The 144,179-nt window shown below is 42.5% G+C and overlaps 6 protein-coding genes and 1 long non-coding RNA gene across 13 annotated transcripts; 4 read left to right on the plus strand and 3 right to left on the minus strand.

The window, feature by feature from the left end:
• The first annotated feature begins 14,534 nt into the window (after positions 1-14,534).
• Positions 14,535-21,983, plus strand: LOC114565759 (kidney mitochondrial carrier protein 1). The gene is made up of 9 exons (XM_028593989.1): positions 14,535-14,740; positions 14,856-15,003; positions 15,365-15,459; positions 15,743-15,828; positions 17,149-17,244; positions 17,567-17,691; positions 19,486-19,609; positions 20,204-20,284; positions 20,809-21,983. The coding sequence occupies exons 1-9, from the start codon at positions 14,677-14,679 to the stop codon at positions 20,848-20,850; spliced, it is 861 nt and encodes a 286-aa protein (XP_028449790.1). The 5' UTR covers positions 14,535-14,676; the 3' UTR covers positions 20,851-21,983.
• A 25,812-nt stretch (positions 21,984-47,795) lies between these two features.
• ednrba (endothelin receptor Ba) lies at positions 47,796-53,998 on the plus strand. The gene is made up of 9 exons (XM_028593015.1): positions 47,796-48,040; positions 48,840-49,303; positions 50,160-50,272; positions 50,536-50,740; positions 51,280-51,429; positions 51,713-51,846; positions 51,985-52,093; positions 53,057-53,205; positions 53,317-53,998. The coding sequence occupies exons 2-8, from the start codon at positions 48,890-48,892 to the stop codon at positions 53,189-53,191; spliced, it is 1,260 nt and encodes a 419-aa protein (XP_028448816.1). The 5' UTR covers positions 47,796-48,040; positions 48,840-48,889; the 3' UTR covers positions 53,192-53,205; positions 53,317-53,998.
• Positions 53,999-57,234: 3,236 nt separating this feature from the next.
• LOC114565848 (uncharacterized) lies at positions 57,235-66,048 on the minus strand. 2 transcript variants are annotated; one of them, XR_003693986.1, is made up of 3 exons: positions 65,902-66,048; positions 64,748-64,879; positions 57,235-57,596 (listed from the first exon to the last, which is right to left on the minus strand). It is a non-coding gene; the product is annotated as an uncharacterized LOC114565848 (long non-coding RNA). The 2 variants fall into 2 exon arrangements; XR_003693987.1 differs by lacking the exon at positions 65,902-66,048 and adding an exon at positions 65,421-65,511.
• Positions 59,671-71,354, plus strand: LOC114565846 (ETS-related transcription factor Elf-1). Of its 3 annotated transcripts, none has more exons than XM_028594132.1 (8): positions 59,671-59,918; positions 64,620-65,047; positions 65,182-65,305; positions 67,607-67,711; positions 67,894-68,049; positions 68,159-68,233; positions 68,584-68,779; positions 69,168-71,354. In XM_028594132.1, exons 2-8 carry the CDS (start codon positions 64,994-64,996, stop codon positions 69,766-69,768), a joined length of 1,311 nt encoding a protein of 436 aa, XP_028449933.1. In that variant the 5' UTR covers positions 59,671-59,918; positions 64,620-64,993; the 3' UTR covers positions 69,769-71,354. The 3 variants fall into 3 exon arrangements, with proteins under 3 accessions (XP_028449933.1, XP_028449934.1, XP_028449935.1); XM_028594133.1 differs by lacking the exon at positions 59,671-59,918 and adding an exon at positions 63,669-63,829; XM_028594134.1 differs by lacking the exons at positions 59,671-59,918; positions 64,620-65,047; positions 65,182-65,305 and adding an exon at positions 65,539-65,721.
• Positions 71,355-73,080: 1,726 nt separating this feature from the next.
• On the plus strand, positions 73,081-95,455 carry sugt1 (SGT1 homolog, MIS12 kinetochore complex assembly cochaperone). 4 transcript variants are annotated; one of them, XM_028592924.1, is made up of 13 exons: positions 73,081-73,230; positions 73,328-73,376; positions 74,373-74,463; positions 75,167-75,236; positions 75,673-75,743; positions 78,279-78,332; positions 79,564-79,592; positions 79,810-79,835; positions 80,088-80,184; positions 81,713-81,820; positions 92,681-92,771; positions 93,697-93,869; positions 94,646-95,455. In XM_028592924.1, the coding sequence occupies exons 1-13, from the start codon at positions 73,217-73,219 to the stop codon at positions 94,745-94,747; spliced, it is 975 nt and encodes a 324-aa protein (XP_028448725.1). In that variant the 5' UTR covers positions 73,081-73,216; the 3' UTR covers positions 94,748-95,455. The 4 variants fall into 4 exon arrangements, with proteins under 4 accessions (XP_028448725.1, XP_028448726.1, XP_028448727.1 ...); XM_028592925.1 differs by having other exon boundaries at positions 79,813-79,835; XM_028592926.1 differs by having other exon boundaries at positions 73,331-73,376.
• A 960-nt stretch (positions 95,456-96,415) lies between these two features.
• LOC114565778 (leukocyte cell-derived chemotaxin 1) lies at positions 96,416-104,772 on the minus strand. The gene is made up of 7 exons (XM_028594019.1): positions 104,676-104,772; positions 104,268-104,408; positions 103,017-103,157; positions 102,382-102,495; positions 98,532-98,682; positions 98,011-98,114; positions 96,416-97,276 (listed from the first exon to the last, which is right to left on the minus strand). The coding sequence occupies exons 1-7, from the start codon at positions 104,745-104,747 to the stop codon at positions 97,052-97,054; spliced, it is 948 nt and encodes a 315-aa protein (XP_028449820.1). The 5' UTR covers positions 104,748-104,772; the 3' UTR covers positions 96,416-97,051.
• Positions 104,773-106,245: 1,473 nt separating this feature from the next.
• Positions 106,246-109,556, minus strand: LOC114565993 (protocadherin-8). Its single transcript, XM_028594334.1, has 3 exons — positions 107,040-109,556; positions 106,691-106,916; positions 106,246-106,598 (listed from the first exon to the last, which is right to left on the minus strand). The coding sequence occupies exons 1-3, from the start codon at positions 109,494-109,496 to the stop codon at positions 106,246-106,248; spliced, it is 3,036 nt and encodes a 1,011-aa protein (XP_028450135.1). The 5' UTR covers positions 109,497-109,556.
• Positions 109,557-144,179: the final 34,623 nt, after the last annotated feature.

Here is a 144,179-nt window from a genome sequence, read left to right on the forward strand (position 1 = left end):
CTACATAACAGGACCAGTGAAGTGTTACAAGTATTGATTTATTTCTTGGATAAAATTCAACTTTCCCAGTACGAGGACCAAGTAAGGCTAATTAAAGTGTGTGATGTAACTGCACATCACAGATCAAAATAACACAGATCTAGGTTACAAGAGGCTCCGGAACGCCACTGTTTAAAATCTGTGTTTGAAATACAAGACTGTGTGACTATTGTGTGAATTCAATGACATTTACAGATAAGGCCTGTCATATGTCTTTCTCAGTGACATTCCTTTATTTTTCATTTCATTTACTAGGATTCTTATTAGCTTCATCAAAACAGAGGCTGGTTCATTCATCCTGGCCATTTATTTAACATGATACCATCTCACAATGTATAAAACCAGACAAACTGAAAGAAGAAAAAGAAGAAACAAATAAAGAAACAACAACAAATAGTTCCAAGAATAAAATGCTTTACGGGTAAGTAACATTACTAACTACCTCTTATGTGACATAAATGAACCCAACTTCCTGTATAGCCACATCTAGCCCCCATCTATCTCTCTGACCTCCTCCAGGAATAAAACCCCTCCCGTTCCCTCAGCTGGTCTTCTGACCATCCCCACCTCACGCCTCAGCACCATGGGTGCTAGAGATTATTATTATTATTATTATTATTATTAGAAAGTATTACAACAGTTCAACACAAAAACAATAGTTCAAAATTTTGGGAAATTCACGTATTTGCTTTCTTCCAGAGAGTTAGATGAGAAGATCAGCTCTGTACGGTAAATGGTAACCCAAGAGACGGTTAGCTTAGTGTAGCATAAAGACTGAAAGCAGGGGGAAACAGCTAGCGTAGCTCTGTCCAAATGAACCTCTAAATCTCACTAATTAACAGTACGTATCTCATCATAACGGCTGGTGAGCTGCTACCATTGAAGTCTATGATCGTTTATGTACAGAGTCTTGTACAGTACCATTGCTTTTTTTGTTTTCAAAATGTTTTTGTGCCGAATCAAATGTTTTATATCCGTATTCATCATGTCCTCTTCCCTTCATTCATTTTACATTGCTATGGTGCACACATACTAGAAGAAACACATGCTAAAGTGACACATCACTTTATTGTATTTGCTTTATTAAATCACTCACTTGTTTGTGTCCTCGTAACATGAGCCAAGGGGTTTTACCGCTAATATTTATATTATTACCCATGCTTTGTTTTTCATGTGAAATCTAATGACTCCGTCCTTTGGGCACATTGTGTGTGTGTGTGTGTATGTGTGTGTGTGTGTGTGTCATCATCATAGTCTTTCCATTTCTCTGCCACACAGCTCACTGATGGAGCTGACCCATCTGTCTCACTTCCCCGTTCATCATTTCCTCACTCATAAAGTCTGTATTTCTTCATTTTCTTCCCTCACTTCATCTCTGTCTCTCCCTCACTCGTCACCCATTTCAGGGGGTTTTGCGTTCCACCCTTTCCTTCCGCTTCATCCATCTGCCTCCCACTTTTCACAATATCTGGCCTTTTTCCATGCTTCATTTTCTGCCTCTGTCGTTTCTGCTGGCCGTCCATCCATAGAAGAAGATATTTCTATGAAAGAGCCTACACAGGCTCCAAAAAATTACCTCTTGTGACCAGATGATGGGGAAAAAAATCAAACATGTAATGATGATTGTGCAAAAAGCAGAAAAATCCTGCAACAAGAGGCAATCGGATGTCCAGGCCAAGATGCTCTATACTGTAGAGTTACACAGTATAGCAGCATTAAAAACGATCATAGTAAAAAGCTATTTACCATAAAAAGACACACACGTATTCATACTATCTGAAAGTGCGAGAGAACCCGAGGGTGTATGCTTCATAAACCAGATCTAACAGAGATCCACAAGGCTGATTTATACATTTAAAGAGATTTCTGAGAAAAAAAATGTGAAAATGTGTTCTCCTCCACTGTACCTCTCTGTGTCTCTCTCTCTCCCACACACACCCTTAAGGCCTTAAAAATCATTTTTTCTGAATCAACTTCTTACTAAAAGTAATGAAGTCCTACATGAACACATTATTATCTGCCAAAAGAATGGTGGTTATTTTCATTTTCCTGAATAATGAAGCCAACACGGAAATGCCAAAAACTGCAGTTCATCGAGTGGCCACTTGATGTTGACTCCAAAGGGTCAATCCCTGTAGACCTCCTTGTTAAAATGCCCTTTACAGCAGAATTAGTAGAATTAAGCTTCATTTTGCACAGTTGCACCTGTAAACATGCCTAACAGTGCACCCAATGCCCTCGAGTACACTTGCTGCAGTAAGATGAGAAGTTAAACCACTAGAGGTCAGTGAAAAATAAGATTTCCAGGGGGGTTTCTTTACCCTTTAAAGGTGCTCTAAGCAATGTCACACGTTTTTTAGGCTACAAAAGTTTTTTGTCACATACCGCAAACATCTCCTCACGGTGCCTGTCCCCTGAACTGAAAAAATTGTAACAAACTGGCCAACCTGCACCACCAAACATAACAAACAGTCTTCCAGTGTTCCAGCCAATAACCGACAAGAAGGATTTGGGAGTGGGGGTTGGGGGGGTTATTGCGCGGAAGCACGGAAGGGAGGGAGACGGGACGGGATGAGGAGGAGGGAGGGGCGAGCTAGCCTCCTTTTGTTTGAAAATACTTTGAACGTCAACAAGAAGTGCCGTCACCCAACATCGCTTAGAGCACCTTTAAGGCTGTATAAGAATCTTGTTTGCTTACGTTGCCAGGGAGACACCACACCCAGTGTAGAGATGGGATGTTTTATGTCACGTGGGGGCAACAGAACAGGCTGAAAATATTGACAAATGATTACCTTATAAAGTTGTTAATCGTGTTAGCAAACACTTGCCTATTTACATATTCAGCAGATATGGAGGAACATTAGCATTCACTTTGAGTCTGTTAAGATTTGAAACCATCACTCACCTGCTTATAGGTGAGATGGCAAGATGGCACCTGAAGAGGAAGACATTTTTCATCCTTTCTCTCCACATCTTTCTCTCTGTCCATGATGCAGCTGAAACAGCTTGAAGGCAACAGAGAGGCCCAAGCAGCGGCATCCAGCTCAGCCGCACCTCTTTTTGGGCGGAGGGAGGGGGGATTATAAAGATTTATTCCTCGGGCGCTCCAGCGTTACTGGCATGATTATGATACCATAACACAAGGTGCCATAAAGAAAATGCTGTCAGCTAAATGAAGAGCAGAGTGCTGAAATGTGCTCGCCATTATGTGATCAATCACACCTGTCAAGCTCGTAGCCATTGATCAAGAAAGCTGTCACTGTCATCTGTTGCCTGTTTCTCCCTTGTCCCTGACTTTCTTTCGTTTTTGTTTGTTTTCTGGCCATCTGTATGTGTATGTGTATGTGTGTGAGTGTGTTTCTGGGTCATTTTGCCTCTTTTCCCATGCGACCACAAGTCTCCCATCTACAATACCTCATGTGAGCGCTGATAAGAGGTGAGGAATTACCAAACATGTTGGCCACATGCTGGCTGAGATCACACACACAGGAGCCCCTGTAATATTTCACAGCGAGGAAGAAAGGGATGCATACATCATTCTGACAGAGCCAGAATGGAGAGAGACATCCTTCTGTTATCTCCACACACACACGCACTGTCAGAGATTTATAGTACAAGGCTTTAATGGCGCCCTCACACACACCTCTCTCTCTCTCTGTATACCTCTCTCCCTGCTCACACGGACACACAGACACACATCCATCCATCATTCACCTTCTTCTTCCTCTGTTTTTCTCCATCTTCCCTCTATCTGCTGTCCATCTCACATCTTCCTTTGCTTCTCATTTCTCTCCCCCATTTTCCCTTTTCTTTTTCCTCATGACGGCCTTCCAATTTCCGTCTTTTCGCTCAGTTAATTGAATAACGGTAAAAACGTAAAGATGTCAAAGTCTTTTCAGTTCAAAGGTAGAAATTATATTTCCATCGGTCAGGAGTCAAGATGCTGCCAGGTGCAGAGGAGGGTAAACAGACTCACACTGTAACAGCAATGTGTTTTATTTTTTTATAAATAGCTTAATGTTCCCAATAACCACCACGCTGACAGCCATACATGACTCTCTAATGGGGAGTGGTTAAACCTTAAACACAGACCATTTACCCTTGTGATTTATAGAGCATGCTAGCAGCCACTAGGCAGGGCTGATCTCCTGTTTATCCCTTGTAAAGAAAAGCACTTGTTGTGATGTTCATGTCATGCATACGTATTGTCTTAGGTTTGAAGGTATACCACGGAAATTTCCATCAATTGTTTTCCACTTTTTAGAGTTTAAGCACCAACTTAGAAAACTGTGATCTCAAGTTTGTTTTAAAACATAGTTCAATTAGGGCAGACACCACAAGTGAACAGAAAAGCAGACACAGCAAAAGATACTTTAGGTAAAAAATAGAATAATTTCATTATGCTGCTTTCAGTGCAAAATACTGTACTTTTTACTTCACTACATGTGCCTGACTTTAGTCTACATGTTACACAGATATATACTAATGTTATAAAAGCAATCAATTGTGATGGATTAAACAACCCCACTTTATATAAATAAGTTAAATAAGATACCATAACCAGCTTTAGTCTACATGTTACACAGATATATACTAATGTTATAAAAGCAATCAATTGTGATGGATTAAACAACCCCACTTTATATAAATAAGTTAAATAAGATACCATAACCAGCTAAAACACTAATATTTAATACTCGAAAGGTGTCACTCTACATAATGAGTGCAGAATGGATGCTAGATTTGGTTTCTTACAGATATTTAAACGCCCCACACACTCACACAGGGTGTTTTACTTGGGTGGAGCTATGCAGAGAATTGTGTGACCATAAAAAAATAAATAAATAAAAATAATAATAATAATAATAATAATAATAATAATAATAACAATAATCTTTATTTAAATAGCACTTTTAAGGATACAAAGTTACAAAGTGCTCGGCAAAATCCAGTTTAAAACACTTCAGTGCTACAATTTACTAAAAGCTGGCATATGATGGTATGATGATGAGTAGAGATGGGTGAATAGAGTAAATATTATACCACAATGAAATAAAAAAACAACTAGGGAGATAAAGAAATAAAACAGGTATCCATTAGAAATGTAGTGCTAAATAAAGGTGTAAACTGACATGTGGAAGAGGAGAGTGAGGAAGGTGTCTGTACGCCCACACAGTCCTGAGGAGAGGCCTAATTAGGCGGTAAGTGAAAACACCTGTGAGGGTGGACTGCAGCGCTGTAGGGCCTTAAAGTGACAATTTGGATGCAAGACTTCTTCTTGTTATGGAGGATATTTATAATAATCTCTATGGCAGGTGTGCCTTATGGGCTGCTGGTGCTGTGTGTGTGTGTGTGAGTGTGCTTGTGTGTGTGTGTGTGTGTGTGTGTGTGTGTGTGTGTGTGTGTGTGTGTGTGTGTGTGTGTGTGTGTGTGTGTGTGTGTGTGTGTGTGTGTGTGTGTGTGTGTGTGTGGGTGTCTGTGTGTGTGTATTGGTACATGTACCCTGGTGTATTATAATTATGATTAAGTCCATCACTCAGTGCTGCATGCTGCTTAAAAGACTGGAAGAGAACAATTTTTCCTCTTGACCTTCTTTAACAGGGTTTATATAAGAGTGAGGATGAGAATCCCTGTGACCCCCCAACATCTCCACACGGGGATTGTATTATCTGAACCTCACTGCTCTCTCTCTCTCTCTTCATACCTGTACACCCTTCATCAGTGATGGAGACATTATTGCGAGGGTAGTGGAGGCAACATCTCCCTCTCTTCTGTCTCCATTCATTCGTCCCCAACAAAGTCATAAAACACCAGCATAGAGAGGTGCCTTCTGGGAGGACATTGTCTCAACACAACTCAGAGTCTGATAACTGGTTTTAATGATCCAGGTTGTGTGTGTCTCCTTGTCTGGTGTATGTGTGTGAGTGCTGTCTGTCTGACATTGATTGGCTGCAAAAATCGTAATCAATCATCCATTTCTTCTTTTCATTTTCACCTAACATCAGCTTTGGTATGCAGGAGAAGTTCGCACTAGCCTACAATCACACACACACACACAAACACTTTACACTCTCACGTATACACACACACACCCTCTCACCCTTCAACACAACCCTATAATTTGCCAGATGCGGCGAATCGCTGGTTACTATGGCAACTACAGCAGGGAGAGTTTTTCTCAATTTTGGCAACAGGGCTGCACACACACACACACACACACACACACACACATACACAGGCATCATGTGATCATGGCTGAGGCACTGAATGGAGGAAGGAATCAAAAAGCAGCTCTGCATTTGCAGCCAATGGATGTTAACGACAGTGGAGATTGGTCATGTGAAATCATCCCATCATTACACATTATTAAGTGAAGGCTGTTCATTTTCACATGCAGATAGACTGATGGGATTTTGCTCTGTAGAAACATACACACACACACACACACACACACACACACACACACACACACACAAAATCAAGTCAGTGGATGCAAATACAAACTGGCTGACCAAGGGTTAACGGTTTATAATGAATTTTCGGAAATGCCACTCTAAGATGTTTCACGTTGTAATTACTGTTGTGCCATTTAAAAGACACAACCTTTAAAATGCTAAATGAAATACAGCTCTTTCAAAAATAAACCCCAAGTCATCAGCTACTCCAAAAAACGGGTTAGTGCTGAGCCAATGAAAGCCAGGCAGGGGATTATCCTCTTTCTTACACACACACACGCACACACACACACACACACACACACACACACACACACACACACACACACACACAGTGCTGCATCTGGTTGTGACTGATAAGAGGAATCTTTCTCCCCTCAGGGAATCGGAAAACACAAAGGAAGAAGATGTGGAGTGGGAGGTCGGCACGCGTGGGAGGAAGAGGGGGCTGGTGGATGGGTGACGGTGGAAAGTTGAAGCGTCCCAGTCATCGATTACAGTAACACTAGTTTAAACATGTTGTTTAGTTTAAAACCCATATGTGTGTGTGTGTGTGTGTGTGTGTGTGTGTGTGTGTCCACTTAAGGGTGCCTCTATACTTTACAGGCTGGTTTAGGGATATGGCAGCTAATTAATAAACAGCATATATAGACACACACACACACACACACACACACACACACACACACACACACACACACACACACACACACACACACACACACACACACACATTGCTGCATCCTACTGGTCATCAAGTGAGAACCAAAATAACATTGCCAATAGGTATTTAGGTTGCTTTTTTAAAAAGTTTTACATCTAGAATTTAACATTTCAGACATTTTTTCAGAAAGAATTCAGGAAGCTCCGGGGTTGTCCTTGATTTGCCCTTCAGAAGCCATGGAAAGGACTCAAAGTTCGTGCTGCCCTTACATGATTTTGTCTGAATCATACGTGGGTGTCTTACGTATGTCTGACGACCGCCAACCCGGCGACGTCAGCTGACAAAAAGCCGCTCCTCTCTGCCTCCCCTTTCGCTTCCTGTCAAGCTATGCAAATGTTGGATTTTTTTGGGGATTTGGAAAGCTCTGAGGCTGCTTTGCGGGGGCTTAAAGCTCTAGCCAATCAGAAGCAACACTCTGTGGCAGGAATTTACATAAATCTACATGGCTAATGTACTGTGCAAATGGAAGGAGTGACACTGTGACTTCACCTTTTTTCAACGATAATATAATACAACAACTGACCTTAAACTGAAAATGTAATTGCCTTCTAAATCCATTCATTTGCCTTCCAGTCGGACTGAGAGGAAAACAAACTGCATTTTGTTTGTGTAATTGCCCATGAGCCGAGAGAGAGAGATGGAGGGAAAAAGAGAATGAGAGAAAGTGCGTATGTGAGGGGGAAAACGAGTGAATAAACAGAGGAGATGGATGAGTCTATTAAAGCAGTCGCTAATCCAGGCTATTAGGGAGCAGAGTAAGGAAGTGTGGGAGAAAAGGATACACACATTGGGTTAATGGCGCTAAATACAGACCTAAACGGGGTAAAGGAGTGTTGGAGATTATTATAACTGAACTCGAGAGGACTCTAAACTGTTCCTCTTTGTCATGGTCTTCCATATATGGCAAACTTCTATGTCTGACAATTCATACACACCTTAACACATTCATTAATGACAAATTATCACACAACTTAATTGAAAACATGCTGATTGCATCAATCAGGCACTTTTCTATTTACAGTCTGTCAAGAGAGGATCATCTATAGTTTAGATAAAATATAGCCAAATGTTATTCTTGCTTGCTGCAGCACAAGTGGCTTTGACTTTTCGGTGACGACACAAAGAAAGGCCAAAGTATGTCTCTGTGTTAACTGTATCAAAGCCACAGATTCTCTCTTCTTCACCCTGCCATCATAGCATTTTACTGCTTCTGCAAAGATGCCCACATTTTTAAGTTAGATAGTTTTATAGTTTAATCTCGGGCCAACAAAAAGTATTGATTAGGTAATTAATTATCTAGATCAATATATAGAAATATGTTTTATTACTTATGGTTTTGTTGTTCTTGTGAGGTTTATTGAGAGTTTAATGTGTGTTTGCACAGCCGAGTCATCCATAGAAAGTGCCTCTGGGCTTTTGTGTTCATGGAGCTTCTAGAAAATGAAATGTTTTCTTTGAGGTCAATTATAATCTTAAGATGTTTCAAAAAAATCTTTTTATAGAGATAGGGAAATGATTGGACATAAAAAGATCTATAAAAATGTGAATTTAAAAAGCATAAAAGTGAAAGGCCTCAGTGGGAGTCAAATCTAGAAAAGTGTACAGTAACTTGTGTTGTGTTGAAGTGGAAACCAAATAACATTGCCCATAGATTTCTGTATGATTCTTTTTGGACAAATCTTTACATCTAGAATTCATTCTGCACAGTGAAGGTCAAACATTATAGTGAAGTGAGTAATAAAAAATTAAAACAATTAAAAAAGAGTGGAGGGGGGCTTTAAAGGAGATATATCATGCTCATTTTTGGGTTCATACTTGTATTTGGGGTTTTTGCTGGAACATGTTTACATGATTTAATGTTCAAAAAATACATTCTTTTTCTCATACTGTCTGTCTGAATATACCTGTGTGTTTACCCTCTGCCTGAAACACTTCATTTTAGCGCCTGTGTCTTTAAGCCTCCCAGCCTCTCGAAGAGCCCAACATGCTCTGATTTGCTTGCAAGAAAAATATGGTGCACCATTGCAAAGGTAGTTCTCACGCCGTGGGTGGAGATTCTCAGATGGGGGGTGGTATATTCTATACTTCTATACTCTATATGAGCTGCATAGGAAAGGGAAGCCAAATCTGATTAGTTTTCTGATCCAGGCAGCCCACAAAAAAACTGACTGGGTTGTCCTATTCCAAAATGTGTGGGTTGGTAGGCACTCCAGAAACCCAAATGTATGTACACAAGCACCGGAAAAGGGAGTTTTTCATGATATGTCCCCTTTAAATTTAACAATTGTAATTTATGCTTTGTCCAGCATGTTAGGGCTAGTCCTTCTCTTCAGGTTACAGCTTACACACTTTTAGTCAATCGTGCCTATTTACACAATTCTTCATTCCTCAGATCTCTATCTAAAATTCAAATGAATTAAATTGCTGGATATTTGTCAGTCAATAAGAGTTTTTTCAGGGTCAAGATTTTCTGGTGTGTACGAACCTTATAGTGATAGTTTCTCACTAATAACATTAAAATGATAAATCGTCTGTGTGTTTCTTTTATCCAGAAAATGTTGTTATTCACATTTCTGAACTTTCCAAGGTTTTCCAAGTGCCTTGCTCATGTGCATCTCAGCAGTGTTTTTAATCTCTTTCCACGCTTCAAATTCAGTCTACAGAATCATACTGCTGACCTCACTGTCGCAAGCCCCTCTTTCTTCTTGGCAAAGTTGAGGGCAGATCAAGGTGCAGTCAGGTGTCAGCTGTTCTTACTAGTTATTAGCTGAGGGTTAAGGTCAACATCAAGGGCCTTGGCAAAGTTAAGCTTTCCTTCTAGGTTTTTAACAATTTGAGCACTAGAAAATGTTCTATCAGGGAGCAACCTTCAGCTCTTTGGAGGCCTTGATAAGAGAATCCTGCTGACAGGGCAGTAACCCCGCAGAGGCTGGATGCTTAGTGGACAACCAGGAAGCTCAAACCAAGGTAATCACACCCACAAACGTCTGCCGATGCTCAGGTGTTATGATGAATAAGGGTTAAATATTATACAAGTCTAGTCGCAGGAGGAACAGAATTCAGATTCAGAACAGAAGTCTTACTGAATCGCGGGGATTTGTGACGACGTCTTATAAGAATTCCTTATATGGTGTCAGAATAAAAATTCAAAGCATGGATTTATGCATATAAATACGACTGTAAATATAGGTCTGGAAAAACACTGTTGTTTTTGCGTCACTATGGGTTTTGTAGAACTGACGCGCACCTCTCTCACATCCAGTCTGGATGCAGATTGGAGGAGCTTGCAGGTCACAGCTCACCTCTGGCCAATCAGAAAGCAGCATGTCGCATTCATCGTTGTAGCGAGGACTCCACGCTGTCAGAGCTGGAGGGTGTGAGGAGCAGAGTGAGACAGGGCATGGTAAACAACTAGGACAGAGACACACACACTCACACACACACACACACACACACACACACACACACACAAACACACACACTAACCATAGTGGACAAGCCTTCGCTTCCCATTAAGTTCAGTGCTGCCCTGAGGATGGGGTAAAAATACTTCACCACAAAGAAAAGACAATCAGTGTGTGTGTGTGTGTGTGTGTGTGTGTGTGTGTGTGTGTGTGTGTGTGTGTGCATGTGTGAGGCAGTGTACTCTCACTTTGCACTGATTATCCTTTTCAAATGATTATTTGAATTGAGGAAACAGTTACTATAATGTTGATGGTTCCAATTTAATGCTGTGCTTAAAAAAAAAAGGCATACTCAATTCTTACAAAATTAAAAATGCATCTACATGAACTGAAATAAAACTGTAACCAGTGTGGAAAGTGGTGTAAAGCATATGAAAGCACACCGGTTTAGTCATGTAATCTCCTTACAATATATCAACAATTAGTGGGTGCATCTTTGAGTCATTCTCCCTAAGATGGAGCTAAGTGTATGTATTTCCTGGAGGAAAAAGAGGAAAAGGAATGGGGGTTCCTCTATCTAGGACATGTGTGGGTGTTTAAACCCTTCAGCATGAAAAGGCAGCTTGTGCCTTAACACCCCCCTTGACTTCCATCAGCATCACACTGTCAATGTAGTCCCGTGTCACGAGCGTAAAGGAATAGTTAGAAATTTGGGGAAATATGCTTATAAATCTTCATACCGAAAGTAAGATGAGAAGGTTGATACCACTGTCGTTTGAGAGAGGGGTATCAATCTTCTCTTCTATCTTTAGCCAAGTAGGGGTATAAGCCTTTTTACCATATTGTCAAACTACTCATTTATCGTAGTTCATACGTCCAATTTTGCATGTAGGCCATTGTATTGGCTATAGGGGTGTTTTGTACACTAAGCACAGAGTTATTACTGGGTTGTCTTTTGACCACAAGTCACTTTAACTTACTGTCACATCTTACAGTAATACACACACACACACACACACACACATGTTTTTCTGCAGAGAGATCTGCTGATGGGTGGGGGTGGGTTTGTGTGCGTGCGTGTGTGTGTGTGTGTGTGTGTGTGTGTATAATGCCGTGAAGAGCTGGCTTTGGCCGCACATTTTGTTTGAAGAACGTGTTTCTTGGCCTATGCATCTCTAGAGTGACTGCGTGTACAGGTCAAACACATGGCTGTATGTGGTCTCACTTCATTCTCCTAAATAACACAACTGTATTCTCCTTCCTTATTTTGAACACCACCAAACACAGTTATATCCCCTCCTCTTCTATCCCAGGTCTGTTCTGAGGCTCCTTTTGACAAATCACCACATTAAATGTGGCAATTTTTAGGTGCACCACACTTCCCTCTGCTTATTGGTTTCGGATAAAACTGCAATATTTTTCCATTCATCTATTTCCGTTTGTCGATGCTGTGCGTATTATTCGTCCGTGCACATGCCACACACACCCACTCACTCACACAGAAACGTGCACAATTATACACACACTCCTCTCTCTCCTTGGTCGTTAATAACGTACTGATGGCCATACTGTGGTCCGTGACCCATAGCCAACCCATTAATCAAACAATACAACTACCATATAATTATAATAAATATGCTCTAGATGAATGTCTTGCAGTCAGGAGAATAGACCCAATGCTTCCCAGAAGCTGAGACTAGAAGGACAAATGCGATCGAAAACAGATAAGATGAAGCTGAGGTATTTACACAGGCAAAATATTCTTTCTGTGGAAATCTGTTTTGATAAGCAGAGCACACATGCACTCAGACAAGCATGTCATCCATACAAAATCAAATCCTATATGTTGTCTATCAGTTGTACATGTATATTGTCATTCAAATATATCTGTGTTTCCTAATTAGCTGTACAGATAGTGTCCACTCATTTACTAGGGATTGATTGGCCTACATTTGATATATATGTGCTTGTGTCACCATCACAATCTACTGAGCTGTGAGTTAGTGCTGTCAGTTATCTGTGAAACAGGCCTTGGCATTGCAGAAATATTACAATGATGTTGTTCCGACCTCTAGTGGCAGAAAGATAAAACTACAGTAGAACACAGTAGAACTAGATGTCTCATCTGATGTAAAATCAATACCCTGTTGACCTGTACATTTCAGAATTTTAAGGTTTTTTAAAAACGTGTTTAGATCTGATTACAGGTTCATACCTCACCTCATGTTCAAACATGCTTATTAGTTCTGTGGTAGCTCTGGAACTGCCACCGTTCATTGATGTCTTAGTGGTGACTTCATCACATATTTGACTCATATTTGTGAGTGTTCTTAGTTTTATGGCATGTGTTTTAGTATTGCATTTTGGTGTTACACACTTTGATTTTTTTGTATGTCTCTCCTATGAGCTTTATTTGTCTGTTTTCTTGGTAATTAGTTTGTGGCCAAGGGTTCAAGAATGTAAACACCAAAAGGATTGGATGTTTGAGAATTTAATTTCACGGAGCTGCACGGTGCGCTTTGTCAAGTTTGGGGTACAATGAGATTAATTTAGTGTTGTTCACCAAAATTTTCCAAGATGATGCTTTGGTGTCTTAACATGACACAAGTATTTATAGTGGTGACGTGGACGGAAAGTTTGTAAGTAGGCCTACACCAGAAGTTTATGTAAATAACACTTGCCTGTTGGCTTCTGCTCTCTGCTGTTGCTGCTGCTGCTGTTGTTGCTACCGGGCAGTAAAAGTGCTTAGGGACAACACCGAAAAGAGATACAACAAAAATATTTATTAATTTAACTTTTTTTTTTTAAGTAAGTGCTGTATTATAACTAGCAGGAGACAACTTATAATTGAGGTAAGTTTGGAGACATAACCTTATTTAATCATTAAATTCATAAATATTTTTGTTGCATCTCTTTTAGGTGTTACTTTGTAGACCCTAAGCGCTCTTACTGCCTGGTAGCAACAGCAGCAACAGCAGAGAGCAGAAGCCAGCAGGCAAGTGTTATTTACATAAACTTCTGGTAACTTCCCAATCCATCGTTTTATGAGTGCATAACCTATTTGTACTAGTGTAGAAGTTTGGTATCATTTCGGGCATTATTAGTGGGGTCATTTACAAGATACAAACCTGGATCCATTAGCCCCTGCACTAAGCTATTCAGCTGATAACGCTACTCTACTCTAACTCTCCCAATGTTCGACCCAGGTGAAAAAAGCTTCTGGGGGGTTGTTTGGCTCGAAGTCATGGTGCAAAGGACCCTAGGGTGAAATTACTCGGAACCATCACTTTAAGCTAGGGGGGTTTGTAAGATTATTTTTTTTTAAACCCCTAAATCATGACTTCTTGTGAGTTTTGGGGAAATAAATAGACAGATTGAGACAATTGCTACAAACTATCAACAGATTCAAGGCATCTGCTGTGAAAAAAAAGATGGCAACTACAAACGCCGCCTTCACACTGGCAGTTGAAATCAGCTCCGTAATACGCAATAAGGCGGCGTAAAGACCATAGATATAGAACAAAGACATTAACAGACCATGGTGACATCACAGGTTCATAAAGCACAGTGTATGGCAAGAGATCATAAACATTCAAGCTGACAAGTTGACAGCAATAAACAATTCTGTGTGTGTGTGTGTGTGTGTGTGTGTGTGTGTGTGTGTGTGTGTGTGTGTGTGTGTGTGTGTGTGTGTGTGTGTGTGTGTGTGTGTGCATGTGTGTGTGTGTGTGTGTGTGTGTGTGTGTGTGTGTAATCAAAATAAATCAAAAGGAAAGGAAGCAACCTTGTCTCCTATTTTATGATCTCGTGGCTCCTTTCTACTGTCTGGTGAGGTTGCTTAGCAACATGCAGTGGGCGGGGACAGTGAAGACTGCGTCCAATTGAGGGGCAGCGGGCGGAGCTTTGTAGTATGAGAGGTTAAACGGGGCTGGACTTCTCAAACGCCGGCAGGGATTGAAGCGCAGCTGCTGCAGACATTCCTCAGATAGTAGTCATCCTGCTCGCCGGTTCACCGGTTGATTTTTCACTGTGAACCGATACACTGTTGGAGAAAATGTCGAACGTCAACTGGAAGCCCTTTGTTTTCGGCGGGCTAGCTTCCGTGACGGCGGAATGCGGTGAGTGATGAGTGGAGCGGCGGGGAGGCCGAGCTGCGTAGATTACTATTCATTATTTAAACCTCTGTTGTGTTTTACAGTCTCATAAGGTACTATCCCATGGTTTTTGTTGCAGGGACCTTCCCAATCGACCTAGCCAAGACTCGTCTTCAAGTTCAAGGCCAAGTCGGCGACATTAAATACCGAGAGATTCGGTACAGAGGCATGCTCCATGCTTTAGTGAGGATAGGAAGAGAGGAGGGGCTCCGGGCACTGTATTCAGGGTCAGTATGCTGGATTTATGTTTTCTAGTCCATACGTATAATGCAAATGATAGGTCCAGTACATAAGTACTGGACCTATCATTTGCATTATACTTCTACTGTACGTAGTATTTCTTACACTTCCTCCTATTTGTGCACTTCCTACTTTTGTGACCGCCATTGTCCTGCCACCTACCTTTTCCTCGACCCTTTTGCACCCCCATCTCCCCAATCTGGCTTAGTTTTGCCTGTCTACGTGTTTTATTGTTGTTCTTATGTGCTGAGACTTTTTTTTTTTTTTTTCTTGTTTGCCTTTGCTGCGTTACAAACCATAAAGATATATTGCGGTACCGGGTAATTACAATAAACTTTACCGTTACAGAATAGCTCCTGCTATGCTGCGCCAGGCCTCCTATGGGACCATAAAAATTGGCACATACCAGAGCTTTAAGCGACTGCTGGTTGAAAGACCAGAGGGTGAGTCCCAGTTTCTCTCTCTTTCTGACACAGACAAGCATACACACTTCCGCACACATTTTGGCAGGGGGTTACCTGGCCCCATCGACACATGCACATTGCTCTTGAAGGTCACAGGGTGTGACCTATTTAAATATGTCTCCTCATTTTTCATACTCTGAGCTAAGCGTAACTGTTTGTGCTTCTGTAAAACACTGTAAAGACAAACTGACCGCCTAATGCATGGTGTCGAATGCTGCTTGTTCACACTTACAGTCTGCCTCCCACTCTTCTCCTCTTTCAGATGAGACCCTGCTGACTAATATGATATGTGGTGTTCTATCTGGAGTCATCTCCTCCTCCATCGCCAACCCCACTGATGTGCTGAAGGTAACTATTTGCATTGTGCAAGTTTGTACTTGTTTTTGTCACTTCGTCAGTTTTTTCCCAAAGCAGTAGAGGCGGTTTGTTTTTCAGAACTGCAGCAATAAGGCATATAGTAATTCTTCAACTGAAGAATTACTTGACCGCTGTGTTAGATGAGCACTATGTTTCTCCAACTTGAAAGTATTCATATGTTTATTTATTTTCTGTTTTTAAATTTAAAAATGAATTTGCTTTTCCAACTTAAGGGCTTCCACTGATGAGGTCAATACAGAATCCTACATATCCCACATGTAATCATCACAAGGCTACAGAGGGCTGATGTGAACTCGTATTTATATGACCTGAACGTGGCATAGTGTAGACTGAACACCAGAAGAAACGGCGTTGCTTTCCACTACTTTTATATAGTAGGGGAAGGGTTATGTTAAGGATGATTCCAGTGCTTCATTGAGACATGATTTACAAGTGTAAATACTTATGCAGCCTTAGGTAGGACTGTACTTTAGACTTTTCTCCGAAGAACTGAGGGATTATTATGCCCTTTCTAGATGTGTCAGTCAGTGCGTATACATGCAGTTAAAAAAACGATTATATTCAGGTTAAGGCAATACCCCACTTTCTCAAACGCATTACCCTGGTTAAAATTGGAGTTCTCAAAATTCGGTTAACAGACCAAGAGTACTCCTCCAGTAACCGGGGTATTCCTGCATGTATACACCTTAAACGGAAGTATGACTGGTTTAAGCATATGCGCATGCTCCAACTGCCCCTGTGAAGGGCATCTTAGTGCTATCGAGCCCCCACCTGTGGATTATTTATAGACTAAAGTGTCTGAGGCTTAACATAGTGTTCTGTAAACGATATGGATGCATGAATATAATTTGTGTCTGCACATGCTTATCTGTACTCCTAATTTTTAGCATGGGTTCTTCTCCCCATGCCATGTTAGGCGTAAGGCTTCCCGTCCCATGGCATGTTTGTTAGGGGTTAACAGACAAATGGCAGTTGTTAAAGGTTTGGAACATTGCGTTTTCATCACAACGTGTTCTAGTTGCGTGTGCCAGGTCTTCATGGAGCCAGACAAACCAAAGCTGATCTGCACACAGCAGCCAATAATAAATGAAAACAAGTTAAGCAGGGGCTGGAGATTTCTTGGAATGTTCTTGCCAAACATCCCCTCTAACTTTTTTGCCTTTGCATTCTGGTGCTGGCCAGATTAATACACCCCCGTTATTGGCTTGGTGAACCCACAGCATTCCACGCTGGTTGTGTATACTTTAATTGTCTCAAGTTTATAGACATTACCTCTGTTTGTTCTTCCAGATCCGCATGCAGGCTCAGGGAAATGTGATCCAGGGCAGTATGATGGGCAACTTCATTAACATCTACCAGCAGGAGGGAACAAGAGGGCTGTGGAAGGTACAGAAAACAAATGCTTCATTTGCATTGCTAAATGACCTCAGGCCCTGTTCAGAGCTTGTGATCAAATTTCACTTTCCTGCTGCTGTATATAAAAATAAACGTGTAGTTAACATATGGCTTATACAGCAGACGTAAGAATACAGGAATTTCTGTAGTCAACTCAATGCAACTTGGGTGCATTCACACCTGTATTAAGAGCTGCCCACGCATGTTAATGCCAGGTCTGAACAGGGCTTCAGTTTCCATGTGTTACAGGTAGACACTGCTCTTAAATACTCAAATCTTCAATCTTGTAACACTTCCTTTCTTTCGGCTTCAGGGTGTCTCTCTTACGGCTCAGCGGGCGGCCATCGTGGTCGGGGTCGAGCTACCGGTCTACGACATCACCAAGAAGCATCTGATCCTGTCGGGTCACATGGGGGACAACGTGTACGCACATTTCGTGTAAGTTTACAGATCCTACTCCTGTCTCCTATGTGATGTTATCACTGGGAGCTAATATTACATTTTTCAGTATTTTATGCCGGGTACACAGTAGAGGTGTTGAAATTAATCCAATAATTGATGCATCAAATCGTGGACATGGGCGATGCTGCATCGATAATTGGCAGGCTCATAATCGATTATTACAATTTAAGGTAGGCCTAACAACATTTCTGTTTACATATTCTGTTCTCAGGAAGTGCCATGTGCTTAGTGCTGTAGTTTTATGTATCCAATTTATTTAGTATTAGAGCACTGCAGAATGTTTTGTTTTTGAAGCTTGAAAAGCTATGAATTAAATATTCTACATGGCTTTAATAGAAAAACTTATTTGACGCATCGAGATATCGAATTGAATCGCTGACATGATAATCTTAATCGAATCAGGAGATCAGTGAAGATTCACACCTCTAGTACACAGTAGATGCTTGATTGCACCCGCCTTGAGGTTCTGGGAGATGATGGAGCTCAGGAAGCAAAGGACTCCACAGTGTTGGCTGGGAAGTCAGCCGGGGTGATTGGGTGACAGGGGGGTGCTACGTGTTTCTGGAAATTATGTTGATTGTGTCGTCTACATACCTGTTGGCTCCGTAGGCGAACTGCAGGGGGTCCAGGAGTGGGTCAGTAAGGTGTGAAAAGATGTCCGTGAACATCAGAGACAGCTGCGGGGGTTCTGACTTTTAATCAGCCTGTTAACATCTCCTTTTGTGGATGGAAAGGGTCATTGTTGTAGAGGGGGGGTAGGGAGGGCTCTGAGGTAGACCATAATGAAAAGGCCCCAGCCCCTGCTGAGGGGTGGCTGGTGGAGGACTGTCCCACTGTCTTTCAAAACGACAGTAGAACTCGTTCAGGCTGTTTACCAGGCGCAGGTTATTGATGGAGGGGGGGGGGGGGCTTTAGGCTTGTAGTTGGTGATCTGTCTGAGGCCCCTCCAGACAGAAGCAGAGTCGTTAGCTAAACCGGTTGCTGGACTTTATACAGTTTTAGCATATTTTAATTTCTACTTGTATGAGGGGAATCAGGAGCCAGCTACTAGCAAGCAGCCTAAACTTCAACAGCGGCACCTGTAGCCCACACTTTAGCCAAAAAACTTTAGCTCTAATGCTACAGCTGTGAACGTAGCAGTGCAGAGCGTGTAGTTAATTTGTCGGTGAGAAAAACGCCTCAAGACCCAAGCCAAGTTACCGTGTCCTGCTTGCTACCTGCTGGTTAAAAGTGATGGGGGTTAGCCAATGGAGCTAGCAAACACTTAAGCATAGGTTAGCTCAAACTCAGCAGGGCGACCTGGCTTTGGCGGGATATTGATTGTTTGTTTAATATTTGTGATTTGAAATCGGTGCGGCAAGAAAGAAGATCTGGCAAGAAAATCTTTAGAACCATCAAAAAAAATCTGCCTGGCATAAGAAATGATACACAGCCCTGTTCAGTATGTATGTGTTGACCATTGTCATTAGATTGCCTACTGAGCAGAGATCATGCACTTGCATTAAGCAAACATACATGTTTTTTTTTTTTTTTTTTTTTTGCATTTCTGTCAATTGATGCAACACAATAGTCATTCAACCCATAGACACTACTGCACAGGTTAAATCCTCAGCCTAGCAGGAAATAACATCTGTTACATTTGTGGCAGCAACACACACACACACACACACACACCAGCAATTACCTGTTTAGCACCAAAGATTTAATTAAGGGACAAAATGAAGGAATCTACAGATTTATCATGTGAACCGGTGTCTTGCCGTCCCCCAGGTCCAGCTTTGCGTGTGGTCTGGCGGGGGCTTTGGCCTCCAACCCGGTGGACGTAGTCCGGACACGCATGATGAACCAGAGAGGAGTAGCTCTGTACCAGGGAACACTGGACTGTATACTGCAGGTCAGTCACCTTACCATCGTTTCTGTTCAGAAGGAGCACTCCACAGATTTCACAAATGAAGATCTGTTTACTCGTCATGGGCAGTACTGTTCAGCCCGTTGTATAATGTCTTGGAGGGAGCTTTTAAAGTCTGAAAGAATAACTCCAGAAAAAGATGTGCGCTAGGCAGGGTGGGACTAACAAAAATAGGTTGCATTCTGGGAAATGTAGGATCCAGTGTTTTGAAGTTTGACCTGCACTAGGGACTAAAAGTCAGGATATCTCACCCTCTGCTGCTTCAAGTTTTTGACTATTCCTTTTTGTATTGGTCTTCATGACTTTCATCTGTGAATGTTGCCGTTAAAAGCAGCCCACAGTGTCAAATTGCTATGAAGAAGTGCCTATGAGTGTACGTTTTGAATTTGGCCTCCAGAATGAATATTTAATATAATGTAGTAATGTTAAATATCAAGATCAGACCTTAATGTCACTGATTTCCTAAACCCAGTAAAAAAAAAAATCAAATTAAAAAAAACGCCCAGAGAGGACTTTAGAACGATCATCAGAGGACAATAAGACAAAATGGGTTTTTAACATGTTTGTTTTATTTTTCAGACATGGCGCTCAGAGGGCTTCATGGCCCTGTACAAGGGTTTCTTTCCCAACTGGCTCCGCCTGGGACCGTGGAACATCATTGTATCCTTTTAACCATCTTGTTAGTGCACCACTCTGTTTACATATATCCTCTGTGATGCAATATTCATTGAGCTGGAGAAATTAGCAAGGGGAACCACTTGGGAAAATTCTGTTATGCATTCAGTGAGAAAAGATTAGCTTAATGCTAGCTAACACTCTTTTGTAACTTTGTGAAAATACTGCCTCTGTACCCCACTGCCTCTGGTTAGAGAGGACCTGGGGGGCAAAGATAAAGGGTGAGGAAAGAAAAGGAAGGAGTGGAGAGTGAACTCTATGAAAGTCTTTCCAGACCAAACGGTTACAGGGGGAAGAGAAGTGCTGTCAGGTCGTCATTGTGCGTCCAACCATGCCTGGAAAAATGTAATGAGATTATTGACTTGTTACAGCTGAGTAGTCTGAGGTAACAAGGCTTTGAGCTGCAGTACAGAAAGAGCCACAATTCCTGTGAGCCTCCCATGCTCAACAGAAGAAAAGAAAAAGAAATCCACTTTTCTTGCCTATATGTTCCTTTACTCTGTATCCAGTTCTTCCTCACATATGAACAGCTGAAGAAGATCAATGTGTGACTCGGAGAACGAGCTGGGGAAGAAGAGACGAGTATGTGCTCACGCTCCGAGACGAGCTAAGAGGACCAAAATCGTGACTGGCTGGATGGCGATGGATCCACTGAACGTGGGAAGGGGGTTGATGTAGACCCTTGTATGAGGGGTGGCGTGAGAATTTGCCTAATTCCTGTTTGGGCTACATGTCTCCTAAAGCCTGTGGCAAGTGTGGAAGACACTTATTTTAGCTCATCCACACGCTATGTGAAGCTTAACTGCTCATTTAAATCTGATATTGACCCCTTAGGTTCATGTCACCTAATTTATGGGTCTGTAAATTGGAAAGAATAACAGACTCTTGTTTATGACCCTTTTTTTTTCAGCCAGAAAGTGCTTTAAAATGGCTCTAATATCACAAGGGGTTTCAATCTTCTACACTTAAAAGTGGTCCCCAAATTGAGTGCCTTAGTTTGTGATACAGGTAGTCTGCAGTAGGTCCAAGAATGTGGGACAACAGCTGACAATCAAGGTCAAGGTAACTTTATTTATACCTGAAGGTAGATTTGGCTGACAGTGGGAAGTTGGGTGCGTCAGCGTCCTTTATACAGACACGCATGCATACATACACACAGTCGGCAGCGGACTGTTAGGACATAGTGTGTGTGTGCGTGTGTAATTACGTATTAGTTTCCCTTGAGTATTGACAGAGTTAAGAGCCAAAAATACATCACAGTGTACTGTAATAAATAAGTCCTATAAACAGTCTGCCTACACATGAGAATATGTGGCGAGCCTAGTGGTCCCTCACGCCAGCAACTGCAGACAACTCCATAAGTTCGTGTTATCATATGTTGCTGAAGCCTGCATACGATTTCCCTCACCGCTTTAGGTATAGACCATTGAGACAGATTAGGGTATCCAAAGTGCATCATTTGACGATGTTTGTTGCTTGAAGGCACTGAAACAACTGCACATGTTCCACAGTTAACTATTTTCATATGATGTATTTGCATGCTTATCTGTGAGCTTTTTTTGTAAAGAATGGATAGGCTGTCGTGTGTGAGGTGCCATTGCTGCCAAAGTGTACTTTTGATGTTTGTGTACAAGGCTGCTGTCAGCCTGTATATTTGAAATAAAATAAAAAAATAAAAACAGTATGCCAGAGTCATGCTTTTCTTTTCTTCACCACAGGGTGTCACTGTGGAGCTTTACACCGGCCCACCACATCCCGACCCAGTTGAAACTAATAGCTGTTTATGAGTCTTCTTAAATTCCCAACCCTCAACTGTGAGGCCACAAATCTAGCACAGTTGTGTTGTTTCTGAGGGATTGCCCAGTTTCTTTCAAACACACATGTACACGCAACATCCCACAAACAATAACTTATGAATTATTCAGAGGAATCAAAGATGTAATTGTTCTTATTTCGGTGGGTAAATTCCCAGTTTTCCTTCATCAGAGCTGTTTTGATGAGACGTGAGCTCAGGGGATTGCAGTGGGAAATGTTGCAGTGAACCCTGTGTGTGTGTGTGTGTGCCTGCGTGCCTTGTTCTTTTATTTAGGGAGCATCACCATGGGAGTTATTACTTGTGTAAGAACTGTTATTGTTGGATCTGCCTTATCTAAGCCACCATGAGTTGCACTGCCAGGGTATTGTTGGTGTGACAGGCATGGCTGTGTTAAATAACTACATTTTTAACAATGCCACAGAGCCTGATGGAGGAGACGAGGGTCTGTATGCTGGTTTAAACACTTGTGTACAGTACATACACTATGGACCTTAAGGGCACTTTGCTTCACAAGACCGGCTGACATTTATGTTGAATCAAGACACAAAAACACCCCTCACTGTCCAAAAGGCTAGTTGAATGAGAGAATTAGAATAATGTGCGGTGTGTGCCAGGATTTGGCCTCTATAAATTGGCATTATAGGCTGCTGCCTGGCATCACGGCTCTGGCATAGTCCTCTACAAGCTGGACAAGCATGGCCACGGGGGATTCCGGCAGTCACAGACATGCTGCATTATGGGTATTATTTGCTGCCTGGCCCAAGGGTGCAGGGGGCTGGCTCTGTTGTGTTCCATGGATCAGAGAGTGAGCTTTTGTGTCATAGGAATAAGGCTCTGCTCTGCTCCAAACACACTGGCCTTTTTTTTTTTTCTTTTTTTTTTTTTTTTTGTCCTTTCAGACGTTTCTCAGATGAGAACGCTGCTTGCTGCGACACACAAATAAATGAATGGATAAATGTGCGAGCGGATGGAAATGTAGACAAGGAGACAAATCTATCATAGTCCGTTGATCCATCTGTAACAAGGAGCATGCTGCTTCTGGAATGCACAGTGCTGACAAAGAAAAACAAATCACAGCTCTATTACTATTTCTTTCTGCTCAATATTGTAGCTGAGATATGAGCTGAAATTACACAGAATAAGTTTTTTTCTCAGCATTTGAAAGATGCTCAGAAAATGCCTGGGTGCTTAGCTTGAATAAAATGAATGGTTTTCCCTTCCTGAAAATGCATTGTTTACACAGATTTGGCATAACATCAAAATACCTTGCTTAGGAAGCTGTAGTGAACATTGTGATCAGTTGTAGGCTACAGCTACGTCTGGTCTGTGAACAACAAGCTGACAAAGTGAGGATTTCAAACGAAAAAAGGGGTGGCAATAGATCCTGCAAAAATCATTCCCTGAAAAACATCACAGGTAATTCTATAGTAATTGCTTCAAGCTTTCTAGAAAACCAGCAAAAGAAAATTCTAATTAATTAGAATTTTCATTCACCACTGTTATGTGAACATTAGAGTTAATTGATATATATATATATATATATATATATATATATATATATATACATATATATATATATATATATATACATATATATATATATATATATATATATATATATATATATATATATATACATATACATATATATATATATACATATATATACATATATATATATACATATACATATATATATATATATATATATATATATATATATATATATATATATATATATATATATATATATATATATATATATTTCAACTATGTTTTTGAATTTCCGATGTTTACAAACTAAAAATGTGCATAAAAACTGTTGGATGGAAGTGCGCCTAATGAGTCTCCACTACTACACTGTAGCATCTTTACACATTATCATCATTAATAAGAGAGAGATTTGAGAAAGGTGCCTGCAGTTCTCGTCTGTTACACCCATAAACATGCACAGATGCCTGAGTCGACGATTCTTCTCGACTAAAACTCCTGATCCAAACAAACAACAGGCCCGCTAAATCACAGCTCAGCCGACCTACATTTTACACTACACCACTGGAAGGGGACCGGGACCCCAGGGAGACAGGATCACAAGGATGAGCCGCTGGTAATGCTGCTGCATTGTTCCATTAAGACGGGAACAGGCCAACAGAGTGAATGTTAAAGGAGATAAAGGGACGGGAGATTTATTCAATCTGTTGGCTTGTTTGACTACGTGACTCCAAGAGTTAAGGAAAAGTTACGTTGTAGCACTTATGAAGACACTTTGATGTTATTGCGACATCCGTATGGTTTAAGTGACCTTTTTGGTTCTTTTTAAGAAATGGTTCAACACTGTTGGGCTTGTTTTCAATGACTTAATGGGTAGAAAACTCCTGCGTCCCGTACATACAACTAACTCTTAAAATGCATGTTTGATATGTTTTATATTTCGACACTTTCACCAACATTAGGTAGGAGACCTAGCTAATTTACCTGTTGGGCTACAGACTAAAGAAAAAAAACACCCCAAACTAGCAGTTTGCTAGATGTTGCTGTTTGGTTTACCAAAGACGCTAGCAAAGCAACCCAGTAAAGAAAATAAGCACAGCAGAAAAGTCAGGACAGACCCCCGTGTTTAACAATATATCTTTATATCTTTAACGTTACAGTCACAGCTGAAAATAAACAAGTGTGCCAATTTCAAATATCTCACAATTCAAATCCACGGCCATTTGTCTACCTGGAAGTGATTTTTGTTCACGACGTCACGGTGATTCGGTCACAGCCAAACATCAAGCAAGTGCAACAACACAAGCTAGCTGATATTACTTACTAGTCCAACAGCAAGATGGCCAGCCCGCCATCTGTCGTGCAGCCTTTTATTTTGTTAAGCTCCCGCTAACAACTAAAAGCCAGTGCGAGATTTACTGTTGTTCTGTCACTCTCTCCAGAGCTTCTTCCGTCAACGTCCTCTTTGGTCTCTTTTCCTCTGCTATTATGTACGTAGCGGCAGCATGACACCGGCGCTCCCAGTATCGAACTGCTTTATAATTTTAAAAAAAGACATGGAAATCTCACGTTTTACGATATTGGACCTTTAAGGTAAAATAGTTACATTATGTTGCTTTAACTAAAATACACTTATACTCTCAGACATGAGAGTGGTGCCAATCTTCTCATTTAACTCCGCAAGAAAGTGAATAGGTGTTTTTCCCAAAATATCCTTATACACCTACAGGGATTCATGGTATGTCTCTGGTGGTAAGGCAGTGACTTTATAGTAATTTCACTGTATTTTATGGAGTTTGTATCTCTGTAACACAGCATTATTTTCATAGCTCTTTCTAAAAAATCGTTGTAGAGCAGGTTTTCCCTTCTTGTTCTTGGGTTATCCTCTGCATCCAAAAAAAATAACTGCAGATGAGCAGGGAATACTGCTATCATGTCCTTGTTAGACGTGTTCAGTCTTATGTAATTCTAGAGGATAAACACTAGGCAGAGCTCATGTGCTGTCTTCCAGCTTAACATGAAAACAGAGGAGTAAACACACCATCTGCCTGTCCCCAACCACCAGTCTCTCTCTGCATAACCCGCTCAGTCACAGCTACCCTCATTAATATCCCAGCTTCTGATAAGGAATAAATATGCAAATATTCAGTGGTATCAGTTTCCTTGGACGCCTGATTTAAAATTCCCTGCCCTCAGGCACAGCATGCACAATCCATACAAACACACACACACACACACACACACACAGGGGCCTCTAATGTGTGTTGGCGGCGTTAGTGGGATTGCTCACTGACACCGGAGCCCTTCCACATACACACTACAGTCTAAAAGCTGCTGTTCTTTGCTTCTGTTTATCTCTCCCTCTCACCTTTTAAAAAAAAAAAAAAAAAAAAAAAAAAGGGGGAGAGGTGAAAGACTGAGGTGGGGAGTGGGGATAAAAATGAACTGAAATAGATGTTATATGGAGTCAAAATGAAAAGAAAATGTTATGAGCCAGAGAGGGTGGCTCATGTAGTTACCTCTGGGAGGCCCAAGTTGGACTTGGTTAACTTGTTCTTAAGTACATTTTATTCTTGTACTTCATCTGTTTTTAATTTTTTTTAATCATTTTTAACTGCTCTTTAATGTTTTATGTAAAGCACTTTGAGTTGCCCTGTTGCTGAAATGTGCTATACAAATAAAGCTGCCTTGCCTTGCCTTATTGGAACTGGGAGAAAGAGTGCCTGAAGAAAAAGAATATAAGATGACAAGAAGAGAAGGGATCGGTAGGAGAGAGGAGGGGATGCAACACATGAGTCCTGATTCTCTGCTGCGCTCCAATTAGCATCCATATGAAGTCTTTAAGACAGTGGTTGTCAACCACTATGCCAAGGACTTGACACAAATGGGCTGCAAGACAAAGGGTTATTGGACCCGACATTTCTTTACTTGAGAACAGAGTTGTTTTTTTGTGATGCCAGCAAATATTAGCTAGTGCAATATTAGCAAAATGCCATATATTAGTCACTCAAACTAAAACCAGAATCTGACTCTCAAGCAGATCCTAACAGTGAATGCAAATATGTTTCTACAATAAGATGGTGAGTTTGGCTTTTATGATGACACATTAGGCTTGAAACTAACAATACGTTATTATGCAAGTTGATAATGTATAGAGAAAATAAGGTAAAGAGTGAAAGGGGATGTCCACTAATTTTAGGTCAGTTTACTTAGCCATGACGCTGTTAAAACATTTGAAAATTGCTCCGGAGGAGCTTTGTTTAGTCTGAGAAAATAACCCCAATGATGTCAGAGTAATGTCATCAGGGTGAGACAAATCTATCACAAGCTGCATTCTGTTTCACAGTGTACGTAAACAGTAGCCTTTTTAATTAATATGTGTTCCCCCAGCCTGCCTATGGTCCCCCAGTGGCTAGAAATGGTGATAGGTGTAAACCGAGCCCTGGGTATCCTGCTCTGCCTTTGAGAAAATGAAAGCTCAGATGGGCCTGTTATGGCTATGGCTACGACCCAGAACACGGAGTACCACACACAGACACGGAGGAAATAGTTTAGAATGTCTTTAATGAATGTCGTAAACAAAAACACAACAGCCTGAGACAGTCAGCTGCGCTGGTGGAGGAGACAGGACTGAGCGGCATGGGCAGAGCGTGGCGTGTCCAAAAACCACTCTCACAGGGATCCAAACGAGGTGATGAAACGTATGAGGAGCTAAAGGCTGGCGGCACAGCAGTCGTAGGCACAGGTTCGAGTGGTGTAGGTCTGGATGAGAAGACAAAAAACATACATAAGTAAGCGGAGCACGAAAAAACAAGAGGCAAGAAACTTGAGAGCACGATTCGCTTGGGGCCAAGTTACCACTTAGGTAGCTGTACGATCTGGCGCCGAAGACAGGTTCCAACCAGGTCTAAATACTGCAGCCGTGATGAGATGATCAGCAACAGCTGAGCAGAAGGAGATTGCAGGATAGCCAGCAGCCGTGCAGGTAGGTGGATCGCCCGGCCACGCTCCTTGACCTACTTTCAGCCACGCCAGCACATGGACAGACACACAGGACAAGGAAAACAAACAAACCCAGCCGCTCCCATAACAGTACCCCCCGCTCAACGGGCGCCTCCAGGCGACCCACCAGGCCTATCAGGGTGGTCACAGTGAAAGTCCTTGATCAACTGAGGATCCAGAATGAAACGCCGGGGTATCCATGATCTCTCCTCAGGCCCGTACCCCTCCCAATCCACTAAGTACTGGAGACCCCTACCCCGTCGACGTACGTCCAAGAGCTCCCGAACCGTGTAGGCAGGGTGGTCATCAATCAGCCGAGCAGGAGGCGGGGGATCAGCGGGGGGACACAGATGACTGGTGGAGACGGGCTTCAACTGTGACACATGGAAAGTCGGGTGTACCCTCATAGCCGGCGGCAATTTCAGGCGGACCGCGGAAGGGTTCACAACGGCCTCAATCTCAAAAGGCCCCAGAAACCGAGGCAACATCTTGCGGGACTCTGTCCGAAGAGGGATATTCCTGGAAGAGAGCCACACCTTTTGGCCAGGCTGAAACTGGGGAGCAGGGGTCCTGTGTCTGTCTGCCACCAGCTTGTTTCGTTCAGCGGTGCGCAGCAAGGCCTCACGGGCGTCGTTCCAGACTTCACGGCAGCGACGCAGATTCTCCTGAACCGAAGGGACCGCTAACTCCCTCTCTTGAGCGGGAAACAGGGGGGGCTGGTAGCCCAAGGCCACCTCGAACGGAGAGAGGCCAGTGGTAGAGGTGGTAAGGGAGTTGTGGGCGTACTCTATCCAAGGGAGGTGTTTGGCCCAGGAGGTCGGATGGTGGGCTGCCACACAGCGAAGAGACGCCTCCAGGTCCTGATTTGCTCTCTCCGTCTGTCCGTTGGATTGAGGATGAAAACCTGAGGACAGACTGACAGATGCACCCAGAGCAGCACAAAACTCTTTCCATACTCGAGAGATAAACTGTCAGGCACGATGTCCACAGGTATTCCATGGAGACGGAATACATGTTGGACTATGAGGTCCGCCGTCTCACTGGCAGACGGTAATTTAGGTAATGCTATATAGTGAACAGATTTAGAGAACCTGTCCACGATGGTAAGTATAGTATCATTACCTTCAGACTGAGGCAGGCCAGTGACGAAATCCAGGGTGATATGGGACCAGGGACGACTGGGGACTGGAAGGGGTTGAAGCAGACCCGAGGGGGATTGATGAGAGGCTTTTCCGCGAGCACAGGTTGAACATGCCGATACATACGCCCGGACGTCTGCTTCCACGGAAGGCCACCAGAAGTGTCTTTTTAACAAAGACAGAGTCCTTTGCATACCTGGGTGACAGGCGAAGCGAGAGGTGTGAACCCAGTGCAGCACCTGAGCCCGTACCGGCTCAGGGACAAAAAGACGGTTAGGGGGTCCATCCCCTGGTCCCGGGTCCATGGCTTGAGCGGCTTTGACGAGGGACTTTATCTCCCACTGGACTGCAGCCACAAAGCAGGAGGGGGAAAGGATGGCCACCGGGTCGCCAGCCTCCTCGGAATCTGTGAACTGGCGGGACAGAGAGTCAGGTTTTACGTTACGGGAACCAGGACGGAATGTCAGGGTGAAATTGAACCTGCTGAAAAACAGAGCCCAACGGGCTTGGCGGGAGTTGAGCCTCTTGGTGGTTTGAATGAATTCCAGGTTTTTGTGGTCCGTCCAGACCACAAATGGCTGCTCTGTCCCGTCCAGCCAATGCCGCCACTCCTCCAAGGCCAGCTTCACCGCCAGTAGCTCACGATTACCCACGTCATAATTCTTGGCTGGTGACAGCTTCTTGGAGAAAAAAGCACAAGGGTGAAGCTTCTGATCTGAGGGGGACCGTTGGGAGAGGACGGCACCCACCCCAGAGTCCGAAGCATCCACCTCCACAACGAACTGCAAAGCAGGATCAGGGTTAATCAGCACCGGGGATGTGGAAAACAGTCTCTTCAATGTACACATGGCCTGCTCTGCCTCAGGTGACCACGTAAAAGGCACCTTGGGGGACGTGAGTTTAGTGAGAGGAGTGACCACTCGACTAAAATCCTTAATAAACCGTCTATAAAAATTTGCAAAACCCAGAAAACGTTGGAGTTGCTTACGGGTTGATGGCGTGGGCCATTCTGTCACCGCCCTGATCTTCTCGGGGTCAGCCTTGACTTGTCCACTCTCGATGATGAACCCCAGAAACGGAACAGACTGTTGGTGAAACTCGCATTTCTCAGCCTTCACGTACAGTCTGTTTTCTAGGAGGCGTTGGAGAACTTGCCGAACATGTGCCACGTGCTCTGCTGGGGACTTGGAAAAATGAGAATATCATCCAAATAAACAAAAACAAAACGGTCCAAAAAATCCCTCAGAACATCATTGACCAACGCCTGAAAAACAGCAGGGGCGTTAGTGAGTCCAAAGGGCATGACCAAATACTCAAAATGTCCCAAAGGCGTATTGAACGCCGTCTTCCACTCGTCTCCATGTCTAACCCTAACCAGGTGATAGGCATTACGAAGGTCCAGCTTGGTGAAGATGGTTGCTCCCTGAAGGGGTTCAAAAGCAGAGTTGATTAGCGGCAGGGGATATTTGTTTTTGACAGTTATTTTGTTCAACCCCCTAAAGTCAATACAGGGACGTAGTGTCTTGTCCTTCTTGGAGACAAAAAAAAAACCCAGCCCCCAAAGGGGACAATGACGGGCGGATTATGCCAGCTGCCAATGAGTCGCCTATGTATTTTTCCATGGCGTCTTTTTCAGAACGTGACAGATTATACAGACGGCTAGAAGGGAATGGGGCACCACTGAGCAACTCAATGGCACAATTGTACGGCCTATGGGGAGGTAATGAAAGTGCCTTGTCCTTACTGAACACTTCTGCTAGGTCATGATAATCCACAGGAACAGATGACAGGTCAGGGGGGTCCACCAGAGAAATGGGTTCACCCGTAGTGGGTGGCACAGCCGAACCCAAACACTTGGCGTGACAGTGACTACTCCAACCGTGAATGGCGTGGTGTGTCCAGTCGATTTGAGGGTTGTGTAAACCAAGCCAAGGGTAACCGAGGATGATGGGAGTGGTTGAGGGGGACATGACCTTGAGGCAGATGTGTTCATGATGGTTGCCTGACAGGGTTAACTCAACAGGCACGGTTTGTGATGTTACAGTAGCTAGGAGGCGCCCGTCTAAGGACGTGACACGGAGGGGTGTCGGAAGTTGCTCTATGGGAATGTTGGCCTGGGTGACTAACTCTTGGCTGATAAAACTGTCCTCGGCACCGGAGTCAATGAGAACAGAGAGGGGCAGAGACAAAGACTGGTATTGAAAAGTGGCTGGGAGTTGTAGTCGGGGATTAGTGGGTACCGAATTAGTGTCTGGGCTCGCTAGCTGGCCCACGTTGACTAGCGAGCCTGGTCTTTTGGCTTCTTGGGACAACTAGCCAGAAAGTGGGAAGCGTCCCCGCAGTAAAAACACTCACCAGCCTGGAGGCGTAGCGACCGTTCTGACGGGGAAAGCCGAGCACGACCCAGTTGCATGAGCTCCTCCCGGGGCGTAGTGACCGAGCCTGGAGGAGTGAACCATTTCTGGGGTGGTGAGGTGCGGGGAGCTAGGGGTGCAATCACTCGTCTAGGCTTGTGAGACTGGCCGCTCCTCTCCCGGCGCCTCTCCCGTAACCTGTTATCCAACGTAATAGCCAGGGAAACAAGACAAAACAGGTTACTAGGTTCATCTCTGGTGGCTAGTTCGTCCTTTACGGATTCAGTCAAACCGTTAACAAAAACTCCTTGTAAGGCTTCCTCGTTCCACTTAGAATCAGCAGCAAGAGTCCAAAATTCCACTGAGTAATCTGCTACACTGCCCGTGCCCTGTCTCAGATTTATCAGCCGCTGAGAGGCATTACCAGCATGGTCAGGATGGTCAAAAACTGTTTTCAACTGAGTAGAAAAATCAGCAAAGGTTAAACCCGCTGAATGTTGATTGGTGCAGACCGCCTCCGCCCACGCCAATGCTCTCCCTCTCAGCAACCCTAACGTGTAGTGTACCTTGGAAGATTCAGAAGTGAAAGACAGCGGCCTTTGTTGGAATATTAAGCCACACTGCAGCAAAAATCCCGGCACTTATCTAGTTCTCCAGTGAAGGGCTCGGGCGAAGTTACAGGGGTTTCCCGGACGGTAGTTTCCACCACATCCTCGGGGACGGGAGGAGGGCTGGAAGGCTGAGGAGAAGGGAGAGGATTATGGCAGGCAGACATATTAGCAATGTCAGCAGTTAGCTTGGTGACCTGAGCTAGCAATCGGTGGTTGTTGTCCAGTAGTGAACGGATTAACTGATCGTGTTGTCCTAATAGCACTCCATGGGACTGGAGGGCGTGCTGGACGCCATCCCCCCCAGCCGCGTGTGATGTCTCCGTAGGGTCCATGGCCAGATCGTACTGTTATGGCTATGGCTATAGTTTAGAATGTCTTTAATGAATGTCGTAAACAAAAACACAACAGCCTGAGACAGTCAGCTGCGCTGGTGGAGGAGACAGGACTGAGCGGCATGGGCAGAGCGTGGCGTGTCCAAAAACCACTCTCACAGGGATCCAAACGAGGTGATGAAACGTATGAGGAGCTAAAGGCTGGCGGCACAGCAGTCGTAGGCACAGGTTCGAGTGGTGTAGATCTGGATGAGAAGACAAAAAACAAACATAAGTAAGCGGAGCACGAAAAAACAAGAGGCAAGAAACTTGAGAGCACGATTCGCTTGGGGCCAAGTTACCACTTAGGTAGCTGTACGATCTGGCGCCGAAGACAGGTTCCAACCAGGTCTAAATACTGCAGCCGTGATGAGATGATCAGCAACAGCTGAGCAGAAGGAGATTGCAGGATAGCCAGCAGCCGTGCAGGTAGGTGGATCGCCCGGCCACGCCCCTTGACCTACTTTCAGCCACGCCAGCACATGGACAGACACACAGGACAAGGAAAACAAACAAACCCAGCTGCTCCCATAACAGGGCCGATCTGGATACTCCTCCTTATGAGGTCAAAAGAAGCAAGATTACCTCCCCTTTCTCTGCTTTGTCCGCCCAGAGAATTTGGCCCACCCACGAGAAAGAGAGAGACATTTTGGCTTGCAAACAAGCAAAGTGGCAGTTGGTCAAGACCACACCCCCACTCTCCACCTTGCCCCCCCCCCCCCCCCTTCTCTCCTCCTCAATAGCTACAGACTCAGAAATGGCACATCCTAAGGAAAGCTCATTGTGGGACTGGCTCTAGTGGCTGTAATTCTGTACCAAGGCTGAATTTCGGGAAAGAGATATAGTATTAGGGGACCACTAAGGCCTCAATAAAAGCATCTAAAAAGCAGCATGTCATAGGACCTTTAAATAATGTGGGAGTTGAAAGCATATATTCACAAAAAATCTTTAAAATTAGGAGTATATTTGTGCCACTTTAACAATTTCCTTGCAGTCAAGAAGACATTTTCACGCTGAGTGGCTTCATAGGTTCGACCATGAGTTCACCGTGGCAAATTAGCCAAATAGGCCAGACACTGTTGAGTTTCACAGATCAATAATACACACACACACACTCTCTCTCTCTGAAGGAGAAAGAGAGATAGACACAGTATAACGCTTCTCCTATCTCAACCAAAGAAGAGTCACATGTCTTGTGAAGGCATGAGGCTTCATATCACGCAGTAATCTGCTGAGGGAACAATCGCACCACTGTTGCTGCAGACTGTCAGAGGTGAGAAGCCTATCACAGCTCTCTTCCTATTTCTCTTTCTCTTAAAAGACACACCCCACTTCACAGGTACAGTCTGACACAATCATTGGCTGTGTGGCAGGAAGCTCACATGTCTTCTGATCACACCATAGATAACCAACTTATTCCATTCAGACTGTGGGTTATGTAAACAGTAAATACCAGCAGTCATGTGAACAAAAAAATTACTAATAATGTGCCAACAGAAGAAAAGATTTTCGCTGATCAATAGGGAGCATTAATAATTTATATTTTTTTGCCTTTCAAAAATGATGATCTATAAAAATTGGCAACATAAAAGACCACAAGCCACCACCCTCAGAACTGTGCAGCTCTAAAATCCTCAATTCGGACACACAGAAACTCATACAAATGCATTACAACACAAGTCACACAATTATGTCCTTATTGAGGTTTTTTCACATTTGCTCAAAAGGGGCCAGTGTATTTTTTAAAGAGGTTACTCTTTCATGGTTGAGACACACACACTGTGGTCTCTGTTTGATAAGTTGATGCATTCTGTACACATAATTATTCACGATCAGAAAGACTTAAGAGTCATGTCTCTTATTTAAGAAAAGCACAGATAGTCAGAAATTAGCAGATAAAGAATGGGCCAGCTAAGCATAAGCAGCATTAGGGGAATGGAATAATTAAATTAAAGTAAATTATTTAGATGTGCTAGTCTAGAGTAGAATGCGGATCGGGCCACATCTTTCTGTCTGAGCCCAGCCCGCGTCCGACAAAGCAGTAACCTAGCCCGGCCCGAACCCGACAGGCAATAAGATATTTATGTCCGAGCCCGACACAGTTAAAATCTCATTTTTTTTCTCATACTAATGACACATGTACGTTTGTTTGTGTGGAAAGCCCGCTTTTATTAAGCAACTGTAGGAAGGCATTCGGAAATGTTAACAGATGAGTGCAACACCGCACACGTTAATAAGCTGTTTAATTTAAAATGTTCAATGCCTTATCGCGCTGATGTGACCGAGCCCAACCCGAACCCAAACATTATTTCTAAATATCTGTCCAAACCCGGCCCGGCCCGGGTTCCGACGGGCTCAGTTTGGGTATCCATCCTCTAGTCTAGAGCCATGCTAGCAGGTGTTAGGCACAGATGTGCTTTTAGCTAAATGCTAACATTGGCATGCTAACATGCTCACAAAGACCAATGCTGACGTTTGGCAGGTATAATGTTGACTATGTTCACCATCTTGCCTGTTAGCATGCTAACATTGGCTAATTAGCACCAAATACAAAGTTGAGCTAAGATTTCATTAGTTTTACAGATATTTGGTTTAAGTTTTGAACAAACAGACATTACGACCTAATAATGACACTATGAAATTTTAAGGTATCACCAAAGTTATTACAATTCATCCTGAGGGGGACATTGCGTGTCCAAAAATTCATGGCAACTATGTACTCCCTACTCTTACGGAATTGTTTATCACATCAGGGATCAATTTATTTTTTCATCGTATGAGTATGTTGAAATTAGCATAAGGATTTCTCCTATTTTGGACTTAATGGTTGGTGAGTTTGATGCTCAATGAACCTGTTTGTCTTAGATTGACATGTGCAGACTCTGGCCATGATGGCAAAACAAACTCTGTTTATTGCCTTCTCATATTACATTTGTAGTCATCTCCATGGATATTCAGCCTGTTCAGTATACCCACCACATTCCCAAATTTTTCCAATTGTAATGTTGTTGTTGACATTGAACATACAAGATAATTTCAGGGACACACACTGTACTAATTTTTACACTTTCAATTAAAACAATCCCCAAGGACGAGATGCAGAAAAAGAAAACCACACTGATCAAAGAAGGATTTTTAAGAGATGCAGATGCTTTTGCACAAGCAAATCAGTATCAGAAGGATAGTACTGACACTTTTTGCATTCAATATAATAAACTCCACCAAAAGGAATGCAGAAAACGCACTTACATTTGGTTTGCATTTCTTAATTACCACGTGATAACCATCTGTGGATTTAACTTACTCTCAATATCTCTGCTCTTCACCCAGCCTTGAAGTTCAAACCAGAACAGTGCAAGGACAATATATATATATATATATATATATATATATATATATATATATATGATTTGTGAAAAAAGCAGAGGGGGGAATGTTTTTTGATCATGCACAACAAAACAAAACACGCCACTCGGCCAGCCATGCCAAAACACTTATTTATTGACTTCAATATTCAATGGAAAATAATCTCAGAATGAAATAGCACAAAGTGGTGTCAATATAAAATAAAGCGCTTTCAAGCCAGAGACCGGAGTTCATTTTGTGATGAAAACAAAATACTTTCACCCAGGAAACGCTTGTTTGCTCCTTGGGGGTGTTTTAATCCAAACCACAATCTTTTCCCTAAACTGAACTAGCTGTTTTGTTGCCTAAACTTAACTGTCATCGCCGCATTACGCTCAACTTTCTGGCTAAACTCAACTACCATGGCCCCTGAAAGGACCACCATCTGGCAGTGCCTGTGCCGCTGGTAACCAGCGTCCTAAACAGCAACCATTGCTCGGATTTTATCGTTCTATCCGCGGGAAGTAGGGGTGCTGGGGGTGCTGCAGCACCCCCTGTTGGTGGCAGCACCCGTTGTTGGCTAACTGCGATCAAACCCGTATTACCCAATGGGCATTAATCATTATGGTGATAATTATCCAATCAGAATAAAATAAAAGTTGTTTAATGTAATGATTGGGAGAAGGCCGCATGAACTGTGTAGATTGGCTAAAGATAAAGGTGGGTGGGCATAGAGCAGGTTGTTTACATCGCACTGATCCAAGATCAGCTTTCTAAGAACGAGTTGAGATTGAAAGAGTGGAATTAATTTGTAACTGATCCCCGGTCAGATTGGGTTGCATCAGCGAGTGAAAGTGTGGAAAATGGAGAGAAAGAAGTGGCTGCTATAAAAATGTCCCGCGAATAAATAACTTTTTTAAAAGAGCTGGGAATGACAAAGAGGAGGATGTCGAGGAGCTAGCCAACGTTAGCTTGGAAGAATCGCTGCCTTCTACCAGCTACACTCAGCCACAGCTAACGGTGGCTAACGTTAACTTTAGCGAAGTTGTTGTGGAAAAAGACAGAAATGAGGCCGGCGGTCATCAGCATTACAGAACAAGGTAATGGCCCCTCAGGTACCATCATCTCTGAAGACCCTGCACTACGGGGACCGATTACAGAGACCGTCCGGGAGGAAGTTATACCCAGAGGGATATTAGCCTTTCAGAATCGGCGGCTAAATGTCCAGCATCTCGGAGGGGGGACGAGGCTGGCGGCAGAAAGACCCGCTCTCTCACCTTCACAACGGCGAAACGGTACCACGGGAGTGGATTCTAGATCACTGTCAACCGGAGACATTTGTTGCGTTGCCTGGAAAGTGCTCCCAACACACAGCAGCGCATGTGTAGTAGGGGTTAGTGAGCTGCTGAGGGAGCTGGACTTTGAGGATTTGATCTGCGACTTTGCAAAGAAAAAGACAAGAAATTAGAACTTCTAAAGGTAAGAGCTATTATGCTATCTGTAAATTGAGTAGGTTAATATAATCTGTTGTGACCGTGTGACCAGATAATGTACATATTTTGTTTAGTTTATTGAAATGCCATGCCTATCAGACGTATTGCATCATAATTTTGTGATGCTGCTATAGGCCTGTATGAGACAGTTGTCAAGTGCAGTAGCCTATATGTTGGCTTTTGCAGTTTGTGAAGTTGCAGCTGACTAAGTACTGTATATATGATGTTTTAAAAATGGTAAAAACAAACAAACACATTGTTAATCCATTATTTGCTTTTATTCTCAAATTAAACCCACCTGAAGCAAAACTGAGCACATTCATTTAATAAAGAATGTGCTAGAAATGGATAGCCAAAGTGTGTTGTCTAACTAAAATGGAAGCAGTGCGTGCTGGAGCTGCTCCCCCCGCGACCCGACACCGGATAAGCGGACGAAGATGGATGGATGGATGGCAGCTGACTAAGTGACTGTTATTTTACAACCTGCACTCAGCCGTGTTGTGTGATGGCATTGTTGTATCTTCAGTCAATCACGTTTCAGAATTACTATTGTGCTTTCTGCTTGGGTGATTTTTAGTGAATACTATATCGCCATAGTCTTGAGCCATACAACGCTTTGGTATGATTTGTAATTAATTGTAACACTGTCTTGTGATGTGTGAGTCAGATGACAGTACTTGGTTTATTGAACTGGAAAGGCATACTTGATTATTTTTTATTCTATAGTGACAGTGGATAGACAGTAAAGGGGGAGAGAAAGAGGGAATGACACGCAGCAAAGGGCCGCAGGTCGGATTTAAACCCGGGCCACTGCAAAGGATTCTTTTGACCAGTAGTGATTGGCATGTGATTTAGTGCCCATTTAGTTCGCACCGTATGTAGCCTAGGGTGGGGGAGGCAGAGGTTGAGTCGTCTGTCTGGGTTAGTAACCCTAACCCAGACAGACAGACAGACAGACCGACAGACCGACAGACCGACAGACGCACTGCTTCCATTTTAGTTAGATAACACACTTTGGCTATCCATTTCTAGCACATTCTTTATTAAATGAATGTGCTCAGTTTTGCTTCAGGTGGGTTTAATTTGAGAATAAAAGCAAATAATGGATTAACAATGTGTTTGTTTGTTTTTACCATTTTTAAAACATCATATATACAGTATTTGAAAGATAAGAAGAATGGGTCTGTCATGAAATAGAGACAAAGCTGTACTTTTTGTGTGAAAAACCACTAACAGTTTTTTTCTGCGGAAGGTGATAGCCTGATGACTGCCTGTGCTCAATGTGTGACAAACAGAAAGAGAGTGTGACAGACCAGAGAGAAAGAGAGCCACCTTTGTGGCATATTACATGCAGTAAGCTGCTCTACACCATGTGAAGACTATTATGCGTTAAGTTCCACTGCTTTGGGGATGAATAGTGTAATAATTCTTTTTGAACCGGTTTAACTACTGTGAGGGTTTTACAAGGAGAGGACAAGAGACAGAAGGAGATACAGTAGAGGGAGAAATTGAATTAGGAAAAGTCACATTCCCCCATAGTGAATCCTTTATAAACTCTCAGTCTCAAGTCCAAAAGACATTGAAGCAAAATTGCTGTTCCACTGTTTTATCCCACCGGGTGAGACTACATTATGTCTTTTGCAAAGATGTGTGTGTGTGTGTGTGTGTGTGTGTGTGTGTGTGTGTGTGTGTGTGTGTGTGTGTGTGTGTGTGTGTGTGTGTGTGTGTGTGTGTGTGTGTGTGTGTGTGTTAGGCAGACCCAAAACGGACAGCACTGGACGGGCCTCAGACTGCAAGGAAAATTCGCATTACTCCAATTTGCCGACCACTCTGTATCTCATTCTGTCCTGACAAACCCCTCAATCTCAGATGACATCCTAATATTCATGATTAAAGCAAGATTACACTGTGTCCCAACCAGGTAACATCAGCAAACATGGTACCCATCAAAGTACGAACCCTACTGCATATTACACCCAGCTCAACAGGAAAATTAAACAGTTGCACACATACTAAACGGATGCTACAATTATAAAGGACTGACTATGTGGCCAGACATGACCGTCTGGTTGATCTGGTTGCAAAGGACTTGCGAAAGATAAACTATGGACATGATAACAGGATTTACAAGCACAGCACTGTAAAATTCAACTGGTTCCATCATAACACATCTGACAGTGACTACTTCAGAAACATTCCAAACACTCCTGACATTGTAATTGTAAATAAGGCTATGAAATCTGTATTGAGGTAGGCTGCTGTTTTGATCTGTATATGGACACTTGCTACTATTCCAAACTATTGAAATATCAATCACTGGTAGATCTCATTCACCAACTTGGATACAACTGTAAACTAATAACTCTGGTATTTGGAAGTTTAGGCCATGTCCATAAGAATGTGGTCAGGGGGATGGAGCTAGGGGGGCTGCAAAAAATAACGAGGCAGAAAGACTTGCAAGGAATCTTCCCAGAGTATTTGGATCTTGTTTTTTTCTTGCGATGCCTTTCAGATCCAAATAAAAGCATTTAAATGTGTGTGTGTGTGTGTGTGTGTGTGTGTGTGTGTGCCACATGTCAAATGAACACAGCAGCTATCGGGGGAGGAGGAAGGAGAGCAACAGAGACAGGAAAGATGAATCTTTCCTTTCAGAAGGGAGGGAGTGAAAAAGAAATAATGAATGAAGAAGGGAGGCCGGCGGTGTGATATCTTTATGGTGAGACAGTTCAAAGGATGGTTGAAGAAATGCATGAAGTGCATGAGATAATGTGTGGAGGAGTGATCTAACAGGGGAAGAAGGAAAACCACTGTGGAAAAAAAGCCCTGCAGACAGTTTGAATCACTGCAGACAAATTGTGTTTAGACATGGACATTAACACGTATTACTCAAAGCACATACAGTATACATGCATTCAAAACACACATCATGTAAAAGCTCATAACATCATATCATAGCTTTCTATCAAAGTGTACTCACAGCAGCCGCGGATGCCAACCAACTGCATCCTTATGTGCAATATGTGGAATATTTCAAGCTTGGCGCCCTAAAAAATACACATATCCAAACATTCTCTTCAGATAAACTTCTCTTTGTCTTTTCTTCTCTCTGTGTGGTGCTTCCGAAACATCAGCAGGTTTTGTGTGTTCTGTTACTCATGCACATGAGACAGAAGACACACATAATTGTGTATTGTGTTGATGTCAAGAAGGGCTCAGTGTTAATGGGCTATTATCACAGTAGGACAACCACACAGAGGGAAAGAGAGAAAAGAAGATGGCCTAAGGGGGAATAAACATGCACAATGACATACGCACACACACACAAGCACATGCAGTGTTGCCTCCTGAGAGCAGGGGTAGCCCCAGGGCTGCAGTTTAGTCATTTCATCGGTGGCTTATGTTGATGTGGGGGGCGCAACGTCTTTTTTTTTGTCTCTCAACAGAGGAGAAAGTCAAACTCTGGAAATGGTTGGGGGGGGGTTAAAGGACCCAGACGGGACACATTTTACAACAGGTTCCTACCTGTGTAACAAGGCTATTCTGTAATGACAACTACCACAGCACCTCTCATTGTGGAAGAGCCTTGTAATTACAATATGTCTGCTTGCCTTTTAGTCATTTAGAGCGGTGGTTCTCAACCTTTTCGAGTTATGACTCCCCAGAATAATCAGGTTGGTGTTCGCAACTCTCCAACCCCCCCTCAATGACGACGAGAGAGAGATAGAGAGAGAGACAGAGAGAGAGAGAGAGAGAGAGAGAGAGAGGGCTGCAAACTCTGATTTATGAAATGTAAATGAATAATGCAGTTTTGTTTGCAATTTAGTGTAGTTTTTAACGACTAGCACCTATTGTCCAATTTGCTCCAGGCAATGTGGATTTTAGATGCGTTCCGTGACTTTTTCTCTTCCCCTGACCTGCCGGAACAGCCCCCTTTCTCTGTTCCAGGACCTCCTGATTTACAAATTGATAATAATAAGAATTTATTTTTTTGTATAGCATTTTTCAAGCTGAGAGCACAAAGTGCTTTCCAAAGACAACATAAAAAACTGTCCCAAATACAGAGAGTAAAAAACCTCAAGAACAGAAAAATAAAAGCACACAGTCAAAAAACCTTGTTAATAATAATTTACAAATAAATCCTCCAAAGGTAGAACCAGTCAGACTATTGAAATGAGCTTAAAATCAGTAATGTAAAGAAATTGACAACTTGTCAAGCGAAAAGGCAAGTGTGTAAAATTGTGTCCTAAGACAGGATTTAAAAGTAGAAACAGTGCCAGCTGATCGAATACTAACTGGAAGACTGAGGTGCCAGTTCAGGAAACACTTGATCACCCTTTGACCTTAACCTGGACCCCGGAACAGCTAGCGGGCCTAACCCTGCAGATCTGAGAGGTCTTTTTGGACAGTTAGGGGTTAAAAGTTGACTGATGTACTATGGCGCCTGGCCATGTAGAGCCTTGTAAATCAAGAGTAAGATCTTAAAATGGATTCTAAAAGAAATTGGCAACCAGTCCAAGGGGTCTAAACCTGGGGTGATGAGATGAGAGCCAAGCACATGGCACAAAGGACTGATATTAAGATAGGACTCAACTAGGAAATTCTTCTTTTATAGGTCTAATAAAACTGCAGCTAGAGCTAATTACCCTATTAACCCACCAACCAGATCACAAGGCAAAGGCCAGCCTGTTCTGCCTCTTGGGGACAAGGACACACAGGATTTACACACACAAGATTTATGCATACACACCGGCAGGTATAATTCAGCTGTAAAATGAGTATGTCCTGCTTCTAACAGAGTAAGCTCAGAGGGCGTATTGTGTGTTAGGTAAAGTTCCCTCTTGTTGATACTGAGGGCAATGAATCACTGCTTGTTCAAAACAAGTTAGCCCTTTGTCCTTGTTGGATCTGGTATATCGGAAGAGGATTTTCTGCTGGGGTGGGGGTGGCTGGGGGGTGATTGAAAAACATAGACATGCTGAAAAGAAAAACTGCTTTGCTTTTAATTGTAAATCTGTTCATTGGGACATCAGTCACTGTCAGACCAACCCAGTGACTGCATGAAGTCCCATCCCTCACCCTTCAATTGTGAAGTGAACCAGGTGATTCCGAAATGTTGCGTTATCCGTGCGTAATGTTAGCAAGCCAGCTAAGAGAAAAAACGTATGTAAGGCAACTTTGGTGTTACCAGGAAGTGCATTTCTGTTCTTTTAGTGGTTTTCCACACTTCCAGTCCCCGTAGTGTACCAAGCTAGCAGATATCTACTGAATAAGTCTGTCTTCTGTCCACTGAATGCACTGGGACCAAACTGATATCTACCCTCCATAAACAGTAAGACCGAAAACAAGTTAACCCACAAATTGTCTAAGTGACAGAGCATCACTGGGATTAGTAACTGTAATGTAATTACTGAATTTCAAATTGTAATCCCCTTACATTATTCATTACTAAAGAAAAAAAAATCACATTACTGTAAAACATTACAAAGTAATGCATTAACACTGCTCCTGAGGACGTAAACTAACTTCTTGATGCCAAAAGATACCAAATTTTTAAAAAGGCTTGAGAAGATTGTTTGTGCTAACTGTCTTTATATATGGGATACATTATTATTAGCTAAATATATTAAAAGTTGTGATCAACATCATTTGTTTTTTTGTCCCGTTGGGCAAACTTTTACTGTTAAGTTTGCCCAAACTTTATTAAGCCCCTCTCACTCAAAGTCAATATTCCTTTTATGTGAAAATTTGTTTTCTCCTTTTGAATCAAATGTTAATGATCCCCAAGCGAGAACACTTCCATCTACAGACCAAAGTTACGGAGTCATGTAAGGTTTCAGTGTTCGATGCTTGTTGCCACTGGAACTTGAACCTGAGCCAGAGGAGTGTCTCTTTATTCACAAGGTTCGCCTACTGCGCCTCACATCTTAGGCCTGATATTGGCATAGCTTTGCCATTACGTGGCATGTACAATTTTTTTTCAAATTTTCAAATATAGCTGAAAGCAGTGGCAAACAGGAAAATAAGCAACAAACAAAAAGTGATAATGTTGTTAAAGGGCAAATGGGCCTATGAGGTAAGATTAGCTGTGGGATCTAGATATTCTACAAATCTTAAAAACTGGAGGGATAAATAAACGTATAATATAATTAATACCTGACAGAGTTAAAAGGATTTGCACTCAGCTAAAAGTACTTTACAATTTGTTTTAGAAAGAGGCACTTTTAACTGTAACTTACATAATACTTACATGGCACAAACAATGCTCAAGTGACAAAGTGATAAGGCAAACAACTCAGTCATCATCATTTGTCTTTTACCAAACTCAATTCTTTAGAGGAGGAAGAGCCTTGATGAACTCAGTTCAGCTCTCTGGAAAAGTTTAACATTCTGGCATCCAACCTAATCCCTAAACAAATGTCCAATATTGTCCTTGGAAGTAGTAGTTTGACAAAAGAATTTTTATTTAGCAAAAGTTCCACTCAGTTAACCTTTTTTTGGAGCTTTCAGTCACATCTCAGGTCTTCATCAGTTTATGGAGTTTGCCAAGCAGTCATTGTGATGAACAGTGTCTGATGAAGGCCCTTCTGATAACAACAATTTTACACACACACACACACACACACACACACACACACATATATTGTTTATAGGCAATGTATACAACATACAGCCCAGCCCCGGTGAGTGTTAAATTCTATATTTAAAAATGTACTGATGCATTAATGTGGAAGTACTGTAGTATTTTAAGGTTGTAGGTAAAATTGTATCATATACGCACTTTAGTATGTACTTAGTTACATTCTGCCACTGGTCCACATCACATGCAAGGCTGCATTATACAATCTATACAGGCTTATACTCTACAGTATATGCTGAGTCACTTTACATGATGAATTGTGAAGACAGCTTCTAGAATTGTCATCTACTGAAAATCGGTTAACAATATTTCATTATCCACATCCACACATCTTTATGGTTTACAATTCAGCTGTATGAATGAAGTAAAGATTTGCTAATAAAACTTTAAGATGAGTCATCTTTCCCTGAACTTTGGTGAGTTGATATAATCAATATTACAATACCCTTCCTTATTTCTGATCCCTCTAACCCCCTAATAATTTTCATACAGTGCCTAAATTGTACACTTTAGCTAAAGAGTGGAAAAAAGTAAAGCAGACTAGTAAGTGGAACACTACAACAAGGATAAGCATCTCTCTGTTTGAAATCTATTGCTGAAGTGCACATGCAGTAGTCAAAACGTAGAAAAACACAGTCTATCTAATAGAAGTTCTTAAGGCTCCGCTGAGATGGTAATCTATCATCAGAGAAACACATCTGGTGCTGATGGCCGTCTGGCTTGTGAGTAAGACTCTTCTCAGAAAATCTGAGCCTCACGGGGAGGATCAACACAGGGCCAAAACAGGTGTGGTCTAGACCAGAGATTCTCAAAGTTTTTAATTTAAATTATGCAGGCTGTTCTCATTCACTGTTCATATTTATTCCTACTTACTTATGTACTTAACTTACATAACAAACCTACTTATTTTAACCCAAACCACTATCTTTTTCTAAACATAACGTTTTGTTGCCTAAACAGGTTCTTCATTGCAGGGGCTTGCGCAGGCACACTGATTGCTCACACTGCTGGACATTCCTAGGATAAGGCACAAAGAATTGTGCATAACTTTGCGTATGATATCATACAGAAAGCCTTCATAGTTCAACGAATTATATATATACTGTATATTTTTTAAATAGTTCATAGATTACTTTTTAATCTATCAAATCTTTTAATCTTAGAATTTGCAAATATGTTTAATAAACGTCTAATACATTTCTCTTGTGTTGACCTCTCACATAACTGAGACTAAATTAGTGTAAAAAATATTATATATTATATATCTTGCAAGCGTCCTTGGCTGAAAAAAGATTGAGAACCTCTGGTCTAGACAGTACAAGAGTCACACCTCAGGTCATTAATGTACAATAAAAATGATTACCCCATTCATTTTATAATATCAGTATAAATATAAAGAAAACAGGAGACTAAACAAAGACTGTTAGCATTACTGTAATGTTAAAGTGCTCATATAATGCTCATTTTCAGTTTCATAAATGTATTTAAAGGTTACACCAGAATAGGTTTATGTGGTTTAATTTTCCAAAAACTACATATTTTGTTGTACTGCACACTGCTGCAGCTCCTCCTTTCAACCTGTGTTTTGAGCTCTATGTTTTAGCTACAGAGTGAGGCCTCACACTTCTATTCCATCTTTGTTGGGAGTTGCACATGCGCAGTAGCTAGGTCAGTACAGCTAGCTACTAGCTAGCTACTCTGCAATTGACTAGCTACTAGCTAGTCAGTTGCAGTTGCTAATAGCAGTTAGGCGAGCATTATAATGTGTGTTACAAAGTGACGCACATTCGTCACAGAAGTAAAGGCTGGACTACAATAGAGCTGTTTGGAGCAGTTTGTGAACACTGTTTTTTCTAAGGTAAGTCCCTTTGGGGTGGACTTTGGGCTTTTTCACTTTGTAAATTTATAACGTGCACAAAAAGATATATAACACAATAAAGGAAAGGGGAAAAGCCAAAAAGCATAATATGAGCACTTTAACTGCATTTCACAGTGTGTTATTGACCAGAAAATTGCTTTACGATGGGTGACAGAACAATAACTTCCAACTTGTTTATCCTTGTCAAAAAAGTCAAAGAAAGAAAAACAAACACACATGGAGTGACACCAGGGTGAAGAGAGGGATCGGGGAGGAGAAACACCCCCTCTGTAACAGGAATCAATGGTTTTTGTGGGAAAAGTACTATCAATACCACTGGTTTGAAATAGAAGCTTGATCATCTCATTTGTTAATTAAACCAAAGTCATTTTTTGTTGATGTCGAAAAATGTGATATAAAGGAACTCTCTCTGAGTGCTAAACGTTTGAAGTTTTCTTGCTTTAGAAAAATCTGATATTGTGTGGCAAAAAAAAAATGTTTTAAATAAACACTGGCACATGGAGATATCTTTGTATGGTTTTAGCCATGCTAGCAGGTGGCAATGTCAGTCCGTCCACCACACTGGCCAGGACTGAAATATCTCAAATAATATTGGTTGGATTGCCATAACCATAAACATAACAGACATGCATAATCATCAGAGGATGTATCCTACTGAAGTTAGGGATCCCCTGACTTTAACTCTAGTGACACAATAAAGTTGACATTTTTGCTTTTTATTGAAGTGTTTCAACTACTGGATGAATTGCCATGAAATTTCATAAAAACATTCATGTTCGCCTTAGAATGAATTTTAATCCTTTTGGTGATATGGCACCATTGTCAGGTAAGATTTTCTTGTGCAAAACTTCGACCAACAAACCTGCAAAAATAATGACATCACATCGGCCCCAGCTGTACTTTATGTTTAGTGTTTATAAGTAAATGTTAGCTTGAAAATGCTGTTAGCATTTAGTCACAGCAAGCATAGCTGTTGACTCTTGATAAAGGATTCAGGGTGCACCAATCTTTGCATCTACAGCTTTATATGATAAAGTATGTCTCACTCCCCGCCGCTAAGAGACTTTGTTGAGATGAGGACACACAATAGCCACAGTTAGCCCCCAGCCAGTGACTGCAGCAACCCAAACCCAGCCAGCATAAACCCCAGTGCTAACAACACTAACGGCAATAGAGACCAGACCATGTCAGACCCCAGGCAGTGGCGCCCGACTTTGGCCGAAGTCAAGCCGCCACAGCGCCACAGCGCCAAAGCGCCACAATTCACTACCACCACAGCTAAAATCTGAGTAATTTTGTGGGAAACATTGCAGCTATTTCGTTAAAATGACATGAATAAACTTTACTAAATGTAACATGAATAAAACTTTAATACCTCGACCGTAAACAGATACATTTTGATCGCAATGGTGGTTAACAGTGAAGACAACAACTCCCATGATCCCACGCAACTTCACAACATCATCAAAAAGTCCTTGTTTCGATTGAGAGATCCATAGCGGCTATAAATTACGTATTGTACGCTATGTTGTGTGGCTTCCATTCCAGGTTAACAGGTTAAATACATACTGATAACATTGACAGCAAATACTACAGAGAAAAAAGTCCTAATGTTAAGACTTGTGTGTCCTCTGCATCTTTCTTTTTGTTGTTGTTGGTATTTCCGCCTTTAACAGCTAGTTATGAAAGGGGAGAGAGAGGGGGAAGACAAGCAGGAAATGGTCACAGGTCAGACTCGAACCCTGGACCTTCTGCGTCAAGGAATACAACTCTATATATGTGCGCCTGCTCTACCAACTAATCTAACCCGGCCACCTCTGCATCTTTCTTGATGTAATTTCTCATTACTATGAGAAACAGCTTGGCGAACATGGTGCAGTTATTTACAATGTGACTGCACATTGACAGCCTGATAAAACTCAAGTGATAGGCTTGTTGTGGATGTAGATTAAATGAAATGGCAAATAAATAAATATCAAATACTGTTTTTTTGGTCTTACGAAAAAGAACAATGGCAGTGCAAAACTGAAACACTTTAATATGCAATTGAAATAGCAATGATCAATCCCTGTCAGAATATTAATAGTTAATGCCAAAAATGTACCATAAAAATAAAGTAAGGCACTAAATACTCAACACAGAGTACCAACCACACACTATAAATCCTCATTAACTGATTTATGATTTAACCCTGTTTCTTGCATTAAAACGAGGGCACTTTGATGAACACAATATCTTATGAACATGCTGCCTGCCTTCCTTTGTCTTCCTCCACCCACTCCTCTCCATAAGAAGAGGAGGGGTTGGAGGAAAGGGATCAACTCAACAGACTCTTGACACTGTGTACACTGAGACTCAGCAGCCAGTACTGGAGAAGAGTGAACTACCAGAGGAGCAGACTGGAGCGCAGAGTTGGAGCTTTTTCACTTTGACACCAGTGACAGAGAGAGAAGTTGCTGTTGGAGATGACTGGACTGTCACTTCAGGAACAGCATCCCTCCAATTTGGTAACTTTTCTCTGTCCTGAGAGCTTGAGAGTTACTGGAACAGTTTGATCTAAGAGGCACAAATACTGGAAGATTTCTATCTCAGCTGGGAGCTAGGTAAGTAAGAGATTAAACAGGAGTGACTGGAGAAGATTAATTGACTGATTTAAGGGCCGTATATAAAGTACTGGGGTGGTAAGGGGGGGGGGGGTCACCAATGTACACATTCATAAAAACCCTGATACAGAGAAAAGTGTTGTCCCCTGCTTGTTGGAAAGTGCACATTCATGAACCACGTGAAAGTGCAAGTTGTCTTTTGACGTTAATATTTATGGAACTATTAATATTGCAAAATAAAGATTTAAATAATGATGATCAACCCCTGCTCTCCCAAAGGTCAGACTACCCTATCTTTTTTCTTTTTTTTTTAAGATTTGTTTTGGGAAATTTCAGCCTTTAATAGAAAGGACTGCTAGATATGAAAGGGGAGAGAGAGGGGGAAGACATGCAGGAAATCTTCCAGGTCGGACTCAAACCCTGGACCTTCTGCGTCAAGGCATACACCTCTATATATGTGCACCTGCTCTAGCAACTGAGCTAACCCGGCCACAGACTACCCTATCTTTAGCCAAAATAAAAATAACAATATTCTCCCTTTTTTGACCACTTCTCTTCCCCCAAATCATTTATGTACAGTCCCTAAACTAAAAGTGACTAAAAGGTTTCTGCAGGGTGTGTCTGCAGATTTTAGTTGTTGGTTTTTATAGAGATGGCAGTGAGCTAAAGTCACATAATAAACCCTGGAGCCTAATATACCTAGTAGACAGTGAGGTTATTTTTTTCATAAAGTATAATAATATTCCTGTTGTCAGATAACAGGGCTGAATACATGACTTGCTTGCCATTTTTGTTCCAGGCACACTCAAAGAGGATCAGTAAAAGCCATAGCTGCAACCAAACTCCAGGATGAAGATTCATCTCCTCTGCTTGGAGTTATTCCTCTTGGCAGGTCACGTCCTTGTGGCCAGTGGGCAGTTGGAGCCAAAGAAACAAGCGCCCCTGGACCTTCTCACTGTTACCCAGAGACTTGGGCTCGTAGAGAGAGATGTGCAGGGTCCAGTGAGGCCCAACATCACCATGCCCCGCCGCCGGCTACCCCCCATGTGCACCGGACCCACAGAAATCCGAGACACCTTCAAGTACATCAATACGGTGGTGTCCTGCCTGGTGTTTGTTGTGGGTATTATTGGTAATTCCACTCTGCTGAGAATCATCTATAAGAATAAGTGCATGCGTAACGGGCCGAACATCCTAATCGGCAGCTTGGCACTTGGAGACTTGCTGCACATCATCATCGCCATTCCCATTAATGTTTACAAGGTGAGCAATACCCTATAGGTTTACAGTGAGCATTTTTTTTTCCAGTCAATTCAAAACTCACCTAGATGTTGAATTAATTTTTGTTGCATTCTAGTTAAAGGTCATATGCTAATATTTTGCTGCATATTGGATTTTAAATCCTTTACACAAAAGCACATGCGAGCAGACACATACACACTCTTGAAATGGGGCTTTTCCCATGTTATTACTTTACTAGATGCTGAGCCCCTCTATATCCCCTTATGTCTCTGGTATGTTATTGTCTGTTGGGCTCATTTTTGTGTGTGTGTGTGTGTGTGTGTGTGTGTGTGTGTGTGTGTGTGTGTGTGTGTGTGTGTGTGTGTGTGTGTGTGTGTGTGTGTGTGTGTGTGTAAAGTTTCTGTATATTTAGGAAAGGGGAAGAGCATGTTAAAACAACTGGCTGCTGTTGCATACCAGAGCAAGGACAGGAGAGACAGGGTGGTATGTGGAGATACAGGGCTACATATGATTCAAATTCATCTACACTTACATTCCAGTCACGCATCCAAAGCAAAGACATGAAAAGTCTTAATTGTTTTTATTGTTAAGGTTTAGCAAGGTTTTGTTGTTCTCCAAGAGCTACCGTACCTGTCTGGGTTACGGAGCCTTGAGGTCAAACACAGACCGCGCTATGTTTTCAAGAAAAGACCAAAATATTTTTGACTTGTAAAGGAGAGAGAAAAAAGCTTCACAGAAACCGATAAATTCAGGTGCACGCATATCTGGTCAACACTGGAAACCTGAGGCTGGGGAGAACAACTTGGAGCCAGACGACTTGCTTCACTCTCTCTCATGGTTAAACTCTGTCATCAACTCTTTCTGTCTCTCTCTCCAGCTCCTGGCAGAGGACTGGCCTTTCGGAGTGACTCTGTGCAAGCTGGTGCCGTTTGTCCAGAAAGCCTCAGTGGGCATCACAGTGCTGAGTCTGTGCGCTTTGAGTATTGACAGGTAATTATGGCCACAACCAATGGACAACACAAACTCACCCTTCCTTTCGCATTAGGTCCTGTTTTCATTTCCTAACGCGACATCAACAGTCAGGGATTACTTGCTGCTCTAGACATATTTACCGTACAGACATGAGAGTGGTATCATTCTTTTCAGCTAACCCTCAGCAAGAAAGTCAATGTGTATTTCCCGAAAACGTCAAACTATTCCTTTCACTAATGTTAGTTTGTCGGTTGACTGACTGCACATGTTTGATCTTCCAGGTATCGTGCCGTGGCATCCTGGAGCCGTATCAAAGGGATCGGCGTTCCAAAGTGGATGGCTATCGAGATAGCGCTCATTTGGATATTATCCATTGTTCTGGCAGTGCCAGAGGCAATAGCCTTCGACATGCTCACCATGGACTACAAAGGAGAACACTTGAGGATCTGTTTGCTTCACCCCATGCAGAAAACCGACTTTATGAGGGTGAGCTGCGGCATACAGACTTTGAGACATATAACTCAGTGTGGGGAAAAATAGTGTGTTGACACAGCTGTGCACTATGCTAACCTGCACATGCACATAATACATACAGACATGTATAGACACACAAGGAGACGCAGATGTGCATGTTGGCAAATTGGGGTTAGAGAGAGTTTACAGACAGTGAAGCATCATCAAAAAAAAACTGTATATCCCAGGAGTTATTGCTCTCTTGGCTACAGACAAAAATGCAGCGCATTGTGTGTGTGTGTGTGTGTGTGTACGTGTGTGTTCACGTCTTTTATTAATCATAAAATAACAGCAACGAACAGTCTTTATTCCACTGAGGTACTTTGATAAATGGATTTTAAACACAGGTCAACAAGTGAATTTGAGACACACCCTTGAGTCCCTCACTCCTGTCCAGAGTGGGGATACACTCCATTAAATTGACTTCTGACATATTTCACCTTTAACTTTAGGCTCTCTCGTGCAGATGCTTATGCATAATTCAGTGCTGTTTTCCTATTTTCTTGGTGTAGTTTTATAAATCAGCAAAGGACTGGTGGCTGTTCAGTGCATATTTCTGCCTGCCATTGGTCTGCACTGCTATTTTCTACACCCTGATGACCTGTGAGATGCTGAGGAAGAAGAATGGAGTCCAGATTGCTCTCAGTGACCACCTCAAGCAGGTTTGCTGATGACTGACACAAGACTTAATCATACATTTACATAATTGTGTCCAATTAAAGCTATTAAAAATACAGTTTTGTCTTTTTGCCTCAAACTTTACTCCAGCCTAATTTTCCACTTCAATGTTCTACTTAATTTGTTTCGATTTATGAAAACAGTTATACAAAAAGTTTCCAATGATGTATATCAGATTTCTTTGTATCCTAATTTTACCATGTCCCTATCTGGGCCAAACTTGTCAGGATAAACTATACAGTGATTTATGTGTGTTTGTGTGTTCAGCGAAGGGAGGTGGCTAAGACTGTGTTCTGTCTGGTTCTGGTCTTCGCTCTGTGCTGGCTGCCTCTTCACCTCAGCCGTATCCTGAAGCTCACCATCTACAATGAGAAAGATCCAAACCGCTGCGAACTGCTCAGGTATGGAAGAAAATACATGTTCACAAAAGTCTACAAAAGAACTAAAGGACAGAGGAGACTAGATAATTTAGTAGAATAATAAATCACCCTATAGGGAGGGAGATGTTGACGGCTAATGTGTCTCTGTAACCTTTTTAGTTTCTTTTTGGTGTTGGACTACATTGGCATCAACATGGCATCTATCAACTCCTGCATCAACCCAATCGCCCTCTACATGGTCAGCAAGCGCTTCAAGAACTGCTTCAGGGTAAGGTGCAACTTAGTAACATATGCCACGTGCAGAGTTAAAATATCTTGAAGAATAATTGACATTTTGGGGAACACATTTATTCGCTTTCTTTCCGAGAGTTAAGAAGTTTGATACCACTCTCATTTTCATACAATTAATATGAAGCCGCCGGTTAGCGTAGCTTAGCTTAGAAACTGAAAACAGATGAAAACAGCTAGCCTGGCTCCGTTCGACAGCAAAACAAAATCCACCTACCAGCACCTATAAAGCTCACTAATTAACATGTTGAATCTCAATTGTATAATCTGTATAAAAAGCTAAAGACAACATTGTGGTGGTGACTGTTTCTTGAATGGGCGCATTAACTTCCTGTGCCTCTAAGCTAACCGGCTGCTGGCTCCAGCGTCATTTGAACAGACAAACATGAGAGGGATATTGATCTTTATGTCTAACTTTAGGCCAGAAAGCAAATAAGATTTCAAACTATTTCAAACTACCTTCAAGGCAACCTCTGAATCCATCGGTCTGATCACGATTTAGCATCTGGGGGCAACGGCGATATTTTGGGGGTTTCTGTGGAGCCAGCAGATATCCAGATAACAGATATCTGTGCCAAAACTTCCTCTTCTGTGCGCTGGTCATTGTTTACAGTTTGAGTTGACACTTTTTGTAGGCCTTCGTGTTTTAGGTCCAGACGATATAGCAGCTAATCTCTTTCAACAGATATCTGCATATGAATGCAGATGAAGAAATAAATAAAAAGCTAATAAAAAGCAAAATCGTCTTCAGACGATAGCTGATAGGTTCGGAGATTGCATTTCGACCAAAGCGTTCTGCCTCTTTTACTCTACACACGACTGTTTAGCTGCATGCAACCAAAGCCTGCTCAAACGTGATTGGTCGATACTACTCAGACTAGAAACGAAAACCAGAACCAGAACGCTTTCAATACTAAAATCTTGTCCTGTCCCGTTCCTCTAGTCCTGCCTGTTCTGCTGGTGCCTACCGGTTGAGATGTTGATGGATGAGAAGCACTCATGCATAAAGCTGAAAGTCACAGAACGAGCCTCCGACCAGAGCAACTCCCGCACGAGCAACAAGTCCACTACAGCCTGAAGAGGCGCATAGAGGTGAGAAAGGAGGAAATATGATGGCAAAAGAAAAACGAAATATTCAAATATGTCTGACTGAATGAGGATAAGTGTTCATTTTGACATTATCTATTCCTTTAACTTCAACAGACGTGCATTTGGAAATTAATGAGATGAAACGCTTCTATCCTAAAACTCTGAACACTTGTCATAATGGACTGCACACTCACCCTGTTCAAGAAGAAATAAGCATCAGTGCATTCCAAAAACTGTATTCGTGCATAACAAGTTTGAGATGCCTGTGAAGCAGGCAAACTGGTGTTGAAAACACCAAATATTGAGAACTAAGTAGGGGCTAAGTTTAAGTGTTATGTAAAATTGGGGGTCAAGGGTCGATTATCAAAGACAGCCCATCGGGCTCTCAGCCTGGATAGTGAATGTTACTTTGACGCTGTGTTGCGTGTTGTTACCACACACTAAAGCAACTTGGAAGAGTTTAAACAGTGAACGTAATGCTCTTGTTTGAGATTTGTTTACGTTATTTAGTTACGCATTTCATTTATATGTATGTATTGAGCATTTTGCATTCTTTATCGCTTGTTACATTAGTGTCTTTAAATGTATCATCTTGGTGTCATTTTCCCACTAGTTATTCAACTACTGATGTTTGATTTCAGCTGTGTGACCATTCAGCTACTGTATTATACGGTTCAATATTGGGCCTGTTCTTAAGGCTTCATGCATTTTGTGACTGGATTTGGTCACAATTGCTTATCTTAATCCTTACCTTTTTTTTTATTAAAAAAAGTAAATAAATACAATGAATAAGGAACGAGTTACTTGTGTATTTGTTTGTAAAGAAAAGCATACATTTTCAAGCAATTATCTGTTCAGACACACGGTCAAAATCATTTATGACTGTAAATGTTCTATATTTGCCCATTATCGTGGCCTGACTCTGTGTGTGTGTGTGTGTGTGTGTGTGTGTGTGTGTGTGTGTGTGTGTGTGTGTGTGTGTGTGTGTGTGTGTGTGTGTGTGTGTGTTTAAGGTGTTTATTTCATGTGATGGTGAATGCCAACAGAACATCATGTGATGGTGAATTTTCAACCCAACATTTTCAATCTAAACACACACACACACACACACACACACACACACACACACACACACACACACACACACACACACACTCACAGCTTTGACCTGGGAATGTTCCTTCAGGCTAAACCAGTGTCACGCATGTCATGTTAGCTGTCAAAGAAGCTCTCTGTCCTGTGATGTCTCACCACCCCTCCTCGACTCATCTCTTCATCTGCTCTTCTTGCCCTCACTCACTCTTCTTTTTCTGCCTGTATTTCCTTGTTTTTACCTCTTCTCTGTCCTCCACCCTCATTTTCCTCTCTGCATTCCCTGTCTCCACTTCTCCAAATAACCCCTCTGCCTCTGTTCATCCATTATGCTTTAAAACAATTCAGTGTGGTTTGACATTAAATCAAACCCAGTGCTATAAGCAGCTGTAAGTAAAAGAAATCACATAGGACATTCCTCCCTAAATTATTTCCTTCTCTACTCTCAGCAGAGTTAAACTGATATATCTGCTTGTGGATACTGGCATCGGCCCTCTAGTACTAATGTGATTGATCGTCCTCCAAGATCACTGCTAAAAGAAACAGAAAGTTGCAAAAGAAAGTAAATTTTGTGCAGTGATCTACTTACTAAATAGTTTATAAATCAAAGTGTAATTAGCTCAGGATCAATTTAGAATATCTTAACTTTCTCTACAAAACTTGTTTGAAATTGAAAAGATGTATTGGCCCAAGCAGCCCTGGTTTATGGTAATGTAGGAAGCAGTTGTAATCTATTATAGAGTTTATGCTAAATCAGTCAACTTGCATTAAAGGAATGGTTCGACACTTTGGGAAATACGCTTATCTGCTTTCCGGATGAAAATTACATGAGAAGATTGATACCAATGTATGTATGATGAATGTGCTACCGCAAGTAACCGGTTAGCCTAGCTTAGCATAAATACTCTCTTTTGCTACTCAACGTAAGAAAATCTGCCCATCAGCATCTATTTAATCTGGTTTAACCCTGTTTAATCTGTACAAAAGACAACAGGTTGTGGTTTTACGAGGGGTTATTGGACACAGTAACTTTCTATGCTAAGCTAAGCTAACTGGCTGCTGGCACTGCCTTTTTACCAATCACATACATACTCTGAAAAAAGATTGGAAACAGCTAGCCTGGCTCCATCCAAAATCTGCCGCCCGGTAAGCTTCCTGATTAACACATATATATCTAGTTTATTTAATCCCTACAAAAAGTGAAGTAAACAAATAAGATATAGTGGTGCTGGTAGGTAGTTTTTTTTTAACCTCTTGATGGAGCCTGGCCAGCTGTTTCCCCCTACTTCCAGTCTTTATGCTAATAGTGCGTTTCATTTACCTCGGAACTTGGAAGCCGAAGCTGGGAATGATGTCACACCCGAGATGAATGCGTTCCATTTACAAGTCTGATTTTCATTGTTTTTATTAGCTCCAGCCAGGTTAGCCATTGTTAGCAATGCCAGTTTATAATAACGCATTACGCTGTTTTTGTGGATACAAACAGCGTAACAACATTGTCCACAGATAGAATATGGACAGTGCTACGTGTATGACTGATTTAGTGAGACACAAATAACACAGAAGTGCTTATAACTGTATGTTACTACAGCTTTCACAACTGTTGATGCACAGATCAGCCATGTTGGATTTTTAGCTTGGGATACTCAGTGGTTGCCCGAGTTCCGAGCTCAGAAATCCGAGGTCAGGGGGCGTGTTTCCGACTTTGACCATGGAAAATCCGAGTTCCCAGTACAAATGGAATGCACTATAACCTAAGTGTCTCCTGGCTGTAGCTTCATTAGCATACAAACATGAGAGTGGTATCAATCTTTACATCTAATTCTTGACAAGAAAGAACTGTTTTTTCCAAAAGGTCTAAACATGAATATTTCTGCATTTTTTAAGTTTATCCCAGTTTTACTCTCACTGTTCCTGTGTATATAGACAAGATTCAGTTTTATAGTCTCTCATCTCTTTCTTCTTACAGGCTGCTGTAACTTTCTATTTCAACTTCAGCAAAGTTAACAGGGAAAAACACTCCATAGTTCTGCCAAAACTGACATAATGCTACAGCAATCTACTGTAGTGAGTTCATTTCTCTTTTATTGCTTATAGGAGCCGGAAAATAGAGATGAAAACCTGCAGCAGATTGATGCCAAAAGGTTAATGAGAGATAGCACCTCATTTAGCAATAAAAACTACCGTAAACTTTTGATAGACTTATCATGTTAGCTTGGCCGAGAGTTTCTTTATATTCAAAAAAACTTTGTGGACTTTTCCTTTATTAACTGAATGGAACTCTGGGTGGAGGTCTGAGGCAGTATGTCCTTCTCAGACACACACACTGTCTCTCCATACACAAACACAAACATGCAGTACATTTGGACACCACATACGCACAAACAGACCACATACCAGTACACACAGTTTGTTTTCTCCTCCCCACAGTTTTAAAAGCCAGCATAAAGTGCTGGAACATGGCAGGATTGGAGGGTTGATAGCTTTGGGTTGTGGGTCTCAGAGGTTGGGTTGTGAACAGACCTGGTTTGGCCCCTCTCTGCTCTCTCTTTCTCCAAACATTCTTTCATGTTTTTCTACCCCAACAATCTACCATTTTGCATATTTACACAGCATGTTCTGCAGACTTGCCAGCGAACTGCATTCAAACACAATTTTCAGGAGTCGTATGAACATGATGTTTGACTTAACTTTTCAAATATTTGACAGTCAGAACTTGCTCCTTTTCTTCACATTTTGCTGCTTATAGAATAATCCTGCGTGGCAGAGCTAGCTATGCAATCAGCTTTTATCTCTCATCCAGATAAAGCTCTCACTCCTGTCTTTGTGTGTGTGTGTGTGTGTGTGTGTGTGTGTGTGTGTGTGTGTGTGTGTGTGTGTGTGTGTGTGTGTGTGTGTGTGTGTGTGTGTGTGTGTGTGTGTGTGTGAGGGAGAGAGAAAATGCTTTCTGTATATTTGTCTAATTTGATGTGCTGTTTTTGGTCACATTCCATTGATTTCACACGTCAAGGAATGGTTGATAAATGACACAAAAAATGCAACTCATCACTCACTTTCACAGATGTATAACTGTCACACACTTGAACACATGCATAGACAACACAACGAACACACACACACACACACACATGGTGCAGCAGATCCAGCAGAAGGTGAGCAGACGTGGCCAGCAGAAGGAATTCATCAGACTGACGTACCATGGCATTTCTTTCATCTATTTCCCACTCAGTTCTGCAAGTCTTGTGCCACAGTCCTGCCTCCCCTTCATTGTCATTGTCATTGTCCGTGACAAAGTGACAGATCTATGGGACCAGAGGTGTGCAGGTTGGTCAGAGACAAGTGCTGCAAACATGACAATTGCTTGTTTCATCTGACCCAAACCCAAAGATATTTAGTTTCCCATCATAGAAGACTAAGAAAACAACCAAATATTTAATTAATTTGATAAGCTGTACCCAGATACATTTCAACATTTTGCTCATACAAAATGACAATTTATTTTTTATCAAAATTGTTGACGATCAACTAATCAATTAATCGAATAAGGGACTGAATTAAAATTGTTTGGCTGTTAAGGGGGTGGGCTGAACTTCTTCTTTTGCATCTTTTTGATGTAACAATTATGTAACTAAAAAGGCATGAAAACAAAATATAAATTCAAGATGAGAAAAAATAAAAGACACTCCCTAGCTAGTCAGAATAACCACAAAGGGACCACAATGGAAATAAGCCTCAGGGCTTTATTGTGTTATCCTGACTTTGTTTTGTTTTTAATGTATGGTGCATAGTTGTATCGTATTTTATAATGAAATGGGCAAATAAAATCAATCAATCAATCAATCAATCAATCACCTTCAGCCAAAAGAAAATTACTATACCCTCCCACCTTTCTGACCCCTTCTCCCCCTATAATAATTTTCATACAGTCCCTTGTAATTTCAGCTTTACACACAATGCATGTGGATTTCAAATGCTTTCAAATGCAAACTTATTAGAATTATGACTTGTTTGTATTACATAAACTGAAAATAGTGGCTGTAATTTGGGGTCCATGAATCACTTGCAGTATGCACCCATACACACACACACACACACACACACACACACACACACACACACACACACAAAAAAAATAAAACCCTGCCCTCTGCTACTTTATAAAAAAATGTAATGGGAGTTAACCTTATCTGTATGCCAAACCAGCAACATTCTTGAACCTGCCTGCTGTTGCAGAAGTGGAGGGAAAATGACAAAAAAAAATGAAGGAATGAAGGGTAGGCTTGATTTATTCTGCTTTATCAGTCCCTCTCCACCCACAGATATTGGATGTATATGGATGAGATTAAAGGTAGACTAATATTTTCAAAAATGCTATGCCCTTTCACATATTTGAAAGATGCAGATGTTAAAATTCTCAAAACATATTTTTGTAATAAACAAGGTACTCTATTGCATTTACAACACGTCCATTATAGATCACCTCCCGCTCTTCAGTGTGGCTAAATAAAGCTCTTGCGACAGCAAAGAACATATTCAATAGTGATTTTTGTCAAAAAAACGTATCACACTACATATTTTATTTGTATCTATGTATTTGTGATCATATGACGGTTATGCACTGCAAGCTAGTTTCTCTTATGTGAAGTTCACAGACAGGGTAGTTATGCAACCGTTACAACAGTGATAGAATGCTGGCTGCAGAGAGCCCTGTTCTCATGAGAGAGCTGATGATTTCCAAGAAACAGTGATCACACAGCCTGTACCAGACCCCTGAGTATCACTGAGCCACACTCTGCGATGGGTGTTCATATAATCTTTTCCATTTCTCGTTTATTAAAAAAAATAAAAGGGAGGAAGTAGAAGACATGAAAAGATTGCTCACGCAACAACCCATGTTGTCAAGGGTGTTGGTGCAGAGTTCTGCCACTAGGGAGCATCAGGAACTGAAAAAAGACAGATGTCTTTTTTACTTTATGCATCAATCTTCCTTTTTAGTCTTTTTTTTCCATATTTTTTTCTCTCTATTTTTCAGCCTATACTTACATTTTCCATATAGGTTAACATTAACTGTACAAGTCATCAAAAAACACGTTATAATATTGTAAATCTATTTAGTTTAGTTGAAGGTGACCTACTGATTTTATTTGATATGTAGTGAGATCAACACACACACCCCCACTGGCTGTCCACCGTCATATAAACCACTGGGCTATTTGGAGATCAGTTGCTTGTCTCTCTGCTGCTTTACCTTGCAAATACGCCCGTGTTTACATTTGCTCCACACTAACAATGGTCACTATGGGTTACCTTGACTCACAACACAGGTAACCAATCAGACCTCATAGGGGGTGGGGGGTTCGCTGGAAAAAAAAAAAGAGGAAGCGATAACTGGCAAGGTTTGAAGGGAAGAAGAAGAAGAAGAAAAAATCAACTTCTACATTGATCTAAAGCCTGTATGGCACTCTCCTTGGTGACTGGAAATTCACAAGAGGAAACTGATCCCAGGCCTGTAAGCAGATTGTTCTCTGTTTGCCAAAAAGGGATAAGAATAATGTCCGTTCCTCTTCTGGATCCTCCAGGCAGCTGCTGTTCTGCCACATACAGACACAAGCTATAAACACAAGGTAAGCCCACTGCTTCTTATTCTATATAACAGACCCACGACTCTGACAAATACTCAAAACAGCAAAAGAAAGTGCTAATTGCTCTTTGGGTGACTGTACGTGCATGACATATGCTGAAGGGAAAGTGAAAGTATATTTCAGAGAGTGTGTGTGTGAGTTTCTGAGCCTGGCTGTTTGACGCAGTTTTAACACCCTGCCAGAAATGTTCAGTAAAAAATAGTATACACAAATGACAGCTAAACCACAACCATATGTGGACACAAAGGTTGCCACCTCCACCATTCCCCGATTTCCAATCTTTCCACACACACACACACACACACACACACACACACACACACACACACACACACACACCATATTTCACTGTGTTCATTTAACAAGGCCTGGTTACTGCAAGCAACATGAGGGGCTTATCAGCTGCTCCCTCACTTGCCATACTGTTATCAGCCTGGCCTAGTTCACACACACACACACATACACACTCTCTGACCCTTTCTGTCAAACACAGCCGCACTCTTTCTATCTCTGACTCGCTCTCACACACACACGCGCGCAAACTGGGGACTGAATGTTATGGGGGGTTATCAGTGTCCTTAGGGGCCTGGTAACCACTTCACAGGCTCAGATCCCAGTGCCGAGGCCACAGAGACAAACCTATGTGACCAGAGTACTGATGAACAAAGGCTCTGTACTGTGAGTGACTCCTCTATAGAAGCAGAAGGCTGCAGGGCTATGAAGGTAAATATGGTGCAAAACGTGAGAGCTTGTAGAATACAATGTGATAACTTGCATAACAAAAAATTTGAACTTGTATGTTAAAATTTGCACTTGTAAAACTAAAATTTGCACTATTAAAAAAAATTCACACGTGATCTGAATTTGAAGTCACAAAAAGACAAAAAACACGAGAGCTTGTAAAAAAAAAATCTGAACTTGTAAATTGAAATTTGCACTTGTAGAAAAAATATTCACAAAAGTGTAGATTGATATTTGCATGAACACAATGGCAGCTGCAAACTTGTAATGCAACATTTACTCGTGTACTTTTTTTTTTTTTTTTACTCAGGTTCATTTTGCATCACAACCACAATTCAGTGATTACAACCTCTCGAATATGTCACTGTATGAGCGAATCTGCGCCTCGACTTTTGCAACACTTGTTGCGATACATTTGGTGCAAAACTAATCTGTACCTGTGGATTTAGGCTGTGGAGCTCTGAGCCAACAGAACGGGGAAAGTTTCTATCGCCAGATGAGGGACAACTCTGTCTGGCTTATTTAGCTATGTAGCATGGAAGCTTGGTGGAATAGTAAGCTAGCGTTAGCTAACTAACCAACCAGCCTGCTTCTAAATAAAATACCTTTTAATTATCTTAACACTTTTTAACAGTCAAACTGAAACACTGGCGGTGAGCTCCAGGTCCTGCAGCCGCAGACGGACCGTCATCAGCGGGGATCGGCCAGCGGAGCAACATTACTGTTATTGCCAGAAAGCTTCGCTGCCGACCTCGACCTGCAGTCGGAGCTCCAGCGGGACACGGAGAGCCCCGCACCCGGTAGCAGCGGCACATCCCCCGGCCATGACCACAGCTTGCTTTGCTGATGTTGTGCCCACATTTTGCATCACTGCCAATCATTGCACCCGCTTGGGCAGCAACAATAGCTTCTGCAGAATTGCATCCACCTCGCGGGCAGCAGCAATCATTTCTGCCGAATAATGCGTCGTCTCTTAACCCTCGTTGCTGCCGAGAATTGCACCCAGGTAGCAAGGAAATGATAGTCTGATAAAACATTGATGTCTCTAAACGTTCTAAAATTATAATCATCATTGATAAACATGACAAAGAAATGTATATAGCCAACATTTTAATTAAACAGTAGCTACTTTGCCTTATAAAATCATTATTTCCCCTTGTGGATGGAAGTCTCGGCAGGGATGCAGAACTTGGCACGTGTTACCCGCTGGTGACGGTCCATCTGCGGCTGCAGGACCTGGAGCTCACCGCCAGTGTTTCAGTTTGACTGTTAAAGTGTTTAGATAACTAAAAGGTATTTATTTAGAAGCTGGTTAGTTAGCTAACGCTAGCTTGCTATTCCACCAACACTGGCGGTGAGCTCCGGGGGGGGGGATGTGCCGCTGCTACCGGGTGCGGGGCTCTCCGTGTCCCGCTGGAGCTCCGACTGCAGGTCGAGGTCGGCAGCGAAGCTTTCTGGCAATAACAGTAATGTTGCTCCGCTGGCCGATCCCCGCTGATGACGGTCCGTCTGCGGCTGCAGGACCTGGAGCTCACCGCCAGAGTTTCAGTTTGACTGTTAAAAAGTGTTAAGATAATTAAAAGGTATTTTATTTAGAAGCAGGCTGGTTGGTTAGTTAGCTAACGCTAGCTTGCTATTCCACCAAGCTTCCATGCTACATAGCTAAATAAGCCAGACAGAGTTGTCCCTCATCTGGCGATAGAAACCCTGCTTTCCCCGTTCTGTTGGCTCACAGCTCCACAGCCTAAGTCCACAGGTACAAATTAGTTTTGTACCAAATGTATCGCAACAAGCGTTGCAAAAGTCGAGGCGCCACTTTGTGATGCGAGCGCATACAGTGACAGATTCGAGAGGTTGTAATCACTGAATTGTGGTTGTGATGGAAAATGAACCTGAGTAAAAAAACAAAACAATACACGAGTAAATGTTGCATTACAAGTTTGCAGCTGTCATTGTGTTCATGCAAATATCAATCTACACATTTGTGAATATTTTTTCTACAAGTGCAAATTTCAATTTACAAGTTCAGATTTTTGTGTTTTTTGTCTTTTTGTGACTTCAAATTCAGATCACATGTGTGAATATGTTTTACAAGTGCAAATTTTAGTTTTACAAGTGCAAATTTTACAAGTGCAAATTTTAATTTTACAAGTGAAAATTTTAACATACAAGTTCAAATTTTTTGTTATGCAAGTTCTCACATTGTATTCTACAAGCTCTCACGTTTTGCACCATATTTACCTTCATACAGGGCACGCTGACAATGAACATAGGCCTAAATACACATGCCAAAATGGCAGGCAGTGGTGGCTATCACCCAAAGAAAGAAAAACAGCACAAAATGCAAGCAGCATTCTTTATGTCTTGTTCTACATTTATTGATATACCATTCTGTACATACATAGCCAGATTTTCAGGTAAGGAAGTGGAGAGTAGCTGATAGTTAATTATGTTTAACCTGCATTACAACTCAACACGAAAAGACAGTCAGAATAAGCATATGTTCCGTGTTAGTTAATTATTTTTTTTTAAGTCTGTGATAAAGATGAAATATCTCTCTCCTTGGGATGCAACTGCTTTTTATTTAAGACTAAGAAACCAGCAAATGTTCACATTTAAGAAGCTGTTACAAATGCTGTTACAAATGCTGTTAACTTTTCGGTTCAGCTCTAATCTCTCTTCTAATCAAGCTATGCATACTGCAACATTATCAAGGACTCCTCACTAACTATAAAACACTGCTCAGAGAAGTAAACTATCCTCCATTTTACTTGTGTCCTAAATCGTTGAGCAGCAAACAACTGCACACATCAGAGGAAGTCGAAAAAATGAGAAGGCCATTGCTGGCAGATGATGTTGGCAGCGGTTTGGCACGGGAACTCAGGAAACGGTGCCTCCTAACTGAGCTGTGCTTCCTGTGTGATAACTGACCCAAACATGTTGTGCCTCTATCACACACATACACATAAAGACAAAGAAGCGTGCTCAGGAACTACCAAGACTTTTCAAACAAATTGAGGATTAATGGGATTAAAATGTAGGAGCTCAATGATTATATATATATTTCCTTGGAAGCGATTTGTTCACAGTGGGAGAGCTATTGTACACAAAACCTAAATGCTGGCGTGATCTTCAGCATAGGAGGGCTGACGGTAAGTGCGGGGGTGCCAACAGTGTTTACAACTTAAATTTACACAGTTGGGAGGGGGAGGCCGCTGTACAGCAGCAACAGAAGAGACTAAATTCCTGTTAGTCTGTTAAACTGTTAACTTTAACCTCAGTAGAACGGACAGAGGAGCAGGGATGGTCAGGGCACTGGGACTGAGCGATTAAAAGGAATTAATATGGCCAGAGGACAAGAGAGGAAGCAGAGAAAAACAAGTGACAAGGAGAGAATAAAGGGGAGTAGAGATGAAGAGATGACTTTGTAGTTTTTTTCTGAATGTCCCCTTTACAGTCATGTTGTAAGAGATGTGCACGCCTTGCCTCTGAAACCTTGAACATTGTGCAAAGACATGATGATTTAAATCAACACCAGTTACCTCCCCCTTACTCATACCACACACACACACACACACACACACACACACACACACACACACACACACACACACACACACACACACACACACACACACACACACACACACACACACACACACACACACACACATGTTGCAATGCAAACGCTTGCTTCCTGTTGCTGGTTTAGCCTCTTTAAGCAAGATAAGAGCAAAAACATGAGATATACAAAAGAGGGAAGCAAACTGTACTGTTTTCTCTGCCTGTCAGATTAGAGTGACCACATTTCTTAATTTGGACATTTTATTTTAAAAGTCTGACTGGTTACTACCTGATATTCACCGCATATGTGGTACTCTCACTTTGTGTTTTCCAACAGCTTACACATTTGCTCTCGTTTCTCTCTGTTCTTTCTGGCAGGTTAAGTCAGACCACAGGACAGTTTAGCAGCCCCCACTTCCTCATCGAGAGTCGAAGCATCGAAGCAGAGCAAGTGAACACGAGTTTCCTGTGACGCCTCTGTGTCTCTGTTCAATACGTTTACTCACATCCCTCTTCCACTGTTGAATTGTGCTGTTTAGAAAGAGGCTGGCCTCATCGTATCCTGGCGGGAGCTCTCTGGTAGAGCCACACTGACAGTCAATTGCTGTTCATCTGAAGATTTTCTCCAAAAACTGGATCTGTCAGGACGCAAGAACACATCAGACCTGTCAGTTATTAATAGTCGTCAGAAGAAAGCTGTGATGCTACTTTCAAGCAAGTAAAGGTCGTGTGTGGGTTTGGGATATTCAGCCATGCAGTCAGAGCTCATCTTTGACTTTGCCAGTGACCATGTCAATATGTCACAGGTAAGTAAATTTAAGCAGTGATGATATTCTCTGTGTGCTGAAACAGTGCTGGCATGTGATGCAGCACAGAGTTTTTCTATTTGACAAATTGTAATGTGATTTAATCTAATCTAATTTTTTTGTGTGTGTTGCAGTTATGGGGTTACTCGGATTACCCTGCAGTGATTGTGGAGCAGGTTCCCCATCCCCACCTGTTCTCATATACAGGTCTAACGTGTGAACAGTCACAGACAAAGCATCACCAGCAGCTGCTCAAAGGTCAGTATGCACGCACGCATGCACACACACACACACACACACACACACACACACACACACACACACACACACACACAGGCCTTTCTTTACCTCACATGTAATGGTTGGAGCTCACCTGTCGTCCAATAGTTATTAAACGGTCTAAGCTTTGTTCTATGAAAGTTTTATTTAAATCCTACTAAATTAAAAGTCCCACCAGAGTCACGTAAAAGAAGCCCTGGGACTGCACATGCGCAGTCTCAACCCTCGCACATGGACCACCCTTCGCAAAATTTCAGGAAGTGAAACAAAACATTCCTGGCTTGTGCTTGTGCCTGGGAAGACCGTTAATGAATCATATTAGGATGTAGACGTGGTCAGTTCGGGCTACAGCACACATGCTATGGCTTGTTCCTCACCAGTGCTGGGAATTAAAAGTAAGTTATATCACTGTATCGGGTTGTTTTCCCGACTTTATTCTGGTTGGAGCGAGCAGTTGAAGTAGGGCATGGCGAGGCTCGGTTAACCTAGCTAACGGTAACGTTAACTGACATCGCTCGCAGACAGCCATGGGCAATTTACGTTACAATTACAGAAGTTTTGAGACAGCAACTTACCTGCCGTGTTTCTTTAAATGTGGATATTTGTTTTGACATGTCGTTTCCTGGTTTTCTCGGCGGCAGAAAGTATTAGAGCCATTTGAGTCCACGACAACCAGCTGTTAGCTACAGTAGCAGATGTTTTCTAGCTCACTGCTTCACAGCGTGCACACGTCACATAAATAAATGCGTACAAAACAACTCCCTTTTGATAATATTTTGCCTCAACGACATAAATGTGGCAAGATGTATGCTAATAGATGTGATAATTACAGAAGGCCAGAGCTGCCCATATTGTTTGTGTGGAAGTAAAAGCACTGTGAACAATGAAACATCAGACTCGGATATTAGTTTGTATTATTTCTCTAACTGTGCACTGTAGGAAAATTTAGTAGGCAAAATAAAAAGTAGGTCCATCTGTGCTGTATATCCGATTTCATATGTGTAGCCACAGATCCATCTCAGCCACAGTTTTCTCAATGGTGACTTCTAAAGGAAGCCCATCCTATCTATTTGGTACAATGAAGGGGTACCTGAACCCATCTGATAGGGCTGTGGTGGCACGTCAGACAAAAAAGGTTGGGAACCACTGCCCCTTGGCCCTTAAATATCTGCCATTTCAGAGGCAGCTGATGTGATTTTCATTTGTGGTGGTCACAACTAGGGGTGGGGCAACATGGGTCAAATCCTCTCATCAAGGCATCTATATCAACAATGTTTCATTTTTTTTTGAGTAAAATTCTCATCACACACACAGCCATTATACTTCCAGAGGTCTCCTCCCTACCTGCACACGTTTCACCAAAAGAAGTTCCTTCCCGAGGCTATTTTGCAGAGGCAAGGTACCTGCGCCCGGCGCATAGCACCGCCCAAGACGACCGATTGGTTTAAAGAAATGCCAATAAACCAAAGCGTGTTTTTCTCCTATCCGCGAACGTTGTGTGGACTAGCCAGACCTTCCGCCGCAGCGCTGTGGAGATAGGTCTGGCAATGCAAGACTACGGCATCTGTAATCATTCTTATCCAGCAATTGAAATACCTGACATATTAAGGTGATTCATCACATTGATGTTGCTGTCAGATTTTTTTATGAAATTCCTTTCGCCCCAATTGTACTGGCATGTCAGCAGAAAGTTCAGAGACACATATGTTACAACGTAACATATGAAACCACCTGCATGGTAGGGGTGGGGGGGAAATCGATACATTATAGTATTGCGGTATTTTCTGTGGCAATACTATATCGATACACAGATGCCAAGTATCGATCTATTATTATATATGTGTCGTCGGTGTTTGTCTGCTTGACAATCCCGTTTTGGAGCAATAAGTGAGAAGTGAGATGAACAAACAGAGATAACCTCTTTTTAGATAAAACAGATTGTCAAATTGTTGACAACAATTTTTCTGAAATTCTGAAAAATTTGAAGTTGGAAAAAATTTAATAAATTGCAATATATCGCAGAATATTGCAAAATGTTTAAAATCGCAATAATATCGTATCATGACATAAATATTGTGATGATATCGTATCGTGATGCTTCTGGTGATTCCCACCCCTACTGCATGGCTAGATATCTCTAGCGGTGAGAGAATGTTTTTTGTAATTTGGCTCCACCGTCAGGCTTTTGATTCTCATGTTTAATTTTCCTCTTACTAAATGCCACCTTAGCCACCTGCTAAACATGTTTTTGTATGTTACTCCCTTTTCTGTGGTCTGCAGTGGAGCAATGTGAAAGTGGAGAGGAAGAGACCATGGAGACACTTGTTGCTGCTGATTCCCTTCTCAACATGGACTACCCGGACTCCCTCTCTCTGGAACACTACTGTAAGCACACACACAAATAGTTAACACTACTCACATGCACACTAACAGAGTGAAGATGCCCTAATAAAACCTCACTGCTGCTTTTTTGTGTAGGACATGTCTGACCGCAAGATGTTATTTTTAGACATGGTGGTCACACAGCGCTGTTCTCTTTCATTAAATCTGTTTATGCCCCCCTGCAGCCCAGACCTTCTTACCATCACTGGGTGATGTCATCACTACTCCTGTTACCCAGGTGACTGTGTCTGCAGAGGGGATTGTGGAAGCTTTTGACCAGCCACAATGGCACTCGTTGCACACAAAGAAGCCTGCAGCACAGCTGCAGTCCAAAAAGAGAGGTCAGTCACTTTCTGGGTTATCAGCTTATCTGAATCTAAATAACGGTATAATTGTGTGATTATATTAAATAGCTTGTAAATTTAATGGTTTTATTCTTCAACTACTCAGGAAGAAAACCTCGACATAGAAGGGCAGAGTCTCCCACACCAGACATTATAGTGAAGAAGGACAAATACAACAAAGGTATTGTCACACATAACAAAATGAGTTAAGCGCCTTTCAGACATGCGTCCGACGTGAATGTCAATGTCAAAATTTACATGTTGGTCTCATGTCTGAAGAAGCGCCAGAGTCACCTTTTACATAAAAGTCACAACAGCAATCTCACTAGGTCTGACCTGGTAACGTTTCCATAAGACTTTTAGTCTGAATTAAAGTCAGAGTAATGTAAAGGCTGCAGCGGTACATGTACAGAGAGACCAATGTGGACCACAGGGGATCAGTCACTTGCAAGACAGCTTTTACAACAGTCTTTTCCCATGTTGTTTCTTTGTCTTTCCTTTTTCATCGTGTTTTTTGTGTTTGTGCTTCAGGAGGAAACACACTGTACCTGTGGCAGTTCCTGATGGAGTTGCTGCAGGACCGACAGGTCTGCCCCCGCTACATTAAATGGACTAATCCCCAAGCAGGAATCTTCAAGTTGGTCAACTCAAAAGCAGTGGCCAGACTCTGGGGCAAACACAAGAACAAGCCAGATATGAATTATGAGACAATGGGCAGAGCACTCAGGTACACTACCAAAAGAGGGCTAAGGCTAATTAAAAAATGTCACTATTAAATTAATCGGTTTGAAAAAAAAGTTTCTCTAATTCCATCTCTTTAAATGTTAATAACTTCTAGTTAACTTTCTCCTCTATGACAGTAAACTGAATATCTTTGAGTTGTGGACAAAACTAAGCATTTGAGTTTTTTTTTTTTTTTTTTTTGGGCTGATTAAAACTTTTCACCATTTTATAGACCAAACAATAAATCGATTAATCAAGAAAATAATCAACGGATTAATCTACAATGAAAATAATCCTTAGTTGCAGCCCTAATCCTAACATGGTCATGTTTTTGCATTGAGGAAAATATGTGGGGTTTGTTTTGTTAATGCTGAATCTCTGTCTTCATGTAGGTACTACTACCAGAGAGGCATACTGAATAAGGTTGAAGGCCAGCGTCTGGTCTACCAGTTCACCTCTCTGCCCAAAGATATGATTTATATCACAGATGGAGATGGCATCAAAGAGGAAGAAGATTACGATCACAACGAAAATAGTGGCAATGATGAGGGAGTGAGTGATGACTCCGATGACAGCACTATACCTTCTAGTGACCAATCAGTGGAGGAGGAAGATTCCCACCCACCACAGAAGAAAACGTCATTCAGCTCTGTTCGATCCCCAGCTACCCAGCGGACCAGGCCAGCTCCCAGGCCCTCAGGCCAGCGTGACACGGTCCTGCGGTCTGCCAGCACCAGCTTGATCCAGGAGCAGCATTTGCCTATTGTGTCTGCTGAGATGCTGCGGACCCTCCAGAACCTGCAGAAGGTCCAATCCCTGCAGCCTGCGGGTCACGCCTCGGTCTTCAAAACCGCTCAGCTGCTGGGGAGTCTGTGTGAGCGACAGGCTGCCGCTGAGGTGGCTGTAGACAGTGATGAAAAGTCACACCCAAGACTCAAAACTTCACAAGTGGAGACGCCACAGCTGGTGCCCCTAACTAGCTCTGACCAATAGAAAAGACCAATCGCCCCTAAACACACACACACACACACACACACACATATGCACACACATGCACACACATGCATATACACTCCACTGACTCAGGACCTGTTACAGAGCTGCATTTTGCTGTAGCAATGTCTGCGCACCAGGGCCTATATTTCTTAAGTGTGAAAGAGTGGGTGTACTGATCTAGGCTTATTTTTTGGTATTTTAGATTATATTATTAATTGGTAACAAAAGTAATTCTAGATCACTGCTTCCTCCTCGACACCTGATTCGGCAAGAAACTGTCAGGAACCAAAATCTCATAACAAAGCAGTTTACTTTCTAAGAGACTTTAAAAGCGCATGTGCTGTATCTCAGCCTTCTGTCATTCTCTGAAACCGTTAACCATACAAGATACCAAAGACAGACACGCACTGCAATCTCCAGCCCCTCTGCACCTTCTGCAGACACACCCTCTGCTTGCACTTCACCTCCAGCATCATGGATCAAATGATCTGATCAGCACACTGTACCTTCCTTCACTGCCTTTACTCTCACTCTTTCCCACTCTTTTTTTATTTTTTTTTACCATCACATGCTGAATCATTCCTTTGCCTTAAAAATGACTTTGCACTAGTGTTTACCCCTGCTGTATATTTCTTCTTTAATAGTGCCTGACGATCTCAGTCCATCCTGTCCCCTGCTTCCTTTGTTCCTGGTAATCATGAGGTTGAGGGAAAACATTCCATATTATTATTATTATTATTATTATTATTTTTTTTTTTTAAGATTACTGAATTATGTTTGTATTGTGAAATGTTGAAAATAAGGGAACACTGTTATTTCTAGAATAGTAATTTAGCACTGCTGCTGTTTGTAGTTAATGTGTCTACACAGTGGACCTTCTTTTTGTTGACAATCACCAGTGAAATGACCTTTTATTTAGCTACATTGCCTCTATAGAGTCATACTGCTACTATTTAGCCTTTCTGCTATGTACACATTCTGTTTAGTTATTACACGTATGCATATATGGACCTCTAAAGCCTTGATATCTTTATGTATTGTGTGTTATATACTGTATGTCTGTGAACATGCTTGACTTTGTGCCTTGTTGCCATTTTCTCCCTCAGGTTCGTACAAAATTAGTTTTACTTCAGACTATATACTCTATGCAAGGAGTAAAACGCCTGGCTCTTTTATAATGAAGTAATGCTAAGTTCAATGTTTTCACTTTTAGTTGATCTTAGTTTAGCCTCACATGCCTCACTCCAATGAAAACTGAGTTTGTAAGATTTAGGCTGGCTTCTGTGAGGCTAAACTTGGCTTAGAAGAGGCTTGTAACTGTGCCTTTACCCCCAGGGAATCCTATGCAAAACTGTTTTCACTGTATTACAGAGTAAACAATTTATTTGGAATCTCCTTGCTTTATCTGGAGGTCTCTTGATACTGTAAGTTTTACTGATATTGATATGTAAGCTTGTAGCACAGGGAGAGGTGGAATTTCTGTTGCCTTATTTTGGTGTGTTTGCTTTCATGCAGGCTGGCAGTGTTGAAAAGATAATATTCTATTATATGAAATAAACTTAATTTTGTCATTGTCTGTTAAATTAATTTTCACTCATTTATTCACCCGCATATAGTTTACCAGCATCGGTGGTTAAAAGTACTTCAGGACAATTTTGAGGTACTTGACTTGAGTTTTTCAATTTTCTGCTACTTTATACTTCTACTCCACTACAATTCACAGTGATATATTTACTTTTTATGCCTTGACACCAGCGACAGCTGTGGCCGAAAACATTGTGTTTTTGGGTTTGCCGTACGTACTGTGCGTCCCATTCTTGTGAACGCGATAGCTCAGACCCCCCCGGAGGGAATTTCTTCAAATGAAGCTTAAACATCCACTTGGACTCAAGGATGAAGGGATTGGATTTGTGAGGTCAAATGTTAAAGGTCAAGGTCACTGTGACCTCATGTCCGTCTGTCCCATTCTGGTGAACGGGAGATCTCAACATCACCTTCAGGAAATGTCTTCAAATTTGCCACAAACGTCCACTCACAGATACATTTATTGTATTTTGAAGGTGAAAGATCATGGTCACTGTGACCTCACAAAATGCTTGTTTGGCCATAACTCAAAAATATATACCCCAATTATGAGAACATTTAACACAAATCTTTAATACGCTAAAATGACAAGTGATGACATTTTATATCCAAAAGGTCATAGGTCAACTTCACTGTGACATAAAAGCAAAAATGCTTTATTTGGCCAATATTCAACGCCATAACTCAGAACAGAAAGGGGAGATATTTGATTGGATACTGAATTGGTGACACTGATTTTTAAACGCTGGTGATTTTATAGATCTGTGCTGCCGGGTTGAGTATTTGTGTGAAGCATCCATGTTTGCCAAAACCCTTTTTATTAAATGTCTTTTATAAAAAGTCTTCACTAAATATATAACTTTGGACAGACATGGATGTAAACTGCTACTTGACTGGCTGGCGGAAGCATACAGCCGCAAGGCGGTAATTGTAGTTACTGCATGTCATTTATTTTACAGGTTTAGTTACTAGTTACTTTGCAGATACATAATACGGTAATACAAAATATGATCACCAAATTATGTTTTATTAAGATAAGATTTTATTGATGGCTGAGGGAAAATTCACTAGCAGTATATAAAGTAAGTCAAATTACCAGCACCTTTATCATCTGCACCATGATGTACACATTAATGCGTCAATAATTATAATCCAATTATGTAATATATTATTAGGAAATAGGCCATCCTGCAGCATAAGTAATTTCACTTTTGGTACTTTATTTAGATGCAATACTTTTGTACTTTTACTTAAGTAGAAGTGTTTTTGACTGCAGGACTTTCTCTTGTAACATTTGTACCCTGTGGAATTGGTACTTAATGGAATGATCTGAGTGCTTCTTCCACCACTGCTATACCTCCGTATACCCCACTACATTTAAAAAATATTGTATTTTTTACTCCACTAAATTTTAAGACAGCTATGGAAACTAGTTACCTTAATTAAGATTAAAATGTTACTTACAAAACAGGAATCAGTTTACAAAATCTGATGTATCAATGGATACAAAGTAGGTCACATTAGCCCCTGTCTCTTCCCCAAGCTACATTAACATACTCAAATAGTTTAATAGTCCAATAATTTAATATATACAATTAACGGTATATAATAATTGTTGTAATATCTTTAAGAAATACAGTATTTAAGGAATGGTAGCCCAAAGTTTGCCGTTAGAACGCTGTCATGTCATGACTCCTCCAGGACGTTAGGTGGAGGTGTGAGCGATGTGCAGTTTGATGCCTGCTCCTGGGGCTCGAGCTGTGGCTGCTGCCTACCACTATCACGTTTCCTCAAGTCTCTCCACATTTTACTAGAACTTTCCTGTCACTCCTGAAACACTGTCCACATTCTTTGCGAATCCATGGCAACCGAACGGCAAGTGCAACTTAACATAATGAATTAGCTTTTATTTAATTTCCATTCATTTGTTTCTCTGCAGCCGATTAACTAATAGTATTTCCTTTCGCTTTAGCAGCTTCCCCGATAGCTTCATTGACGAAGATCCACAGAAAGCTCTGGAGGTAAATATCAACGTTAGCTAACTAGCTAGCTAGCCATAAACCAAACTAAGTAGCAGGTGGCTATTTCTAATCACATTAACCTTAACTTCTTCTGACTAACGTAGCTAGCTACGTTGTTTTACAAAGGAAATTTGGTTTGGCGTCGGTGATAATAATGTCTCTGGTGTTAGCTCAGATTTTGACTCTAGCTAGCAAGTTAGCTAACGTTTCATAGTATATCAACATTCTTAGTATCACTTTGCGAGTAGGGAATCATTAACGTGACAACTTTAAGTAACGTTAACAGTGCCATTTCGAAGTTGGCAGTACATTTTATGTTTTGTTGTACTTTACCACCATTGCAAATCAACATTTCTTAGTCATAAGGCGTTATTACTAGAAAACGTTTGTAAGAGTCTTTTTAGATATGTCAGGCTATCAGCATGATAAGCATGCACTGTAATCGTCAAGTCAGTAACTAATTCAATTCACTAGTTTTATTAAAATGTTAACACGTAAAAAATCCTTTTTAGTTATTCCTTAGTTCATTATGTAAATAATGGAGACTGCTCTATGATGTGTCATTAATGGTACTCAGAACCAGCACTTCCAGTCCTACAATATTTGCCAAATAATAAAATAATATTTCCTTTTGGGGGCTTTTATGGCCTTTAATTGATAGGATAGCTTGAAGACAGGAAAGGGGAGAGAGAGCGAGAGAGAGGAGGGACTACATGCAGCAGAGGGCCGCGGTCGGATTCGAACCCGGGCCACTGCCAAGGACTTAGCTTACATGGGGTGCACACTCTATTGGGTGAGCTAGAGGTCGCCCCAACACACCCTTCGCATTTAACCTATCCTAACTAAGTTGGAGCAGTGGGCAGCCAGAGTCCGGACCAACTCCAGTTGTAATGCCAGTACCCACGTCAGGGGCAATGGCAGGAGTTCTTGGCATGCATGTTTATGGTAGGACTCGGAGGAACCATAACCACTTAAATTTCATCTCTTTCCTTGTAGGAACTTAATGAGGCCTTGCAAGGAGACTCTAACAATGCTGACTGGTGTTGCCAGCGTGCCTATGCCCACATACTTCTCAAAAACTACAGCTGTAAGTCTGTAAACGAAATGCTTTGACAGACATATTAGTTATAACACAATCTTCTTCTTTTTTTATGATTAACGTTTTTGTTTTTAAAACAAAACATACAACTCACAACATGAACACATCCCCTCCCCCATAACCCCCCCCCTAACAAACAAAGACAAGATGAAATAATAACCATAATATGCAAGACAATATAATAACAAAATAGACAACTGTAAACCAAATAAACATATGTATATGTGATGAAACAATAAGCACATATTATACGCCTCTCCACAGTACATGGCTTTGGAGCCCTCCAGAAGCTTAAGTACTTTCCCCATTTTGCTAGTGTAGACATCAAGTCTTGCAAACGCTGCCACTCTAGCCATCTCACATATAACACAATGTTTTTGAATCAATATGGATGATTGTACTTGTTTGCAGGAAATATAAATGTCTTCAAATTCTATTGAAAACTCTGTTGTGTTTTTGGTAACAGCCTATGTTATGAGTATAAGTTGGTATTGTCCCTCAAACACTGGAGTAGCCGTTGTGGTCTAGACTGCAGAAAAGAACATTCCCTTTGGGATACTTGAATTAATAATCTGGTACCAGTCATCAATCACTAGAGGAAATTTGGGTGGCATGAATATTCATTTTCTAAGTGATACAGGCTGGGTGAATGTATATGTATGGTAAACATAGTGTTGTTTTTTCTCCACAGGTGCTGTTGATGATGCCAAAAAAGCACAGCAGCTAAAACCCAGCCTTCCCCTTGCTTTCATGCGAACAGGGTGTGTACTATAATATGATAAAGAAAATGAGGGAAGACCATACTTATAGGTGTTTGGTATATGTACTTAACGAAAGCTACGGTTGATGGACCCAATGACTATGTGTTGTTTTGCAAAATCTGTAATATATAGTTGATTGGTAAACATGAGCAGTTCCATTGAAGTTTTTCACAATCACCTCTGCTATGAAAGTTAAATACATTATTCCTGTTGCAATAGTTTGGAGTCATGTTAAAGCTAATATCAAGAGTTATGTAATGAGAAGTTCAACTTTTCTCTCCAGCCAGCTATACAGTTTATGTACAAGAATTGTTTTAGTTATGTAATTTCTCTAACAAGGTACATGATCCAAATTTTGTGTCTGAGGTCACTTATATATTTTTCCAAGACTGTCTTGTCTAAGTATATGTGGCATGTTTTTGTCTCCCAACTGCAGAATAGCAGAATACCACCTTAACCACTATGAGTCAGCACATGCAGCTTTCACTCAGGGACACCAACTGGATGGTGAGTACAGCCTATTTTGGCCTCGAGTACAAACTTTCCATCATCCCACTCTCTACCAACCACTGTTTGCAGCAGCATCCTGTCTGTTTCACTCTCCTCATTGAGTACAAAGTGATTAACCTGTGTCCTTTAGCTTTATGGATAAAATACAATACAGTATTCTTAAAGTACAGATCATATTTATTTCTTACACTATGGCCTTGAATATACTCCTTTCTAATTGTCTGGCAGGTGTCTTAAAAGTGTATTACTGAATACTTCAAACATAGTTCTGGTCAGCATTTTAACCACTGTCTGAAATCAGTGCTTGATGTACTGTATATTAACTGCAAGTAACATAGCAAAAGCATTTTGACTTATTACCTGTTATTACACTGACTAACAGTGGGTCAAACTGATTACAATGATCAGACATGCAGTCTTTCCCTGAAATGTGCAGGGATATTTCCTGCATGGGGTCATAGGTGAATGGAAAAGGATTTGATATTCACGGAAATCCGTACCTCTAATTACCCACCTCAAGACCTCGTAACATTCCAGGAATTAAAATGGCACCACGGCTTTGTTGTGAATGCAAGCAGAAAGGTCGCAGGCATAAGCACGGTTGGACTGCCCCTTCTTCCATCTATTCTGGCATATCCATGGCAAGTGTAAAAAGGTGGAAATGTGGTTGCATGTGTGAATAGTGGAAATCTCCAGCAGTGCCTGAAAGGTTATCCCAGTAATTTCCTGGGAACTGTGTGAAATAACATTTTCCATATTTTCCTGTGGTATCTGCCCATGATAACCTGAAGCATAGTAGAACACTCTTCAGGTTATTCTGATCCACCTCGTCCATTTTATCTGTATATCAGGAGACCATGTTGTGTATTATTATTTACATATTTGATTCTGTAGTTGATGCTAACAGTCTTCTTCTTCTCTACGGTCTTTTTTTTGCCACATTGCTGCATATCTTGGTGTGTTAACACCAGCTGTAGATCAGTGGAATAGTGCCTGTGCTTGCAAAACCCAGCTCTTTAAAAAGAGAACCAGTGTATATTTCTAGAGCGTAAAGCGTTAAGACCACATATTGATTTATATATATTATGATTACATTTGAATAAGTTAAGCAACTATAGAAAGAGTTTTTTTTTTTCTTCCTGTGCATTTAACTCCATATGATCACATGGTGTCGAGCCAGATGCACCTGAATGTTGGCCATACTACTGTAATATTTCAATTAGAGATCACAAACATTGAGCTTCAGTTGATCTTCTATACAGTATTAGGGCTACAACTAACAATTATGTTCCTTATCAATCAATCTGCAGATTATTTTCTTAAGTTACTGATTTATCATTCGGTGCAAAAATAGTTAAAAATGACTACAAGAAAAGAAGTTAATAGCAGGTTGCAAATATCTTCTGGGATAGTTTCTAGTATAGCCTTATAAAATAATTATCAAAAGGTTGCTTTTTTCTAGATGGAAATATTGCATCACATCTTCAGTACGGCTGAATGTGTTGATGACTTTGTTTGTTTTCAGTTAAGTAATATTTGGCCACATGATGATGTTACAAAAGAGCTGCTGTGCATTTTGGGCTTTAAGACCCAGAGTAGCCCAGATTGACTTTGGCTCGAGGAATCCCTCCAAGATGTAAGATAAGGACTAAAAGATTTTAAACCAGTAACTACACAAGTGTTAGTACACGTCCAGATCATATGAGCTAGTGAAGCCAGTGTCTGTCCAAAGTGTTCACAACTGTAGCCATTGTCAGCCTAAACACTATTACCACCATTTTCAATATACAGTATCAGTGACCATAATGTCATTAATGTCTTTTAATACAGCTATCTCCAACTCTGTTCATCAAACGGATGGTCCCCAAATACCACACAAAACATTATTAACAACACATGGATTCTCACGTCATTATATTTGTATATACTTAATTTTGTATTTATCAATTAGCTAGAAACTTGCACTATTTTTGTAACACTTAAAGCAGCTTTGCTATTGAAAAAACAGCTGGAGCTGGCCAGCAGAAAGCGAACTAGGAAACGCTACAGTAATGGCTGTAACATCGTAGATGTCATCAAGGTGCATGAATTGATTTTTATGGCCATGTCATTACAGAACAAACTGTTATTATGTAAAAAAAAATAAAACATGCTGTGGGTCTTATTTGGAGTAAGTGGTCAGAATTAAGTCAATGGGATGGTGGAAAAAGATTTAAAAATCTTATTAAAAACTCAAGCGAATCATTAGCACTTTCAAAAGAGCTGTGAAGCCATTTTTGAAAAAAATTTGAGTTGAACAAATTTTGCTTATAGAATGTGCTTCTTTGGGCTGCTTATATAACCCTTGGTAATTTATTAAACACATTTTCTGTACTTTCTAAATGTATGACTTTAGCCTTCTGCAGCACTTAGTCAAACCACTTTAGACTACATTAACATCTAACTGACCTCCTTAAATGTTTACACAAGATTCTCTAATTGCCTTAACTGAGCAAGGCAGCAAATGTCTGTTCTTTTTTGTGATTGCCACAGTTTCTGGCAAATCTTTTGAGATCTGGATCAAGCGGTGTGAGGAGATGATGGGTGGTAAGTAGCTGAACTGAAACGTCTATAATGTGTATTATAATGTATTTTTATTATTATTTAGAGCTGATTGTCTTTGATTTTAGGTTTATTAGAATATTAAATAGTCTTTAATTTTTTTTTTTTATGTATTTAAAATCTTCACAGGAATTAAGTATTGGTACACAATATTGCCTATGGCGGTTTTAGTTTAAAAAATTGTTGTTTCAGACTTCCAAATCCATTACCAGTTGCACTCTTAACTTCTATATGCTATTTACTCCTTGCTATCAAACACTAAGCTAAATGGCACAGTCCGAGAGCTGATCAGCCCATCTGATCAAACAAATGGGCTTGTACACATTCATGAATCTACAGTGTGAGTGTTTAGGCAGAGCTGCTCAGTCCGATAAAAGATGCATGCCATGTCTGGGTGGTGTGTTTCTGTTTGCTGGTGATGCCTGGGCCCTCTGGATCATCTCAAGTAAACAAGAGCATGAGTTTTGACAAACACGCTTCACACCCGCTTGCACACATACTCCCGTGAGGGGTATGATTCATCAGAGTTAACGTTACTGATGTTTGAAAGCCCCCGATGAGACGCAAACTCCTTCATAGGCCTGCTCACAGACGGCATGCGCACACAGACAAATGCACACCAGGGTGTACATCACCCCCCCCTAAAACTTAAAAGTACCCTTCTTGCACTCGCTTACACTCATACCAGCAGCAGTTGTTTCTTCCAGTGACAGTGTGTTTACCACCAACCAACCCACACGCGGCACCTAGTTATTCCATCACATGTGGCACCCTGCTTGTTTAAAAATACACAAACTCTGACACACAGTCTTTTTCTCCAAACGCCCCCCTCCTCACCATTTCAAACGCGACCTCATTAAGACAACATTAACACGCCTCTCATCATCTTATCTCTCTCTTCCCCCTCTGTGCTCTCTTTCTTTAATGAATTCAGTGAATAATGTATGACAGCATGCTGGTAAACGGTGATCAGGCTTGCTTGGGCTCACAAGGCTTTTAATGGGCGTGGACGGACCAGTAAACAAACTGGTGGAGAATGGGAGAGTGTCTGTGTGGGCATATCTGTCTGCTAGTATTTATCTGCAGACAAAAGTGTGTTAAAAGTTGTGTTCTTATTTCATCATCATAGATACTTGAGTTCGATTTAGGCAACTTAAGGGGGTGTATTAAATGTTTCCACCTGCCACTCACCCAAATTTTCCTTCTCTCTTTCCAGAGCAGACACAGATCGGCAGCATCAACAGGGTGAGTTTCTCTGCACAGCCACCTGGGGGCACTGTTGCTCTCAGCATCGACAGAGAGCCTCAGCCTTGTATGCTCATCATGTTCAAAGAAAGGAGCCTCACTAAGCTTCTTTTCTTATGTTTTCTCTCATTTTTGTCCTTTTTGTTTCATCCCCTTGCCTTATCACCACATCCTCCTCTCAAATTGTCATTCTGTCTCGGGGGGCTGAATGACCCAGCAGACACCAGCGGTTCCACATGTGAAGTAAGTGCATAAATGCAGATTATGTCTTATCTAGCATCTGTTTTTATGTGTTTGATTTTTGTTTTATTATTGATGGCCTAATTAGTAATAAGTATGATTAACCAAGCCTTATTGTGTTAAAGCAGTCCCATTCTGTATAATTGTGGAAACGGTGTACATAGACAAGACTTGTTAATGATGAGTTGCTTTTTGAAGTTTTTGTTGCAAGGTCTTCAGACTTGTTAATTACTTTTATGTGTGTGTTTTTTGCAGACGTGACTGGTACCAAACAGAGTCTCAAGTCATTGTCACAGTCATGGCAAAAAATGTACCCAAGGATGGTGTGTGTGTAGACTTCATGGAAAAAGAGGTATAAGCACACACTTAAATGCAGTTTCAAATGAAGAGAGTGTGTGTTTTCTCTCTCTCTCTCTCTCTCTCTCTCTGTGTGTGTGACAGAGATGGGTTAGCTTTTGGGTGTTTCCTCAGGGGGGCCCATTAGATGGGTCTCATACACAATCACACACACACACACTCCCCATGGACCCAACTATGCCTCCAGTGGTGCCTTGTTAACATTGCCCCCAAAGTACAGATCTAAGAACAATTTACCCTCCCCAGCTTTTCCAACCTCCTAATTGTCTGTAGATAGAAGGCATAACTGATCTAGGATCAGCTGCAGTGCCCTCCAGGGACAACCCTCTTTCGTTCTCGTTTTCTCTTTTCCTTTGCATCTTTCCACTTCTTTCTTTCTCTCGGAGGGGAAACTGGAGGGCACCCCAGGGAATGGCTTTGTCTTTCCTAATAGAATAACAAACTGAGTTTACCCCATTTTAAATGAAATAGTTCACTTGTTACACTCCCTCTGTGGTGGGAAGTACAGATAAGTTCATATATTTTTTACTAGGTCAGTATATACAAAAGAAATTAAAGATGAAAGGCAGTGTTTCCAGTTCTTTTCCCTGGTGACTGAGTATGCAGCAGCTGTATACCTACAGACAGTGCAGGAATTTAAATGGGAATTAATATTAAGGCTTTGATAGTTTTGTGAAACTGCCCAAAAGCTACTTTAGCTAACTTTCTAAGCTTTTTATCCCCGATGAACTACTTCTTACATAGATTTGGTCCCAAATCAGAAAGTCCACTTTTAGTGAAATGGTAGGTGTTGAATTGCAAATGATGAAAGTAATGTAGTGTTCCTCCGCCGGAAAAAAAAAGATGATAACAGTCGAGTTATTCCTCAAGTGGGCCGTTTTTAGTGCTTTTCTATATGTGAGCAGCATTTGCAAAGTGACAAGTGTGTATAAGGAGTGTGAGGATTTGGGCCACAGCCAAGTCCATGTCCCCCCTACACCAACAAGCCACCCACCCAGTCCCAGTGAGTGACAGTCTGTTAGAGATGTCTGCCCCCCCATCATCACTGGTCACTCTGTGGCTGAAAGGGACAGGGTGAGGATACTCTTGGCTGACAAACCAGCCACATCAGATGATTATTCTCATGGACAAGTTGACACCTCCACCCCTCTTACTCCTTTTCTATCTTTTTGTTTCATGCGTTTCCAAGAATGTAATTTATACACAAAAAAGGAACCAAAATAAGTGAGGCAAGCTCTCACCTTTGACATTTCTTTTGAGACGATTATGTAGTTGAGATGTGAGACGTCACTTAAGTGAAATGAAATATTGGTGGTACAGTTTCAACACGGGGATAGTTAATTATTATCTTATCTAACAAAATAAAAATGCCCACTCTGAAACTACTACTACTTCATAGTCATGGCACTACCTTGAATGAGACTCTATTAAATATTTGTATGTTTTACTAGTTGCTCATTGCCCAACTTAATGGCAGCCAATGAGGGGTAATGCCTAATGTCTGGTGTCTGTGGCTTCTTCAGCTCTCTGCCAAGATACAGCTGGCATCAGGGGAGAACTATAACCTCAACCTCTACCTCCTGCACCCAATCGTCCCTCAACAGAGCAGCTTCAAGATCCTCACCACTAAGGTATCCCATTCACTTTGACTTTAGCTAGTCCAGTTAGTGTGTTGTTGAAACCTTCTAAATCAACAAGGAGCCAACTTTTTAGGAAGAAAATGTTGTTGTTGTTTTTTTTAACCTCAGCAGCTTTGCATATTGAAAATTCTGGCATACATTTTTGATGATTTTGACATGTTTTTGACAGACATTTTGCTGTGACAGATGACATGCTCATGAAGCAGAAACAAACTGTCCGACCTGCATGCTTTCAACAATACCAATTGTGTTTAATGGTCCATTGTGCACATCAATGCTTTGCAATTTTTTCTGATGTAGGAGAGCACAGGACAAAAAACTGCATTGTTTTGTCCTTTCTGGGGTCACAGTGAACACAACTGACCAACACTCAATGTCTTGAGATAATAAGACTGCCTCAAACTAGGTGACGTAGCTGCCAGGATACAATTGGTCATGGTAATTTAATTTCTGGAATATCTGAGATTTCAGAGGTGTATTTAAGTCGAGGGAAAGTCAGTAAATATGGTATTTCCTCTGCGGGGGGGTCATAAAATAACACGGAATTTAACAAATAGGTCATTTTACAGATTATACCACATAACCTGTTTCACACATACAGTAGTATGAGATGGTGGTTTTCAGTTTTTGTCCACAGCAAGCCGAGGTCTAGTGGAATATAAAAGTTTACCGCTTTTCTGAACTGAAAAAAACATAAACACACAAGGTAGAAACAACATTTTTAGGTCATGGAAGCACTTTTGAAAGTCAACAAAAATGTATTACATTTTACTCAGAATCAGTGAGAACGTCCCCGTAGTTACTCTCAACAGTAAAGAAGCCGACTATTAAACATGTCAGGGAACATTGTTTTACGTACCTATAAAGAATATATGATGTAGTCACACACTGGTGAAATGTGGGCCCTTCTCTGACTATGCTTTAAATCTCTGAATTGCAATTTTGCCAGAGAGCATCAAATGATATTATCTGTATTCAGGCTTTTACTATCTAAATAACTGATCATTAATTATAGTCGTAGTTTTTGTTAAAACTGTTAATGACTTAAATGTCAAATAACAGTAAATAAGTCATAGTAAAAGAAACCCATGCCGATGCGAGTTTAAACACCTCACTGAAATTGTGACTGATCATTACTTGTGTAACCACTCTGAGATTAACATCTTAATCTCTTCAATAATTTAAAGCAGTGTAAAGTAGGCTGTCACTACATATAATGCCTTAATGCTAGTAAAGCTTACTGTAGCTGGAGTAGAAATGAGAAAATCCACTCTTGCTGTATACAGTGCGGCTCCTGTGGAGACTTTGGCGTAGTTCATCTTAGCAGCTAACAGGAGATTCACACATATGCACAAATACTCACTTCTACACACACACACACACACACACACACACACACATTAGGGCTGTACTCGCTGAGAGTTCCTCAGCACTGTTTAAGGTGATTATAGGCCTAATGAGTAGGAAGGGCATTTTTTACCATAGACTAATTAGTGTGTATTATAGAGGATGTGGGCTAATGACCGGGCTGGCTGAGTGTGTGCTGATTCAGGGTTTAGACCACTGTCAGGTTTTAGCCTGAGGATCAAGACTTAGGTTTTGTGTGAGTTGTTTTTGTAATCGTTAAGGAGGAGGAAATCGTCTTTTAGACCATTGATCGATACAACATTAAGCTCTGCTTTCTTCCTTGGTACTCTGTGTAGAACTATTATTCTGATGGTGGTGGATGATCTTTCCACAGTTTTTGGACACAGCCTCTTCCAAAGCACATCCTATTTTAAGTAACTCAACAAAAACTCATAAGATTGTAATTTATAGTTAGTAAAGGGATAATTACCCAGTTAACCACTTATTGTTGCTTCCTACAGGTGGCCTACTCATAACTAAATTATACAGTATTACATAAGTACTATTGAATGTCAGAGCAAAACTGTAATCTGGTTTCCTCATGTAAATCAGACATTTTGACAATATTAGGCCAGATTTACTGAGAGAATGCATGAATTTGTTGCTGCATCTGCATATTTTTAACTTTACTAAGGCAGCATCTCATTACGCGTTCAGTTCCTCGACTGATCCTCCAGATGCAGTGCAGCCATTAGATTCCTATACACCAAGTCTGGAAAATAAATGATAATATAGTTATCTAAAGTTGAATCTCACGTGAGGAAGTGTTTACAATCTTAAGTAGTTAATCCAATAGTAAGCAGACGACCTTTATGTAAATGAAAAAGAGATATAATAAGACAGTGTTTCCTTTAAGGATTTTTTTTTAAGCACTGGGGGCAGGTCTGTCCGAACAACAACAACCCCCCCCTCCCCCGCGCGCCCCGCTGGCAAATTTTTACGTATGAAACGGAACTGACACGTTGCTGCAACACAAACAAATATATTTATTCACCTCTATTCACACACAATGAGTGTATTTTTTGAGGAACTATAGGGCACTTAACATCTACACCAGGTCTACACTTAAAACGGACCCACCGCAGGGACGTTTTTGGTGGAGCTGTTCATTTAATAGTCGAATCGGAAGAAAGCAAACGTTTTGACAATAAACTACATCAACACAACAGTATGTGGAGTTAAACTGGACGGGCCCAATAACATCTGAATAGTTCTACTTGTTGTAAAATTGCAATGTGAGCGGGACCCAACAGGGGGTGTGCATTATGTTGGCAGGATCATTTAAAAGGCAACCGCAACTACATTTTTTGTACAGCCCTATTTCTGATACCGTGGTGGAAGAAATTTTGCCATGGTCGGCCACCACTACAAAATCAACATAGAGGAAACACTGTAAGACACAAAATATTCACAAGCCACCTACATGAGTAGAGCGGAGTGAAGATGATATTGATACAGCTGATGATTCTCCAGAATACTGAGGTAAATGCAGTCGAATGCGTTTACCTCTGGTACCTCCCTCTGGTTACCTCAGGTCTGTTTCCAGACTGGGGCCATGCCAACTGCCATCTACTGTAGGTAATACACTCACTGTGGATAAGTACCTCATACATAGGCTTGTAACAGTAATTGTCTAATCACATTTTTATTTAACATAATTACAGTTTCTTTGTTTAACCGCAATGAATTGCTAACATTAGCTAAGGTCCCAAAAACTATTTAGTACTGTACTATTGTCAATTTTATGTTCATTTAAGAAAAAAATACAATGTTTTTATGATAATAAAGATGCATAGGCTGGGTACCTGTGTTATTACATTATCCTGGTCACATAACGGTGATATAATCAAAAAATGTATCCTGGCATTCATTCAAAACTTTAATTTGTTTGAAAAAGTAATACATAAAGAATTTATTTTTTAAATTTGACTGAAAGAGACTGTCTATATTGTGTGCATATATCCACCATCTACACTGTGCTGAGTGGAAACTGACCTGCACAGAAACTGCCCCCTCTCAAAAAAACATGCACTCTTACTCACTAACTCACTTTTCCATGGCAACAGCAGACACTGCATTCCAGAGGTGCACGTGGGTTGCAGCTTAAACAAGGGCTCAGTCTTAGAGAGAGCACAGCTGAAGATGGTCTTACACTCTCTCATATCTTTCTACGGTCTCTGTCTTCTTTCTTCCTCATTTATTTTCTTTGTCTTTTGTTTTGTCTGTCTCTCCATGGCCCCTCACAGAGAAACACACATTATGTCTTTTGCACATACAAACGCATGCACACAGACACACAAACACCTCTACCTCTAGGATAACGAAAAAGAGTGTTCAAACCCTCCTCCTCTCCCACAAAGCCCTGACTGTTCCCTGGTCCACTGGGCTCCTCCGGTACACATGGCCCCTACACACACACACACACACACACACACACACACACACACACACACACACACAACCAAGCTCATAAGCCCACATTGGCAATTGCAATTCAAGACGACATAACAGCACCTAAGTCTTTTAAAACTCTACAGGTGAAATGTGTGCACACATGCACGACAATGTGAGACCCCAACAAACTGAGCAGCTTTCTCAATGCACGTCTCATTTAAATATTTTGGAGCCGTTTCATTTTTCTGAAGCCAAGGAGCCACTGGGGGGAAAAAAAAAAACATTCAAATGAACAACGGCATCAGCAAATCAAGTTTCTCCAGATTGGCATGCATCCCTAATGAGCGTTTGGAGGAAAAAAAAACGCATTGCCCTCGGAGCCTGTCGGCCTGTCTGTCTCTGTAATAGGCTGCCCTGCACTCTTCGCTCCACAATGTTTACGCTTCATCTCCTCGCTGTCTTTAAAGACAACTTAGCAGGGGGAGGCTAAGCCGGGTGTGAGTGTGCGAGCACGTACACACAAGCTCTCTCACACACACACACACACACACACACGCACACATACAAATACAGAGGCTGAACAGTAATCTTTCAACACAAAATATTTGCTGTGCGGGAGTGTCGTCTGTAGCACATTATCGTCTATGCGACCTCCTCCTGTCCTCCACCACGACAGACATTCCAACCGCAGGGGTCACCGCGACAACGGGGAGCCAATTACACACCAGTGTGTTTGATCAGAACAGACGGCTGACGCACACACACTCAGACGCGTGCACACAAAATGCAATTTCAAATCCACACTCGATCGTTCATTCACTTCCAAACTCATCTCTTTTGGGCAAATAGCTAAAGTGGCATCTCCGCTCTTTAATTTGCATGCCTGTCAACGTCTAAGAATGTTTATATTTATTTCATTTATGCGGCTTTCTTGCAGAGTTTGTTTTGAAATCCGCGGGGATCTGGAAAAAGAGGGAGAAGATGCTGGGTGAGGAGTCGTGACAGGGAGGAAGGGGTGGGGGGATGGTTACAAACACGTGACAAACCACACGGGATCCCAGTGCCCCTCTGTAAATAGCGTGTGTGTTTGTGTGTGTGTGTGTGTGTCTGAGTTTGTGTGTATAGCAGTGCACTTTTGTATAGTCCAGCCCATGGGGTCCTGTGGGTGGTGGCCCCTGTATGTGTCTCTGCTGTCACATCCCTTTACGAGCCATCTTTTTGCCTGTCACACACACACACACACACACACACACACACACACACACACACACACAAAAACGCACACCGAGAGAGACTCACACATGGCGCCTGGCCTGCCATGTCTCTTAAAAGCCAGGAAACACAGATGTGGCAGCAGATTAATGTTGTATGGCCCATGAGCACGCATAGAAGCACACACACTTTGACACACACACACACACACACACACACACAGCTGCTGCTGCTGCTTGAGTCCTGCTGTACTTCACACTATAGAAACATTGAAGACAAGAATGGCACCTGCAACACTGAATGGTAATTTTAAGATGGTAACGTTTAATTTACTTGGTCTACGGTCTTTGGTCCTTTTCTGTTCTAAGACTTTGTCTCTGCCTCTATAATCATTAATAGATCAATTAACTAGAGACCATCTTGCGATGGGATCACAGCCACCACAACACCAAATCAGGCCAAGGGCTTAAAGTGTAATTCCCATCCCCCTACTACCTCCGCCTTTACTTAGACCACACCCGTCTTTGAACTTGACCAAGTTTTGATCACAACTACACACCTTTAGTGTGTAGTTTCGTATCTTGCACGTTTGCTACGCTATCGCAGTGACAAAATCTGTCCACAGACAGACATATAAACACCTAAGTACCCCAAAGAGCCTCTGTGGTAGTTCCCGCTACAGTAGGTGTCTCCAGGACCACATTTTCCATGGCACACACACACACACACTCACACTCTCTCACACACACACACACACACACACACACACACACACACACACACACACACACACACACACACACACACACACACACAGACAGACTCACAAGGTGAAAACTATACCAGTGTCAGTCAGGCTGTTGAGTTGCTACCTTGTTAAAATTGAAAACATGAACTATTTTGCCTAGATAGCTTGACTAAGATTATTTTAGAGTTAATATCAAAAACAAAAGACAAAAAAATGAAAAGACATAAAATCTAAAGAAATGTAACCTCAACCCACTGCTACAAGGGCTGTATTAGTTTGATCGCCAATTAGCCGTATTTGTCAGCCATTAGAGCAGGTTGGCATCTCAGCACTTGATACATACTAAAGTCTTGAAAGCACTACTAGACCCCTAACAGAGCTCAAAGTTCAGAGATTGCAGGTACATCTGTCAAAGAAACTAAAAGGATTTTTTGCCAAGAGGAGCTGTTTCAAAAAGCGATTGAAATTAGTTTATCAAACACAAACAATCACAACTGATGAACAGGGTTTAATAAATCAACATTGAAACACTGATGTATCCTGGATAATTTACCAATTCTATTGAGAAGCTGAAACCAGAGAATGTTAAGCATTTATTTTATTTTTGGAGGGGGGGGGGGCTTTTTCCGCCTTTATTTGATAGGACAGCTAGGTGAGAAAGGGGAGGAAATTGTCACAGGTCGGATTCAAACCCCGGACCTCAGCGTTGAGGCATAAACCTCTCAGTATGTGTGCGCCTGCTCTACCACTGAACCAACCCGGCCACCTGTTAATCATTTTTTGCTTCAAAAAAACATGCAAAATAGATTATCAAAATAGCTGCTTATTAACTTTCTGTTGATTGACTAATTTATTAATCATCTAATCGTTGCAGCTCTACACAATACATCGCTGCTGCACAGAGTGAGTAAAAGGCATGTTGTCACCACAAGCCGGCGGGGCAAGCCAGAGGGGCGCAATACGTAGCGAGATTAGTGGGTTAGCGAGGTATGTTGAGCCTAGAGCCAGAGTTTAACGATGTTACGATGGTGGCTCTCTTTTAATCTGACTAGATCACCATAGCAATTTATGCTGCAGACCTAGTCCTGACCAGTTTATGATCAGTTTCGCATTGAAATCAGCTGAAAAGCACCTTTCACTAATCAACTCTTTTGGAAATAGCGTCACTCTATAGTTGGTCTATATCCACGAAGTTCCACTTCTCGGATGGCTCCGGTGCTGCCGGAAATTCCGCCGGATCACGCTCTTTTCGCCCAGACGTCCGTTACCTACTTCTTTCTTTGTGTTGAAATATTAAACTCCGGTCGATTTATGAGGACTATGGTTAACTGCTCCTCGAATCTCTGCAGGGTAAATCCAGACAGCTAGCTAGACGATCTGTCCAATCTGAGTTTAATGTTGCACGACTAAAACAACTTTTGAACGTACACGTTCCACCAAAACAGGTTAGCGCCGCCCAAGACAATTGTGATTGGTTTAAAGAAATGCCATTAAACCAGAGTATGTCCCTCCCAGGGCTCCACACTAACTTTTTGCCTTGGTTGCACTGGTGCGCCTAACTTTTTTTATTTAGGTGCACCAGCACAAAATTTAGGTGCACCCAAATTTTTCCTCGCTTCGCCGTAACGCTGAATGGCGATACACGATATATAGCTCTGTATTTTTTTACAAAGTGGGCTAAATGTTAAGTTTTAAGTCAACGCCACTTTTCACAAACTCTTTTATTAAAACAGATTGTGATTAAAATAAAATGCAAAGACAGGGTTTCCTTTACCAGTTTGAAAATATACAGCTGCAACACATGTAAATGAAAGTTATCTAAAATAAATAGCCTAGGATATATAAAATATATATATGAGAAAGCTCCTTCATAAGCTTTCAACAACAATAACAGACTGATTAAAAGAGAAAGAGGACGCCCGGATAGCTCAGTTGGTAAATATAGAGGTTTGACTCCGACCTGCGGCCCTTTTCTACATGTCATCCCCCCCCTCTCTCTCCCCTTTCATGTCTTCAGCTTTCCTATCAAAATAAAGGCCGAAATCTTTAGAAAAAAAAAAAAAAAGACCGAGGGAGTGCGATGGACTGAAGCATATGCTAGGCTACTCAGTGACGGCTGACTCATTAGCGGCGTTACACACATCTTGTGTCGACTATGAAATGTCTGTATTGTCACTGCGCTGCATTTTTATGAACTATGATCCAGCAGGCTCCGTCTTACACGCTATTACTCAACGAACTGAAGTTAGTTGCATTTAATAACTTCTAATGTGTTTTTCACCATGGCGGCCGCAGTAACAGAGAGTTACCAGCGGAAACACTGGTACCAATACAGGTTTCCCTCTCATACTTAACAATATACAGCTGTGTTAATAACAATTAAAACTAAGACAAATGTCGGGAGTTTGGACCAGCGGCGCTGTGTCTCTCCATGTTGCAGGTGAGCCGGCCGGTGTGTGAGTGAATGGGGGGGCCGCGCGGAGGAGAGATCCAGACACAGGCACGGCTTTCCAGAAGGAATGGGTCTTGTAACGCAACATTAAACCATATCGATATAAACGACATTGCTTAGTTAGTGGAGAGGCAGCGGATGCGAGGACGTTAGGTGCCCCGGTGCGACCTAGGAAAAATCTTAGTCGCACCCTTACAAATTTTGGTCGCATTTGCGACCAAATTGGTCGCACTCTCGAGCCCTGGTCCCTCCCCAGCTCTGTGGAGGAAGGTATGGCAATGCGAGACTACTCTATAGTTTATTGTCAATCTATATGCGATACAGATTTTCATTTTATATGTTGTAAATGCAAACTCGTTGAGCAGTAACTTTAACGTTAGTAATGCCACCGAACGGAGCCGTGCAATTACAGTAGCACAAACTGTGCATTTTCGAGGTACACATTATGTCGAATGGGATAACAGGACCAACTAATGCAAAGAAAGCCTGGCTCTGTCAAACGTGCTTCGTAGTACACCCCTCAGATTAGACTAGGATAAATTCATCTTTGAGTTGTATTTTTGTCGCACAGCACCATAGTTGTCAAATTAACCTGCAAATGACCCAAAATCCGAAAGTGAACTGATTTAAGCTGCTGAATGTGTAAACTCTGCTTTCTACTCGCCGTATTGAAATGCCCCATGGAAATTTTAGTTAACTTCTTTCCTTACATTTGTATGCACACAGGCTTGTACCTTTTGAATTTTTATTAAAGAACCAGATATTTTGTAAAACGGTAGCTGGTCTTTTGTATTGATGATTCAGCCAACAGAGTTTCATGCAAATCCAAGCTTTTGAAGTGCTCCGACAGATGGTAACCTAACATTGTCTATGCATGAAATTAATTCAATGAACCAACCCTAGATGCCCAAAATAACTTCTTTTTCCTCAAAACTCTATAGGGGTTGACTAATTTGACACACCTTTGGAGCAGTTTGATTTAGTTGCTTCAAAATCAAATTCATTTTCCATTCAATCTTTTATTATTTGCTCCCTGTATGTACAGTATGATTACTGTAAGGTGCTGGGTTACCCTCAAAAGAACTTCTTCCTACAAAATGTTGTCCAACCTCATCAGAAGGCAAAAGTGTTTATAACTGATATAAGCGGCCACATTTGAAGGCGGGTTGAAATGAGGGGCAAGATGTAATGAATTATTTAAATATGGATATAACGATGCACATTTTCAGGCGGTCTCTTTTGAAAGCATTCAGAGTGTCGAGCTCTGTTCTACAGTTCAAAACCTGCTTACTTTCTCACCTCTTTACACCCTCTTAATCACAGCGTGAGGTGGGTGTGAATGTCAGTGTGTTTCAGAAATGGTCGGACACAGACACCTATTCTGTCGGAAGGTTGCGTCCCCCATGCAACCTTCCGACAGAATAGGTGTCTGTGTCCAACCATTTCTGAAACACACTGAGGGGGGTGGAAATGTCCGAGTGGGTGTTTAGATGAACTCACAGAATCAGATTTTATGCACAAACTTGCAAAAAGTAAGGTGTCATATTCTTTTTGAAGGATGAATATGAACTATTTGGGCAGTGGCCTGTATTCTCAGCAGAGATGTTCTTTTTTTAGTTTCTCAGCCCTGCACAGGTGAGCCAAAAAGTTAATTCTGGACACTGCACAGATGCCTCCCTGTGCACGAGGCCCTTTGTGGGGCAGAAAGCGCTGACACATACCAAAGTGATCTATCAGTGTACCGAGTTCGCACTAGCTCATCACCCCGGCGGAGGAGGTAGCAGCTATCTTATTCCCCTCAATCTGCTCCCCTCACTCACGCTTGTCTCGGTGCCAGTCAGCCTCTCTGCCTCCTCCTCTCTAACCTTGTCTACCTCTTGGTTCCCTCTTCTCCTCTGGCACCCTCATAAATGAATCATCACATCGACCAGCAGAGCAGAAATGTTCCTTAATTGCACCTACATAACCAGCGCTGTCTTTCACATGCACACGTATCAAACGCACGCACCGTTAATGAGTGGTGGTGGGGGGGGGCTTGCGTGTCTCGCTGGTATGTGCCCTGTCAATGCAGCTCAGTGTTAAAAGCGTGTGTCCATGTCTTCTCTCCCCTCATTGTTTTCCTCCTCTCCCATGTTCTCCTGGTGTAATGATTTGGATCAGACGCTGCTGTGTGGAATTAGGATCTCCCCCCCCCCTCGTCCCCCTCTCCATCCCTTCCTCCCGCCCGCTCCGTCTCTCACACTGGCCCTCTGGCTGACAGGCATCTCGTTAGTGCTGTATGTCTGTCAGTGTGGTTCGAGATTGAGCTGTGCCCCCGCATATCCCTGATGTCTCTCTCTCTCTCTCAACACACACACACACACACACACACACACACACACACACACACAAACATACATATACACTTGCAGGCTGGGTTGACAGCGGCTTCGAACAGACAGGTTCTCTGGCCTCAATAATGATCTGATGTCCTGTACTTTTAAGATGTCGCTCTAATGGAAGCGCTATTTTTGTCCTGCGCACCAAAGACAATCATTTTGTTTAACGGTGTATCTTCTTCTTCTTCTTCTTCTTCTTCTTCTTCTTCTTCTTCTTCTTCTCCCTCTCCCCGCACCTTGTCACCCTTCTCTTTTGGCAGGTGGAGTTCAAGATGAAGAAGACAGATGGCATGAGATGGGAGAAGCTGGAGGGAGAAGGACAGGAGTCCAACATCAAACACTTCAATCCAAGTCAGTCCACAGCTTCTGCATTTACACAACTATCCTTTGGTCTCTGTTCTCATCTCCCTGTCTCTCCCTTTCACCCTTACCCTCTTCTTATTGCTCTCTCTCTCTCTTTCTCTCTCTTTCTTTCTTTTTCTCTCTCTCTCTGCAAAGATCGATATAAGCTCCTGTGTTTGTCCGTTCTGCACTAAAAGGAGAGTGGGCAGTCAAGCCCTGCTAGAGTCTTTGATTAGTCTGACGGCGAAAGTTTACAGGGAGAGGGAAAGGTATGACAGCAAAATATGACTCAGTATTTTAGCCCACACATTCACATTACTGACAGGATTAATTGCTTATGTAAGTATGTGTGGAAGGGGGAGTTAAGTGGGCAGCCAAACCATCCTCTCCATGTAACCAGCTCAGCCTCTAGGATGCCTGCTTACAACTTGGACTATTGTTTCATTTAAACACGATATTTGACATCTGACTTTATGGGATCATATTGCCGCATGTCCACAATTGGCCTGAATATGTCTACTGTGCGTCTGGTGCTGTATTTATGTAAATCTGCGTCTGGATTTCATTTCCCGCTCTCTATCTCTTGTTGGGATTATAGTGGGCATATTTCGTCCTGAAAATATAGAAATCAAATCACAATGTGATCCTTCAGCTTCTGAGTTGGATGATTCAGTAGCAAAGTGAGCAAAATGAATTCAGTCAATACACCTTGGTGTGATTAGGTGATAAAAGTCAATTCCAGTCTCATTGAAAAACCTTTATTAACACGGTACTGTTTCATAAAAACATTAAGCTGTTTGTTTCAGGGTGATCAAAGAGCTCTGCTTAACGTCTTGCCAAATGCCTGTCAGCTGGTTTAAAATCCCTCTGACTTGGTCTTATCTGAAACTAAATGAAGTGTAGCCTTTTAAACACCGTTTCCCTTTTCCATCAGATCAGTACCCATCATCGTCCCTCAACGCCTGCAAATGGGACAAGGTGGTGTTGGACATCCACGAAGAGGAGAAAAATGAGAAGCTGGAGGGAGACGCAGCCCTTAACACGCTCTTCCAGCAGATCTACTGCGATGGCTCAGACGAGGTCAAGAGAGCCATGAACAAGTCCTTTGTAAGTATTATACTTTAGTGATGAGCCTTTTTCGCTAGTTATCACTTAAACCACAGAGAAATAGTAGCCAACTATATTTTGCACACAAGGATCCATGCTTCATCCTCTGGGGACCATGAATGTCTGTGCATCATTTCATGGCAATTCATCCAATAGTAGTTGTTGAGCTATTTCAGTCCAGAACCGAAGTGGTGGACCGGCAGAAAGACATTGCCATCCATAGATGGAAGAAGTCATAAAGGCTTTGTAGGAGTTGTAAACGCTGTTGCTCACTGTATTGAGGGCTGGAATACAACATATTTGTGTACTTACTGCATGTGTACAGAAAGATATGCGTATGATGATTGCAACTAAATGTTTGATTGAGGATTGGGATGAATCAGCATTCTGTTACTAACAGTATGACTTTGGGACGCTGGAGCCCAACGGTAAACTTGAAAAAGAATTTGCTGTCATTTCCAACATGCAGCCTAAAGATGACAGTGTTTTAACATTCATGTCATTTCTGCATTTGGTTTAAACAACCTAGAGCAGAGGACTAGAGAATAAAGGTCAGTTTATAGGGAAATCAGCATTTTGAATTCTTCGACTTTCTAGCTTATTATGAACTAACGAGAACATTTAAATAAAAACGAGTTACTGGTCAAAAAGGTCCACCTTGTTCATCAATACATATGTTATCAATATTGCTGCCATGAAGTGATCTAAGCCCTAAGCCTTGTTAAGCAGAGAGCAGGTGTTGCGTAACTACAGTACTGCCTCTCCTCCCCGTGCAGATGGAGTCCGGTGGTACAGTCCTGAGCACCAACTGGATGGACGTTGCTAAGAGAAAAGTGGAGATGAACCCACCGGACGACGTAGAGTTCAAGAAGTACTGAGCACCTCCCTGTCCCTCTCCCCTCTGTTTGGCATCATCTTTCTTCACATGTGTCCATCTGAACTCCAGCGGGACTCCGTGTTACTCTGCCTTCTCCGTCTCCGTGGCTGCCCACCTCCTCCTCTTCCCAACCCTTCAGTTGTGCTGCTGCTCTGGTGTTTTCACTAAGTGCAGGGAGCCTCAGTGTTCCCACTTCCACTCGCCCAAACCGCTCATAGCCCACTCTCTGCAATAACCTACCACCTGATGGGGTCAGTTAATTTGAATAATCTGTTGAACAGATTGATATCTGATTTTTAAAGGCCAATGAACTCAAAAGGGAAGTCTGGATTAATGTGACTTTACAGACCTGAAATCCTCCAATTCAACTTTCAGATCATTCTTCTTTTTTCTCCTTTGCTTCTGCTGGTTTTCTCTCAAAAAGTCTTTCTATTTGGGAGCCTTTTATGACCTTCTATTATCATCACTTGTATAAACCTTTACAGTTGTTGAAAATAAGGACCCATTTGAGATGTTTAAATGATAGCTATGATTGCATTCATTGGCTCATGCAGTCTTTTTTTCCTCAGTAAAAAGTCAACAGCAATACTCTGCAAACTGAATTGTCTGGAATGTGTGCCACATTTCAGTCAGTGGCTTCGCACCGGTCGTTCCCTCAGTGTGATTCAAGCTTCAGTGTAAATAAAAGATTTGTTGTTTGGCTCACAAACCTTGTCTCCTGTTTTAGGGGTTTAGTGTCTCTGGAAACTGCTTTGGACAGGTTGGAAAGTCTAGGAAGGGATCCACCTGATGCCAAAACAGCAATATATTATGACAGAGAGCCATGCTCTGTGATTTATGTGCTGGGAGGAATGAAATATGGCGTTACTGATATGAGTGCAGGCAGTCCAGATATGGCGGACAGCTTGAGGATGTGGTTTACGTATCTTGGTATCAAAACGGAGAGCCCCGAGTTGTTTGGCCAGCAGGGGAGGATGCAGCCCCGAGGTGGAGTGGTGATTTACAGTCAGATGTGGGAGAGCAGGAACCTTCCCCGTTCTCTAACCACGTATATGCGGCAGCATTAACAGTGAGGGGGCGTCCTGCCGCGGCAAGAGAGCATTAATATGGATCAGCCTCCTAACCGCATCATCAAGCCTCTCACACGGAGTTAAGTGTTAAATTCATCACACATCGTTTCATCTCTATGTGACGATCAAACGCCCGTTTGTGGCTCTGGATGGAACTCTGAGCTTCATAACACACACACACACACACACACACACACACACTCCTTTACTATCCCTGACACACACACAAACACACCGCCCCCATCCTTACCCCCTACCCCTGCCTAAGGCGGCTCTGTGACATCAAAAGGAGCTAAGCGCTTTGCATCGTGGGTAAGATCTGGGAGCGTGACGGCTACAGAGTCTTTAGTCTCATTAAAGAGTTCTAGAGCTGCAACTCTCACATTAAAGAACTCTGGAAACTTCATTCTGCTCATCTCTTTGGAGTAGCTACCAGATGTGACACGTCTCAAAGAAAAGTGGGGGTTGTTCTGTTCCCAAATAAACCCAGTGATAAGTTACAAGCAATATGTATTTACAAATAGGATATTGCGTCATCAGGTCAATACAAAAAAGAGGGGTGACTTTAATGTTTACTTAAAAAAGTTTATTCAGTGATATTGCACTTCGAGATAGCTTCATCAATGCAGGTGGAAGCACATTTAGATGAAAGTTTGCAAGAGAGAGAGTGTACAGTACATTGTTCTAATGAGAGCAACTCGTGAAAATCAAATAAGTCAAAAAAGATTTCGCGCTAGAGTGATGAAAAAGTAAAACAAACAATAGGTGCTATTTAAGCCAGCTGACTGCTATTGAAATACTCGCACCCTATACATTTATTTACATCAGAGAATGAAAGAAAAGGAATGATTACCTGCTCTATAAATACAAGCCTACATGCTGCGTGTTGTGCTGTAGTTCATCCAAATGTTAATCCAAATGTTTTTTTAATAAGACAAGCTGTGCAGCGTGCAGCCACTCCGTACCTTTTACATGTGAGAACATGTCTGTCCTAGATTCTGTACCATGCATGTGTATGTGTATGTGTGGGCACAGTTACTGATGCTGTTCATTTCGTACGAATCTGCTCAGACTGACAGGTAATAAGATTACAATAAGAAGCCACCATCTTCCTTTCCTAAAATGTTCCCTTCATCTCCCCTTCCCTTGGAACCCCATCCCTCCCTAGTTTCTTCCCTCCTGGACCATCCTACCATCTTCTAGGAGGATGGGGATGGGGGACGGGAGGAGGGGGGTTACACCAGACCCATAATGCGTGCCACCCACCAGTTGCAGGGCATGATAACTCTACAGACCACCCTGCAGCCCCTGTAGTGGTAGGGCCACGGGTGGTAGCCTCCCAGCGGCTCGCAGATCCTCACGCAGTGGGTGTAGCTGCGGCGGCACTCGTTGCAGCACACGCCCTGGTGGTCCAGCATGGGGTCGTTGTTCATGGTGCCCTGCTCGCCCTCGAGGCCTCTCTGAGAGGAGACAGACGGGACAGACAGGACAGACGGGACAGCAGTCAGAGTGTAGCCTACACGGTGTTTGTGTGATGCGATACTGTACGTCTTCAGCGGCAGAGAAGACTCGTTTCAAACCAATTAAAAATGGATTTCCGACAGGCGGGATGGGTGGGGGGGGGATGGAGGGGTGTTGTCAGATGTTGGTTTTTTTTTTGTTGTCAAATATTTTCTTTTTCAACGTTGTGCTTGCTGTTTACCCCCCTCTGTGGTTGTCAGGAGTGTGTAGCAAGGGGTTGGGGGATGCTTAGAAAGGGAAGGGAGAGGGATTAGGAAAAATGGGGCCCAACATAAGGGGTGAGGATGGAGGGCAATGGGCGGAGTAGCGGGGGCGGGGGGGTAGACCATGTATGGGAGTCTGTGTGTGCTCAGCAGGGCAACGGGGCCAGGGTGGAGGAGGGGGAGGGGGGGATGTTGTGGAATTATTCATAGGGCCTCAAAGCTGAAAGGAAAGCTTTTGGACAGGCTCACACAGAAAACACAGCCACACATACACTCAGATTTGCAGTGACAATCCGGGTCCCCCCGCTGTGACCCCGGCATCTGCTGCTGCCCGCACAGCTGTGAGAAACTCTCCTCCGCGAGAGCCTTCTCAGGTAGTCCTCCGATCTGAACGGACAGCCGTGAACGCTGCAGCGGGATGTAAACCTAACAGAAGAAGAAGAGTGTGTGAGTTGGTCAGTGTGACTCACCTGATAGGGGTTCTCCGGGTTGAACTCTGCCTCCACGTCCTCTTCCTCCTCCCCGGCTGCCTGGCGGCGCTGGCGGGGGCCAGCCCTCCTCTTCCTCTGTCCGCCTGCGCACACACACATCACAGTCTCATGTATCTGACAGCAGACCACACTTAGGAACGGAGGGGCACTAATGTGGCACTGCTCCTGATTGCACAGCCGTTTCTCTGGCAGCATGTTGAAGTCCTCAGATGAAGTCGAATAGAATTGTGTTTTGAGAACTTTTGACCCCCCCCCCCACCCACGGCATGCTAAAAAATTGTACACTCCGTAGCTCAGAAACAAAAGAACATCTGCTTTTCTTTTTATCTTGTTTTTCTTTCTGTGGCTTAAACAACTGCAATGTTAAATGGAGATTCTAGAGACCCATATCCTCTTCTTTTTGTGAAAAAACAACACAGCCTTGAAATTTGAGTGTTTCACTTTCAGTTTTCTTGGATTTACATTTTCATATCTTCACCACGAGCTGTCTGATTGCTTACTGGTTGAGTAGGTGGGACGGAGCCAGAAGATTGGCAGGTCTCCACACAAGTCCTTTATCTTGTTGCTGAGGAAGGCGGAGTCCGAGAGGGGAGCGTCAGCCGCCACCCAGATCAGATCATCCTCAAATTTGGCCGGCATCACCTCATCCTCCTTCAGGGGTGAAGAAGGTAAGGAGAAGTGAGTACTAGATACCCAGCGCGAATGCAAACAAACATCACAACAAAGCCTCTGAGGATGTCACTGGCTGCTGGAGGCGTAATATCCCACTTTTTACTAGCCTTCCCCTTTAAATAGCCCACAGTATTTGCATCCAGTCCGAGTCTAATCTGCATTAATGCCGTATTGTTAATGCTCCTTATAACAACATAAAATCAAGTAGTAAAAGGAAGCCCTTGAGGCTTCAGTAGACAGATTCCCTTTGTACTAACATGTAGCTGTATACACAATGTCAGGATTCATCCAGATCTGAAGGGAAGAAGGGATTGGATGGCCTAAATGTGCAGGTTTTCTCCAGATAAACTAATGAGTTTTCCAGAGAAGAGGCTATGTAAACATATATACTCTGTATCCACGACCTGCAGGTAAAATGGGAATTCTGTGGGGATGAGGGGATGATTTTGCTTAGAGGCATTTGTTCCTGATGGCTGCGTACTGCACTGGCCTCAGCCATGTTTAGGGAACATTATCCTCTAACCTTTCAGAAATGCTGTTTTTTTTTCCCAAGCCCAAATGATTTGCTGGAGGGACAAATAAAAGCTGGGGTCCTTCCCCACTGCTCCACTGATAAGAGTTTATCTGACCCACTCTCGTGTGTGTGTGTGTGTGTGTGTGTGTGTGTGTGTGTGTGTGTGTGTGTGTGTGTGTGTGTGTGTGTGTGTGTGTGTGTGTGTGTGTGTGTGTGTGTGTGTGTGTGTGTGTGTGTGTGTGTGTGTGTGTGTGTGTGTGTGTGTGTGTGTGTGTGTGTGTGTGTGTGTGTGTGTGTACTTATCTAACCCATATTTGCCATCACTCTAAATTATAGCAAAATGACCAGCCTGCAGCAACCATTACAACATCTCTCTCTCTCCACACACGCTCACACACAAACGGGAGCCAAACGATCCTTTATGAGGCAAAGAGACCCAATAACACAAACACACACAAAAGCACAAACGTGAAATAAATGATCTGTTATGAGGCAGAGAGAGGCAATAAGAGCAGCCCTGCGTGATAATTAATTGTGTGTGTGTGTGTGTGTGTGTGTGTGTGTGTGTGTGTGTGTGTGTGTGCGCGGGCGCGCACACGCGTGTGTATGTGTGTGTGTGCACATTCATAAGGGCAATTCTGATGATGTGGATTTATGTGGATGTGAGGCTTATGCAGAGCTAAATGATTATAATTATCAGACAGCCACACACAAGCAAGCACACACACACACACACACACACACACACACACGCAACGTGTATTCAGTGTAGTCCTCTGTTGGGTTTGTGAGTCCACCAAGCTGTTACATGATGGAAGGAACCCACATAAAAATCGCCCATGTGTTCCTGGTTTATCATTGGCTTTGGTGATTCATGCTAATACCTCAGCATACGCTAGCTATATATCTGGGAATATGGGAACTTGTAGGGTAAAGGGTTTATAAGTTTATAACTGCTGCTTTTATAAATGAGCTTATTAAAGATGTATTAAGTAATAAGCCATTTTTTAAAACAATGTTTGGGTTGCCAGGTTTGAGAATATCCCTTGATGATGACTTCTTTTGTCCTTTTAGCTGTCTTGTTATTACAAAGTGAAGAAAACTCATGACCATTTATTAATGACCTACTAACATTTGTATCTTCAGATTTGATGGTTTATTAAAGAGTGAGTTAGTTGTTGAAGGGTGATCATATCTGCAGTTGTGACCGTTATTGTAATACATGGATTTAAGTAGAGATTCTCTGCAGCGCTTTCTAAGGAAGGTAAGTGATCAAACTGTCCAATCCATTCCTGATTAATCAAAGAGCTAAAATAACTACTTAGCCACAGCAGCGCATTGAGCTAAATGCTAACATGCTGATGTTTAATGTTTACCATGTTCACCATCTTAGATTGTATTGTTAGCATTATAGCATTATCTTATTAGCACTAAACACAAAGTTAGCTAACCTGTAAGTTCATTCAGTTCAGATAAGTATTGGACACGTTCAAATTTAGACTTGATGATGGCGCTAAAGGAAAAATTTAGGGATCACTTACGTGATTGCAATTCATCCTGTGTGTGACGTGATGTGTGTAATATAAAAAAGTAACGCACACCAAGGGCTGTCGTGAGGTGCTGATCACTGAAAGTAGACTTGAATGTATGAAAAAAGGTGTTGCACACTCTGGCACCATTTGCATATCTCTATTTATTCTGACGAAGTTTTGGCCCCTAGGCCTTCTTCAAATCAACAATCCTGACATGAATGTGTGTACCATATTTTGTGCCAATCCATCTAGTAGATGTTGAGATATTTTCCTGGATAAATTAAAAAAAAGAAAAATTACACGCTTGTGGTGCCAGAGGGAAAAAGGTCTGGGGGATCAACAAGGTCCGTATGATTCATCCTCTGGGGAGCAAAAAATGTCTCAACATAATTCCATGTCAATCTATTTATTTATTTTTCAGACCAAAGAGGAGAACCAACAGACATTGCCATCCTTTAAGGCCCAGACACACCGACCAGACGGCCGACCCTCGGCAGAAAAGGCAGTTGGGCTGATCAGTGTCCCAGAGTTGGTAAAAAAAAAATGCCTCGGAACACACCAAAGCGACGAGACGTAATACGTCTCCATAACAGCAGGCGGCGCTAATCGGTAATGTCGCCCAAAAATGAAAACCGGCAGCTGATTGGACGAATGCGTCACGTGAGTATGGTTTCCCCGGAAATTCAAAGACAGACTGTCATGGCGGCCGTTCAGAATACGATCTCATATTGTACTAAAATAGTTCACTGAAACATGTTTCTGAAAACATTTTAAGAGAGAAATAGGCCGTGCAGCTGCTGAATCTGTCTTCATTTCAGATCAACAAAGGTCAGTTTAGAAGATTTTCTTCAGATTTTGAGAGACTCTAGTCACGCTCATCCCACTCGTCGTTTCCAGGTTAGCACTCTACCAATCAGATTGGTCATGGAGTCCGACTGCCGGCAGTGCCCGCCTTCCGATTATACAAGTCAAATCGGCCAAAATGAAGGCCAACGGCCCCTCAGACAGACGACGGCACGGAACACACCGAACAGACTCGAGTCACTGACCTTGCCAGACTGTCCGATTATCGGCTTGGTGTGTCTCGGGCTTTAGAGCCGCGATGAAAAAGACAAAGTATGTTACGCTTTTAATCTCTTGTTACTTGTCTATAAGAAATACATTATTTGGTAACAAATGTATAGCTCGTTTAAAAAGTATTCCTTATTAGATAGTAGTGCCAAAAGGTCAGTCTTAATTTGAATAATGCTGGTTGATTAATGATCAGTGTCCTTTCGTATTTTAACATTGAACTCCGGAACCAATGATTTACCACATGCAGATGGTGTTGGTGTTTATGTTTATGTTGTGATCACTATGATCTGAAAATAAGTTAATAAAGTATCACAATGTGCGCAGCAGAGTGGATTACAAAAGCCAGGTCCCGTTTGTAAAACATATTGGAAACACAAGGAAGAACTTAGTACCAAAGATATTACAGTTTGTTATTCTCCTGCGGTGGAAATGGGCTATTGATAAATTCCCTGAAAAACCATAGAGTGTATAATGTTAATATTATTACGTTAAAAGCGTCTTACAGCGTGGAGAAAACATGCTTTCTCAGGACATACAAGACAGACAGGACCAACCCACCAGGTCGAATGTCATCGAGTCCTTGTTGAGAGCCTCCACATCAGGCAGACGAGCCTTCGCTTGGGTCTTGATGTAGCACTTCTCTCCTCCTGAAAACCGGATCCCTGTGATCCCCTGGAGAGGTCAGGAAGGAGAGGGCACAAGCAAATATCTGGAAATTAGAACTCCTTACACCTCCAGTTGTTGTGTCATCCCCAGCACTCTGCAGGTGTCTGGCACTATAGACACCAAACGTAATATCACAGCTGATTTTGACGACATTATGTTCTAGCTTAAAAAGCATTACACTCACAGGGACACTATGTTTAAAGGTCAACATTTTAATAATTAAAAGGCCAAAACTGCTGCTTCACTAGTCTGATTGGCCTGGTTGGGGTACTTTAATTAAAGGTCAAAAACCACCAGTCCGCATTTAATGGAAATTGGAGGGAAGATGCATGTTGACACAGATTGGCCCAAAGGGAGACAACGCGTCTGTTTGCTGCAGTGATCCAATCCCTCCACACGTTTAGCTTCAACCAATCTGATTGACTCGCTGTGAATTGCTTGGTTAGCGATGATCAGTGTGTTGATGAGTCTGGTTTTCTGCACTAGATACCTCCTGATATTTTAGATTCCTTTTAGATCCAACTTACAATCTCAAAGTCGTGGACCTCCACGGCCTCGTCCGCCCCGCTGCCGGTGCTGAATCTCTCCATGTTATTCGCTGTGTCAATCTCCATTGTACCCTCCTCCACTTTGCCATTGATGTTCATGCTGTAATGGACATTGTAGACCTACACACACACACAAACACACACACTAGGTTTCAGACTGGCATGTAAGGTATGAGAGTCCTGAGAGTCACCCCACCCCCAGCCCCCTCTCTTTCAACACTCTTCCTAACCCTCCCTCTGCAATCTTAAGACTTTTCCTCACACATAAACCTTCTCATTTCTGGATTCTCTTTCACACACACACACACACACACACACACACACACACACACACACACACACACACACACACACACACACACACACACACACACACACATTCATTCATTCAAACTAGGTGGAGGAACAAATCTGTAAAGCTCTGGGTGATAGTGACCCTTCTACAGAGGCGTTTTATCATGTCTTAATAGCATTGTGGAAGAAAAACACTCAGAAAGCTACATTTTCCCTCTCATGTCTTCCACCTCTTGCCCCTGGAGCATCAGCCGGACCAAAGAGGGCCCCCACCACCCCTCTCCACCCTGCCAGGATCCTCTACACACACCACACACCACACACCACACACACAACGCCTCCATTCACCAAGCTGACTGCACCATGGAACTGGAGTGTTTAACTTACATTTTACTGTTTTTTTGCCTACTCTGCAAAAAAAAAAAAAAAAAAAAGCCATTTTGGAAAAACGACTTTACTCTTGAGTCTCCTTTTAATTCAAACAGGTTAAAAATGTTTCCACTGGCAACTTAATTTCAAGAACCAAGAATCAAGTGACATTTTCACAGAGTATGTTTACATTCGGGTAGTACCACTCATTGTAGAAACGTTTTGAAAGTAGAGTGAAAAATAATTATTTAGCAGATCAGAGTGCATTTGATTTGACTTTTGATTGAAATTCCTCAGGGACTGTAGGCTAGGAAGGTTATTGTGGTGGTGAGCAGGCTGAACCTTATTTTTCACTTTGTAAAAAAAAAAAGGAAAGCCTTTCACAAGGTTATTATTGTTGTCTTTGAATATCTTCTTTGTAATCATTTCTAATGTGTGTCACCACTAATGTGTATACAGTATGTCAATAAAAGCTGACACAAAGACAACCCCACCTCTTCCCGTGCAGTCCTTTATAAAACAAATGTAACAGTGTAAGTAAAAGCAACAACAACATATTAGACGTACGTGTTTTTCATTGTTGTTCCAGAAGTAGAACGCTCCGACTGCCCCCAGGAGCAGTAGGAGGGCCCCGGCGATGAGCACCGCGATCCCGGCCTTCAGGAGGCGGCCAGTGGCGGCGGGCTTCACGGCCACGGCGGAGTAGGCCTACCGTAAAACAATCCAAGGAAATGACAACATGTCCGTAAACACGACATCAAAAATAACAGCAGCTTCTGCCAACCCAATTAGCATTAGTTTTATCCGACTACAAGTAGGTTTTTGGTCAGCTGTCCAGCATAAGGTCAATACAATAACTGAACACTTTGGCCCCTGGCTGGCGCCCACACAGATGTATCTACAGTAGGCTACCGGTTATTATATTCTGGGATAATCCCAGCACACTGAGCTGTACTGGGTTGTGTGAAAACTCACCGGGGGCATGAAGTTATGCAGGTCCTCTGGTCCCGCCGAGGCGATCGGTACTTTCTCTGAGTTCCCGGCCATGACTGGAGCCAAACACCTGAGGGAACCCCAGTCTACTACTAACTTCTCTCTCTCTCTCTCTCTCTCTCTCTCTCTCTCTCTCTCTCTCTCTCTCTCTCTCTCTCTCTCTCTCTCAATGCCTCCACAGACTGCTGCAGGTCAGAGGTGACTGGCAGAATGTCGCGTGTTTTCTCTAGCTGGGAGACAGTATATTTGCATGACAGTGTGCAAAAGCAGCTTGCTGGACAGACGTGGACCTTATTTTAAACATATCTTCTTTATCCGAGTCCAGAAATGCGTTGCTGTTATAAAAAAATAAATATGCCCTGAAGTCACGAATGATAATGGGGAGATTATGTAAGGGGCGCAGCGTGCGCATTTGGCACATAGACAAAAAAACATCCTGACAGGATAGCAGGAGGATTTGCTCACAAGGACTTCTTGTTCTTTGACAACAACAAAAAAAATCTGTGTTTTGATGCCCATCAAACAGGCTGTTAGACTTTCTTTTATACATGTGAGCTTGGTTTGGACACGAACAGTAAATGCACCTTTACGCATAGTCAATTTCATTATGAACATATCTTTTATGCGCGCATTTAAGGTGGTAATGATTTATGTAACGGAAGGTCTTCGCCAGTAAAATGCAGTTATGCCGTCCATGTAAATGAGAAAGAATAACTCTGAAGGTGTTCGCTTTGATATGCATGAGGTGTGAGAGTGATTTGCTAGAAAACCTTGGCATTGCTCTGGCATATCTCACCAGCAAAATCGTATTCACAAAAGAAAAAAACTAAACTGACCTTCGTCGGTGGGATGCAAGGACAGAGGCTCACTACTGCAATAACAGCGACGCCTGTTGGCTTTATAGTGACTGGCCTGACTGATATTCCTGCAAGGCATTCACACACACCCTGCTCACCTCGCCTGGGTCTTAATCTTTTAGAACAAACACATCACTCACATGTTCAGAACATTATTTCAAAGTTTATTTTCTCTCAGAATATTGTGATGATAAAAAAAACATTCTGTACAATTACTTATTATTGCATTCAAATAACTTCATACATCGTTATCAACTTGATACACTGTGGGTCACCGGCCATCCAACAGCACAGTTTCTGGGGCCATTTTAAATAGTCGTGCTTAAAGATCAATAATTACAATTTATATGTACATATCTTTGCTTAATTATTACTTTTATAAAAAAATAAAATCTCTGCATGTACAAAACTTGCATATGATACACTTCATGTCAACAAAACAAAATGTATCAATTGATTGATTGAATGGCCATTAAATGTGGCTTTTACAATAAAACAGAAACACACGAATATTAGGATATAAACTTATATATGCACTCTCCACAGCAACGAATAACTTCAAAACGTTACAGTACTCTCATTGTCAATGGATCATAAATTAAAACTTTGAATACACTATACATTTCTTTGAGAGTGAGCTTAGATGTGTGTGTGTGTGTGTGTGTGTGTGTGTGTGTGTTTGTGCAATGTCTGTTTTAGACGTCATTGTTGGGGCAGTGTGTTGGGGTGGGGGTGTAAACAGGGATGGTTATATCACTGATCTCCTGCACCCGCACAGGCCTGGATGGGGTGACCAGAACGTAGTCGTACTCTTTGTGCAGCACCTTCTCGTACACGCTCTGCAGACCCACGGTTTTGGGGATGTGCGCCTGGTAGTAGTTGTCCCGGCGGTGGGGGTCCCGGGGCAGGGAGGCTGTCTTGGAGAGGCTGCTGAAAGAGGAGAGGGTGGGGGCTGGAGAGGGCGCTGCGTTGGCTCTTACTGCCGAGGGGCTCCAGCAGCGATCTGAGTGACCCAGGACCTTACATTCACTGGTGCAAGCCCACAGAGCTAGAAGAGAGGGAGAAAAGAGAGTTAGATTGAGAACCAAAGCAGGGCAGCTATTTGATTATATAGCCATTAAAATTAGCCACTGTTCTTACCATTTTGGCCACCCATGGGAGGAACCACTGCCCCATCTTTCTTCAGGCCAGTGTCCCCACTGACATCACTGTCACTGTCATTGAAGTCACTGTCTCCCTTGCCACTGTCTTTGCCACTGAAGGCCGGGTCCCTGGCAGAGATGGTGGTGTAAGAGTTCCCCTTCCAGATAGTGATGGGCCTCACAGCCTCTTTGGCGTTCCCATAGCCGGGCAGAGTGGAGTAGCCCTGCAGGAGGAGAGAAGAGAAAGCAAAACAGAGGTCAGTGTCTGCTGGATGAACACATTGCAGATTACTCATTGTTGTGTGCCTCCCCTACACCTCCCCTCCCCAACCGAAGGTGCATCTCACCTCGTGTTTATTCCCTCGAGGCTTGCTGTTGCTGTCTGAGTCATACACACAGGGCACTTCGCTGCCGTCCTCTGAGGCCGAGCACATGTCGCTGCCCCCGGGGTGAGCCGAGGTGAACCCACCGGGCTGGCTGCTATAGGAGTGTCCCTCAAAGCCCGCTCCTCCCCCGGCCCCGTGGAGTGGCAGAAGCGGGTTGTCCGCCACGTGGTTCCTGCCCCGCTCGAGCGTGCCCTTCTCCCCGTACGAGTCGCTGTCTTCTCCGCTTTTGTCCCGCTTGCGCCGGTTGCAGGTGGTGGCGATGAGGATGATGGCGAGCAGCAGGAGCGTGCAGCTCCCCGCGAGGACAACGATAATCACCACGGACAGGTCCCACTGCGCGTGCACCTCGTCCCCGCTGCCCGACTGGTACACTGTCCTGTCGCTCGGCGGGGAGCCCGCGATGATGAGGAAGTGGAGCGTGGCGGTGGAGGTGAGCGCGGGCCTCCCGTTGTCGCTCACCGTCACGGTCACGCTCAGAGTTTCGTCCACGTCATGGCTGAGCACCTGGTTGAGGTAGATCTCCCCCGTGGCTTTGTTAACGGAGAACACGGAGGGCTCACCGGTGGCCAGCCCGTAGGACACCTCTGCGTTCACGCCCTCGTCCGCGTCCCGCGCCTCCACCCGTGTGATGACGTAGCCGCTCGGTGCGTCCCGGGGCAGGAGGACTTCAGCGGAGCCGTTATTGAGAGGCGGCTGAGTGATGACCGGTGTGTTATCATTCTGGTCCACTATCCGGACGTAGACGTTGGCGCTGCCGGACAGAGGCGGGGAGCCGCCGTCGCTGGCCGTGATACGGAGCTCCAGCTGTTTCATCATCTCGTAGTTGAAGCTCCGGAGCGCGTAAAGCGACCCGCTGGCGGGGTCCAACGACACGAAGGTGGAAATGGGGGAGCCCATGAAATATGTGTCTGCCAGTTTGTAGCTGACCTTCCCGTTTGACCCCATGTCCATGTCCCGCGCCACCACGGTGGTGATGTATGCGCCAGGCGCGTTGTTCTCCACCACGGCCACTTCATACACCGGTTTACTGAACACCGGAGCGTTGTCGTTCTCGTCAGTCAGTCTGATTGTGTACTGAGTGATGGTCCTGAAGGGAGGGGAGCCCAGATCCTCCGCCACAACCGTGAGGTTATATTCGGGGATTTTCTCCCGGTCTAACGGGCTGGTACTCACAATCATGAAGCTGTCCTCGTACGCCTGCTGCAGTCTGAAGTGGTCGTGTCCGTAGAGCGTGCAGTGCACCTGCCCGTTAGCGCCGGAGTCTCTGTCCGAGGTGCTGACCAGAGCCACGAAACTCTCTCTGGCCGCCGCCTCGGTAATGTACGCTATCCCGGCCGTTATGGACGTCATAGGAGTGATGGAGATCTCCGGTGCGTTGTCGTTAACATCCTGCACCTGCACTACAATTTTGCAGATGGCCGGGCTCGGGTTCGGACCCAGGTCGGTTGCCTGAACGTCAAACTCGTACGTGTTCTTACTTTCAAAGTCAATCGGGCTCTCGACGGTGAGCCGTCCGGTCTTCCTGTCCACTCTGAAGAGTTGCCGTATTTCTGTGGGCACCTGGTTACCGAACCCGTACACCACCTCGCCGTTCAGCCCCTCGTCTGGATCCTCCGCGTTCAAGTCCAGCAAGAGAAAGCCCACCGGTGCGTCTTCGGGCAGGTCCACGGAGAAGCTGTTCCTGTCGAACACCGGGCTGTTGTCGTTATAGTCTTTCACCTTGACGTTGATGCGCGTTGTTCCGGTGCGGGACGGGTTGCCACCGTCCATAGCGACCAGCTCCAGCGCGTAAGAAGCCTGCGTCTCCCGGTCCAGCTCCTTCATGAGCACCAGCTCCGCATATTTAACCCCGTCGGCCCTGCTGAGCACGTCGATTGAAAAGTGGCTGTTGACGGAGATCTGGTAGCTTTGGATGTAGTTCGCCCCAACATCCTCATCCACGGCAAAGTCCAGCGGTATCCGCGTGCCCACCGCTGTGTTCTCGGAGATCTCCAGACTCGACTCTTTCCGGGGGAACTCGGGGGAGTTGTCGTTGATGTCCTTGACCTCCACCTCGACGTGGATGAGTTTGAACTGCTCTTTGGAGAAGCTGACCACGTCAAAAGCGATGAGGCATTGCAGCATGTGTTTGCAGGTCCGCTCCCTGTCTATCCTCTCCCCAATGGTCAGCTGCCCGTCGCTCTCCCTCAGCCGGATGAAAGAGGAGTTGAACTGTTTCATCATCCTGAAATTGGTCCTGGAGCCCCCCGAGGAAGAGGCAGTGGAGGAGATGTCCTTGGCCAAGTTTCCAATCACTGTCCCTGGTGCGTCTTCCTCGAATGTCTGATATTTCACCGTCTTTCCTTGTGTGACAGCAGCCAGGCTTGCCCAAGAGACGCACGCTAGCACCAACAGCCCGTTCCACCCTATTTCTCCCATCTTGACACCTTCACTCCGAAATAATCTGAAATTCAGCAAACTGCCCAGCACCAAGTCCGATTTAAAGTTAAAACAAAACGCACCTACAAAAAGCTATTCCTTCCCCGCTCTCCTCGACTCTCCGGGGTTGTTTATTCTTTTTATAAAGCCAGTAATAAATATTCCATATGTCTTTCAATGCGCACTCTGGATGCGCTTCGCTCTCTCGCGCTCTCTCTCTCTCTCTCTCTCTCTCTCTCTCTCTCTCTCTACTGGAGGTGTGCTGCTCTTTCAGCGCAAGAGGGCTGCAGTGTCTGCAGGAGGGTTTATACGACGAGCCATGCAAATGAGCCGCACTGTGGCCAATCCGGGCTTTGAGAGGGGGGGAAAGAGGGACTTCTGAAAGACCTCTAAACCCTGTTTAGAGATTCCTGGACTGTGCGGAGAAACTTGGCACCCAATATCTGGGCTAAACTCGGGGCTTGATTTAATACAGCTATAGTTTCCGTTGCTTGTTTATGTTCCTCGGGCTGTTAAATGAGTCTGCGCACCGACACATGGGGGGAGAACAGAGATGCGCAGTGTCCCTGAGCTAGAGGACAAAGCATTTGAATAGGAGTGTCTGTTCGGGATGCTATAGCCTACCATAGGCGTACTTTTAGTATAAAGAGATTTATGCTTAAACACTGTTGGATAGCCACGCACGTGTCCTGTGTAACCCACTGGAGTCAAAGCAGTCACTTGCAGGCGGAGGTGTCCCAGTGACCTCTCCACCTCTGAAAGGAGAATAACTTCATGCATGCAAGATAAGAATATGACGTGATTTGTCCTTTCCTCCAACATCAGAGTGCCCTGATCCACTCACCCAGACGGATAAGATTTCATGTAATGCACTTCTGATAGACCCATAATGCTGAGACAGCTTAACATGCTTAATACTGGCTAGGCCGGGGATTCAAAAGAATGTGGTGTAACTGGTGGTAATAGCATCATTTTATTGCTCATTTTATTCTCATTAATACATTCCATACATTTGCTCTGTCTTCATTCATTCATTCCCTAGTGTGTTGTACTCCAATTGTTTGCCTATCAGATCATATCTGAGAGGACTATAGCCTCTCAAACATTGATTTTATTCTAATTTGGTCTCAGCTCAGATCGGCTCACGAGATGTCTTGTGCGCGAGAGAGGGGATTTTTTAATTAAAGCCAGTGTAACGGCCTGGTTTAACATGCGACTCTCCTTGGCCTCGCCTGCCAGAACAGAGCAGAGAGACGCAGGTGAAGACGAAACACACACACACACTTACACACAGCGGTCACGCACGCACGCACTCACACAGTCTTCCACAAACCCGTTACAAATGGGATTTGGCTGTAAACGCAGGGGGGATTTATCTGGATTTCAATAGTGAGATTATATCAAAGGCGTATGAAGCCCTCGTTAGTAGCGGCGGCATAATGGCATGGCAGGGTCTCCCTTTGCAGCCGTCCATGCCGGTATTGTGGCCCCTGAGCTGGTCTGTGGGGACCCTAACCCCCGCTGCCTCCATGCAGCCCTCCGTCTAACTGCAGCATAATGAGGCAAAGCCACATACAGCCTTTGTACCATCCCTCCATCCGTGACTCCTTTCATTACAGGGAGATGGGAGATGAATTGCCCTGGACATGAGGGTCCCTCCTATTAAAATACATTTAGAGAGCGACCGGGGCCCCGTCACGGCTCTTTAAGAGATTTTCTTATTCTTCCCATTGGAATCAGTCTCTCTTTCACTCTTTCCCTCTCTTCCTGTCTCACCCCTCCCTCCCTCCCTCCCCTCTCTCTCTGTCTCCCCTCTCTCTCTCTCACACACACACACACACACACACACACAGCTTTTCAGGGGCAACACTTGCCTTGCAGTAGAAGCTAATATCAGTTGGCATGTTCTATAAAGAACCCATCTGCCACAGAAAGTCAAATAGAAGACACCTGAATGGATAACATCTAGTCAAGCAGCTTGCCTAGTTAGACACAGTCAGGCCTGTCCTTAAGGATAAGGAGACATCGTTCTGTGATTAATTAAGGACATCAGAGCAAAACTATCAGCCCTTATATAGGGGTGTTATATAAACATTGGTAACACTTTCCAATCAGGCACCTTTATAAAGAGTTCACAAGTTGTGTCTAATGGGGTTAATAATGATTACTAAATCATATAGCTTTATAGATCAGCTATGATGCATCAGAGCAGACAAGCGTCTTTTTCCTCTCCTCCTAAGTTTACATTTTGTTCCAGCTCTCCTTTGCAAAATCAAAAAGACAGTTTGCACTTGCAGTATATGACTCAGAATGTTCCACTTTGCCACATGCAGAAGACAGCAGTTGTGTCTCTGTATCAGGTTTTCATTAATATATACATTGGGGTTGCACATTACAAGTTCTATTAAGACATTAAGCTTTAAATTGAGGTATGATTAAACAAGTTGTTACTACTGTTATTTTGACATGTTGTGGGAGGGTGTTACAGTTCTAAGTCAAGAGGAGAGTTCAAAGAAAACATTAATAACCCTGGGGAGGACCTTTCTATTTCTAATTTCCATACAGTCCCTTAATAAGTTGTTAATATATGCAGTTTTTGTCCAGATCCTCTGCAATCCGAAAGGTATTACATTGCAGACAAAATACATTTATAAACAACTTACAGCGCTTTTATTGATGCATTGACAATATTGCATTATTACCAAATAGAGGATACTTATAAGTCAAAGGCATTTTTCACAGCCTGATAACACTGAATGTGTTCCTAAAGGTTATTATAACTGATACATAAAGCATTAGTAAATTATGTATAAAAGGTGTAAAGCAGTGATCATTTAAAGAAAAGGTAACTGATGAATTTGTGTCAGCAGCAGCAGCATTAAGTCTGATCCAAAAGATCCCTCTTTCACTCTCAAGCTTTGTGAAGAGCCCATTGTGTCCCATTCTATTCAACCACAGTAATAATAATGTGCTCACTGCGGGGCTGTTTTTTATTCCGCCGTGTGAGAACCGTCGTGTTTACTCTCATTTCTTTCTGTGTTTAGAGTACACAGGGCTCTAATACCGCTCAGCATTCTCTCACACACACACAGAAAGACAGAGCAATCAAAAGCAAATCAGCCTATGTGTTGAGTCTCGCCTCGCGGATTAAACTCCCTGCACGTGCATGTGCGCGTGCATTGGACGGACAGGGAGACTTTTGTCCTTACAATGAAAGCAAAGCTGCCATTTAAAGGACATACACATCTAAAAAAAAAAAAAAAGAAAAAAAATCATCATTCTCTCACGTGACCACCGTGTCGAGCTCGCCCGTCTGCACGCGAGTTCAACAATAGCAGAATTAGAGAGTCTCCGAAAGCCCCTCTATTCTTCATGAGGCATATTAGCATTTTATTTAACGTAGGCTATATAAATATGTCTTTAGAGGACCCCCCCACCCCTCGCACCCTCTCCTACTTTCTTTCTTTTCTTAAGCATTGTGGTCCCATTTGCTCTATTGATCGTCGGGTATTTGGGGTCTGAAGCTGCTCGCCCGATCCCTATGCCTCTCGTTGGGGCTTAACTCATTGAGATGGAAATAGGCGATTTGGTGTCTTTTGTCCATCCGATAAGCGGTGGAAGGAGAAAGTGTGGGGGAGAGCAGGAGGGGGAGAAAGGAGAGATGTATGTATGCGTGTGTGTGGGGAGGGGGGTGTCTAAGATAATCGATCAGGGATTGAACCCCACCCCCCACCCCCCTCTTTCCCCTCTCAGCTAACCTTTGCTTAACTCGCGTGCCATCACAAGCACAGAGTCCTAATTGGTTCCCTGCACTAATTATCCAATTATCGCCTCTCCACCGGAGAACCGCACTCAAGGGCCAGTCTGGCCTCATCCTCTACACTATTGATGAAAATGATTAGGGGTGAATGCGCCCATCAGCTCCAGAGTGCAACACTTAAGAAACTTGTGTCACGGCTCCTGTATAGAGGTCTTAAAGAGAGGATCGCACTTCACTTACAGAGGGTTAATGAGACTATTCAACCTGTATTTACTCTTACTGTACTCTTATCGAAAATTGAACGCATGATAAAGTGGTGTGCAGGTTAATTAGGCCCCTTTGTGTGGCCCTTACAAAGTGAAAAATAAAGGTTGTTGGATAAGACCATGAGTCGGCACTTGTGTTGAGGTCATTTCACAGTGAAATGTCCACGTGAAATAATACATTGTACATACAATGTTATTTCTTATAAACTAAAAGTGACAATACAAGTTGTTTCTTAAAGTTTCTTTAAGGGACTGTATGAAAGCTATTAAGGTGGTGAGGGTGGCTGAACCTTATGTTTCACTTTCCTCGTGGGTTATTAACATTTTGTAGATCTGAAACAATTAATCGATTAGCTGATCCATTATTCTGGATGTTAATTCTTTAGCTGACTCCAGCTTCTCCAGTGTGAAGAGTTGATGCGTCTGAAGATGTTGGGTTGCTCTGGGAAGTTTTGATGAGCATTTTCACTATTTTCTTAGATTTTATGGGCAATATGATTAATCGATGAATGGAGAAAATATTTGATTAATCAATGATAATAAAATAATTGTTAGATGCAGCTCTAATTAGTCTTTGCACCTTTCTCTTGACTGACCCCTCCCAACAACATGCCCACATAACAATAATATGACCAACAGTTGCACTATAATTGTTTAATAGTGTACTCCAATGTAAACCTTACTATGATATCTTAATGGAATTATAGACAAGAGAAAAATGAAAGACTTTCCCCTGCTCTCTCAAAAAGTCAGACTAGGCTACCTTCCGCCAAAAAAAAACAACGTAGGCCCACTAAACTGCAGTGTAAATATGCTCGTTTGAAGGAAAATAACATAATTGATAATACTAGAATAAATAGACATGCTGGTAGACTACTTTGCATTCTGATTGCCCAACAGGGGACCAATAGTGTATGCCTGTAATGCTGTAACAGGCAGTGAACTTCCATGAGCCAGATCTGAATGGAGCAGCAGGCATGGACTGGCACCAGAACGCCACCAGATTGATAACGTCCAGTTACAATAAACATTTATTCTGTTTTCTCCATCTCTTTTTCCTTTAGTTAACTTGTTCTGCTCCGATCCATCACCTTCCAGCCCATCTGTCGCTGATAGCTGCAACACTTTGAATAAATTCCTTCCGACAAACAAAGCGGTTAACATCTCATGAATGCAGCTTTTTACACCCCACATACAGATTGTGGGGAAGCTTTAGGGCCAGTGGAGTAACCAGTGCAAAGAAATCTGTCCTGGGACACTCCCTCTTAGCTTCCACTTCATTACCGGTATTGTGCTCGGGAGCGCGCAATCTGTGCGGCCGTCTCCGCCCGGCCCCGCCAGCTTTCTAATGACTTTCCAATGATGATTTAAAAGCTCACAGGCCCGTTTTCACTCCAAACTCCTCCCACCTCCCCTCTCATTCTTCCTTTCACTGCTTTTGAGTCTCATCCGCTTTTGTCTAGAGCCGTTTCCATCACTGGCATTCTGGAGCGTGATTCAGGGGAGGTCAGGAGAAGCGCACATAAAGATTCACACATCAGGCCTGAATAAAAGGGGAGTTGCGTTAAGTTTGGCCCCTGCCTCTGTCTGGTAGTGGGAGAATCGTTGGGAAGAATTAGTGGCTTGTGTCTGGTCTGAGGATGTTTCTCCGAATACCTTATTTCCTTATTTCGAAGACAGACAGGAGCTAAAAGTTAGTGCGTGAGGTAGCGAAGGGCTGGGGGGCGGTGTGTGCGCACACCTGATGGTTGCAGTGCGCCAGATTGTGCCGTGCTTTGGATGAACAGATGGAGGTGGAGGAGTTAAGAGAAGCATGGAGGGAGGGAATGGCAGAAGTCTGCATATCACTCATGTGAAGTTATGTCTCACCCTTTTTCTCTCCCCTTGCATCGTCCATGTGCATTGAAAAAGAAAAGGCACCAGCATGCAGATGAGCTGCATCTGATGTGTGAGGTTGATGCAGCTGAAAGAAAGTTTGTAGCAATAAGTGCCTGTAATAATCCATCGATCGATGGGACATCTATGGGGAAGACTTTAACTAGCCAAAATGGCTTACTTAACAACGTTATGATGGAAAATTTAGACACAGCAGTAACAGAGGCGTAACACTGCATGGAAGATGAATATTTAGCTAAATTGTGAACATTAGATCAATGTTTATTTAAGAGTAACAGCTGCTCCATGACAGATTTGCTCTATCACACAGTTATTTAGAGCTAACAAGTGTGAGGCAGTCACTGAGGCACTGCTGCCCCCATTTTGGTTCCACCTTGTTGTCAGTCCAAGAAAATAAATCCCTGCTTTTTGCCATTGTTGTTCTTTCTCCAAAGTATTTTAACATATATCCTACATCCATGATTTTCAGCTGCAGAGTAATGTCAGACAATATGCTTCCTGTTTACATCAGCATGTGCATGCCCAATGTTGCGAATGGTCGTGTTAATGGCTGAGATTAGTTCTGCTACTGGAGCTAAAACTCTCGTGTGGACAGAGATCCTTTTAGTTTTAAAACGCTGCTTGAAAATGAAAACGTAGTAGGCCAAGTGTAGATGTAGCCTGAAAAGTCAACTCAAAAGTTCTTTTCATATTTTTAGCCATGCTAGTATGCTAACATGTAGGCCTACTTGATGTACTGGCACACATTTTTGTAGCTACATTTATTTATCCTACCAACTTTGGTGAGCCCCCAACTTTTCCTCCAGTGCCACCATTAGGTTGATATTTGTTTAAGACTGAAATGTCTCAACAACTATTGAATTTTATGACTATTGCATTGCTATACAAATTTGGGGGTGACTTTCATGCCCCCCTAAGGATGAATTGCAATAACTTTGGTGATCCATTAACTTAGCGCCATCATCAGGTCAAACATTTGATTTGTCATTTGTGACCAAATTTCTGCAAAACTAATAATATTCCCAGTTGCTTATGTTAGCATTTAGCTTCTCTTCCGACTGCACCTTGGCTAAGAAGATGATGGTTTTATACACTACTGGTCAAAAGTTTTAGAACACCCCAATTCTTCAAGTTTTTTATTGAAATTTTAGCAGTTCAAGTCCAATGAATAGCTTGAAATGGTACAAAGGTAAGTGGTGAACTGCCTGAGGTTAAAAAAAAAAAAGTAAGGTTACCCAAAACTGAAAAATAATGTACATTTCAGAATTTTACAAAAAGGCCTTTTTCAGGGAACAAGAAACGGGTTAACAACGTAAAGCTGTTCTGCAGCAGTGGAGGTTGATCAAGCTTTGAAAGTTGGTGCTACCAATTCCCACAGGTGTTCCAACTTGTCTGGATTACTTACAACCCCCTCTGTTTGTATAAAAGTATTGTTGAAACACACTGTGGTACCGTACCCTGGTGAGCATTATTTAAACAGTATTGTACTGCAGAAAGTAGTGTGTTGCTATAAAAAAGGCAATTAACAATGGAAGAGAGACAGACCATCATAACCCTTAAGAATGTTGGTCTTTCCTACAGAGAAATTGCGAAGAAAGTCAAGGTGTCCGTGAGTACAGTATTCTTCACCATCAAAAGTCACTTAGAAACTGGGGGAAACTCTGACAGGAAGATGTCTGGCAGACCCAAAGCCACAGAATCAGAAGACAAGTTTCTGAGAGTCAACAGCTTGCGTGATAGGCGGCTCACAGGACAGCAGCTTCAAGCACAGCTTAATAGTGGTCGTAATAGGCAAGTCTCAGTTTCAACTGTAAAGAGAAGACTTGGAGCTGCAGGTTTGATAAGTCGAGTTGTAGCAAGAAAGCCATTGCTAAGACGTCAGAATAAGAAAAAGAGGCTTGCCTGGGCCAAGAAACATTGTCAATGGACTACTGAAGACTGGAAGAAGGTGCTATGGACTGATGAATAAAAATTTGAAATCTTCGGGTTCATCACGTAGGATTTTTGTACTTGAGTGTACTTTGTGTTGAGTAGGTGAAAGGATGGTTCCTCAGTGTGTGACATCAACTGTCAAACATGGAGGAGGAAGCGTGATGGTCTGGGGCTGTTTGGCTGGATCCAGGGTCGGTGATTTGTACAGAGTGAAAGGCACCCTGAACCAAAACGGCTACCACAGCATTTTGCAGCGCGATGCAGTACCCTCTGGTATGCGCCTAGTTGGTCAGGGGTTCATCCTACAGCAAGATAATGACCCAAAACATAAGTCCAAGCTATGCCAGAACTACCTTAGGAAAAAAGAACAAGATGGTAAGCTTAAAAACATGGAGTGGCCAGCACAGTCACCAGACTTAAACCCCATTGAGCTGGTTTGGGATGAACTGGACAGAAAAGTGAAAGCAAAGCAATCTACAAGTGCCACACATTTATGGGAACTTCTGCAACAGAGTTGGGAAGAACTTTCTGAAGAATATTTGATTTCCATTGTAGAAAGAATGCCACGAGTGTGTTCAGCTGTTATATCTGCCAAAGGGCATCTTTGATGAGCCAAAAATGTAGAATACATTTTGGTTTATAAATCGATTCCATGATTTCTTTTTTAACTTAAATTGTTCATTTGTTCTATTCTTTCATTTCAGAGTACAATAAGACATTGAACTGCATGAATTTCAATAAAAACCTGGAAAAAGTGGGGTGTTCTAAAACTTTTGACCAGTAGTATATATATATATATATATATATATATATATATATATATATATATATAGGCTATGAAAGAAAGAAAAAGCTGAAAGCATGGCTCTTTGTCTTGTTGGGTAATAACTGCAGATGTGTTTGAGCATGGAATTGTATTAATGGATCACTTACTAGCTTTTGGGGCTTTCAACCACGTCTTACTGTCTTCATTTAGCGATTGGAGTTGGCTCAGGTGTCACAACTAAGTGTGGTTTAACTTTGGCTATATGACAGTATGCATGTTTTACGTTCACCCCTCCTGTGTCAGATCCTCCATTTTCATTTTAAGAGGCTGTGTACTGCTACATTTGTCAAAATACAAGGCAAATGCCTTCTTTATGCCTTCTTAAATGCCTTCTTTATACTGAGCAGAGACATAAAATGCTCCTGATCAAAGATCTCCATCTGCAGTCTAACAAACAAATAAGTAGCCTAACGTTTTTTTGCCGTGTGGGCTTATAGCATTTTATTTTTAATGACACATTTCATCATCACAGACAAACTTTGCGACAGACTTCTTTTTACTGCAGTTATGAAGAAAAACATTTTGAGGCGTATTAGCTCTTTAACTTTAAGCAATAACCCACTAACCTACTTTAGACTCTATGAGTCATACAAGACAATCACAGAGTGCATTAGCAGCCAAGGTGGAAACGCTTCTTAAACTTGCCAACTCCCACTCTCACTTACTTTGTAATTCCTCTCTCTTATCTCCTCTCCCACTCCTCTTCCATCTTACCTTCCTATTTCTCTCTCGATTTCTCTACATTTTCTTGCTGTTTCAAGTCCCCGTAGTGCTATTTAGAGCATGGGACGGGGCTATATTAATGTGACTAAAGAGGATTGTACAGGTAACACAAGTCCAGCTGGCAGTAAACTCTGCGGTGCGGTTCCTCTCTCACAGAGCATTAAAGCTCCCCTGTTTATGGAGTCACCCTCCATAAACAATACTATATAATTCTCTTTGAACGTTACAGCACATGGTTCATATAAAGCAACACAAAATATGAGGGGACACCATGCACACCCACACATACAGTACACAGGCTCCACACGTGCGCACGCACACGCACACACACACACACACACAGAAGACAGACTGCAGCGTGCACACAACCACAGCATTATGCGATCAGTGTGTCCTCTCTGCATGTGCCAGCAAGACTTTGAAGGGAAAGCATTGTTTTCCCTCGGGAGTAAACAGCCACCGAAGACAAATAACTATATTCAACAAATAGTCTTTATGCATCAAAACGCCCCATACCAAAAAAAACTGAAATATAGCTCTGCACACTATAGAGCTAATCAATATTTCAGCAGCCCAACCTTGATTGTTCATGCAGGCCATGAGAGGGCTAATGAGGCGAAGCTGCAAAGACAATCTGGTCACCAAAGTAGGCTATCTGCTAAAGGACAAAATTATCTTTCAGATCTCCTGGATCACTCGCTGCCACTGAAGGAAACCACTCTAGATCTTCCTCTGCATGACTGCTTATGAGTAGGCATATCTGTGTGGGAGAGCACAGATGTGGTTTCCTCTGATCTGGTGTGTCAAAGTCCTCACCTCTCAAATGACGTTGTTGTCAGCGCACTTTGAATTGCACCTAATGTGGGAAACATGGAGTGCAAATAAATGACAACTGAAGGATTGACACCAAATTGATAGCTTGGAGTTATGAGGTTTTACTCAAAGTTTAGTCAACCACAAATAGATCTTTGAATGTTGTATCATACTCAGGACGTTTTAGTTTTAGTTAACTATTTGAGTTTGAATATTTATAAAGGCAAAATGTTCACACCAGTTTTTACAAAGGGACTGTACAAAAATGATTTAGGAAGGTCTTTTGTTTTTCAGCCTCTTCTTTGTAATAGAATCAATAGTTGCATAATTAGTTACATAAAAAAGACAACTTTCATTTGTACAGAGGACAGCAGTTCTGTCACTGTAGTAGGGTTTTCTTAATGTGAACACTGGTGGTGTACGGACGTTCCATTAAGAGAGCACTTACATTGCACTCCCAAAATATTGCTGAACTCACGACAGACAGTTAAAAAGGAGCAAAATTGATGCAGCAGAACCAGAGATATCAACTTTTTATTCCACACATTCTCCGAGACTGTCCTCCCCCGAAAAACGACCCCATAACGACCCACACTGTACAATCAGCAACTAAGATCCATATTTACGTTTTATTGTTAGGAGGCCCCCTCTAGAAGCCGTAGTAATTATGACGGGAGCAAAGCAGGAAGTAAGGTGAAGAAGTATAAGAGTGCCAATTGGAAATATAAGTAAACAGCGAGTTTTTGTTTAACTTAAGGGAACAAACTGAACTATATGTCACATTCTACGTTACGAGCCTAACCGTAAGTGAAGTAACGTAACAAATGTACTGATTTCAACCCAAACCTCGATCTTTTTCCAAACCTAACCAAGTAGTTTTTGATGCCTAAACCTAACCAAACTGCAACCAGTTCCCAACTTTCATAACTTGTTTAAAACCGTGACTGTTACGCTTAGAGGATGGAAAACGCTCCTGTGGGTCGTATTTCCTGCTACCGCTATGGGCGCTAATTTATGAAACGCTCCTATGTCTGGTATCAGAGGGTAGGAATAAACGACCGTATGGTTTGGAGGACTTGTTGCATTGTCCTTCCTTGTAAACATCCATAGCCTACATTACCCAGAATACAACTCAACTGCCCCTCAACCACCACCAAAATAACTTTTGTATAGTCCCTAAATGTAAATATTTGATCCCAGATCTGCACTTCACCCAGAAAGAACCTTTTGACTTTACACTTGTGTTATGAATTGCTGAAATAAAAAGTGTTATGGTTGCAGGGCTATAAATTCAAGTAATAAGGTTATAAAACACTGTTAGCTTGCTACATTTTGGGTCTCCGTTGCCATCAAAGAGAAAAAAAAAAACAAGCTATGTAAACATAGATCCTTGCAGGCACACTAACACACACAGCAGGCAACACCCAATTATCTTTGCTCACAATAAATGAGAAGTAGTCAAATTAGTATTGGGTGTAGGAAGTATCTTAATAGAGTGGAATATAAAAAGTGGAGGAAAACATCCTCACTCACAATTCCTCACAGACCCTCGCTCAACACAAAGCCAAATGTAGGCTATTTCATAAAACTACAACCCTGTGTCATCAAAGCTCTCCCTGCGGAGGCGTTATTCTTGATCGCTCCTCCCGTCTAAGCGCCCTATTTCTCCACATAGTCATCTTTGTTTGCAACACTTGTCTCGCATCACCGAGAGGAAAAAGCCCGCGTTCGATTTATCTTAACAGTTTGTGTGTCACTGGGAGGGGGGAGGAATGGGTGAAACTTTTTTTTAAATCAGGCTTTGTTGCCAGAGAACAGAAGGCTGACAAAGTTTTATAGAGGCAGCCATGAAGTTCTGCCTCATTAGATCGAATAGCTGTTCTATATTCAGGGCCTCTGTGGGGCTAACAAACGCAATGAGTGGGCCAAACTCAGTTCGTTCCGCTAGACCAAGGGCCCTTTTGTTTGTGTTTGGTGGCTGAGGTTCAGGGGCCTGGCGGGTCCTTCAAAATCTGGATTTCACCACAGTTTAGCAGACTATATTAGGAAGAGAGTGTATGTAATGGACTAACTAAGAAACCCTGTAGGATTTGAAGCTGCACAACTTGTCCTTAAATGATCTAATCCACTGCAGAGACCCAGATTGATCATCTACCATGAAGTGAAAAATACAGTAGGCCTATTATTTTCCCACACTGTAGCACAAAGGAACCATAATAATTCAGCTGGAGGTGGGGTTCAAAAACAATGACTGAATGATGTCCTTGTCAAGTGCTGAGATTTCAGACAACTTACTACCAGCACAGTATTTTTCTTCATGGTAATACTGTATTTGTACTCGCCAAAGAAATAAGATCTGGGAAAAAATAAAGTCTAAAAGGTGGGAAGAAACTAAAGCAGTCCAATGATCAGACGTGTTGTAAACAGATTATCTACACCTTGATATTTGGAGGGATAACACCATTTTAAATACCATTTTCTATTTCAAATACATTTGGATAACTTGAGTGTCAGTTTAAAACCTGAATGATCTTCTGACTGTGTTTCTTGCCTCCTCTGACTTCTTTTTAGCAAAGCACAGCATTCTTAAATTTCTTAAAATTTCAGCAGTTATATGCTGCAATCCATTGGAACTGGGAAAGGAAACTAACCTCAGACATGGAAAAGTGCAATGGAACGGTTATTCAAGTTGAAATTCCAATTAGGAAACTCAAGCAAGATCCATCTAGCCCGAATTCACAGACATCAACACACCTGCATCACAGCAACATGCCGGCACACACAGTGAACCGTTGTGAAAGGTAGTTGTAGGTGCCATTTCAGTTTCCATTCAGTTGATCTGTGCTTGATAAAAGTCTTTTTAATACCATTTCCATAGCCACATTAATGGAAGTTCTACAACTTTATGCTATTGGCTGTGATTCACACTATTATGCTCGGCCCCCATTTAAATGATTTTGAGCTGTTGTACATCATTTGAATGAGCAAAGACGAGTAAGACAGCCATTTCTCTGTGGCAACTGCACCAAGTCCTTTAAACCATCCAATAAAGGTTTCGCGTTTGATAAATTAGCACCCCTAGCGATGGCAGGAAGTATGGTTTTAAACGCGTCGTTAACGTTGTGAAATGGTTTAGGTACCAAAACTACTTAGTAAATTTTAGAAAATGATTGTGGTTACTTCACTTCCGGTTATGCATGTGACGCAGAACTTGACATAGTCCCTTTGTTCCAGAAGGAACAAAAATCACTGTTTACTTTTGTTTCGAAATGGGACACAAACCCCAGACTCCTGGGTGAAAGTCTTGTGTTTGTGTTCGACTCATCTACCAACCCAGCCCAGCCTCCAACATTTGTTACCTCCACAACACTACAGCCAGAGGAGCTGAATCTTTTATGGCTCCCCAAAAGCCCCACCCCCTCCCTGTGTTAAGAAACTACTAGTCTGCATCCACACGAGACATTCCACTTCCTTGATTGCTCCATTGCCGCCAGAAATTCCGCTGGATGCCACTCTTTTCGGCCAGATTTCCGTTACTTTACACTTTCTTTTGTGTTAGAATTTGAAACTCTGGTCGATATATGAAGACTATATTTGGTTAACTGCTCCTTAGATCTCTGCTGGGTAAATCCAGACAGCTAGCTAGACTATCTGTTCAATCTGAGTAAATCTGAACGACTAAAATTTCCAATGGCTGTGTAACGGCTGCGTAACGGCTCTGGAACGGCGGCGGAGTCATTAGGTTTCCATTAAAGTCAATGTGTGTATTTCCACTGACTGCGGAACGGCTGCGTTCCTACTCCGGCAAAGCTCCGATCCGCAGCCCTCCAGAGCAGATACACAGAGCTTCTATTTTTGCCGGACACCGGAGAGCTCCGCAGCGATTCAGCACACGGCAGATAGTGCGGGACAGGAAGTCGAGCACAGAAGCAAAATAAAACATGCAATTAATTTTCAAAATAAAATACACCATGCTCACGGGGGATCATATTTCCCTGCAGTACACCTTGAAAACACAGCACAGAGTTGTTTCCCCTCTACTCTGGATGGAAACTAATTGTTCTTGGTTTTGTGGTTCTATTCTACGTGAATTTGCGAACTTGTGGGTCTCGTGACTACAGCTGTCAGTCGTGCCGCAACAAATCTGGACCTAGTGGGTATTGACGGACGACAGAGCACGCAGCCGGCACCCAGCGGAGCTGGTCCGCAGTCATTCTGCATCCAGTGGAAATCCGGAGTAAAACAACCTTTGAACGTACACATGTTCCACCAAAACAAGTTCCTTCCAGAGGCTATTTTGCAGAGGCACTGTTGCTCCATCCGGTGCTTAGCACTGCCCAAGACAATGCCAATGGCTATAAACCAGAGCACGTTTTTCTTCCATCTCAGAATGCACTAGTCCCTCCTCCGCAGCGCTGGGAGGAAGGTCTGGCAAAGCGAGACTATGAAACTACTAACGCAAACCAAACAGTTCCTGTTGTTGCTGCTTCACACTAAAAGCTTTCCAGTGGCCAACCGGCAATATGTCTGTCACTAAGTTATTCTGCTCTGTTTGGTCAGCGGAGGAATAGTACAAAGAGAAACAGTCACTGTGAGCTGGAAACAGCTGCAGGCGACAGGCACTTAGTGTGGTTTTTGACCAGCATACCTCCAACACCTCATCAAGGTAGACAACTTAACCTTGATATGCGGTGCAGTGGGAAAATACACTGCTCGGAAAGACTCTTGATTATGAAAATGTGATATTTTTGTCATATACATGCCGCAGGAAAAGCACATCACATGTAGTTATATTGCAAGTTTGAGATCAATTTACAAATAAATGACATATATATTCTTATCATGGTATCGCATCTTTATTTTAAAACAAAATCCGTATACGTATGATGATATGCATGTCCTTCAGATTAAAAAAACATTTGAATTTTCATTATTTAAAATGTCATCTTTTATGGGTCACTCATAACATTTATGGAGCTATAACAATATGTACAGAGAGAGAGAGTGTGTTTATTTTTCAGATGCAATGCTATTTCCAAGAGTAGCTCTAATTCCAGAAGGCAGAGGCACTGTGTATTAAAAAAAACAAAATTCACTGCCTGAGTTTAAGGACCCATCTCAGAGTTGTCCTCCTAAAAAAGATTAGAGGATTAGGAAACCATCTCGAGGTTGCTGTTTCATGTCTGTGTCCTAGATCCAGCTTGATATCCTTTGATTGCACAAAAAAATACACTCAGGCTATAGTGCTTTGGGCCAAGCCAAGATAATGGGGAGAAATTTGCACTGTGTCATTATTTTCATCTTACTCTGTAGCAATCATTTATTATAGGAGAGGCGGTATTTCATTGATAACTAAATAGGCTTATTTTTCTATTCACGTCGGCTCGCTCATTAGGGGCTAATAATGCAAATGTTATACAGGCTATTAGAGGTGTTTAGCAGGCTTGTGTCTGAAGACGTGGGTATTTGTTGGGCAGATGGACGCAGCTCCGGGGCTGCCCTCACCCCTGACCCCCCACAGATGTCCCAAACCCAGGCAGAGCTCAGTCACGAAGCTGCGGAAAATCAGTAATACACCGGAACCGGCTTGTCAATACGCAGGACAATTAGGCGCGTTTGAGCGCCAGCTCTGGCTGCGCAGCGGCGCTCGTTGCTGCGTGAAACACGCAGTGATTACAGCGGAGATGAAAGAGGGAAAGAGGCCATGCGGTGCCTTTCTGTGAAGGCCTGTTTGACCGATGGCTCTCTGCTGAATAGGGCCCTGGTGGTCATACATAAATTAAGAGGTTAAGTGAGCCATCAGGAACAAATGTTTGCATTTATTAACTAAGGAAAATAGCTCCCAGCAGTGAACCCACAGCCTGGGTTTCGTTTTGGGTTGAATTCTTAAGCGTGGACCGATTTAAAAAATTAGCCTACCTTTCAGTTTGGTAGGCTATAAGTGGATCACTCAAGTCTAATTAACCTCCACAAAGACAAACTCTTATTATCTTACAATATGAGATGATGCAAGATCAATTAAAGCCACTTCAGTAATAGCCTACTGCTGTTCACATCAGAAGCAAACGAGGGAATATTATAGACTGTTTGCATTTTCAAAGCAAACACAGTGTTCCAAATGGACAACCAGGAATCACATATATACTCTATGCAAAAATGTTAAAAACAATAAATGCGACTCCATAAAGCCATCAGACTGAAATGTTCACAAGACTCGTTACAGAACAAACATTCCCATTCACGTGAGGAGGGATCCCGCAGGAATGTATGAGGCAGGTGTAAATTTAAACTGTTAATGAGGCGCATCAAATGCATCAAAGGCGCGTCGTGCTGAGCCATTCTACCATTAGTCCAAACTAGACAATACCCATCAGAGAGTTTTCCTCGCTAAACGGTGCCGAGTAGGTTCAAGCAGCGGGAGTTATATTGTAGCCGCAAACCCCCGCGGACTGCACCGAGCTAACCAGCCAAGTCTTATGAGTTCAGACTCTTAACGAGACAGATGAACCGTCTTCTATTGGCCGAAGTGCAATGCATGGTCTGCATCTTCTGGGGAGACTGGCGTGATGACGTCAGTATGGAGATGCATACAGGGAAATTAATCAAGAAAGAGGGGACGATAGAAATACATATCTCAGTTGAGTTGCCACTGACATCGTACGTCATAATTATGAGTTACAGTATCTCAAACATGGCATAGTAGCTTAGCTATTTTATCATCGCAGTCTATGTCCCATTAGACACAACGTCATAAATAAGAGGAAAACAGTTACTATATGGCAATTTCATGAACAAGTGAAGGAAATGTGCTTTTCTCAACAAAAATGACCTGCAGCTCAGTGATGTGAATGCCCAAATACCATAGATTATTAGGTCCGACAAGTCAGACGGAAGTTAGAATATATCTAAAGAGCTTTAAATGTTTGCAGGATGAATGAAAGAGCCCCTTGTCTGTCCCATGTTTAGTTACAGTCAGTGGTGGAGGAAGTATTCAGATCCCTTACTTCAGTAAAAGTATTCCCAGTAAAAGTCCTGTATTGAAAATGTTAAGTAAAAGTTATTTGTGTCGGGCTTAGTATTTGTACAGATTAAATAAATGAGATACGATGTGTTAATAAGTGAGCTTTACAGGTGCTTGTAGGGAGATTTTGTTACCTTTGCACAGACCGATGCTAGCTTTCCCTGCTGTTTCCAGTCTTTATGTTAAGCTAAGCTAACTGACAATGCATTGTGGTGGTAGATTCATTTAATCGACCACATGTGAGAGTAGAAAGCAAATAAGCACATTTCCCAAAATATCAAACGATTCCTTCATCTATTTTATATACTGTTGGGTCATTATGCATTATATTTAAGAAGCTCATCATGTGTTTTGTATGTGAGATCTGGATTTGTGAAATAAATAAAGCTGCCAGATAAATGTAGTAATACATTATATTTCCCTCTGTATGGTAGTGGAGTAGAAGTATAAAGTGTCATGAAATGCAAATAATACAGTAAAAGTACCCCAAATGTGTACTTACTGTAAGTGCAGTACTAAATGTACTGAGTTATTTTCCACCACTGGTTCCAACTGTAAAATCGACCTCAAAGAGTAACATTTCACCTAAATCCCAGATTCACACTGGCCCTCCAGTCAAATCAATACTGTGTAAATATGAAAAGCTCTCTGCTAAATCCAGAAACTAAAGTGCTCCTGAGACCAGCATACCTCCCAAGGCCACTTCCTTGATAAAGCACAGGAGATACTAACTTGGAGGAATAATGGAATATATTTCCATCTGAATGAAATTTACATCATCTATGAGTTCTGAACCTGAAAATGTTATCTGCAGGAAACCCCTCTTTCATATTGCCAGAGTGACCTTTTCCATTTTATTTTCAGTGTGAATTCACAGGTGCATGGGAGGGGAAAACTTTTCAATCTTGTTTCTAGCAGTGGAAAAGAGTATAATGCTCACTAATGCTCGCAAATTGTCCTGAGGCGTCGGAATAACATATTTGAATGATGAAATCCAGCACGATTCCCTTTGGCAGGCAAATTCCCTTAAAACGTTGCATCTCAGCACATAGGGGTGGGTTTTGGGAAATTAGGTGCATGTGTGTCTGTCTCCCTGAGGGCTGATGGAAGGCTTGCGTGTGAGTATATGTGCGCTTGCTGTAGGTGGTTACATGTGTGCGTGTTCTTTAAATAAAAGGCGGCTTATGCAAATGAGCTTGTGCGACCAAGTCGAGGGACGACGACGGCGCTTCACGCAGAGTTTTAATGTGTACCAGTGTTTTCCCCGAGACTAACAAGGCACAGTGTGCCATCCGGGCCGAGCAGCAGCGCTCAAAGCCATCAGACAAGTCAGTGGGCCTTATGTGAGGCGACACAGAGGGGTCCTGCTGAGCATGAGGATGAGGTGTGGTGGGAAGAATTAGCAACAGTCAAGGCTGTGGCCCACTTCTGGCCTTTGGAGACGTGATAGGTGACAACCAGAGTGTGTGACACATTGGTATGGCAGTCTGTCGTTTGTGTGGATTGTCAGGGGAACAACAAACAAGGGAGGCCATCTCCTTCTCCTCTCCTCTCCTCTCCTCTCTCCGCTTGTCAGTCATTTCTCATCCGTAGGACAGCAAAGGTGGCCCGCCTCCAAAGCGTGGCCTACTTTCCTGCTCTCACACAGAATGGAAATGAGCTCAACTTATTTCTTTGCAAACGTCTGTCTGATTTTAATTAACATCACAGTCGTTGTGATAAAACAGCGCTCTGTCTATATCTTACAGCAATGAGATCCCACATCCGCCTTCTGTGTGTGTGTGTGTGTGTGTGTGTGTGTGTGTGTGTGTGTGGGAGTGACAGAGACAGAGACAGTGAACTGAAATACATAATTTAACCACATGCCTACAAGCTGCACACAGCAGCACTGATTTCAACACGCTTCTCTCAGGTCTCACACGAACGAAGTTTTGCTGTGGTTGTTTTCTAACGCACACACATACTTACATGCACACACTCACACTCAACCTACTATTGTATTTTTAATTGTTGTTCGTGTTCTCCCTCCCTCAAACATATAGCATCATAGAGTTTTCTGTTTTGCAGCGTGGCACTCTCTCTTTCTTTCACTTACTCAGTGTGTTTGTCATATGGCACATAGTATATTTATAGCATATTCTGTCAGAAAATGTACTGTATTTGAGTGTATTCATTTGAAAATAATAACATTGACAACAGCTTGAGAGATGGAGGGGTTGAGAGAGGGAGAGGGACTCATTTTAAGCATGTACCCACTAACGAGCTGTATTGTGCTCCAGGCGATGTGTGTGATAGCTTGAAGTCGCTGTGTGTGTGTGTGTGTGTGTGTGTGTGTGTCTACTTATTGGCAGCTGAGGGATCTTAACAGTCTCATTTTTTTTCTCCTCTTTTCACCTTCTATCTCCCCTCTTCTTTTCTCTTACCGTCTCCTTTCCTCTCCTCTCTTCCCATCTTGCATCCTCTCCTTTCCTCTCATCCTATCTCTTCTCCACCATTATTCAAACTCAAAGTAGGTTTTGTTCTATTACGGCCCAAACTCTCTCTTCCGTGCATTTGTTTAGAGTGTAATGCATTATCCATCTCCATTCCACTTTGCTCACTCCACTTCACTTCAACTAGCTGCAAATTATGAGCAACACAGGCTCACGCTGACACAGACACACAAACACATACACACATATGCAGGCATGCAGTGCTACGATCCCATTAGCTTTAATATTTCAGCAGCGTCATAGCATTCGCCAGTGGCCTTGTCACCGCCTGCTCCCCAGGGACACAGTTCCTAGATCAGCCCGGTGTGTCTTCACCCTCCAACAACACCACTAGGAAGGCAAAAGCACTCAGCTGACCGCAAAACTGAGTTTGCGCTGTGGCCAGCATCCCCAGAAGCACCCAACCCCCCTCTCACACACCCTCCCGTCACCCTCTAACATTGCTGCTATCTCGAGGGAGGAGCAGGAAGAAGGGAAGGGGAGAAAATCAGAGGAGAGAGAGATACATAGAGAGGTTGTGTGGGTGGGCTATAGGGTGCTGATTAGGCCCTTGGTTTGAAGTGTTCAGTGGCTTACCCTTGTCGATGTGCACGCACTCACTCTCACACACACGCACAGACGCACACACACACACACACACACACACACACACACACACACACACACACACACACACACACACATACACATTGTTTCGCACTTTATAACTCATTCAGTGTTAAAAAGGCTTTAGAAGTATACGGTGAGGACAGTGTGCTGCGTTTAGTCATTCTGTTAGAAATTCTCTGCTCTTTGAGGTGGAATATTTCCCTTTTGTTCTGAAATTCATGCCTGTGATCAATTGGATGGAGAGGTCTACTGCATAATAGAGCTCAGTGTGTGTGTGTCTATATATGTGTGTAACTGTGTTTTGCCTGTCTGTGTCTGTCCATCTGTGAGTAAAGAATAGAGCTGAATGTGAAGAATCATGGCGGCATTGCTGGGACCACATAATGCTCTCACTGGGCTCCGTTTAGTCCTACAGGGTCTGACCACTTGTTAGCTCTATGGAGGCTGTGATAGTGTGAGGACACACAAATCTAGACATACACACCCAAACAGCATAAGCTATGTCCTGTGAGTTATAACTCATGCATGATCACTAAATGGAAACATTTGTTATCTCCACAACACTACAGCCAGAGGAGCTGAATCTTTTATGGCTCCCCAAAAGCCCCCCATCCCCCTCCCTCCCCACACACACTCTGACGCACACTATAAGACACACAAACTCACACACACACACACACACACACACACACACATACGGATGTCTGCCACACGTTGCACATGCACACACAATTATGAAACATTAACACAAATATATCCCCATTGTCTTCCTATGAAATATTCAGGTTCTTGTTCAGACTGATACATGCTCTCTACGCTCATCCTCTATGCACATGGACTAAACATTCAGTTTATGGCAAAAGCTTTAGGGGCCACCTCAAAAAATGTCATGCATTGACTTTCCCTAAGTTGTCTTATCTGTGGTTTAGTTAAACTGGTTTTGACCTACTTAACAGAACCACAGACATTCTATTAACTACAAATGGCATAAACATTTCATGGTAGCTGACCATTTTCTGAATGATGCATCACGTTTTCAGATTTTACCCTCATTTCCCTCTCCTATCAAAAATCAACAGTCAAAGTTTCCTTGAGTTAGTTAATTCATTGCAATTAACATTTTTTCTCTTTGTTACTTTTTGTGAAAGTTAACAGTACTGTTATACTGTGCTTCGAGCTAAAGGTTAACGTCAGCATGCTAACATGCTTACAACCACATTGTTAACATGCCAATGTTTAGCTGCTGTAATGTTCACCATCTTATTTTAATGATATCATGCTGACATTTTCTAATTAACACTATACACAAAGTACAACCTGATGGGAATGTCATACATTTTGCAGGTATTTGGGGTCATGAATTAAAGTACTATACAAAGTAACATTTAGACCTGATGATGGTGCTACGTAGCATGGGAACCAGACAAATCTGTGAGGTCATGTTTCTTTGCTCTGGCAGATTCGTCTGGTCCCCAGCCAGACCCTGGTTAGGCCAATCACAACCGTTTATCTCATATGGGGCGGGATAACTGACAACTTGGGGAGCTTTCGCACTTTATGCAAAATACCTGATGACATAATTTCTGGCTTGCATAGCCTAGCGCCGGGGACACTACGGCAAGCATAGACCTAGCTTAGTAAAGAGGAATGCCGGTAAAGCATTATCGAAAACAACCAAGATGGCTGCAGCTGATGTGGAACTTTCTGTAAAGGTCCAATGTGTGGGAATTTCTCTCATCTAGCATTGAGATCATATATCACAATCAACTCTCGCAACACGCAGGTCTCTTGCTTTTTTCAATATCCTTTTTCGTTTTCTGGGCGAAGAAGAACACTCCTGTTCCTGAAATTTGGATTTTGAATACGTGTGGTCCTCCATGTTTCCTTCTTCAAACTTGCCGGGGGCGGGAAGCTACGATACCCATTAGCAGCATTAGCACCTGGGAGTTTATCATGTAACAGCGGAAAGGCGGAGCAGTATGTCCTGTATGTCCCTTACCGGCTGAAGTATTTCAAGATGGCACATGAATATGGAGCGTCTACCCCAGTTCATGCAAACGCAAATGTAAAATTTCAAGCCAAAAGGAGTACTTGGAATTGATGACAAGTTTGTGAACAGGCAACACAGATTTTGAGAATGAACAACTAAAAACGTTACACACTGGAACTTTAAAGTACTATTTTCAAATTCTGATGTCAAAAATGGCATCAGACATTTTGATGCTACACCTTCGCAGCTCATCTCTGCATGCTGTAGTCTACATTTGTCCGTTGCTTAGCACTATGTCACATTGTTATTGCTCTGATTGGTTGTAGGTCTATCCAATTGGGTCCCGAGGCATTTTGGTCTAGGGCCGTTGGTAACGCCCCTCAGAAACTGAAAATGAACTGAGAGGTTTCAGATAACTTGCATTTGCGATTTGGTCTGGTGATGTCAGGCTTAGCGCTAAATGAAAAGTCATCGGATCACCAAAGTTATTACAATTAAGTCCGTAGGCGACATGACTATCTAACAAATTTCATGACAATTCCCATATTCCTTGAGGCGTATTTCTCAAGGCGTTTCTTCTAAAAAAATCTAAATGAATTATCCATAAATAGTTGTTTAAAAGTTCATTGCAATCTGAGACATTTCAGTGTGGTGGACCGACAAGCTGGCATTTCCATCAACCCACACAGCAGGATTTCACTGTATTCACCTTTTTGAATTCATGAGTTGAACAAATTCACTTTATCCTTTCTACAACATAAAAGGCTGCTTATTTTATGTCCCAGGTTTTATTTTCCAACAGTATGAATGTTTTTTGTTAGTCCACACTTCCATCTTGTATGTTGGTTTAACCTTGAAAGAGAGCCTTTCAAAAAAAGGTTTTATAAAATGACATGATAAATAAGTCTTACAAAATGTTCTCTGTGGTAACTTACCTATTTCAACCTCGTAAGCCTCTGCGAGTCAAATTCCATCTGAAATGAACGGAAAACAATTACTGTATGGAAGGTAGGAAATTACAAGATTTTTATCGCTTTATCACAAGTAAGTGGTAAAACATTACAACTCTCAGTACAAAACTCAAAGCAGATCATCAAAATGGCTGTTGACAAAGTACAACACACAGAATTAGACAGTAACTTTTCACCACACCTAATCAGTGTGTCATCAAAGACAATACCTTTCATATGAAGTAATTGGCTTTCACAATGCATTGCTCACAATACTTTTGATATGCTTCTCTTCTAATTTGCATAACATTTCACCAACATTTAATTTAACTGCTCTTAAAGGTGCAATACGTAATACTGACAGCTAGTGTTTAAAATAGTTAGTGCAGTACAAATTCAAAATACTGGAGAGAGCGTCTCCCCCGCCACCAGACCCTCCTCCAAAGCGCGATGAAGGAGCATCCACAACAATGTTGCTAGGCACTTGTCTCACATACCAGACATTACTTCACAGCACAGCGGAGTAGCTAACGTTAGACGCTGGCTATATTGACATAGAAGCCCGTGCCCAAGCGGAGCTCTGTACCCAACTGACAGACACACTTTTTCGGCTTAGAATTACGGTAGGTACCGCTAAAAACACAACAACCTCCCCGTCTTCTCCACCCGATGGACAGACACACTTCCTAGGCTTAGAATTACTGTAGGAACCGCTAAAAATACCACTACCTCGCCGTCCTCTCCACCCGACTGAACACACTTTATTGGCTTAGAATTACGGCAACAATCGCTAAACGCACTGCAAACTCACGGTCCTCTCTTCCCAATTTACAGTCCCCCTCTCTTGGCTTAAAATAACTCCCGGTTGTCGGCTATGGTCGTTGAACAGGCTACACGTTGTAAACAGCCGTGGCCCGCTTGCCTGGTCCTCCAGTAACGTTAGCAGTTAGCAGGTGTAGCATGCCGGCGTTAGCCAGGACCAGTCGGGATCACTTTACTGGCTATGTCTCAATTTGTTTTTGCGAGTAACCAACTTGGGTAGTCTAGCTATATAATTCAATGTGAGTACACAAATGTTGAAATGACATAAAATGCCCGTCCCTTGTAGCCGTGATAAATTAGCCTGATAATGCTTACATGTTCAGAAGGAAATTAGCCAACTCTGCGTCCTTTTGGGCTCTAAGCTGTCTCCATCTTTCAAATACGGTACATCTCCAATATTTACCCGGGGTTTGTAACGTCTCTGGTCACGTAACTGTTAGAAACATGCCATCTGTTTCAGGTCGGGTAGAATTTCTCTCCGTTGATCCCGTTCGTTTGTTTGCTGCTTTCATGGATGTGCTAACGTTACAGCTGTAGCGCGCTGGGTTTACGTTTTTACAGGTATATCTGGCAACCCGGCCTGGCTGTCAAACTGGGCCGTTGATAACAACACACAGATCAAAACACAAACAAAAATTCCGTCACGGAACGGAAATTTCAAAAGGAGAAAATACTGGCATTAGCATTGTTGTCAGAAAGGACAGTATTTCAACTTAACATGTTTCCTTAATATTTGATGATGCATTGGGGTCATTTTTGGATTTATTACAGTACATATTGGACCATTAATGGTTAATCACTGAACCATTTGGTAAACCTATATATTTTAAATTGGTTTGTCAGCTAGATAAAATGTGTTTGTATGAACATCTAAATTACATGTAACCCCACATAATGAATACTCATTGCTAATTGATTTCACTTAGTGGTAACCACAATTGCTCACCCTATTACATTTAAACATTGGCAATTCCCTTCAACATGGACAGTATAGTATAGACACCAAGGCATAGGAAGAGCTTGTGGACAAGGGATCCGTCAGAGAGGTGGGCATGGGCACCAACAGAGAGGTTACTATATATACTGTAAAATCAAATTTGGCCAAATGATTGTAGATGATGTCTTCACTGATCACATCTTGATTACACATTGGATAGATAATGTGGAAATGATAGATTCTGTAAATGTTGGGTAATGTAAGTGTATTACCTAATGGGAAAATTGTCTGTTGTTGTCTGTCTTTTACACTACTGTAGCATATTACTTTCAGCACTTCTAACGGTGATTTGAAACATGTATCTTGCGTTGTTTGTTGCTGGATTCACTGGTAGTTAAAACGACTAAACTGAAACAATATCATGTTGTGTTTTGGTGATTATATCAATATGTTCTCATGACATTTCACACAAAAAATATTTTGAATCAATGGTTGTGTGGTGAGAGCTGGCTGTTTTGCAAGTGTGATGAGTTTGGAGTTTTGCACTAAGAGTTTTGAAATTGTACCACATAGTTGTGATAATAGTACCAAAGCGATAAAAAAAAAAACAACCTGTAATCTCAAATCTTACAGTAAACTTTGTGAAATGATCAGCATGAACACAAAGTGCTGTATACACAATTTTTAGGCTTTAGCATTGATAGAAAGCTGAAATTTGAGAAACCTTTTGTTTTATTCATAGATAGATAGATAGATAGATAGATAGATAGATAGATAGATAGATAGATACACACTCAGAAAAGAACCACAAAGCAGAGAGAGAGTCCTTGGACACACACTTACAAACACACATAGACACAACCTAAATCATCATTGGAAAATCATTAGAAATCTGGCAAAGTAGAGGGGCACAGATTGAGGGACAAACACCCCATTCAAGCACACACAAAGACAGGCCTGCACACACTCACAGAGAAGCAGCCGGATGGAAGGGAAGAGGGGCGGTTCCAACGATACACTGCTACGCACACATACACACACACACACACACACACACACACACACACACACTGCTTGAACCTCACACACAACCCTCCATACTTCACAATCCGCCCGCCCACCTCTGTCAACATTTATTGCTCCTTCTGTGTGAATGTCTAAGTTTCATTCACATGTCGGCCATTGTGTGTGCGTGCGTGCGTGTGTGTGTGTGTGCACACGCATGAGTGTGTGTCTATGGGTTTGTTGCTGTGAATGAGAGCTCCATTAGTGATTCATTTGTGTGTAGTTAACCATTGTGGAGAGGAGGCAACATTTTATTTGTCTGAACCCAACCCTGACCATATGGCAACACCTTCCCCTGCTCACTCCTTTTCCTCCCCTCCACTTTCCTCCGAGCTCTCCTCCTCTGCTTCTCCCTCTGGACTTAATACTTCTTCTTCATCTCTTTTTTTTCCCTTCCTCTCTCTCACCTCGTCTCGTCTGCACTTTCTGCTTAAGAAGTTGCCTCCTTGCCTTCTTCCTTTAGTTGACTTTTTTGAAAGCTATGGTGCAGCATGTGTGCACATCTGCGTGTGCGTGTGTATGTGAGAGAGTGTGTGCACGTGTGTGTGTGTGTGTGTGTGTGTGTGTGTGTGTGTGTGTGTGTGTATGTTCTAGGTCGATGGGGACAGGCCTCTTTGGCTGTCAGCTACAATCAGGCCTCACGTGTGCCAGTAATGTTGTGTATTGTCCGAACACATCACTAGAGGAGCATCTGAGACGTCCATTAAAGTTCAAAGCAATTTATCACCATCACCCTCCTCCTCTACGTCTTCCATCATCCCTCACTTCCACCTCCTGCTCCCCACACTGTCACTATCTCCTCCTTCTCTTCTCCTCCTTCCAGTCTCACTCCTCTGTCTCTATCCATCACATCCATTCGCTGTCCCTGTTTAGCTTGAATTAAAATTCAAATTGGATTAATCTGTACTTAATTTTTTTTCGGCTGAAGCAGGTTGTACAAGGTGCAAAGTGTAAATATTGTTCATAATGGACAAAGAAATATTGTAGAGACTCTCTCTCTCTTATTCTGTCTGTCTTGTATGTGTCTAACTCTCACCCTCTCTCTGCCTCTGTCTGTCACACTTGCTAATGCACGATGCCCTTGACATCTTGAGTGTGATTTGTGACAAGCTGAGGCTCCTGAAGGCTTTAAGCGTGTGCGTCCGAGTGTGTGTGCGTTTCCTGTGTGACAGGAGCCACCCTGGGGTATGATAACTTCAGATGGTGAGTTAAAATATTAAACTGGCCTTAACAACTGACAGCTCTCTAACACCCGTTCAACAGCAGTTCAACATGCATAGGCGAGCTCCGTTTCGCAAACACTCGCCCACACGTGTTCCAGCCCTGACAGTAAGTAGCTTTCCACAGCATACACGGCTGTGTGGATGTGTGAGAGCAAATAGTACAGTATATGTGCCTCTGTGTGTTTGAGTGCGTGCATGTGTGCGCATATGCGACACAAGGTTGGATTTGGACTTGTTTTTAATCAGTGGGATTTTGCAAATGGCCTCGGGCTTCTCCCGGGGACTAATTAGTGATGTGACTTCAGCATAATAAATAAAAACACACAAACGCGTGCACACAGCAATGCAGCATCAAAACACAGAAAAAAAACACAGAAACGAGAGTTAGAGGAGAGTCAGGATTTTCAGATCAGATGAAAATGTACATTTACAAGGGAAGTAAACAAATGCGCTGATGCTGCCTGAGCCATACTGTTTCTGTCCTGTCTCGCCCCTAATGTCTTCCTTTACTCTCCTTTTCGCCTTTGCAGTGTATTATTGTTGAGTTTTCACTTTTTATTTCTCTCCCTCTGTCGCACACACATACACACACACACACACACAGATTCAACTATTTAATGTGTTGACAGCCTGCACCCAAGTGAGAGCAGAAGGTTGGCGGCCTAAGAGAATTCCTCAGGCTTTTCCACACTGCACCTTAATGCGCACATGCAAACACACAGACTGGCAGACAGACAGACAGACAGACAGAAACACACACACACACACACACACACACACACACACACACACACACACACACACACACACACACACATTCTGGCTGTGTAAACCAGAGAGATTAGCAGCTCATTACAATACCACAGGGGGGATACACACAGGGGACTGTGTGTTTCTGTGTGTGTGCCAGAGCACCTCAGAGCATTGTCTTCTGGTCATAACAACAACTGTTCCATTATTTGTGTGTGTGTATTTGTGTGTGTGTGTGTGTGTGTGTGTGTGTGTGTGTGTGTGTGTGTGTGTGTGTGTGTGTGTGTGTGTGTGTGTGTGTGCCAGAATGAAAGTGTCTTTAATCAGGACAGAAAAACAGAGGCCACAGAGAATTACTGAATATGTTTTCATCGCCAAGACAATTATCAGATTAAACAAATTCCCCTCGTTAAGCAGCTAATCCATCCATCCAATCAGCAGGCAGGACGAAGGCAGCAACACCTGCTCCCTGGCGGTGACCTCAGACAGATGTGGAGATGTGGAGATGATCCACTTTCGGAGTTGCTGCTCAGATTCAAGGGAGGATTGTTTCATCCTTTTGAAGTCTGGCGTTTGGCATGAAAAGGGGAATGCAACCCAGTTTACAAAGTTTCAAGTTTATTTGAAAAGTTGATTGAGCTCCACACACTTTTCAAGTTAAATTCTGCCTCAGTTTAATGCAGTCGATTCCCTTTTTGGTGATGTAATGCAGCCACAGGTGAGGGTCACTTGGGTGTTTTTGCCTGCTGTTCTCAAAAGGATGGACAGTTTTCATTCAAGTTTCAAAGCCACATTTGTCTGGCTGAGGCAGGGCAACATGCTGATGCTAAGCAGGTGTTTGTCATGTCATGTTCACCATCTTAGTAAGTACTGGACATTATGACCTGATGATTATGCTAAAATGAAGTTAAAGGATCACAAGTTCATCCTGAGGGGAACATGAACGTCTGTACAGACTTCCATGGCAATCCTGCAATAGTTGTTGAGATTTTTTGATCAACAGACAGACAGTGTCCATCCTTAGAGCCATGGCCGTTAGCCAACCCAACATGGTCTCTATCAGGCTCAATGGTTACATATTTAGCTACTCATTTAGAAAACTGTAGATGATCCAAGGTGGTCCCCCAGAAAAGAAATTGGGTTTTAAATTGGGTAGACTAAAATTTATTCTGAAAATAAAAGGTGGTTTTACCTAGCCACATACCTGGTCTTGTGAAAGATATGCTAGCTTCCTGCTAGCTAGCATATGTGATATAGAGGTGTTCAGTGACCACGGATCTTTGAGCTGAACTAAACAAAGTGATCTGAATTCCACTTCTAATCTAATATCATTTTTGAACATCCAATTCAGCTGCAGCCACAAGTCCAAACTAGTTTTTACTGCAGATCAACACATTACAAACAAGCATCATAATACAAGCTGACCCCAGTACATAGAGATAGGTATTGTGGCTGCAAGTATGGCAGGTCACCACAGCATGACAATATGCTGCTTCACATTGCCAAATCCCACATAGTCTGAGAACAACTCTCCTCCAACATGCATTACTTTTATTATTTGTCACTCTACACAATCCACACACCGCCCCTGGAGCAGTTTGAGGTTTTGGTGCCCAGGAGGCGAACTTGCATCTCTCCAGCTGCCAGATCACACTTCATACTTTGGTCTGACCCTCCGGTTCCCAAGCCAGGTCCCCATGGACTGAACTACTGCCGTCCCATCAACACTGACAAAGGCCTGCATGATGCTTCATTGGCACAAAATGATACATTGACTTTGTGCACATGTAAGACATCTGTATGAAATCCTGTCATCCACACAACCTTTACATTTATTATTTATGCACAACATAACAGAATCTGGTCAGCTGAAAATCATCCAGGGTCTTGTCTAAGACACTTCCTGCAGTCATTTACTGTTTTTTTTCTATTTTCCTGTGCATTAGTAAGACATCACAGGCAGAGGACAAAACAGATCTCTTGACTCATGTTTCTGGCTGCAGGAGACAGCAGGTAGTGTTCACAACAACAACCGACACGTCCCGGGGCAAATCTATTTTAAAGCTGACAGTCAGCAACTTTCTTCTTTAAGAAAGAGGAAGTGCAACCTAAAGCCTTGATCGGGCTAAAGGCCGAGATTTATTTAGACTGATAAAATGATCACAGTCATGGATGTGTGTGTGTGTGTGTGTGTGTGTGTGTGTGTGTGTGTGTGTGTGTGTGTGTGTGTGCTTCACTCAGTCGTACGCACACACTCGCAACACATGCACACACTTGCAACACACGCACACCTCTTCACAATCAGAAATCAGTGCCTGGCTGCAGAGAGAAAAGAAATGAGAATTCATTAAACTCAGCCACCCACGCTGGGCCACAGAATAGATGGGGGGTAGCGAGGGAAGGAAAGCGGGGAGGATGATGATGATGAGAGAGAGAGAGAGAGAGAGAGAGAGAGAGAGAGAGAGAGAGAAAGAGACGGTGAGAAAAGAGGGAGGAAGAGAGAGGGTAAAGAGAGAGGGGATGGAGTCCTCTTAGCGGGGGCCCATCAAATGAAGTGGATAGAAGGTCTGTTGAACAGAAAAGCTCTTTTGGAGCAAAGGGATGAGAGAGAGGAGATAAATAACAGAACACTGGAGGAGAAAGGGGAGCATGACTGTGTGTGAGAGATGTGTTAGATAGGACTTAGTTTGAGATCACAACACACACACAAAAGCAATAAAAAACAAAATTGTCCTCACAAACTATAAGATTCTGTGAATCGTCAAACTGTCTTGCCTCCAGCACTCTGTTGTCCCTGCTTGGTAGCCAGTAGGCCGTCCCTAAATCTTTCACCAAACCTGAGTGACAGCTAATCAGATAATGTGTTCCTGGTCAGCACGGCTGTGACCTGAGGCCGACATGTCAACTTTTTCCTCTCTGTCCTCATCCCAGACCTAATCCGCACTGCGCTAATGTGGTTAACTAGAGCTGTTTTTTGAAATTAACAAAAGCCTAATCTAATTCCCATTTAGCAGTAATTAAGAGATTATTGACCTCCCATCCTATTATCATAATCATCAGGCTTTGGCAAACAGTCAAACAGAACCAAAAAAGTAAAACGACAGCAGCAGTCAAGAATCAGACGCCAGTGCCAGTGTACTGTTCGTGATTCTGTGTGTGACAACAGCGCTCACTCAGATAAGATGTAGAGATACACTGAAGGAAGAATTGTGAGGTTACTCTATCTGCCTTAGAGAGACACTCACATACACACACACACACACACGTTCCACCTTAAGCCTTTTACTGTCCAGAATGTCAGCAGCCATCTCCAGCACTGTGGCTTGTCACGGAGAGTGAGAGAGGAGAAAGTGTGTGTGTGTCAAGTGAGTGTGTGTGTGTGTGTGTGTGTGTGTGTGTGTGTGTGTGTGTGTGTGTGTGTGTGTGTGTGTGTGTGTGTGTGTGTATGTATGGGGTGGGGGGGGAGAGACAAACAGAAGCTGAGAGACAGAGACATGCAGGAGGGAGGGGTGTCCTTGAGAGAGGACAGAGGTGTTCAGCTGGATCTAATGTGATGGAGGAAACAACTGGAGCACACACACACACACACACACACACACACACACACACACACACACACACACACACACACACACACACACACACACACACACACACACACACCAACCACTGTTGCATCAATAACATTCCCCAAAAAAAAACTTGTTGGGAAGAATTCACATGAATACAATCCGTCCGACTAAATCCGTTTGTCCCGTCCAACCCTCCACAGGCCAGCCTTTTATATTACCAGTATAGAAATGGGAGCCAGAGCGGGGCCGAGCCCCAGCATTGGGCCTCAGCATCATTATCATCATCAGCGGGCCCTCTCAGATGCACCAGCACAAGATCAAAGGAAAGCCTCTCAATCTTCTCCCCTCACTGAGGCAGCACAGAGCTGCTCTATAACTGGCATCTTGGTCCTGCGATAATCCTCCCATTGATCTACTTCACAGAGTTCAGTCTGCACCAAGGCTTCTGGGTTGGGGGTTAAAGATGCCGAGGAATGTCTGTCAGAGTTTGCAGCACTGGGTGCCAGATCTTATTAAGCCTAACGCTGGCCGAGCTGTGCTTTACAGTACGCTGTCCAACTTGTTTTCAAGGTGCTTTGCTTATATGAGGCAATGTTAATGTTTTATGAGGTGTTCTGGCATTTGCATAGATTCTACCCAGATCATCATTTAGGCTTTTGTAAAGGATACAAAAATAGGTTATGTGTTTAGCACAAGCAATTAAAAAGCATATCCGCTGCAACTTGTAGGCACTGGATAGGGGGGCAAATTAATTCACCTTATTTTCTAGTTCCTTCCTTTCCTTTGAAGTCCAGGAGGGGGGGAGTAAGACTGGAAGGCAGAAGGAGAGAGTGGAGGGTGAGGATGAAGACAGGGAACAATAGACCAGTGAGCCATTACCTCAGCTCTGCCACTGGGCCTCCCTCTTCTCAACGTCTCCATCTACTGGGGGCTTGACAAACTGACGGCTTGTCCTGGATGATTCTGCTGACTGGCACTGCTGAGTTGACAACATGGCAGTCTGTTTTAAATAATGTCTGCTTTAAATCAATAAACACCTGAATAAAAAAAAAAAAAAAAAAAGTAGTTGCATTTCACATCAATTACCACCAACAGTTTAAAACAAAGATTTAGCTTATGTAAACACATTTCCAGGGGCAACTGGAGCAGTTGCTGATGAATGGCAAGGTTGTTTTTTGTCAGGGTTTTAAGTTAATACATGGGTCACCAAATCCACACATCTTGGACGGAATATTAGTCTGAAATCTTCATGTTATCCTATGGCTTCAAAAGAAATGTCTTGCAAGTTTTGCTTTAAAGAAAAGTTAAAAAGACATAAAAGACATTTTGGGGATAAGTTTATTTGCTTAATGGCCAGAGTAAAGTCAATACCACTCTCTGTCCGTAAGCTCCATTAAGCATAAAAACAGACAGCAAGAGGAAGTCACTGCACTCGGCACTTGTCATGCCCAGCTCCCAATCCTAGGTCATGTTTTTTAGTTTCACATCCACTTACTTTGCTCACTTCCTGTTTTATTTTGAAATTCACTGTGTGTTTGTGTTGCAGGTCACTTTCCTTCCAGTCTTTGTCTGCCTTCCCACCTTGTATAATCACCTTCCCAGTCCAAATGTCTTGCACCTGTGTCTAATTGTTCCCAGTTTGCCCCGTCTGACAGAAACCCCGGTAAAACCACAATTCATTGGGTTTTTTTACACTTTGTGTACATTTTGTACGGATTTTAAACAAACAGGATTATAACCTGTTAATTAGTGAGCTTTAGCATTGCTGGTGGGTTAATATACTTTTGGATAGAGCCAGGTTGTTGTTTTCAGTCTTTATGCTAAGCTAACCGACTGCTGGCTAAAGCTTGAGCCTATAAGAGTGGTATCAATTTTCAACATGTTTTCAGAAACCCGTTTAAGTGAACTATTTTCGTAAAATACGAGATCGTATTTCGAACAAAGCCGCCATTATGTTCGGCTGGAGAAGCCAGACCCACGTGACGCGTTCGTCATTTCCGTTTTTTGTTTTTTGGGCGACAATACAGATTAGCGCCGCCTGCGGTTATGGAGACGTATTACATCTCGCGCACGCACAGAACGTACACTCAAGTCAGCGTCGCTTCAGTGTGTTCCGAGGCACTTTTTGGACCTCGGGGAGCCGACTGATCAGTCCGACTGCCTTTTCTGCCGACGGTCGGCCGTCAGGTTGGTGTGTGTGGGCCTTAAGAGTGGCAAGTGATTCTTCCCAAAATGTCAAACTATTCATTTAGTCTTTACTTTCTCTTACAGCGCTAAAAAGTACAATATTGAATTTAACAAGGCTTCGGTCAAAGTAAGGACAGCTCTGCTGCTACACAAATCGACATGTGTGAGAAATGGAGATATGAATAATGAGCGAGAATGTGGTTCAGGTTGTAGAGGCATGCGGTTTGGTCAGCGTGTATTAAACTGATGTTTTTTTATTCACAGCCAACTGTGAACGTGTTGGATTAGACTTATCAAATGGCTTTTTTGCCTCATAAACACTATAAACATTCATAGGCTAACTCACACACATACACACACACACGCACACACCTACTCACACACTCCTCCGTCTTAACCGCACAATTTTTCGAAGCTTGGCAAAATGCATTGATAAGCAAGTGCGCGCATGCACACACACACACACACACTGCAGTGTGAAATTGGGTCAGCAGTGGAGAGTGGGCTTTAATGCTGAGCACATACGCTCTCTAAAACTGATCTGCATATTCATGTGGGTGGCTATCAAAATGACACACACACACAAGTAGACACGCATAGATACATGCGTGCACATAAATAAGTACATGTACAAGTACACATTGGCCTGAACTTATCCATCCCACACACACACACACACACACACACACAACAAAGCATAAAGAAAACCCTGAATCTCATGCAACGGCAACTGTCAAGGAGCCACACAGGGCATTTATACTCATTCTAATTCTGTGGTGAAAAATTAGCTTTTTCCTCTCCCAGCTGTACCATGTCAATCATTTCTCTCCTTTTCCTTTCACTTTTCTT

This window comes from Perca flavescens, chromosome 12, assembly GCF_004354835.1.
Source record: "Perca flavescens isolate YP-PL-M2 chromosome 12, PFLA_1.0, whole genome shotgun sequence".
Lineage (NCBI taxonomy): Eukaryota > Metazoa > Chordata > Actinopteri > Perciformes > Percidae > Perca > Perca flavescens.

Bases quoted from the DNA above. Each gene is read 5' to 3' on its own strand.
- LOC114565759 (XM_028593989.1), top strand. From the start codon at position 14,677: ATGTCGAACGTCAACTGGAAGCCCTTTGTTTTCGGCGGGCTAGCTTCC. The intron at 15,004-15,364 runs GTCAGTATGCTG...TTACCGTTACAG, and splicing joins CTCCGGGCACTGTATTCAGG to AATAGCTCCTGCTATGCTGC. The intron at 20,285-20,808 runs GTATCCTTTTAA...CTCTGTATCCAG, and splicing joins TGGGACCGTGGAACATCATT to TTCTTCCTCACATATGAACA.
- ednrba (XM_028593015.1), top strand. From the start codon at position 48,890: ATGAAGATTCATCTCCTCTGCTTGGAGTTATTCCTCTTGGCAGGTCAC. The intron at 50,741-51,279 runs GTGAGCTGCGGC...TTCTTGGTGTAG, and splicing joins AGAAAACCGACTTTATGAGG to TTTTATAAATCAGCAAAGGA. The intron at 51,847-51,984 runs GTATGGAAGAAA...TAACCTTTTTAG, and splicing joins AACCGCTGCGAACTGCTCAG to TTTCTTTTTGGTGTTGGACT.
- LOC114565846 (XM_028594132.1), top strand. From the start codon at position 64,994: ATGCAGTCAGAGCTCATCTTTGACTTTGCCAGTGACCATGTCAATATG. The intron at 65,048-65,181 runs GTAAGTAAATTT...TGTGTGTTGCAG, and splicing joins ACCATGTCAATATGTCACAG to TTATGGGGTTACTCGGATTA. The intron at 68,780-69,167 runs GTACACTACCAA...GTCTTCATGTAG, and splicing joins ACAATGGGCAGAGCACTCAG to GTACTACTACCAGAGAGGCA.
- sugt1 (XM_028592924.1), top strand. The intron at 74,464-75,166 runs GTAAGTCTGTAA...TTTTCTCCACAG, and splicing joins ACTTCTCAAAAACTACAGCT to GTGCTGTTGATGATGCCAAA. The intron at 80,185-81,712 runs GTATAAGCACAC...TGGCTTCTTCAG, and splicing joins TAGACTTCATGGAAAAAGAG to CTCTCTGCCAAGATACAGCT.
- LOC114565778 (XM_028594019.1), bottom strand. From the start codon at position 104,747: ATGGCCGGGAACTCAGAGAAAGTACCGATCGCCTCGGCGGGACCAGAG. The intron at 104,409-104,675 runs GTGAGTTTTCAC...GTTTTACGGTAG, and splicing joins TGCATAACTTCATGCCCCCG to GCCTACTCCGCCGTGGCCGT. The intron at 102,496-103,016 runs GTAAGTTGGATC...TGACCTCTCCAG, and splicing joins AGGTCCACGACTTTGAGATT to GGGATCACAGGGATCCGGTT.
- LOC114565993 (XM_028594334.1), bottom strand. From the start codon at position 109,496: ATGGGAGAAATAGGGTGGAACGGGCTGTTGGTGCTAGCGTGCGTCTCT. The intron at 106,917-107,039 runs GTGAGATGCACC...CTCCTCCTGCAG, and splicing joins CTCGAGGGAATAAACACGAG to GGCTACTCCACTCTGCCCGG. The intron at 106,599-106,690 runs GTAAGAACAGTG...CCTCTCTTCTAG, and splicing joins TCCCATGGGTGGCCAAAATG to CTCTGTGGGCTTGCACCAGT.